The sequence below is a fragment of the Muscardinus avellanarius genome (genome assembly GCF_963383645.1).
Source record: "Muscardinus avellanarius genome assembly, chromosome: 2".
Taxonomy (NCBI): Eukaryota; Metazoa; Chordata; class Mammalia; order Rodentia; family Gliridae; genus Muscardinus; species Muscardinus avellanarius.
This window is the reverse complement of record NC_137787.1, coordinates 20,717,304-20,840,336: the sequence shown is the minus strand read 5'-3', so window position 1 is coordinate 20,840,336 and position 123,033 is coordinate 20,717,304. Positions and strand designations below refer to the sequence as shown.

Genomic DNA, 123,033 nt, shown 5'->3' with positions numbered 1-123,033 from the left:
GGGATTACTGGCATGTGGCATCTTGCCCTGCTCCTTCTCTTTTCTTTTCTTTTTTGTGGGTCTGAGGATAGAACCCAGAGGCATTCAACCTCTGAGCTACACCCCCTGCTCTATTTTTTTATTCTTTATTTTGAAACAGGGTCTCACTGAGTTGCAGAGGGCCTCACTAAGTAGCTGAGGCTGGCTGTGAACCGCGATCCTCTGGTCTCGGCTTCCCGAATGCTGGGATTACAAGCTTGTGTGCCACCGTGCCTGGCTTCTTTTCTTTTCTTTTCTTTTCTTTTCTTTTCTCTTTTCCTTCCTTCCTTCCTTCCTTCCTTCCTTCCTTCCTTCCTTCCTTTCTTTCTTTCTTCTTTCTTTCTTCCTTTTTTTTGTGGTACTAGGGTTCCTGGATGCCCTTCTACCTCCAGGCTATACTCCCAGACCTATTTTTTTTATTATTATTATTTTATTTGGAAACAGGGTCTCTTAAGCCAGCGCGGCTGACTTCGAACCTGCGCGAGCCTCCTGTCTCGGCCTCCCAAGCACAGGGATTACAAACGTGCGCCACCACGCCTGGCCTCTTTTTTTTTTTTGAGACAAGATTTTGCTAAGTTCTCTAGTAGCTGGGACTACAGGTATGTTCCACTGTACCTGGCTAAGCTTTTCTTCCTTTTCTTTCTTTTTTCCTTTCTTTCTACGTATGGTATTGGAGATCGAACCCAAGAGCATTCTACCTCTAAGCTACACCCCCAACCCTATTTTATTGCTTTTTTTTTTTTAAACAACAACAGGGTCTCACTAGGTTGCTGAGTGTCTCACTGCTTGCTGAGGCTGTTCTCAAACCTGTAATTCTACTGCCTCAGATCCAAGTACTAGTATTATAGGTGTGTTCCACCATGTCTGTCTACTTTCTTTTTTTAACCAAACATGGTATAGATTAAAAAAAATACAGCCAGACATGGTGGTTACACACTTGTAATCCCAGCATTTGGGAGGCTGAGACAGGACGATCGCGGTTAGTGGCCAGCCTCAGCTACTTAGGCCCTTTGCAACTCAGTGAGACCCTGCTTCAAAATAAAGAATAAAAAATAGGGTTGGGAGTGGAGCTCGGAGGTAGACTGCCCCTGGGTTCCATCCCCAGCACTGCAAAAACAAACAAACAACAACAAAAACACGGGTATGGTGTACACACTAGAATTTTAGTACTAGGGAGGCTGAGACAGGAGGATCACAGGTTCACATCCAGCCTCAGAAACTTAGTGAGGCCCTCTGCAACTTAATGAGATTGTGTTCCAAAATTAAAAATAATAAAATAGAGCCAAGAATGTATCTTGGAGGTAGAATGCCATGGGTTCAACCCTAGCACCAAAAATAAATAAATAAAATATATTGAATAAAATATAAGCCGAGCGTGGTGGCGCACGCCTGTAATCCCAGCACTTGGGAGGCTGAGACAGGAGGATCGCACAGGTTCAAAGCCAGCCTCAGCTACTGAGTGAGGCTCTCAGCAACTTAGTGAGACCCTGTTTCCAAATAAAATATAAAATAGGTCTGGGAGTATAGCCCGGAGGTAGAAAGCCCCTGGGTTCAACCCCAGTACCACCAAAAAAAAAATATATATATATATATATATAATATATAATTTATTATAATTATTATAATATGTAATAAATAATATATATATTTGAGAACAAGGGAAAATTATATATATACATATATATATATACACACACACACACACACACACATATATCCCAAAAGAGGGCCTTGGGGTGTAGCTTATTGGTGGAGGTCTTGCCTAGCATGTGTGAAACCCTGAGTTCAATCCCCAGCACTGCAAAAGACAAATAAAACCAAAAAAAGAAATAGTTTGGAGCTAGATAAAGAAGGACTTGAGTGCCAGGCTAAGGAGTGGGAGCTCTGGTCAACAGGTGCCGGGGAGTTGGGGAGTCGGGGGCCTGTGAGTCAACACCAGAGCTGCTGGGGCTGGAGCTGGGCCCATCAGGGGGCTGGAGGCTGGGTCATCAGGCCGAGTGGGGAAGGGCTCCCTTCCCTCCCGCAGGCCCCGTGAGTCCTCTGGGGCCCTGCTGGATGGGCGGCACCCGGAACCCGGGCACGCCCAGCTCCCACAGGCCTCTCCCCTAGGATTCTGCACCATGACCAAACTGAGCACCCAAGTCAAGGGCTCCCTCAACGTCACCACGCCGGGGGTGCAGATATGGAGGATCGAGGTGAGTCCTGCATGGGGATGCGGGGGCTGGAAGAGCAGGGATTGCCTTGCCACCTCCTCCTCCTCCTCCTCCTCCTCCTCCTCCTCCTCCTCCGGGCCACCCTCTCAGCCCAGGTCTCTCCTCAGGCCATGCAGATGGTGCCCGTGCCCTCCAGCAGCTTTGGGAGCTTCTTTGATGGTGACTGCTACGTGGTCCTAGCTGTGAGTGGGCTGGCGGGGAGGGGCTAAGGTCCAGGCCCGCTGTGTCAGGGAGGGAAGCCGGGCTGGGTAGGAAGGGCCAGGGCTTCATGCTGAGCGGGGGTCTCCAGGTGTGCCAGGCGAGGACTCTGCAGCTCCACAAGGTCAGAGATGCACCTAAGGGGTCCCGCAGCCTCTGTGGATTCAGCGTCTTGGAAGCCTTCTGAGCTGGCGCAGTGCTGCCCTTGCTGGAGTCCACATTTTCAACAGCCGCGGTCCCCTGCACATCGCCTTCTTGGTTTTCCCCACCCTCCAATCACCTGTACTAACTACTGAGGCAATTCTGTTTTTCTTGGTGTTGACTCAGTTTTCTTTTTCTTTTTCTTTTAATTACTAGGGATTGAACCCAGGCTCATTCCAGCTCCAAGCTACACCGCTAGCCACTTTTAAATTTTTATATATTTATTGATTTTGGTGGTACTGGGGGTGGAACCCAGGGGCGTTTCTACCTCTGGGCTATACTCCCAGACCTATTTTATACTTTATTTGGAAACAGGGTCTCACTAAGTTGCTGAGAGCCTCACTCAGTAGCTGAGGCTGGCTTCGAACCTGTGCCATCCTCCTGTTTCAGCCTCCCAAGCACGGGGATTACAAGCGTGCGCCACCACACCCGGCTTGCTCCCTGTACACTTTAAATTATATCTAGAGCCAGGTGTGTTGGCACACACTTGTAATCCCGTGCTTGGGAGGCGGAGACAGGAGGATCGCGCTGGTTCGGAGCCAGCCTTGCTGGCTTAAGAGACCCGGTTTCCAAATAAAAAAATATATATATAATAGGTCTGGGAGTGTAGCCTGAAGGTAGAAGAGCTTTCAGGAACCCCAGTACCACCAAAAAAAAAATAAATAAATAAATAAAAATAAAGAGAAGAAGAAGAAGAAGAAAGAAAGAAAGGAAGGAAGGAAGGAAGGAAGGCAGGCAGGAAGAAAGAAGCCCAGCTTGTTGGCGCACGCTTGTAATCCAGCATTTGGGAGGCTGAGACCAGAGGATTGAGCCTCAGCTACTTAGTGAGGCCCTTTGCAACTTAGTGAGACCCTGTTTCAAAATAAAGAATAAAAAACAGGGCAGAGGCCGGGCGTGGTGGCACACGCTTGTAATCCCCGCGCTTGGGAGGCGGAGACAGGAGGATCACGCAGGTTCGAAGCCAGCCGCGCGCGCTGGCTTGAGACCCTGTTTCCAAAAATGAAAATGTAAAAATAGGTCTGGGAGTGTAGCCCGGAGGTAGAAGGGCTTCCAGGAACCCCAGTACCACCAAAAAAAAAAAAAAAAAAAAAAAAAAAAAAAAAAAAAAACAGGGCAGAGGAGGTCAAATGCCTCTGGGTTCCATCTCCAGACCTCAAACAGAAAGAAAAAAGAAAGAAAGAAAGAAAGAAAGAAAGAAAGAAAGAAAGAAAGAAAGAGAAAGGAAGGGGGAAATAGGGCTGGGAGTGTGTAACTCAGAGATAGGATACCCCTGGGTTCAATCTCCTGTACCAAAAATACAAAATAAATAAATAAATAAAGTGCACAGGAGATGTACAGATGTACAGATGTTTGCATATAGGTTATATGCAAACACTGCCATTTCCTGCAAGGAGCTTGAGCAGCAGTCCTAGAGCTGAGGGACTCTTAAAATCCATTGCTTTGCCCACCTTATCGCCTCCAGGACCTCTGGTGCCCAGGCATGTGGCAGAGCACGCAGGGCGGGTGGGCTGAGGGCGCGCAGGGCCCTGGGCACACAGACACCCTGTCTCCCTAGATCCACAAGACAAGCAGCAGCCTGTCCTATGACATCCACTACTGGATCGGCCAGGACTCTTCCCAGGACGAGCAGGGGGCAGCCGCCATCTACACCACGCAGATGGATGACTTCCTGAAGGGCCGGGCCGTCCAGCACCGAGAAGTCCAGGGCAATGAGAGCGAGGCCTTCCGAGGCTACTTCAAGCAGGGCCTTGTGTAGGAGGGGAGCTGCCTGAGGGAGGATGGGTGGGGCTGGAGTGGGAGATGGGCCTGAGCTGAGGAGCCAGGGCCGGAGTGGAGGAGGGCTGGGAGGGAGCAGAGGGGGCTTGGCCGATTTCTCTTCACCACTCACTCTCACCCTGATTTCTGCTGCTGTCCTGTCCTCAGCCCAGTCCCTGACGGGTTGCCCCTAGAGCCTGTGCTGACTCCAGTGCTGTGGATTCTGTAAATCAATGCCTGAGCGTCCTGGAGAGCTGGTACCTACCCAAGGAGGTCCTCAGGGACTCAAGCCAAGCCCCTGGCCCCAGGCTGCTGGGCAGATGGCTGCTCCCTTTTTTGTGTATATGTGTGTGGTACAGGGATTGAGCCCAGGGCCATTCTACGTCTGAGCCCCAGCCCTAGTTTTTATTCTTTTATCTTTTTTATTACTTTTTTTTTTTAGTACTGAGGATAGAATCCAGGGGCATTCTACCTCCAAGCTACACCCCCAACCCTATTTTTTATTATTTTTTCTTGAAGTACTGGGAATAGAACACTGGTGCATTTTACCTCTGAGCTACACCCCTAGCCCTATTTGTGTGTGTGTGTGTGTGTGTGTGTGTGTGTGTGTGGTACTTCTACCTCAGGCTACACTCCCAGACCTATTTTACTTTTTTTTTTTTTTTTTTTGCGGGTCTGGGGATGGAACCCAAGGGCATTCAGCCTCCGAACTACACCCCCTGCCCTATTTTTTATTCTTTTTAATTTGAAACAGGGTCTTCTAAGTTGCAGAGGGCTTCACTAAGTAGCTGAGGCTGTCCGCAAACCGCGATCCTCTGGTCTTAGCCTCCCGAATGCTGGGATTACAAGTGTGCGCCACCACGCCCGGCTCTTATATTTTATTTGGAAACGGTCTCATGAAGTTGCCGAGAGCCTAAATTGCTGAGGCTAGCTTTGAACCCGTCTCAGCCTCCCAAGCGCTGGGATTATAAGCGTGCCCCATCACGCCCGGCTAGCTCTATTTTTAATTATTTATTTGGAAACAGGATCTCACTGCGTTGCAAAGGGCCTCACTAAGTATCTGAGACTGGCTACGAACCTGCGAGCTTCCTGTCTCAGCCTCCCAAGTACTGGGATTACAAGCGTGCACCATCATGCCCAGTGGTTCCCTCTTTTTGTGTGTGTGTGGTACTGGGGGTGGAACCCAGGGGCTTTTCTACCTCCAGGCTATACTCCCAGACCTATTTTTTATACTTTATTTGGAAACAGGGCCTCACAAAGTTGCTGAAAACCTCACTAAGTAGTAGTTGAGGCTGGCTTCGAACCTGTGTGATCCTCCTGTCTCAGCCTCCCATGCCCGGCTTGTTCCCTTTTTTCTAAGCAGGCCTTTCATACCAAAAGCCCAGGCTGAGGCCGGGCGTGGGGGCGCACGCTTGTAATCCCCGGGCTTGGGAGGCAGAGACAGGAGGATCGCGCAGGTTTGAAGCCAGCCACGTGCGCTGGCTTAGGAGACCCTGTTTCCAAATAAAAATGTAAAAAATAGGTCTGGGAGTGTAGCCCGGAGGTAGAAGGGCTTCCAGGAACCCCAGTACCACCAAAAAAAAAAAAAAAAAAAAAAAAAAAAAAAGCCCAGGCTGCTCACTTTTCTGAAAAAGTCTGCAGTTCTGACCGCTTGGCTTTCCCTATGGAAAAGCATGCTCCGGAGCTAGTTGCTGCTGACCTGCGGGACAGGCTGGGAGCTCTCCAGTTAGCCACGGTCCCCACCCCTCCCTTTATTCACTCTTTGCTCCCCACACCACAGCAGTACCCCACTTCTCTGGGCATTTGAATAGTGCCTCACCCTTCTTCCTCTCCAATCCACGGTCCTTGGGGCGGACCCTCCATTTACCATGACTCCGTCTTGCAGGCCCTTCTGCAGGTCAGAGGTGGTAGGGGTGCAGACATCAAGACCGTCACTGTCAGAGCCACGTGCAGAGGGTCACACTTGCAGGACCCTGACAGCAGGGGCTGCCTCCTTAGAATTCGCACCTGAATCATTCATTCACCTTACCTAGGCCTGGCCGGGCAGCCCAGGACCTGGGAGTGAGGGGCATGCACAGCCTTCCACTGCCATGGGTCAATTCTCCTCTCTCCTCAGGATCCGGAAAGGGGGCGTGGCTTCCGGCCTGAAGCATGTGGAGACCAACTCCTCCGATGTCAGGCGACTGCTGCACGTGAAGGGCAAGAGGAATGTGGTGGCCGGAGAGGTAGGCAGGTCTGCCCTGCACTGGCTGGGAAGAGCTACAGTAATGCCTAGGCTCCGAGCGGGTCTGAGCCTCCCCGTGGCTGCCTTAGGTGGAGATGTCCTGGAAGAGCTTCAACCGAGGGGATGTTTTCCTCCTGGACCTTGGCAGGCTTATCATCCAGTGGAACGGGCCGGAGAGTAACCGCATGGAAAGACTCAGGGTGAGCCCTCTGCCCGGCTGGCTCCCACAGACCCGGCACCGGCCCGGCCTGTGCTGGCTGTCGGGGCCTGGACGGTGTGCGGAGGTGGCCTGAGTCCCCACGTGCATGGGAGGGGCGTGGTAGAGCGGGTGTCTGTGCAGCTGTGGCTGTGGCGTGGCAGGCCTGTGCCAAGCCTTGGGGATCTGGGGGAATGGAGTGGTAGAGCGTCACCTTGGCCTGGCTGTCCAGTGGGGGAGTCAGATGGGAAGGGAATAACTGGAGAAGGGATCCCAGGAGGAATGTGGCCCTGGAGGTGCCAGGGGCATGGTGGGGATGAGGAGGAGGGCCTAGGGCAGGAAGGAGGTGGTTATGGGGTCCAGCAGTACTGCAGGAACTTGGAGAGCTAGGGCCGGTCTCACAGGCTGGCTATGTGGCCAGAAGGCCGGGGGCTTTCTGCTCAGTGCATTTGACCATTGAAGGTCACCTGGCTTTTTTTTTACTCTGTGTGTGTGTGTGTTGCTGGGATTTGAACCCAGAGGCCTTCTACCTCTGAGCTATACCCCCAGCCCTATTGTTCTTTCTTCCTCTCTTTCTTTCTTTCTTGCTTGCTTTCTTCTCTTTCTTCCTTTCTTCCTTTCTTCCTTCCTTCCTTCTCTTCTTTTCTTTTCTTTTCTTTCTTTCTGTGGTACTGGCGGTGGAACCCAGGGGCTTTCTACCTCTGGGATATACTCCCAGACCTATTTTATATTTTATTTGGAAACAGGGTCTCACTAAGTAGCTGAGGCTGGCTTCAAACCTGTGCGATTCTCCTGTCTCAGCCTCCCAAGCACTGGGATTACAAGCGTGTGCCACCATGCCCGGCTTTTATTCTTTATTTTAAAACAGGGTCTCACTGATTTGCAAAGGGCCTCACTAAGTAGCTGAGGCTGTCCATGAACCACAATCCTTGGATTTCAGCCTCCCAAATGCTGGGATTACAAGCATGCAAAACCATGCCCTACTCTTATTTTTAATTCTTTACTTTGAAACAGGGTCTCACTAAGTTGTGGAGGACCTCACTAAGTAGCTGAGGTCTTTGGCCTGTGATCTTCTGTCTCAGCCTCCCAGGTTACAAGTGTGGAGATGGAAAGGGAGGGGCCAAGGCCAGCAGGGAGCCCCCGCGGGCATCCAGGCCTGGCAGAGGCAGGTGGGATCAGGCTGGATGGGGGTGAAGGGAGACAGCAGTGACGCTGACTCAAAGCTGTGCTCAAGAGCTGTGGGCACAGGGACAGTCCCATTTCCTGAGATGGAGAAGATCTCAGGGGAGAAAGCAGGTCAGTTCTGGACATCTTGAAATGGGGCCGTCTTCTATGAAGCTGGATAAATAACATGCGAGCAGAGGACTGGGACGGAGGCCCAAGCATGGGCTTTGGCTACTTTGGTAGGCCCTGGGACTTGTCAGATGGCTGGGGAGCGAGTGTGGATAGAGAACCTTGAATTAAAAGAGGGTTAGCGAGCGGAGCGGGGCATGGTGGTGCACACTTGCAATCCCAGCATTTGGGAGGCTGAGACGGGAGGATCGCAGTTCATGAACAGCCTCAGCTATTTAGTGAGGCCCTTCATGACTTAGTGAGACCCTGTTTCAAAAACATAAAAAGACTTAAAAAAATAGGGTTGGGGGTATAGCTCAGCGGCAGAATGCCCCTGGGTTCTATCCTCAGTACCACACACACAAAAATAAAAAGAGGGTTAGGCAAAGTTGTGTGTGTGTTTGTGTGTGTGCACGCTCATATGAGAGGTTGTCCTTAGGGGCTGTTTGTTCGTGTTAGAATGTGGGAGGCTGAGTGTGTCCTGTGAACACGAGAGTGTGTTTTAAGGCCAGGAGACTGAGTACAGTACTATGATCTTCAGGGTTCAGGCCTTGTACAAAACTGAAGTAAAATCACAAATTTCAGTGAGACACCATGGCACACACCTCTAATCCCAGATACTCAGGAAGCTGAGGCAGGAGAATCGCAAGTTTGAGGCCAGTCTAGGCAACTTAGTGAGACTTTGATTCCAAATAAAAACTAAAAAGGGCTGGGGGTGTTGCTCAGCAGTAGAGCATCCCTGGGTTCAATCCACAGTACCATGAATGTGTGTAAGTGTGCCTATGTGCGCACACACACACACACACACACACACACACACACACACACAATTTTAGGCAAAATCAAAATAAAAGGCCCAGCAAGACCATCCCATCCATCCTGTAGCTGACAAAAAAAAAACAACACTGCATTCACCCTGCTTTTTACCTGAATTCCTTATGCATGCTCTAAAAGCCTGCTTCCCCCAAACCCTCTTAACCAGGTGTGGTAGGGCATGCCTGTAATCCCAGTACTTGGGAGGCTGAGACAGGAGGATTACAAAATCAAGGCCAGCATCTGCAAGTTAGCAAGGCCTTCAGCAACTTTGTGAGACCTTGTTGCAAACTAAAAAATAAAATAAGGATGGGGGTATAGCTTAAAGGTAGAAGACCCTTGGTGTTCAATTCCCAGTACCACAAAAAACCAGAAACAAAAGCCTGCCCCACCCACTGTGGATTCTGTGGGGTGGCCCGGGCTCTCCTGGAGGGTTTTGGGTGGCCGACAGTGCTGTGTCCCCTGCCAGCCTTCATGGGTCACCTGGACATTCCTGTAGGGTATGACCCTGGCCAAAGAGATCCGAGACCAGGAGCGGGGTGGGCGCACCTACGTGGGCGTGGTAGACGGGGAGAATGAGGCCGCCACCCCGCAGCTGAAGGAGGTGATGGAGCATGTGCTGGGACAGCGCAAGGAACTGAAGGCAGCTATTCCCGACACCGTAGTGGAGCCGGCACTCAAGGCCGCCCTCAAGCTGTACCAGTGAGCATCCGGTGGGGATCTTCCTGGGTGCTGGGCTCCCAGGGGGCAGGGTGCTCTGGCCGAGGGACTCGGCCTTCTCCATCTATGCCTTGCTTTGCCCGCAGTGTGTCTGACTCGGAGGGAAAACTGATCGTCAGGGAAGTGGCCACTCGGCCGCTCACACAGGACCTGCTCAGCCATGAGGTGAGGGCTGGGAACCCGTGCCTGTGTTACAGGAGGGCCTGCCCAGCCCCGTGAGGGCTCACCTGGCCTCCCCCATCTAGGACTGTTACATCCTGGACCAGGGCGGCCTCAAGATCTTTGTGTGGAAGGGGAAGAATGCCAACGCGGTGGAGAAGAAGGAAGCCATGAGCCAGGCCCTGGTAAGGAGAGGGTTTGGGGTGGAGGGCCAGCGAGGGGGGACAGACAGGGAGGGCAGTCAGTGGGCTCAGACCGGGTGGATTCTGGAAGGGCAGCGTGCCGGCAGCCTGACCCAGCGGTGGGAGCTGAGGAACCAGTCTGCGGTCATCTTGGGGATTCTCTGCACCCGGGAGGCAAGGGCTTCCCCTGGATAAGGGCTGTGGCCTCCCCTTGCTCCTGCTTGGTTTAGGGAAGAGAGGGGAAAATGGAGGCTGGTCTTCCTACAAAAGAGGGTTGAGTCAGTTTGGGTCAGAGCTAAGTCCGAGTCTGGGGTGATTTGGGGGGCTGGAGTCAGTAGCCCTAACTGGCTTGGGTCAATGTTGAATTGAGGGCGCGATCAGGTTTGTAGTAGGGGGTTGAGTATTGGGGTTTGAATCAAGGTGGAGTGAAGTGAGGTGTAAGATTTTAGCCTTGGGGTTGGGATCAGAGTTAAATTTGGGGTCAGTATCTGATTCAGGGCTAAACCAATATTATTTTCTTTTTTCTTTTGGTGTATGTGTGTGTGTGTGTGTGTGTGTGTGTGTGTGTGTGTGGCATTCTAATTCTGAGCCACACACCAACCCTATTTTATCTTTATAAGAAAACAGAGTTTTGCTGTTTTCTTATTACTTGCTGAGACTGTCCTCAAACCTGCGATCCTCCTGTTTTAGCCTCCCAAGTACTAGGGTTACAAGCATGTGCCGCCACACCCGGCTTCCAGTGGTAGATTTGAGGTGGTATCAAGTTTGACCTTGAAGTTGGGGTCAGGCTAGGGTTCAGCGCTGGGGTTGGGTTAGGTTCAGGTTTGGGACCCGCGGTAGGTTTGGGACTGGGTAGGGTCAGAGCCGGCTCTGGCTCACGCTGGGGTGGGGCTGGGGAGGCGTGGGGCTTCTAAGTGTTTCCTTCCCTCCCAGAACTTTATCAAAGCCAAGCAGTACCCCCAGAACACGCAGGTGGAGGTGCAGAATGACGGGGCAGAATCGGCAGTCTTCCAGCAGCTCTTCCAGAAGTGGACAGTGCCCAACCGGACCTCAGGCCTGGGCAAAACCCACACCGTGGGCTCTGTGGGTGAGTGCCGGGCTGGGGTGGCTTCCAGGATCCAGGAGTTGGGCCAGCTGGGCCTGCCTCCCACCCTCCTTCCTGATCTGACTCTTCCCTTGCAAATTTACCCTGGCTCTGAGCAATCCCAGGTGGGTGGGGTGCAGAGTTGTCACAAAGAAGGGTCTAAGATTAGCTGGGCATGGTTCCACACACTTGTAATACCAGCATTCTGGAGGCTAAGACAGGGGGATCACGGTTCAAGCTACTTTGCAACTCAGTGAGACCCTGTTTCCAAATAAAGAATAAAATATAAGACTGGGGGTGTTGCTTGGAGGAAGAATGCCCCTGGGTTCCATCCCCGGTACCTAAAAAAAAAAAAAAAAAAAGAGACTGATCTAAGATTGACCTGCCTTCCATTTGGAAAGGAGCCAGGCCTCCCTGGGAGCCAGATAGTATTCTTTGGTGCAAGCTCAGCTCTGACACTTGGGTGGGTGAAAGCCCCTAATGACCATGGCACTCCCTGGTGAGCTGGGGGATGAGGTCTGTGCTTGACCGCTGATGCTCCAGGGGGTCAGGAGGGAAAGATGGCCAAGCCAAAGCCTAGCTGTTGTACTTTCTTGCCCCTTGTGGCTTCCCCAGCAGGCCTTGACTAAGTGGTGTCTTAGGTGCAGGGAGATGTGATTCTGTATTGTAGCACTGCTATTCTCTCTGTGGGACCTTGGGTAAGGCAGGAATGTTTTTAAACTCAATGGGATAAGCCGGGCGTGGTGGTGTGTGCCTGTAATCTAAGTACTTGGGAGGCTAAGGCAGGAGAATCGCAGGTTTGAGGACAGCCTCAGCAAGTAGTGAGACTCTCGTCAACCTGGTGAGACCATTTCCAAATAAAAATAAAATAGTGGTGGGGTATAGCTCAGAGGTAGAATGTCCCCTGGGCTTAATCCCCAGTATCACAAGAAAAAAAAAAAAAAGGGGGGGGGACTAAGAATTGTAGCCAGCACTCGGGGACCTGGGGGAGCCGGGCGTCCTCAGCTGGTCAGAGTTGGTGTCGTGATCCCCCCACTGCAGCCAAGGTGGAGCAGGTGAAGTTCGATGTCGCGTCCATGTACGCGCAGCCTCAGATGGCTGCCCAGCAGAAGATGGTGGACGACGGGAGCGGGGAAGTGCAGGTGTGTGAGGGATGGAGGCTGTGCTGGGAGGCCGTGCTGCTGGGGGCCAGCCTGGAACTCACACTGGCCCGATGCTGACCCAGGTGTGGCGCATCGAGGACCTGGAGCCTGTGCCGGTGGACCCCAAGTGGCTAGGCCACTTCTTCGGAGGCGACTGCTACCTGCTGCTCTACACCTACCTCATCGGCGAGAAGCAGCACTACCTGCTGTACATCTGGCAGGTGAGATTCCTCCCCATCCCCGCTCCAGAGCACAGCCAGCCCCGCTCCCCTCCATCGCAGCCCTGCCGTCATCCCTGGGTTGAATACCCTCGGTGATGGGGAGCTCACCCCAAAAGGCGGCCCTTTCCCTCTTGAGGAGGCTTTGGCTGTGAGATCCCAGAGTGCCCCGTTCATTACCCTTTCCCTTTGGGCTCACTGACTCTCTTTCCAAATCCATCACCTTCTGAACCTTCCCTCCACCTGCTCTGCCTGGGGCTTCTGCGTCCAGGTGTGAGGGAGCAGGGAGATGCTTGGGGTTTGGGGTGAGTGGTGTGGTATTTCTGAGGAAGGAGCGGTGAGGAGGAGAGCAGGTTGGGGTGGGGTCGGGGCTGGGCCAGGACTAGGAAAGGATTAGGTTTGGGGCTGGGGTCAGAACTGAGGCTTGGGTTAGACTGGATTTTGTGTGCCCAGCTGGGGTTGCAGGGGGGGCAGTGGGTTGGGCCAGGTCAGAACTGGGCTGTGGCTGAGGCCAACTCATACCACCCCTTCTTTCCTGCTTGTCCCCAGGGCAGCCAGGCCAGCCAGGACGAAATCGCAGCCTCGGCCTATCAAGCTGTCATCCTGGACCAAAAGTACAATGACGAGCCCGTCCAGATCCGGGTCCCGATGGGCAAGGAACCTCCCCACCTCATGTCCATCTTCAAGGGACGCATGGTGGTCTACCAGGTGTGACTGCCAGTCAGAGGCGGGCGGGCACCCAGGAGATGGGGAAGGGCATGCAGGGTGGGTGTGGGGCTCAGGGTAAAGCCCACTCCCCATAGGAGAGGACCAGTCGAGGCTCCATCACCTGTATACAACTAGTAAAAGGAACAACCACTCGGTTACTTTAGAAATTAGGGTACTGAGGGCCGGACGTGGTGGTGCACACCTGTGATCCTAGTACTTAGGAGGCTGAGACAGGAGGATCACAGGTTTGAGGACAGCTTCAGCAACAAGTGAGACTCACAGCAATCTAGCAAGACCCTTTTTCAGAACAAAAATTAAATAAGGGTAGGGGGGTATAACTTTGGGGTAGAATGCACCTGGGTTCAATCCGTGGTACCACAGAAAGGAAGGAAGGAGCCGGGCGTGGTGGCGCACGCTTGTAATCCCAGGATTCGGGAGGCTGAGACTAGAGGATCGCAGTTCGCGGACAGCCTCAGCTACTTAGTGCGGCCCTCTGCAACTCAGTGAGACCCTGTCTCAAAATAAAGAATAAAAAATAGGGCAGGGGGTGTAGCTCGGAGGTCGAATGCCTCTGGGTTCCATCCCCGGACCCGCAAAAAAAAAAAAAAAAAAAAAAAAAAGAAGGAAGGGGTTAGAGAGAGTGAGCCGGCCCTCAAAGGCAGCCTTCTTCTTCTTTATCATGTGAGTCTTTCGAAGGCCCAATGAAAGCTGAGTTTTAGTCTACGAGCAGTGGGAAGCCAGGGTCAAAGTCATTTTTGGAAAGACCAGCCTGGTGACGGTGGATGATAAGAGCTGCTGGGGCGGCCAGACTCCTTTCTCCTTCTTTGGTTCCCTTTGTGCCCCTCCACTCGCCGAGTCACTCCTGCCTCCGGGACCTTCTCCCCACACCTGCAGGGAGGCACCTCCCGAGCTAACAACCAGGAGCCTGTGCCCTCCACGAGGCTGTTCCAGGTCCGGGGAACTAGCGCCAACAACACCAAGGCCTTTGAGGTCCCAGCCCGGGCCGCTTCCCTCAACTCCAACGACGTCTTCATCCTGAAGACCTCGTCCTGCTGCTACCTGTGGTATGGGAAGGTGTGTGCAGGCCCGGGAGGCTCCGGTCCCCCCGAGTGGGCCCTGGGCATCGCTCAGCTCCAGAGCTGGGGTCCCCAGATGCCTTGGTAGCCCAGTCTCCCTGCTCTCAGCTCTGTCTGCTTCCCTGGGATTCTCTCCACCCTGCTTCCCTGGGATTCTCTGACTCTGTGTTGGAACCGTCTTTTCTGTTCCCTTTGTCTCTGGTGCCCCATTGCCCCAGCGTTGGTCTCTGTTACTGCCTCTCCGTCTCTGTAGCGAGGACTTGCAGCCTGAGCGGTGTGCAGACTCCATCTCCTCTGCTATTCCTTGGGGTACCAAGGATGGAGAACGTCTTTCAGTGGCAATGGGCTGTGTGCACAGGGTTCTGATCCAGGATGGTCCTCTCAGAGCCTGGAGCTCTGGGCAGGGAATGCGGCAGAAGGCTTGGGGTGACACCAGAGATGGGCTCTGCCGTTATGGCTGATGCTTTCTCCTTTTCCCAGGGCTGTAGCGGGGACGAGCGAGAGATGGCCAAGATGGTTGCTGACACCATCTCTCGGACGGAGAAGCAAGTGGTGGTAGAAGGGCAGGAACCAGGCAACTTCTGGATGGCCCTGGGTGGGAAGGCTCCCTATGCCAACAGCAAGAGGTAACTGCCTGGTCCTCTGCCTCCCAGTCTCCACCTCCACACCCAGGGCCATGGATGGCCATGGACGAGTCCCGCCGCCCCATGGTTCTCCTGCCAATGCACCATCTCTCCATCCTGTAGACTGCAGGAGGAAAACCTGGTCATCAACGCCCGGCTCTTTGAATGCTCCAATAAGACCGGGCGCTTCCTGGCCACAGAGATCCCTGACTTTACTCAAGATGACTTGGAAGAGGATGATGTGTTCTTGCTGGATGTCTGGGACCAGGTAGGCGCAAGGGCTGGGGACCATCCTGTCCCCAGGGACAAGAAACCCCTGTGGCTTTAGGGCCAGGCGAGCATTGTTTTGGGGGCTCATGTTACTATTTCTCCTTGGGAATGTTATTATAAATGAACATCAGGAGCTGAAGAAGAGGGAGTGGAGGGATGTGCCCAGAGGGGCTGCGGGGCAGAGGAGCCTTCTGTCCCCAGGTCCTCTTTATTCCCTGGGGCCCTGGGGAGACTGGGCTCACACAACCACAGGGCAGCCGAGCGGTTGCGTCTGTCTAACCTCCTCACTTCCGGAATGCAAAACCCAGGTCGATGGGGCCCGCCCAGTGTCACTTAGCTGGGTAGTGGCAGGATCAGGGCTCTCCTGTGGGATGTCTGGGATGAGCCGTGGGCTGGGAGGACAGAGAGGACTGACTGAGCACGGGGACTCTTGTGCAGGTCTTCTTCTGGATAGGGAAACATGCCAACGAGGAGGAGAAGAAGGCGGCAGCCACCACTGCGCAGGAATACCTCAAGACTCACCCCAGCGGCCGAGACCTCGACACCCCCATCATTGTGGTGAAGCAGGGGCATGAGCCCCCCATCTTCACAGGCTGGTTTCTGGCCTGGGACCCCTTCAAGTGGAGTGTGAGTGGTCCAGCTCTCCCTGGTCCTCAAGCCCAGCATCCTTCTCTAGGTGGTTTCTTAGGGTACAACCCGAGGGAGGGCAGGCCCCCACAGGCCTCTGTTGCTTTGGGATATGTGTCCTCATTGTTTATAAGGGTCAGATGGGACTTAGAATAAAAAGTGAGGTTGAACCTGGACGCGGTGACACACACCTGTAATCCCAGCGACTTGTATGGCAGGAGGATCACAAATTCAAGGCCAGGCTGAGCAACCTAGCAGACCCTCTATCTGAAAATAAAAAATAAAATGAAGCTAGGCATGGTGGGACATGCCTGTAATCCTAGTACTTGGGAGGCTAACACAGCAGTATCACAGGCTTGAGGTTAGCCTCAGCAACTTAGCAAGACCCTCGGCAACTCACTGAGACTGTGTTTCAAAATAAAAAATAAAAAGGGTTGAAGGTGTAGCCCAGGTGCAGAATGCCCTTGAGTTTAATCCTTGGTACCAAAATTAAATAAAAAATAAATAAAAGGCTGAGAATATAGCTCAGTGGTAGAAGACCCATGGTTCAATCTCTAGTACCCTTCCACCCCTACATGATAATTATTTAAAACAAGGAGGAAGGCCTAGGCAGAGTGAGACTTGGCCTGTTGGCTCTGAGTGTGCTAAGCTGGCACAACAGATGAGTTGAGGGACATGGAACTTAATTTCCTCAAATCTGGGCTTTGTAGTTTTTTCCCTACTGGGGATTGAACCCTGGGGCATCCTACCTCCATGCCCTATTTTTTATTTTTTATTTTGAAACAAGGTCTCACAAAGTTGCTGAGAACCTCACTGAGTAGCTGAGGCTGGCTGCAAACCTGCAATTCCCATCTCAGCCTCCCAAGTATTGGGATTACAAGCCTGCGCCACCACACCCGGCGGCAAATGGCATCTTTTTAAAATGCTGTAGCTGATGAGCTATTTAAGTGTTGAGAATGAATTCAAACAAGGGCCAAGGTGGCAAAATCTTAATTCCAGACCCTCTCAGCGGTCCAGGCCAACAGCTCTGATTGTTCGTTCATTTGTTCATTCATTCATTCATTCATTCATTCATTCACTCTTTCACTCAGCAGGACATGAGGGAGCTCCTGATGTGCCACACCAAGTGCCAGGCTCTCAATCAATGGGGTGGCTCCCTGGGGAGCCATAGCCCCCCTCTCTGGGCAGGGCTGCCCCTCCAGTGCCCGGGACCCCTGAGCTCCCCAGAGCCCGTGCAGTGTGCAGGGTCCCTGTGCTGCCTGGGGCTGCGTGCATGGGCCCGTGTGTGGGTGGGGAGGGGATGTTTGCATGCCTCTCCATCCCACATCGGGCTGAGAGGGGACACATCTCACCTGTGTTCAGGGTCTCCTCCAGCCTCACGCTGAGCCTCCTCTTTCTCTTCTCTTCATCAGCCCCAGATTGGCCTTTCAACTCTCCTAAGAAAATGGCTTTTGTCTCTGCTACTGAGGTCTGGGTCTCACCTGTCGTTTACTTTGTATGCAGAATGTCAAATCCTATGAGGACCTGAAGGCGGAGCTGGGGAATTCTGGGGACTGGAGCCAGATTGCGGCTGTGAGTTTGGGGCAGGGTGGACGAGCCCCGAGTGGGACCCATGGGAACTGAGAACTTGCCAGAGGAGACTCTGATTCCTCTTCTTCCCTCCCACTTCTCATGGAGGTTCTTGCCGTTTAACTCTGCAATATCTAGAGGTTTCGTTTCTGTACTTCCCAGTGAAATGGTGTTGGTGTGTGTGTGTGTTTGTGTGTGTGTTTGTGTGTGTGTGTGTGTTATTGGGGATTGAACCCAGGGGCATTCTACCTGTGAGCTGCACCCCCAACTCTATTTTATTTTTATTTTGAAACAGGGTCTCATTAGGTTGATGAATCTCACTACTTGCTGAGGCTGTTCTTGAACCTGTGATCCTCCTGTCTCAGCTTCCCAAGTACTGGGATTACAAGCCTGTACCATTTCACCCAGCTCGTGTTTGATTTTTATTATGCACAGGAATGTGGGTGACGGGGGCAGCATATCCAAATGCAGACTTGAAGGTCTTGTTCTCAAATATTCTAACTCATAGACTGGGTCAGCACCCAGGAACTCGCATGTTTTAAGTAAAGGGTCCAGATAATTTGAGCCAATTAGCCCACAGACTGCACTTTGAAAACGAATGACATCTCTCCACACCATCATCCTTGGACCTTTTCTCTAGGCACAATAACTAAAGCGTCTTTGATCTTTCAATTAGTTAAGAGAAACATATTTAGCCTGCAGGCCTGGGATATGGAAATATGAAATCAAAGCCTTTCCTTTGAGAAGTTTACAGGCTCACAGGGGCAACGAGGCCGAGCTCACTCTGCATAAGTGCGTGAGAGCCCAACAGCAATTCCCAGGCATGCCAGGGCAATCCACAGACACGCGGGGCTCCTCTACCCACGAGTCGAGAGCCCCGTGGCACTCAGTACAACATTTTTGGTGGACTGGCAGTACAGAATGGATCAAAAGGTCAAAGCCAAGCAAATTTATGGATGGTAATCTCACAACAGACAAGAGGAGAGAGCCATAGGTGTCCAGGGTAGATCTCAAACTCTGGGGAAGCAGTCATTAAACAAAATAGTCATCTGTCGCCAGCTGACTGGGCCAGACACAGGACGCTAAGCTCTCAGCTCCTGGGTTCAGTCTGTATTGCATTCTTCTGAGCTGTGTGTGCGTGCATGGGTGCAAGTGTGTGGGCTATGGACGGCTTCAGTGTGGCTTCAACGTTGCTTTCAGGGAGGAAGGTGGCCTGGAGTGGCCACATACTCCAAAATAGCCAGCGCTGTCCTTCCCTTCCTAGGAGGTCACGAGCCCCAAACTGGATGTGTTCAGCGCCAACACCAGCTTCAGTTCTGGGCCGCTGCCCATCTTCCCCCTGGAGCAGCTGGTGAACAAGCCTGTGGAGGAGCTTCCCGAGGGCGTGGACCCCAGCAGGAAGGAGGTAAGGGGGGTCTCCAAGCAGCGCCCCGAAGATATGGCTCACTCATGTCAGGTGACCTAGTTGACCCCAGATGGTGCCCTCACAACATAATCCCTGTGGTGCTAGGGATGGAGCCCAGAGGCTCTCTCACATCAGACAAGTGCTCTGCCGGCGAGATATATGTCTCAGACTTATTTTTTTCTTCCTTTTTCCTTTTTTCTTTTCTTTTCCGGGTCTGGGGATGGAACCCAGGGGCATTCGACCTCCGAACTATATCCTCTTCCCTATTTTTATTCTGTATTTTGAAACCATGTCTCACTAAGTTGCAAAGGGCCTTACTCAGTACCTGAGGCTGTCCGCGAACCACGATCCTCCGGTCTCAGCCTCCTAAATGCTGGGATTACAAGTGTGTGCCACTATGCCAGCCAGCCCTTTTTCCTTTTTTTTTTTTTCTTTTTTTTTAACTGGGGATTGAACCCAGGGCATTCTACCTCTGAGTAGACCCCAGGCCTTTATAATTTTTTTTTTTTTTTTGTGTGTGTGTGTGTGTGATACTGGGGATTGAGCCAAGTTCTACCTCCGAACTACACCCCCCACCCTATCTTATTTTTGAAACAGGGTCCGGTTAGGTTGAGTCTCACTAGTTGCTGAGGCTGTCCTTGAACGGCCTTGCTGTGATCCTCTTGTCTCCGCCTCCCAAGTGCTCACTGGAATGACTAGTGTGCACCACCACACCTGGCCAGACTTTAGTCACTGCACTGTCACCATCATCCTAGGGACTGGCCCAGGAACACTCTACCTCTACGCTACACTCTAAGCACTGCTTGTATTTTGAAACTTAGTGAGGGTCTCACTAAGTTGCTAAGGGTCTTGCTAAGTTTCTGAGCCTCAAATTTGGGGTCCTCCTGTCTTAGCCTCCCGAGTACTGGGATTACAGTTTTGCTCCATCACATTTGGCTTATTTTTACTTTTGCAACGAGGTCTCACTAGGTGGATGAGTCTCACTACTTGCTGAGGCTGTCCTTAACCTGTGAAGAGGTAGGAGAGGTTTTCAGACCTCTCTGGCTGCTCCCAACTGAGGGGGTGAGCCAGTGACAAGAAGTGAGAGTGCTGGCCTGAGGAGTAAACCTCAGAAGGCGGATGTGGGCGCAGGTGAGCCTGGCAGTCAGCTGGCGGGCCCGCAGGGTTCAAGAGCAGGACCCGGGGAAAGATCCAAGTTCACTGGGCTGGGCGTTCCCGCTAACTAGCCTTGAGGGTCAGAGTCCAGCAGTCTTGACAGTGAGGAGCCAGGCTGGCTGGGCCCGAGAGGACATAGGGGCCACTTGCCGGGACCTGGGACGCGGCAGCATCCTGAGGAAGCCGGGGGAGCATGCTGCCAATAGATTTGGGTCCAACAGCTCTTCCCCACCCACTGGCGCCCAATTGGTTCATAGTTACTCTCTCTTCCAAAACAAGTGCTCCTTTGCCCTTCCTGGGCATTAGTCCCCCTGAGCTTGAAACCCTTCTACAGATGTTTACCAAGAAGCAGCTAGATGCAGGGCTCCCTAGGAGATAGTAAAATGCCCCACAGGGCAAACCCGCTTAGCAGAGGAGCCTAAGATGTAAAGGAAACCCACCGTGTTCATGCCTGCCCTGTCTGCCTCTCCTTGCCTGGGGGAGCAGAGAGGAAGGCTGAAAAATACTGTTTCTCGGCAACTTTAGCTTGAGCCCTTAACTGAGTGTGTCAGGAGGGGGAGTCAGTTGCTTTAAGCAACATCAAGATCGTTTAGCCAGCCATGGTGATGCACATCTGTGATCCCAGTACTTGGGAAGCTTACACATGACGATCTCAGGTTCGAGGCCAACTTCAGCAGTTTAGCAGGAACCTCAGCAACTTGGCGAGATTCTGTTTCAAAATAAAAAATTAGAGCCGGGTGTGGTGGCACAGGCTTGTAATCCTAGCATTTGGGAGGCTGAGACAGGAAGATCCGGGCTTGCGGACAGCCTCTGCTGTGTCCCAGGTCCTTTGCAACTCAGTAAGACCGTTTCAAAATAAGGAATAAAAAAACAGAGCTGGGGTGTAGCTCAGAATGCCCCTGGGTTCAATCCCCAGTGTTCTTCCCCCCTGCAAAATCATTTTACAGCTGGGAACAAAGGTCATGCTAGTCCATTTCCTGTCTTTATCTAAAGATACCCAAGGCCTAGATAGGCAGGGACTTCCGATCATAATTTCTAAGCTGGGTCAAAAAGTATAATTGGTTGGGCATGGTGGCGCATGCTTTTAATCCTAGTACTTGGATGGCTGAGACAGGAGGATCAGGGTTCATGGCCAGCCTCAGCTACTTAGTGAGGTCCTCTGCAAACTGAGTGAGATCCTGTTTTTTTAAAAATAAATAGAGCTGGGGGTGTAGCTTGGAGGTAGAATACCCCTGGGTTCAATCCATAGCAACACACACACACACACACACACACACACACACACACACACACAGAGAGTAAAATTGTGCTAGCTGATTTTCTGGATCGTTCATAGGAGAGAGGTGCTGCTACAAGTCTTTTATCCAAATATTTTGTTTTCTCTTCAAAATGGCTAGGCAAGCCAGGTGTGGTATATAACTAAAATTCTAGTACTAGAGAGGCTGAGACAGAAGGATTGCAGGTTTCAAGCCAGCCTCAGCAACTTAGCAAGGTAGTCAGCAATTTAGTGAGGCTCTGTTTCCAAATAAAAAATAAAATAGGGCTGGGATATAGTTTAGAGGTAGAATGCCCCTGGATTCAATCCTTAGCAACCCCCCCGCCCCCAACACACAAAGAAACTGCTAGACAAATTTGGCTTTGAACTTGTTCTTTGGCCTTGCCGGTTTCTTAGGATTCTCCTCCATCTCATTTCTAATCTTTGCAATTACCCTCCCACCATCTCTGAGCAGAACCTGCTTCAACAAAATAATCTGGCTGATGTATTTGCTGTGGAATATAAGACTGATGAGAGTCAGCAGGTTGCTGCTTACCCAGGAGTGACTCTGAAAGGCCAGGAGGGATGGTTATTTGAGAAGACACCTTCCAGGGGATGGAAGCACAGTGCACACGTGCAGGCTGAGGAGCAAAGCTGACCAGAGGCCAAGAGGTCCTCACGCCCGAAGCCCTCTGGGCAAAGGGGCGGTGCCATGGGCACGGACCGGGATCAGGCCACCTGGCCTCTCTTGAGCATTAGTTTCAGCACCTGAAAACAGGAACACAGTCATCTCACAGTATCTGGAGGGTGTGTGTCCAGGACTCCCTGGACACCAAAACCCAAGGATGCGCAAATCCTATATAAAATTCTATATATTTGCAGATGACTTATGCACATACTCCTGTATGCTCTAAATAACCTCTAGGTTACTTAAATGCCAAATACAATGCAAATGCTATGTAAATACTCGTCATACTGTATTGCTTAGGTGATAATGACACGTTCAGTACAGATACAAAAAAACTTTGTTTACGTACATGTGTGATTCCAAAGGATTAAACCCAGGGCCTTGCACATGCTAGGCAGGCAGTCTACCACTGAACTACATCCCCAATCTTTTTTACTGAGTTGCCCAGGTGGGTCTTGAACTTGAGATCCTCCCAGGTCAGGGTAGCTGGAGTTACAGGCGCATGCCACCATACCTCTCAACACGTTTTTTGGTTCCCCCTCAAATGTTTTCAACCTGTAGTTGGTTGAGCCCGTGGATGTAGAACCTACTGATACCAAGTGCTGAGTGTATTCAGATCTGTCTCTCGGGTCTCCAGCAGGATGTGTTAGATGGTTGCTCGCTCTGTCCACGAGGGTCAGAGCAGGCTCTATTTCCTTAAAATGAAAACTAGACCTGAGGTGTAGATCAGAGATAGAATGCCCCTTGGCTCAAACCCCAGTACCACAAATAAATGAATATCCTTTGCCATGTAGTATTAGTTCATCCTTATAAAATGGTCTTTAAGGAATTCCTCCTATTTTATAGAGGAAAACTAAGGCCTGGAAAAGGGCAGCAACTCCTTGCCTTCTTTTTTTTTTTTTGGCGGGTCTGGGGATGGAACCCAGAGGCATTTGACCTCCGAGCTACATCCCCTACCCTATTTTTTTTTATTATTTTGAAACAGGGTCTCACTAAGTTGCAGAGAGCCTAAGTAGCTGAGGCTGTCCGCGAACCGCGATCCTCCACCTCAGCCTCCTGAATGCTGGGATTACAAGCGTGCGCTACCACGTCCAGCCATTCATTCTTATTTAAAGACCAACGTGTATTTAACCTTGATAAAAAAGGAAGGTGCTCAATTTACTGTTACCATCTGTTCACGCTGTCAGTTCAGGGATCTTGTGAAACCCCATGATGCCACCCTCCTCCCCCATCCTGGTCTCCTGACCTCGCTGGCCCCGCTTTTCATTGGATTAGTTGCCACACCTGTGCGACTCACCTGAGCAAACTCTGGGGAAGAAGATGATCTTTGCCCTCTCCTCTCCTAGGAACACCTGTCCATTGAAGACTTCACTAAGGCCTTGGGGATGACTCCATCTGCCTTCTCTGCCCTGCCTCGATGGAAGCAACAAAACCTCAAGAAAGAGAAAGGACTGTTTTGAAAAACAAGAGTAGTTGCTGCAAAGCTGCGTGCCGCCCAGCTTGTGAGGTTTCATTGTTTTAGTTGGGTTCAGTCCTATGCTAAATGAGAACACTTCCATTTGAGCCTGTGAGCCGCAGCGTGGCAATACCACCTTTGTTTAATAACCTACCCATTTCTTCAGTAAGATGCCACCTTCCCGAGGCCTCGCCATCTGACGGTGGCTGGGCCGTTTCTATCCTGGGCTGCTGCATCACTTTCTCTTTGTGGCACTGAGGATTGAACCAAGGCATTCTACTTCTGAGCTATACCTCCCAGCCCTATTTTAATTTTTAAACAGGGTCTCACTAGATTGATCGAGTCTTCACTGCTCTGAGTCTCCTCCTGTCTCAGCCTCCTAAGTACTGGGATCACAAGGGTGCGCCACATCACTTCCAACCATTTTGTTCTAAAGCTTTCCCTCCACTGAGCAGCCAGACACTCGTGCACCAGACCCTGCTGAGGCACTGCCCGGGTGTCTCTCGGGGCTGACCCTTTGACTACAACAGGTGGGCTAAAGCTGCCTGCAGTTCTCACAGTAACACCTTCTATTTTCCTTGGCCTGACTCGGTGGTCTGCTTCTTTGGAGGAAGCTGAATGGCCTAGAATGCTCTCACTGTACCCAGTGAGAGCAGCTCATCCATTAGGTCCAGGCTTGAGGCCTGAAGCAAAGTACAAATGCAAACTGTACTGCCTCGCTCCCTGGTATTCCAGGGAGGCAAGGGAAAGGCTTAGCAAAGGCCAGTGCTAATTATACTGTTACCCAGAAGCCTCTGCAAAGCTTCATAGGCTCCTCAGCTGACAATGAGAGGAACTCGGTGGTACATGGCCACACATGGGCTTGCTGCATGTAGTCCAAGTCAGAAAGCCAATAGTAGGCAATTCCCACGACTTCAACCTGGTGTTAAAAGTACTTGCAAGAATGTGCCCTTTTTAGAAATAACAGTCAAACCAACAGAAGGTTAATAAAAGCTTTAATTTCACACACACAAAAAAACTCTATGTATAATTTAAAAAGGAAACAAAAACAAGGAAAAACCATAAAGGATACAGAGGAACAGTTCTGCTAAAACACAGATAAAGTGCCGCTCCATACAAAACATCAAGAATCAGAATCAAGTCACTCTGAACACAAAGAAGAAAACCCACTTCACAAATAATGTGGCCAAAGCTGCCAGCAAACCAGGGAGTGGCTCAGCTAGACACAGTGTAGGCACCTCACTTGCTTTCCTCTCCCTAAGTGGAAAGACTCACCATCACTAGGCCAGGGAAGGGAGTAGGGACCGCGTGCTCCAGGGAGGGAACCCAGGGGATGGGTGGCGCGCGCACGCGGTCTCCCTGTCTGCCCGTTTTATAAATGGAGCAGATCGGTTGACTGCTCCTTTATTCTGGCATTTGACCTGATGAAGCTGCATCCTGATCCAGACCCACGTCCATTCTCTTCTTAGGCCAACGGACACACCTATCCTTTGAACCTCCGTACCTTAAGTCCAGTGTCACTAAAATCAAATCTTGTTCCTGCCGGCACACTTTTAATTAAAACTTCAAAACCTCATACACATATGGAAAATAAACAATTTACCAATTGTGTGTAAATATAATACAACAAAAGAGACTGCCCAAAGTCTAGTGATCAAAGCATGCCACAAGGGAGTCAATGCCTGTGGTGAAACACAGCAAAATAACTGTCACGAACTCTCAAGGCCTAACAAACTAGTTTTCCAATAAAATATTTTTTTTCAGGTGTTGAGACATAGGGACAAAAATTAGAATTTTGAAGTAATGCATTAGAAAGATGTTTAGAGGGCAGGAATCTGTTGGTTTTTGTACGCACGTGTAAGAGCATCACTCAGTGTAAGATGAGAACAAAGGACATGCTTGTTTTATCAGTACACCTTTTGTATGACTTGCTGGTCTTTCTAAGAATCTCCCTATCTATACAAAAGATCCCATGTACTTGGATATTTAGCTGTCTCCCTGATTTAAAGCAAAAGTCCACTTCAGGGGGTCAGTTAAACCAATCAGGAAAAAAAAAAATAAACAAGCTGGGTAACTCAGAGCATCATGGCGGTCATTTCAGGGGACAGAGGATAACTTTCTATCTGATTCAATATACTGTTTTTCAGTAGATTATAAACGAGTTTGCAAATTACCTTTTTCTCCTTAATTTAGGTGTCTTCAAATGACTTACATATACAACTATATATGTAGTTGCATATACGTACAGTTACATAATAGTAACTGCAGCAGAAAAGAGTTAAGTTCACAGATTATTTTGTAGACATTTTTAAATCTTAACATTTCTAAGAGAATTTTACACTTGTTCAAGAAGGAAATAAACACATAGTTTACATCTGCAGGTGAAGCTAACCAACTGATCTGTAAATATCACTGCGTATTTCTTAAAATGTAAACACATTTACATTTGTTATATTTGCTACTGGGTTAAGTTAGGCCTAGAATTAACAGACCTCATCAAGTAAACAGCTTTTGAAATAAAAATATAAACAGAAGAGCAATTCATGGATATGCTGCTTATCCTGAGACAAAATTATGAGTTTGTCTATGCACATGTAAATATATACCTAACATAGCAAGAGTCTATCTTCTCATAGTCCCAAGTTATGGTCTTGGCTACTAAAAAGATGACCGCTTCTAACCATACACAATTTTCCAATTCTCCATATTATTTGGGGATAAAAACCAACAAGTTTGAATTTTAGCTTATTTTCCAATCCCAAAGGAATTTAACCAAAAGCAAAGATTGTGTTCAGAATTGCTATAGAATTTCAATTCAGTGTTATTTTGTGGTGCTGGGGACTGAAACCAAGGGCGTTCTATCTCTGAGAGACACCCCTACTTTACTTTAAAACAGGGTCTAAGTTGCTGAGGCTGGCTGCAAACCTGTGATCCTCCTGTCTCAGCCTTCCAAGTACTGGTATTACAGGTGTCACCACCACACCCAACTGTTATTTAGAGTGATGTTGCCATGTTTGGTATTTTCAACAGGAAGGTCACTTGCATATTGTGCAGACTGCCAGAAACTCTGTCTCTATTTAATTTGTTCCTTCCTGGCTCCAAACACTAACAGCCCCATCCCCTGACTTATCAGACGGTGCAAAAAATAATATATTATCTATTTATAATCTAAAAATATATACAGCCAGTTCAAAAAAACAGCTCCCATCAACACACTCTAGCTGAAGCCTCCATCTGTGGTCAAATGAGTGAGAGGAGTGGAGGCAGAAGCTGGAGGCTGACAAAGTCACAGCCATGAAGTGTTAGTAAAATCCAAGTCCTAAATTTCCAAGTATGAGCAGTGATATAACAATTCGTGCCCAAGACATGGAGATCAAACTAAATCAGGTTTCTGCACCGAGTGCATTTCTCACCATAAACATGCAAGCTTAGAAAACAGAGAAGCCGGGTATGGTTGCGCACGCTTATAATCCCAGCATTTGGGAGGCTGAGACTGGAGGATCACGGTTCGTGGACAGCCTCAGCTACTTAGTGAGGCCCTCTGCAACTCAGTGAAACCTGGTTTCAAAACAAAAATAAATAATATTGGAGGTCAAATGCCCCTGGGCTCTACCTCCAGACCTGAAAAAAAAAAAAAAAAAAAGAAAGAAAGAAAGAAAGAAAGGAACAGCCAGAGACTTTGTGGGAGGCAATCAAGGCTTCTGGCATTATTTCCATTTTTGTCTTTGTACTGCAGACCCCACTCCAAATCACTCTCAATTACTCTTAAGAGCTGAAGGCTCCCAAATACAGACAGAGAATAACTAGCTAAGAAATTTGCTCACCACTTCGCTCACTTATGAGAGAACCAGTCATTTTGAGGCAAAACAAAACAAGGCTTCTGATGGAAATGAAACAAAAGTTTAAAAGCTAGTTTTTAGAATTGATATTTTACCCCTGCATATTCTCCCTTGTATCACTTCAAAATATTCATTACAATATTGTGTGCTGGTAGATGGTGGGAGGCAAAGCACTCATCAGTAGTTAAGTCAAAGTGCTGAGGCTACTTACAACTTTTAGAATATGTGACTATGTCAGAACACTCCCAAGTTCCAGGAGTGGGCTGGAGTTCATCAAAGGCAATCTTCAGAAGAGACGTTGCACCTTCTATGATGGTGAGTTTTGACACATTTTCTGCCTCTGAGAACCTGATGTGGCTTTTGTCCCCATCTCAAAACAGAAGAATAATCCATTCATTTGCAATAAAAGCAAAAAAAAAAAAAAAAAAAAACCAGGAAAAGAAAATCATGTTTTTGTTTTGCTATACTTAACTCTATGGGATTGTAATGACACCTGGGCTCGCAGAAGTTTATCACTGGGCTCATTCATTCTCTGTGTGCTTCCATAAGCTGCTTAACCAAGCTGGTTATGTTGGCTGAGTGACTAATGCAGTGCTGACAATGCCTCGCCACTCAGCCTCAACTCAGAGCACCTAAAAAGTTAAGATACATTGTGCACCTGTTATTAGTTCTTGTGACTACCTAAATCAGTCATATTTGAGTTCTTCCTTTAAGGGCAAAGCTTTGCCCAACAACTCATGTACTTATTTCACACTTGTGTGGGGCAGAGCTTTTAGCTTAGGGTCCAGAGTCTCGGCTGTCACACACAGGACACCTCCTGACCTCTCTCTGCCTGGCAGGTGGAGATGCTAGTGTTTTGCCTCCTCCCTACTGGGGAGTCCTGGCTGGAGCAGTATTATCTTCCCACCTTCTAAAGTTCTGGTTACAACCTTTTAGGCTCATGTCTGCTCCATGGAAGAATGATATAGAAGAAAACAAAGCATTATATTTTTCACAATAATATAGATGAATATTATCAACAAATGGTGTGAAGGAATCTCTTTATAGGAAATGTGAAGTGTACAATGAACACCAAATGTGGGACCATAACACACTGCAAAGCACCAACAATCCATTTCATGAGAACTGCATGTAGAGACAAAAGATATGACAGATTCATGAAATAAAACAAAAAACCCCAAACCCAAAAAGCCCATCAGGTGACAGAAATGCCTCTTGTAAAGAGAACAAACTGTCATTAGCAAAACACGGAGAGCTGGCTTTCCAGTGAACTTTACTCACAGGAAACATACATGGAAGGTCAGACTCGAGTACAGCTACTCGAGGACATAAAGCCAAGAGCCAACTGCTAAGTGGATCTGCACACATTTCTCAGGTGGACTCTGACACTTTCATTTCTTCTCTAAACTGCTGTGCTATTAATTTTGAGCAGGAATATGCTGATGGTTCATCCTAACTCTTTAAGGCTCCATTCATTCCACATATATGTATAATATATACGTGTGTGTATGTACAGATATATTTACAACATATATTCTAAGACAAAAGGAAGTGCCACTCATGGAAGAGAAAAGGAGGATTATCAGCTACCGATGAGACCAATGTTTCTACAAACAGCACAGAGTGTTCACAAATAACTGCAGTTTCATCTTTTGATTTGGCCCTGAGCTGTTGCTCCCGAATCAAGTGGAATTCCAAAGTCTCAGGCAGAGGAGCGCTGAGATGGGTGGCTGTGAGAAAGCAAATGCAGTGCCCGCTGCCAACCCAAGAGTGTGCTTCTCATGAGGCCTGGCGGGTAGTCTTCCCCACTTCCGTGCTAGGTGCCTGGGAGTTCTTTTCTGTTTCTAGCAGCTCATCAAAGATCTCCCTTAAAATAAAACAAAATAAAACAGACAGTTCAGTGAGCACAGCCAAAGCATGCACAGGAGAAAAAGCAACAGGGAATGAACACTGATAAAGCCTACACAATCCCACCTCGTGCCTACATTTTATTAAAGCAGCAGCTCACTTGTTTGATCACTATCTTAGAATCCCTGGGTGTTCATTTTTGAGAACGGGGAGAACTGGCAACGGGTGGCTTTAATAAGCATGCTATTTAGTTCCATTCATATAAATCAGATTTTCTAGTTGATAAAACTAGAGGACCAAAAAGAGATTTATGATGGAATAGTTTCTATCAAAAATCATTGTCTTAAGTTTCATACCTAGATACTACTATGTAATGAGTAATACTGAGTTAAGAAAGAAAATACTCTGGACTTAAAAACTGTCAACCAAGCAAGTGATAGGAACATTTTATTCTCAAAGGAAGAAAAGTTTGGACCGTTTTTAGCACATTACTTCGGATCTGGCAATGTTTCTTACTTGTGCATATAAAAGAAGATGTAACCACTCCGATCCCGATCGCTTTGCACGGCAGCTTCTTGGATTTTAGATACCTCCAGGTCATTATAAGTAAACCACGTCTGCTTCTTAATGTCATACACATCACTAATATAATGACCTGAAACAAAGAAAGTTGAGGTTTTTCTCAGATACAAGAAGTTTGAGGAAGAACCACCTCATCTATCTTACCTTTTAACAATGTTTCTTTTTAAAACCCATTCAAGCTGGGCGAGGTAGCCCACTCTTGTAATCCCTGCACTTAGGAGGCCGAGGCAGGAGGATCGCACAAGTTCAAAGCCAGCCGCAGCAACTTAGTTAGGCTCTCAGCAATTGAAGTGAGACTCTGTTTCCAAATAAAATATAAGATAGGTCTGGGAGTATAGTCTGGAGATAGAAGGCCTCTGGGTTCCATCCCTAGTACCACCAAAACACACACACACCATTCAAAAAGCATGCATACAAGCAGGGCGTGGTGGCGCACGCTTGTAATCCCAGCATTTGGGAGGCTGAGACCGGAGGATTGTGGTTCGCGGACAGCCTCAGCTACTTAGTGAGGCTCTCTGCAACTTAGTGAGACCCTGTTTCAAAATAAAGAATAAAAAATAGGGCAGGGGGTGTGGCTCGGAAGTCAAATGACCCTGGGTTCCATCCCCAAACCTGCAAAAAAAAAAAAAAAAAAAAAAAAAAAGCATGCATAGAGAATTAAGAAACAACTTTTTCTTGGTGGTACTTGGAATAGAACCCTGAGGCATTCTACTTCTAAGCTACACCCCAGCCCTATTTTATTAATTAATTAATTAATTATTATTTTTGTGGGTCTGTTGCAGAGGGCCTAAGTAGCTGAGGGTGTCTGCAAACACCCTCCTGTCTCAGCCTCAAGTGTGTGCCACCATGCCTGGCTAAGAGACAACTCTTATTATTATTATTATTTTTTTGGTGATACTGGGGTTCCTGGAAGCCCTTCTACCTCCGGGCTACACTCCCAGACCTATATAATAATTTTTTATTTTTGGAAACAGGGACTCTTAAGCCAGCGGGGCTGGATTCGAACCAGCACGATCCTCCCATCTCCGCCTCCCAAGCAAGGGGATTACAAGTGTGTGCCAACACACCCGGCTGGACAACTCTTATTTTGCTCAGAGGCATTTAGGTCATTTTTTTCTTTCTTTCTTTTTTTTTTGGTGGTACTGGGGTTCCTGGAAGCCCTTCTACCTCCGGGCTACACTCCCAGACCTATTTTTACATTTTTATTTGGAAACAGGGTCTTCTAAACCAGCGTGCGCGGCTGGCTTCGAACCTGCGCGATCCTCCTGTCTCTGCCTACCAAGCGCAGGGATTACAAGCGTGTGCCACCACGACCGGCAATTTTGGTCATTTTTGAATAGGAAAGTCAAAGCAGCTATACCCATGAATATAATCCACATTGAGTATGATCAAAGATTTTAAAGTTTTTCTTGTTGGTGCTGGGGAGTGAACCCAGGGGCTTAGCTAACTATGAGCTATACCCCCAGTCCATTATATTTTTTGAAATAGGGTTGCATTAAATTGCTGAGGTTGGTCTCAAATCTATGATCCTCCTGTGTTGTCCTCCCAAGTACTGAGATTACAAAATGTAACTTGATGCCTTAGTTTATTTATTTATTTATTTTTTTATGTGGTACTAGGGATTGAACCTAGGGGCATTCTACCTGCGAGTTACACCCTCAGCCCTATTTTTTATTCTTTATTTTGAAACAGGGTCTCACTGAGTTGCAAAGGGCCTCACTAAGCAGCTGAGGCTGTCCACGAACTGTGATCCTCCTGTCTTAGCCTCCTGAATGCTGGGATTACAAGCGTGCGCCACCATGCCTGGATCTTACCTTTTTATTTTTTTTTTTTTGATGCATTCAACTTATACTCACAAAGCTAGGCAAAGAGCAACATAACAAGGGGAAAATGCTGAAATGATGGCCAGTTACCTGAAGAAGAGGTGCTACCAATGTGACTGACGACACTGATGAGCCGATAGGAGTGAGGGAGATTTCCTGTCTGAAAAAGAGAAGTGAGCATGACTCTTCATTTGAATAAAAGCAAAATACTGACTTTGAAAATTTTATTCCAGGCTGACACAGCTAAGAGTCAGTGGAGGTCAGACAAAACCCAGTGGTCATGCTATTCATGGCCTTTGGCCCAAGAATTCCACCCTTGGCTGGGCTTGGTCGCTCACACCTGTAATCCTTGTACTTGGGAGGCTGAGATAGGAGCATGTCAGGTTTGAAGGCAGTTTTAGCAAGTAGTGAGACTCTCATCAACTTAGTGAGACCCTGTTTCTAAATAAGAAATAAAATCAGGCTGGGGGTGGGGCTCAGAGGTAGAATGCCTCTGGGTTCAATCCTCAGTGTCTGTTGGACACACACACACACACACACACACACACACACACAAAATTCTACCTAAGATTTTATCCTAACAAAATTAAAAAGAACACACACACACACACACACACACACACACACACACACACCTCTATCCTCAACTAAGAATTTATCCTAACAAAATAAATTAAAAAAGTGTATCAAATATCTGTAAAAATAAAACATCAGACTAACAATATACCCAGTAACAGCTGACATCTGTATCTTGCATATCAATTTTATATAAATTATTCAATTATAAAAAAAGGTAGGTCAGCTGCTGGGTGTGGTGGTGCATGCTTGTAATCCCTGCGCTTGGGAGGCTGAGACAGGAGGATCGCACAGGTTCGAAGCCAGCCTCAGCTACTTAGTGAGGCTCTCAGCAACTTAGTGAGACCCTGTTTCCAAATAAAATAGAAAATATGTCTGAGAGTATAGTCAGGAGGTAGAAAGCCCCTGGGTTCCACCCCCAGTACCAAAAAAAAAAAAAAAAGTAGGTCAGCAACATGATATTTTTCAAACCCAAGTGAATACACCTAATAGATACAACCCCACAAAAAGTTATGTTAAAAGGTATTGGACAATAAAAATCAAGAAAAAGAGTTGCTGTCTTGCTGTAGGGATTATGAAGGAACTTACACGCCCAGCCAAATATATATTTTTTAAAGTTATTAAAGCCAGGCATGGTGGTGCACGCTAGTAATTCCAGTACCTGGGAGGCAGAGACAGGAGGATCACAGTTCGTGTACAGCCTCAGCTACTTAGTGAGGCCCTTTGCAACTAAGTGAGACCCTGTCTCAAAGTAAAGAATAAAAAATAAGGCAGGGGGTGTAGCCTGGAGGTCGAATGCCCCTGGGTTCCATCCCCACACCCACAAAACAAACAAACAAACAAACAAACAAACAACAGGGGGTTGGGAGGCTTGGTGTGGCATGAAGGTAAAATGCCCCTAGGTTTAATCTCCAGCATCATACACACATGTACACTTAAAAAAAGGAAAAATAATTACATATTGTTAGTAAAAAATAAAGAAAATAAAAGTGAGACATGATAGTCATGAACTGTAGGTACAACTATAGGGTAAAAATTAGGAAAGGAATCTAAATGTAAATTGAGAGCCAGGCGTGGTGGCGCATGCTTGTAATCCCAGCGCTTGGAAGGCGGAGACAGGCGCTCTAAACCAGCGCGAACCTGTGCGATCCTCCTGTCTCTGCCTTCCAAGTGTGGGGATTACAAGCCTGTAATCTGCGCCACCACGCCCCGGCCAGATGTACATAAACTTTGATGCAGTAATTTACATCTGGAAATTTAAAATAGCAAATCTAAAATACAGGAAACACTAACATCAAATATTTTTTGCACATATGTATTACAATGAAAAAAGTCAAAACAACTTAAATGTTCAAGGTTAAAAATACACTCTAGTCCATAAATAAGTTTAACAAGTAGAATGTATCTTTATACTATGACTTTCTTGGGTGGTGGTGGTGCTGGGGACTGAACTCAGGGGTGTTCTACCTCTGAGCTATACTTCCAGCTGTGTTTTATTTTTATTTGAAAACAGGGTCTTGTGAAATTGCTGAGAGCCTCACTTAAGTTGCTCAGGCTGGTCTCAAACCTGTGATCCTCCTATCTCAGTCTCCCAAGTACTGGAATTACAGGTATACACCACCCTGGCTATCGGATGACATTTTAAAGTATATGTAAACCGGGCATGGTGGCGCACGCTTGTAATCCCCGCGCTTGGGAGGCTGAGACAGGAGGATCACATAGGGTTGAAGCCAGCCTCAGCTACTTAGTGAGGCGCTCAGCAACTTAGTGAGACCCTGTTTCCAAATAAAATAGAAAATAGGTCTGGGAGTATAGCCTGGAGGTAGAAAGACTCTAGGTTCCACTCCCAGTATCACCCAAAAAACAAAACAAAACAAAACAAAAAACAAAAGTATATGCTGAGCCGGGAGTGTTGGTGCATGCTTGTAATACCAGTACTTAGAAGGGTGAGACAAGAGGACTGCAGATTCAAAGATAGCCTCAGCAAGTGGTGAGACCCTATTTCAAAATAAAATAAATTGGGATGGGGTATACCTTGTTGAACTAACAACACACACACACACACACACACACACACACACACACACACACACGTAGGAATGAGAAAAGAACATGTCAAAATGCTAATTGTAGTTGTGTTCAGATAGTGGTATCCTAAGTAAATTTTCAGGGAAAAAAATAGGGATAAGAAAAGAGACTGATGTCTCTAGCTGATATCAGAATTTGACATTTTCACCCTTTTTTTGGAACTGGAGATTGAATCCAGGAGCATTCTACCTCTGAGCTACATCTAGCCCTCACCTCCTGCCCCGTTAAAAAAAAAAATTTTTTTTTTTGGTTTGAAATAGGGTCTTATGAGGTTGCTGAGAATCTCGCTACTTGCTAAGGCTGTTCTCAAATCTGCGATCCTTCTATTTCGGCCTCCCAAGTGCTACTGGGATTATCCCAGCCCTGTTTTATGTTTTATTTTGAAAGAGGGTCTCATTAAGTTGCTGAGGCTGGCCTGAACTTGAGATCCTCCTGTCTCAGCCTCCGAAGTACTGGGAATACAGGAGTGTGCCACCATGCCTGGCGTGCTATTTAATTCTAAGGAAGCTATAGTTACTTGGTAGAACTAAGTGTAATTTAATAATGCCTTTTACTTAAATGCATGCTCCTGTCTAACATGCAGTAACACTGACACTCTGACCCAGCATACTCAGGGATAAACATTACCTCAGCATTTCTTTTTAGCTCCTCAGCTTCAGCTTCTGTGTACTCCATATCAAATATATCCTCATTTCCAGAATCCTCATCTGAGCCCAATGACTCCAGAAAAGAGTTGTTAAACTCTGAAGAACAGAAAGACATAATCTTTTCTTTTTTTTTGGTAGTACTGGGAATTGAACTTGGGGGCATTCTACCAGTGAGGGGCATTCCTGGCCTTTTTTACTTTTTATTTTGAGACAAGGTTTCAGTCCTGCCTCAGCATTCCATGGAGCTGGGATTGCAGGCATGGGTCAAATGCCCTTTCTTACCCAAAATGTCTGTGCATGGATACAGAGGACAATTAGCCAGGATTGCAGCAATGTGACATCACCGCCAACAAGGTACCATTTTTCTGACCTCAAGACAGAATGCCTGGGTGAGCCTAGCAGGGATCCTCATTTCTTTTTTTATACTACTGAGAATAGAACCCAGAGGCATTCTACCTCCAAGCTACATTCCCAGACCAATTTTATTTCTTATTTGGAAAGGGTCTAGGTTGATGAGAGTGTCTCTGTACTTGCTGAGGTTGTTCTTGAACCTGCGATCCTCCTGTCTCAGCCTCCCAAGTACTAGGTAGGATTACAAGTGTGTGGATTATACCATGTCTGGCTCAGGACCCTCATTTCTTAACTTTGCCTCAGCCAATGAAACTGTTACCCCCCACCCCATGCCCAGTCGACTCCATCAGCCAGGTGTGCTCTATACACAAAATGCTCAACACACCAAGTGTTCTATTTTTTCTGTTTTTGTGATACTGGGGATTGAACCTAGGTAGAGTCTATTTTATTTATTTTTGAAACATGGTCTCACTAAGTTGTGGAAGGCCTAGATAAGTTGCTAAGGCTGGCTGCAAACCTGTGATCCTCCTGTCTCAGCCTCTCAGGTATTGGGGATTACAAGCGTGCACTACCACACACAGAAAAATGTTCTACTTTGATCCATGTCCTCTGAGAGCTGAAGGAGAGATCACAGTGATTTTAGGAACAGAAAACAGAGCCCAGTCTCTGTGGACTCCCAGTACCTTGTCCACATATTAGTGCTGCTGAATGCCATGACTATGTGAACCTTATGTTATTGAATACTTGCTCATGACTTGGTCTGCTAACTTCTCCAGAGTGAGCTTGAAAATTTATGGAAAAACTCAAGCCACATTAAATTCTCCTAGGAGTCTTAGCAGTGGCAGTATTAGTCTTTCATTTAACAAACTATTCTTCCTGTTTGATTTTTCAAAATTAAAATGTGTATTAATTAGATATAAAAGCTAAAATCTTAAAAAAAGCAAGCTAAAGGTGAATACAAATGTTAAAATAGTGATTTCCTCTGAAAAGAAAAGGAGGAGATATGTAGGTAACTTCTAAGGTTCTACTACTGTACTTGGGAGGGGTTCAAATTAGTTATTATTATTTTTTGGGGGGTGGTACTGGGGTTCCTGGAAACCCTTCTACCCTCCGGGCTTCACTCCCAGACCTAATTTATATATTTATTTGGAAACAGGGTCTCTCAAGCCAGCGAGGCTGTTGTTATTGCTAAAAAACATATTTTATATGCCTTTCTATGTGTAATACATTTTAGCATTAAAAAATGCAATGAAAAAGATCTCCACACCTTGAAGACTTAACTCTGTAGCTCTTTTAAGGTCATCATCTTCTTTCTGCTCCCAAGCTTCCTAAAAGAACAAGAACAAAAACTAGTGAAAAGAGGTATTAAGACACATTTAATGAGGATAAAATAAGCATTTGCCAATAATGTTTTCAATAAACTTATGGATATCTGGAATGTGTCATGAGGGATGTAGAAAAGTTTTTTACTTTTTCCAACACTAGACTCTTAAAACACAACTTTGGGGTTAAAAGATTTAAATTGACTTCCTCTTGTTGGTGACATTTAACTTGCCAACAAAAAACTATTCAATGTGACATTGCGATGGACATTTCTTTTCTCCTCCCATCCTGCTCCAGCGGTGGGGATGAACTGAAGGAAGGACTGGGCACACTCGGCAAGTGCTCTACCACCGAGCCGCATCCCCAGCCCTTTCTTCTTGGTTTTTTTTTTTTGGGGGGTGGTGGTGGTGGTACTGGACATTGAACCCAGGGGCATTCTACTTCTAAGCTATACCCCCCAGCCCTTTTTATTGATTTTTTATTTTGAGGAGAGTCTTGCTAAGCTACCTAGGTTCACCTGAAACTTGCAATCCTCCTGCCTCAGCCTCCCAAGTATGAGATTACAGGCGGGAACCACCTTCCCTGGCTTTCTTACTGTATGTAGAAAATGACTAACGCACAGCAGACACTTGGCACATGCTGTTATTCCGCAGATGTAAAGCGTCTGCCAACATCATGGTATAAAATACTCCTACTATAGACAATTCTAAGCTACCCACATGACACTGAATGCAAGTTGGGAAGAAGAATGCATAACTGGTTCACATGAGCTGATCATGGGCCATCGCTACCATCACATCACTCACCTTGTCTGTGACAGCAAGGTGAGTAATATTTCCACAAGGTATTATGCACACATTTCTGTGTGCGCGCGTGTGTATGTGTATCACTAAGGATGAATGTAGGGGCATTCTACCTCGGAGCTACATCCCATCTTTATTTTATTTTGAAATAGGTCTAATTTGCTGAGGGTCTGAGGCCAGCTTCAGAAACTTAATAAGACCCTCAGCAAGACCAAGACTTACTTCAAATATCAATAAGACTTAGCAAGACCAATAAGACCTTACTTCAAAATAAAAAATAAGCCAGGTGTGGTGGAGCACGCTTGTAATCTCAGCATTTGGGAGGCTGAGACATGAGAATCCGGGTTTACAAACAGCCTCAGCTACTTAGCGAGGCCCTCTGCAACTCAGCGAGACTCTGTTTCAAAGTAAAGAATAAAAAATGGGGCTGGGGGGTGTAACTCCAAGGTAGAATGCCCCTGTGTTCCATCCCCAGTACCACTAAGTAAGTAAGTAAATAAATAAGGTTAGGGATGTACCTTGAAGGTGGAATGTCTCTGGATTCAATCCCCAGTACCAAAGCAAACAAACAAAACAAAAACCCTCCTCTCCTTCAGAAAAAAAAGATAATTCACAAATGATTAAAAAATATATAACTTTGAGCCGGGCGAGGTGGCGCATGCTTGTAATCCCAGTGCTTGGGAGGCTGAGACAGGAGGATCGCACGGGTTCGAAGCCAGCCTCAGCTACTTAGTGAGGCTCTCAGCAACTTAGTGAGACCCTGTTTCCAAATAAAATAGAAAAAAGGTCTGGGAGTATAGCCCAGAGGTAGAAAGCCCAAGTTCCATCCCCAGTACCACCAAAAACAAAACAAACAAAAAACAAACAAAAAAAGCATAACTTTGCCTGAATTATATTAGACTTTAAAATTATTTATTTTACATATTTTTCAGCACAAGTCTATTCTGTAACCAAAAGGTAAAATGACTCCCTTTCAGTTACTAAGCAAATGATGCTGATATACCAAACTAGACACTTATAACCCCTATCTTCTCATATCTGAGACAGGAAAAAGGATATATATATATCCCTTGTCCATGAAAACAGGAGAGAAGTTTCTCTTTTTTGATCCTTAAACTTTTGCAGCTGGGCATGGCGGCATGTGCTTGTAATCCAATTACTTTGGGAGGCTGAGACAGGAGGATCACAGGTTTGTAGCCAGCCTCAGCTACATAGTGAGGCCTTCCACAACCTAGTGAGACTAAGAATAAAAAAATAGGGCTGTTTCAAACTAAAAAATAAAAAATTAGGGCTGAGATGTGTGTAAATGCCCCGGGCTCAATACCCAGCACCACAAAAATAAAAAGATGAAAACAACAAAATGAAGTAAACAAAAATGAGTAAATTACTACATAAAGCAACGAACAGATTAGTGTTCTAGTACCAAAACCTGAAAATCAGATTTCAAATAGTATTTCTGAGAACTTTATTTTCAAATAATTTATAGAATTCTGGGTGTGGTAACACAGCCTTGTAACTGCAGCTAATTGGGAGGCTGAGGCAGGAGAACTGCAAGTTTGAAGGCCAGTCTGGGCACTAATAAGACACTGTCTCAAAATAAGATAAAAACAGCCGGGCGTGGTGGCGCATGCTTGTAATCCCAGTATTCAGGAGGCTGAGACCAGAGGAACGCGGTTTGTGGACAGCCTCCGCTACTTAGTGAGGCCCTCTGCAACTCAGTGAGACCTGGTTTCAAAATAAAGAATAAAAAACAGGGCAGGGGATGTAGCTCGGAGGTCAAATGCCCCTGGGTTCCACCCCCAGACCCTAAAAAAAAAAAAAAAAAAAAAAAGATAAAAATGGCTGGAGATGTAGCTCAGTGGTAGAGTGCATGCCTTGCTTGCACAAGGCCCGGGGTTCAATCTCTAGAACCACAAAGAAAAAAAAAAAAAGTAGGAAATAATATTCTAAATCAAAATGATCAGAATTTTATAATTCTGATAGGGTGGCTCATGCATGCCTGTAATCTCAGTACTTGGGAGGTTGAGACAGGAGGATCACAGGTCCAAGACCAGCTTTAGCAAGTTAGTGAGACTCTCAGCAATCTAGTGAGACTTTGTTTCAAAACAAAACAAAGCCAGGCGTGGTGGTGCATGCTTGGAATCCCAGTATTTGGGAGGCTGAGGAGGAGGCTCCAGGTTCCTGGACAGCCTCAGCTACTCAGTGAGTCCCTTTGCAACTCAGTGAGAACCTGTTTCAAAATAAAAAATAAAAAATCGGGTTGGGGGAAAGCAGGGCGTGGTAGCGCACACTTGTAATCCTCGCGCTTGGGAGGCTGAGACAGGAGAATCACACAGGTTTGAAGCCAGCCTCAGCTGGCTTAAGAGATCCTGTTTCCAAATAAAATATAAAATAGGTCTAGGAGTGTAGCCTGGAGGTAGAAGGCCCCTGGGCTCCACCCACAGTACCACCAAAAAAAAAAAAAAAAAAAGGCTGGGGTATAGCTCAGAGGCAGAATGCCTTTTGGTTCAATCCCTAGTACTCCCCTCACAAAAGCCGTAATATATTAAAGATAAAAATCATAGTATGTTGGCTTTTCCTACAGTTTACAAAATAAAGTGGGAATGGGAATAATCTCTAATATCATATTATCATATTTTGTTTTAGCATGCAATGAAATATACAGTATTGAATATAATAAAAAACAAACTTTTTTTTTTTTTCAGTATTGGGGATTGTACTCAGGGGGCATTCTACTTCCGAGCTCATCCCCAACCCTATTTTTTTTTCTCTTTATTTTGAAAGAGGGTCTAAGTTGAGGAGGGCCTAAGTAAAGTAGCTGAGGCTGGTCCTGAACCTGTGATCCTCCTGTCTTAGTCTCTCAAGTACTGAGATTACAAGCATGGGCCACCATGCCCAGCTGCAAGAATACATTTATTTTCCTCCCTCCCTCCCTCCCTCCCTCCCTCCCTCCCTCCCTCCCTCCCTCCCTCCTTCGCGGTACTGGGGGAACCCAGGGGGTGTTCTAACTCTGAGCAACACCTCCCAGTCCTATTTTTTATTCTTTATTTTGAAACAGGGTCTCACTGAGTTGCAAAGGGCCTCACTAAGTAGCTGAGGCTGTCCTCGAACCGATCCTCCTGTCTCAGCCTCCCAAATGCTGGGATTACAAGTGTGCGCCACCACTCCTAAGAATATATTTTCTTTCTTTTTTTTGCGGTACTGGGGATGGAACCAAGGGGCATTCTACTTCCAAGCTATATCCCCAGCCTTATTGTTCATTCTTTATTTTGAAACAGGGTCTCACTGAGTTGCAAAGAGCCTCACTAAGTAGCTGAGGCTTGCTGAGAACCACGATCCTCATGTTTCAGCCTCCTGAATGCTGGGATTACAAGCATGCGCCACTGCGCCCAGATAAGAATACATTTTCAAAATAGGAAATACTAATATTCAAACCTAACGGAAGTTCCAGTTTTTTTGTGTGTGTGTACCAATAACTTACTATATATAAATCATCTGGAACAATGCTGGACACATAGTAAGTATTCAGCACATGTTAGTGATTACTGTTTTATTGCTTGGGAAATACAGGCATGGAGAAAGCCGCACAGAACATCTCTTACTTGCTCTTGAAGGCTCTGGGCCAATGCTTGCTGAAGCTCTTGCTCTTCCCTTTCTCGTTCTAGATCATACTGCTGGAGCCAGTCAGCCTCTCCCTGAGAGCCTTCTGGAGTTTTGTTTTCTTTATTCTCATCACAGTCTTTCGTTATCTCAGTAAAAGTGGCAGGACCTATGGAAGCAGAACATAACATTATTTTGGAAAATTCTATCTAGTAAACGAAAATTTTTGAACTAGAGTGACATCTACTGTTCAAAAGTAATTTATCTTGGGCAGGCAGGGTGGCACGTTTGTAATTTCCGTGCTTGGGAGGTGGAGACAGGAGGATCATGTAGGTTCGAAGCCAGCCTTGCTGGATTAAGAGACCCTGCTTCCAAATAAAAAAATACAAAATAGGTCTGGGAGTGTAGCTCAGAGATAGAAGTTTCCAGGAACCCCAGTACAAAAAAAAAAAAAAAAAAAGGGTAATTTACCTTAACCTCATCTAAAACTTGACTGGACACTGGATTCCATTTTACTAAATTAACATCAGTCTCTCCTGTCTTCGCTCTCTCTGTCTCTCTCTCCCTTTCCCTCTGTGTGTGGTACTGGAGATTGAACTAAGGGGCGTTCTACCTTTGAACGATACCCAGCCCTTTTTATTTAGAAACAGGGTCTCACTGAGTTGAAGAGGGACTCACTAAGTTGCTGAGGCTGGCCTTGAACCTGCACTCCTCTCCAAGCCCCCAAGAACTGGGACTTCAGGCCTGTATCACCACACCTGGCTATTTCATTTTATTGTGGTACTGGAGATTGAAGCCACGGGCAATTCATTTTTTTAATAGGGTCTTGCTAAAGTGCTTAGGCTCCTCCTGTTTTAGCCTCCCAAGCCAGTATTTGGGATTACAGGTGCACCACTGCACCTGGTTACGTCAGGGCTTCTCAACCTCAGGACGATTAACAATTTGGGTGAGAGCAAGCTGTTTGGAGGGATAGTTTGGCTTATGTATTATAGAACTTTAGCAGCACCACTGGCCTCTACTTAACGTTAGATGTTCAGCAGTACTCCGCCTTTTCCAAATGTGACATCTAAAAATGACAAGCTCTGCCCAGTTGTCTCCCAAGGGGCAAAACTGCCCTTAGCAGAGAACCGTCTATAGCAATGGTTATGAAACTGATCACAAGAAGCACACAACAATTAAGGATACCGGAAAACAGATATCCATATCCATAGGTCTTAGTGTCACATGATCAAGAAGAAATAAAGTACTATTTAGAGTAAATGAAATGTAAACCACTGGGGTTCAATCCTCAGCACCAAAGAGGAGGGAAAAATACCAAACCACACTTAGATATATTTTAAGTCAAGAGTACCAAGTAGAAAATAACAAATGCAAACTGGGCATAGTGACACACATTTGTAATCCCAGTACTTGGGAGGCTGAAACTGGAGGATCACAGGTTCAAGGCCAGCTTCAGATGCTTTGTGAGGCCCCCTGCAACTCAGTGAGACCCTGTTTCAAAATAAAGAATAAAAAATAGGGCTAGGGGTGTAGTTTGGAGGTAGAATGCCCCTGGGTTCCATCCCCAGTACTGCAAAAAGAAAATAACAAATGCTACAGGGAGCTAAGAAAAAGCTGCACCCTGCATTTCTTTTTCCTGTTTGTTTCTTCTCAATCTTTAGACTATGGCTAGCTAGGATAAACAGAACAGTCATGGCACTGGTCTGGTTATTTGACTTATGTGAGCAATGACATTTCATTATAGTTTTTAAGATCACGAGAGTGGGAAAGAAGAGAATTCTTTTTGTGTGTGTGTGTGTGTGGTACTGGGGACTGAACTCAGGAGCATTTTACATCTGAGCTACACTCCCAGCCCTATTTATTTTAATTTTTATTTTGAAAAAGAGTTTCACTAGGTTAATGAGAGTCTGAATACTTGCTAAGGTTGTCCTCAAACCTGCCATCCTCCTGTCTCAGCCTCCCAAGAACACCACACCCAGCAAATAATTCTCAGCTTAAAATTTTTTTTTTTTTTTTTTTTGATGGTGCTAGGGACTGAACTCAGAGGGATTCTATCTCCAAGCTGTATACACTAGCCCTACTTTTTATTTTTTGAAGTTTAGAAAAAAACGTGCTGACGGTGGCTTTGAACCTGTGTCTTCCTGTATCAGCCTCTCAAGTATTAAGATTACAGGTATGCACCACCATGCCTGGATTAAAAGGCAATTCTTACAAAACGAATTAACTGGTCAATGAGAATTACTTTTACACATTCATATTATAAAACTATTTAAGTCTTTACCTGCCCTAATATTGCATTCTAGATAATTTTCAAATACAGTTAGCTCTGAAGCTTATAGCATTGGGTTTAAACTTGAAATAACAACTAGTTATTATATCAAAGTGCTAAGTATCTATCATTAAAATCAATGTTGAATATTCATTAGAAAGTAAAAGAATCTCAGAATGTACTATATTACCATAATATATTACACCATTATTATTTGTTATGGACTGGGATCGTAGGTGCGTACCACGTGCCCAGTGATGATTAAGTTTTTTTCAGCACTGGGTAGGGGTGTGCAGGGGCCGTCCATCACCGAACTGTGCCTCCAAGCCCTTCTTTTAAAATTTTGAAACAGGGCCTCACTGAGTTGCAATGGCTGGCCTTGAACTTGCAATCTTCCTGTCTCAGCCTCTCAAGTACTAGGGTTATAGGCATGTGACATCACATCTGGCTGATGATTAGGATTTCAAGTGGAAGAAAGAACTGGGGGCAGAGGCTGCTAATTTTGACGTATAAAAAGCATTACTTTTTTTGTGTGATCCTGGGGATTGAATCCAGGGCATTCTACCTCTGACCTATTACATCCAACCACTTTCCTTCTCTTGAAACAGGGTCTCACTAGGTTGCTGAAAGTTGTCACTACTTGCTGAGACTGTCCTCCAACCTGCGGTCCTGTCTCAGCCTCTCAAGGGCTGGGATTATAGGCATATGCCACCATACTCGGCTAGCAGCATTAATTTTATTATCCAAACATAATTTTTCAAAAACGTGATGATAATTTTTCTTAATCAATAATTTTCAGCAGCCAGTATATCAATTTGCCTCAGACAATCCTAAATTATGCTAGTAATTAATCCATGTGATAACAGATAAGATGAGACAATATATATATATATATATATATATATATATATATATCCACAAAACAAGATTATCAGACTGATACAGAAATGATTACAAAGACAAATATGGTCACATAGGAGTAATCCACTTTTAAGAAATGTAAACAAAAGGTCCTTTTTTTTTTTTCAGCACTGGGGATGGAACCCAGGGATATTCTACCTCCGAGCTACACCTTTAGCCCTATTTTTTATTCTTAATTTTGAAACAGGGCCTCACTGACTTGCAAAGGGCCTCACTAGGTAGCTGAGGCTGTCTGAGAACTGTGATCCTCCTGTCTCGGCCTCCCCAATGCTGGGATTACAAGCGTGTACCACCACGCCTGGCTCAGGATCCATGTGTTAAACTTAACAATCTTATACTGAATATATCACTTGCCTCTTTCCTATACTGACTGAAACCTGCTCCTTTTTTAAAAAACAGATACCTGAGGAATACTTTTTACTTCTCTTTTTCACTTACTCCTTACCTCAGATAAATTATTTCATAACTACGTCTAAATACATCCATTTTTATTTGCAGGCCAAAACCTTGGCTTAGGACACCATTAACTTTTTGTTTGGGCTTTCACATAACTTTCCCAATCAGTCTATTATGATTACTGTGCTTCTTCCTAACTTATGTTTGCTCAAAATGTCTAGTAACTTTCTAATGCTTTTGAATGAAAAGTCCAAGCTAGGCATGGTGGCACATGCCTATAATCTCAGTACTTGGGAGGCTGAGGCAGGATCACAGGTTCGTAGCCAGCCTCAGCTACTTAGTGAGACTCTGCTTCGAAATAAAGAATAAAACATGGTGGCGCACAGCACAGCTGGCTTAAGAGACCCGGTTTCCAAATTTTAAAAAAGTATAAAATAGGTCTGGGAGTGTAGCCTGGAGGTAGAAGGGCTTCCAGGAACCCCAGTACCACCCAAAAATAAATAAATAAATAAATAAATAAATAAATAAATAAATAAATAAATAAATAAATAAATTAGGGCTGGGGCTGTAGCTCGGAGGTGGAATGCCCCCGAGTCCCCTCCCTGTTATCTCCCTCTCCACAGAGTGGGAGAGAGCGGAGATCAGCCATAAGAAGCTTTTGATTTTTATATTAAGTGTACTAAGAAGTCACAATAAAATTTAAGTCTTATCATGACAAGGTCCTGGGTTCAATTCCTAGCACTTCAAGAAAGAAAGAAAAAAAGAAAAAGAAAAAGAAAAAACCCCCAAGCCGGGCGTGGTGGCGCACGCTTGTAATCCCGCGCTTGGGAGGCAGACAGGAGGATCGCGCAGGTTCGAAGCCAGCCGTGCGCGCTGGCTTAGGAGACCCTGTTTCCAAAATGAAAATGTAAAAATAGGTCTGGGAGTGTAGCCCCGAGGTAGAAGGGCTTCCAGGAACCCCAGTACCACCACCACCAAAAAAACAAAAAACAAAACAAAACAAACAAACAAAAAAACCCAAACACCTTACCTGTCTCTATGACTACTTTGGGCGTCTCCGTTTCCACAGTGCCTGGATTTTCAGGCATTTCTTGAAGATCATCTTCTGCAAATCCAGTGTCTGGGCTGCTGGCTGGCTTATCATCATCTTCATGACCGAGTGCTGGTGAAGCCTCTTGGTTGCTGATTTCCAACACAGCTGCTAGGAGCTCTTCTTCACTCATTCTGCCAGGCCCCGAATTTTCCACTTCGGACTTATCAGGTTCTACTCTGCATAACTGTGAATCCTGAAGAAGGTAGTTATTTTTGAGAGGATACCAGAATGTCTACAAATATAGTACTTTTTTGTTTTTGTGCGGTACTGGGGCATTCTACCTCTGAGCCACACCCCTACTTACACCTAGTTATTTTTGTGTGTGTGTGTGTGTGGTATTGGGATTGAAATTCAGGGGCATTCTAACTAACTCTGAGCTGCATTCCTAGCCCTATATTTTATAGAGGGTCTCACTAAGTTGCGGTGGGCTTCACTAAGTAGTTGAAGTTGGCCAAGAACCTGTGATTCCCAAATGCTCAGCCTCCCAAATGCTGGGATTACAAGCATGTGCCACCATAGCCAGCTATTTTATTTACTTTTGAAACAGGGTCTCGCTAGGTTAATGAGAGTATCACTACGTTCTAAAGCTGTCCTCCAACCTGGAATTCTCCTATCCCAGCCTCCCAAGTACTGGGATTACAAGTGTGTAACACCACGCCTGGATGGCTAAAGTGGGAACCTGATTTCTAAATATTTCTTTTCTTAGCCGGGCGTGGTGGCGCATGCTTGTAATCCTCGCGCTTGGGAGGCAGAGACAGGAGGATCGCGCAGGTTCGAAACCAGCCTCGCGCACTGGCTTAGGAGACCCTGTTTCCAAATAAAAAATGTAAAAATAGGTCTGGGAGTGTAGCCCGGAGGTAGAAGGGCTTCTAGGAACCCCAGTACCACCAAAAAATAAAATAAAATATTTCTTTTCTTTAATCCTTTTGTTTATTGTAAAATCAATAACTAGCCGGGTATGGTGGCGCATGCTTATAATCCCTGCGCTTGGGAGGCAGAGACAGGAGGATTGCGCAGGTTCAAAGCCAGCCATGCTGGCTTAAGAGACCCTGTTTCGAAATAAAAAATATAAAAACTAGGTCTGGTAGTGTAGCCTGGAAGTAGAAGGGCTTCCAGGAACCCCAGCACCACCGAAAAAATAAAAAATAAAAAAATCAGTAGCTATTTTGGGCATGGTGGTGCATGCTTGTAATCCCAGACTTTGGGAGGCAGAGATAGGAGGATCTGGGTTTGCAGCCAGTGAACTACTTAGTGAGGCCCTTTGCAAGTCAGTGAGATCCTGTTTCAACATAATAAGTAAAAAAATAAGAGATGGGGTGTAGCTCATAGGTAGAATGCCCCTGGGTTCCACCCCCAGTAACACACATGGGGGGAAAAAGATCAATAACTAGTATATAAATTCAGTGGCAAATCTAAGTTTTAAAAAAATAAATACAACTGGACGTGGTGGCACACGCTTGTAAATCCCAGCGTTTGGGAGGCTGAGACAGGAGGATATCACAGGTTCGAAACCAGCCTCAGCTATTTAGTGAGGCCCTCAGATACTCAGTGAGACCCTGTTTCCAAATAAAGTACAAAATAGGTCTGGGAGTATAGCCCAAAGGTAGAAAAGCCCCTGGGTTCTACCCCCAGTACCATAAAAAAACCCAAACAAACAACAAAACAACAACAAACAAAACAAAAACATAAGAACACAATAATTTTCTTGATTATGTTAAATGCTAAGCATGCACTTTATGAAAATTTAGAAAATACATAAAAATTGACAAAATAAAAATCACTCAAAATAAGTTACTCAAAGATAAGTTACTTTTGAAACTGGGCATGGTGGCACACACTTGTAATCCCAGCACTTGAGAGGCAGAGATAGGAGGATCGCAGGTTTGAGGCCAGCCTCAGGTATTTAGAGAGGTTCTTAGCAACTCAGCGATACCCTGTTTCAAAATAGAGAATAAAAAATAGGGCTGGGGAGGGGGGGCGTGGTATAGCTCAGAGGTAGAATGCCCCTAAGTTCAATCCTCAGTATTACACACACATACAAAAAAAGTATTTCTGGCCAGGCATGGTGGTGCACGCTTGTAATCCCCACGCTTGGGAGGTGGAGACAAGAGGATTGCACAGGTTTGAAGCCAGTCTCGCTGGCTTAAGAGACCGTTTCCAAATAAAAATATAAAAAATAGGTGTCTGGGAGTATAGCCCAGAGGTAGAAGGGTTTCCAGAAACCCCAGTACCACAAAAAAAAAAAAAAAAAAAAAAAAAAAAAAAAAAAAAAAAGAAAGAAAATAAAAAAAGCCAGGCGTGGTGGTGCATGCTTGTAATCCCTGCGCTTGGGAGGCTGAGACAGGCCGATTGCGCAGGTTCGAAGCCAGCCTCAGCTACTTAGTGAGGCTCTCAGAAACTTAGTGAGACCCTGTTTCCAAATAAAATATAAAATAGGTCTGATAGTATAGCCTGGAGATAGAAAGCCTCTGGGTTCCACCCCCAGTACCACCACCAAAAAAAAAAAAAAAAAAGACAAAAAGTATTTTTGGTGTTTTTTCCAAATATAAATGGATTATATTGTAAATATTCTTTTGTTCATTACATCTAACATTTTTTTAAATGTTGGCTGATCTTTAAAGAGAAAAATAAAAACTATACAAGATTATGTAAATATTAGGAAGTTTTTTTTTTTTTTTTTTTTTTTTTGCCGGTTTGGGGATGAAACCCAGAGGCACTCGACCTCCGAGCTACTGCCCAATTTTTTATTCTTTATTTTGAAACAGGGTCTCACTGAGTTGCGGAGGGCCTCACTTCATAGCTGAGGTTGTTCGCGAACCGCGATCCTCCGGTCTCAGCCTCCCAAATGGTGGGATTACAAGCGTGCACTACCACGTCCAGCAGAAAGTTATTTTCTGAATAACTTTTTCCATTTTTTTTTTTTTTTTTTGGTGGTACTGGGGTTCCTGGAAGCCCTTCTACCTCCGGACTACACTCCCAGACCTACTTTTTATGTTTTTATTTGGAAACAGGGTCTCATAAGCCAGCGCGGCTGGCTTCAAACCTGTGCGATCCTCCTGTCTCCACCTCCCAAGCGTGGGGATTACAAGCGTGTGCCACCACGCCCGCAACTTTTTCCATTTTTTGATTTTGACTTTTATTTCTTATTCAGGGTGAGCAACCCAAAGTTACCTCTAGCTTTAAATATGGGAAATAACTCAGGACACAAAATAACTACAATTCTCTTACCAAACAGGAAATTTAAAATAAAACACAGTAGCATGAGATAATGCAAATACCTAGATAAGTTTAAATCTAACACAAAGTATTAACTGTTAAGGTAGACAATGATGTAGCCACCTCTTCACATTCGTAATTTATTTTCATTTTTATTTTTGGTGGTACTGGGGACAGAACCCAGGGGCATTCTACATCTGCGCTATATCCCAATATCTATTTTATTCTCTTATTTGGAAACAGGGTCACATCTTGCAGAGGGCCTCACTAAGTAGCTCAGACTGGCCACAAACCTGTGATCCTCCTGTCTCAGCCTCCAAAGTACTAGGATTACAAGCGTGCACCACCACACTTGACTCGCTTTGTTGGCATGCTTACTATGGCTCCCCTTAACATTAACAACTACTATTAAAGTAATTATTACCATCATTATTATTTCTGTGTGTGGTACTGGAGTTTGAACCCAGGGGCATTCTACTGCAAAGCTCTACCTCCAGCCCTATTTATTACCTTGAAACAGGGCCTCACTTAGTTGCTGAGGCTGGCTTTGAATTTGTGACCTTCCTGTTTCAGTCTCCAAACTGGAATTATAATCATGTGGCACATGCCCAGATAAAGCAAGTAATTATTTGAGAACCAAAGTGTAAAAAAAAGCTTTGAAGGTTAATAGGCAAAAGTAATTTGTCTACAACAACTTTAATTTCTTAAAAATAGACTGGTTTTTAGTCAGGCATGGTGGCATAGGTCTGTAATTCCGGTACTTGGGAGGCTGAGACAGGAGAGTCGTGGGTTTGCAGCCAGCCTTAGCAACTTACAGAGGCCCTCTGCAACTTAGTGAGACCCTGTTTCAAAATAAAAAAAACAGGTCTGGGGTGTAGCTCAGAGATAGAATACCACTGTATTCAATCCCCGTGAAACACACACACGCATGCATGCACTGGTTTTTTTAGCCAGAGAATGTACACTTTTTTTTTTGGTGGTACTGGGGATGGAACCCAGGGACTTTTCTACCTCCGGGATATACTCCCAGACCTATTTTATACTTTTTATTTGGAAACTGGGTCTCACTAAGTTGCTGAGAGCCTCACTAAGTAGCTGAGGCTGGCTTTGAACTCGTATGATCCTCCTGTCTCAGCCTCTCGAGTACTGGGATCACAAGCATACACCACCATGCCTGGCTATCTTGTGTATTTCTTAAGCTCGCTGGTACTAGTTATCAAAGGCACTGGTTTGGGCAGTAAGAGCTACATAAATCTTTGTCAGATGTTCTGATGAACAAGTACTTACTTTCTCCAGGTCTTCCTGCTGCTGTTCACTGCCTGACACTTCACAAAGTCTCTGGCTGGGGGCCACAGAGCGTTTTATCTCATCTTCACTGTCTGAATCAAGGCACAAAGCCAAGGAGCCCTTGGATTTGAATGCATGCATCCTGTTAAAAGAAAAACAAACCTGGTCAAAATTTGCTTTGTTATTCTTTTGATGTATAAATATCAAAACAAAAAAGCTTTTCCATTATGGAAAAGTACTTAAAAAAAGATATGAAAAGATGTAAAAATTTAACCATTTACCTTTGACCTATTCTTAAAGAGCCATGCTTTAAAAACTGGATAACTTTTATGCTATATTATGTCATAAGTAAACCACTTTGTGCCTCTTTTAATGATCAACTCCAGAGAAGTTTGCTTGTCTTTTTAAAGAACTGAGTTCATGCAGGCATAGCAATGAATAAATGTTTTTGACAACAAAGTGCATGAGGACTAATTTGATCTTTTAAATTATGATCCATGCACTTTTACAGTAACATTCTACTTATCCAATTATCTATACATAAGACTTCTGGCAACCTCTATCTTCCAAAACACAGAGATTCCAAAGAAAAATATTTCAGAAGAAGGCAGTTCAAAGTCTGCACTTACAAAGACCTGTTCTTTCCCATAAAATGGTGTATAAAATAGAGCAACAAGTTCATCAAAGATCGAGAGCTAAGAAATGAGAGTGAATAACCGCAAAAAATGGCAAACAAAACCACCAACCAACCCTATATGGTCATAATGTAAACTTTCTTGTAATAATTAAGAACCTCTGAGGGCAGTATCATATTACAAAGAGTATAATAACTAATATTCACAATGTTGATTCTAAGTCATTAAGGTATATGAAAATTATCTTCAATATATTTTATTTGAGAACATAAGGAATTAATGTGGCTTGTAATCCCAGTGCTTGGGAGGCTGAGACAGGAGGATCGCACAGGTTCAAAGCCAGCCTCAGCTACTTAGTGAGGTTCTCAGCAACTTAGTGAGACCCTGTTTCCAAATAAAAATATAAATAGGTCTGGGAGAATAGCCCGAAGGTAGAAAGCTCCTGGGTTCCACCCCAGTACCATTAAAAAAAAAAAAAAAAAAAAAAAAAGAAAAAAGAACATAAGGAATAGTATAATATACCTTAGAAAAATTTTCATCCAAACTGACCAATAAATTTTAAAAGTAAACGTTTAATTTATTTGTATATCAAGTATCATTCTTTTATGATACCAGATAAGTAAGGTGTTACTGTGTTGTTATCTAGGTGAGCTGAAAATAAACCAAATGAAAAAGTGGTAAAGGTCAATGAGCAAGACTGGAAGTTAAAATAAATTCATAGGCTTCATTAAAAATATAAAATGGAAATCTGAAAATGCAATTAATCTAAACGTGAAGACTGTCAATATATAGAATGATAGCACCAAGAAATAAGAGGGCACAATGGAAATCAGGAGGACTGTATGGCAATGTAGATCAAAGAAAAGAGGCAAGTGGTCAGACCACATTTGGTCAGTGGCTGAGAGCAGCCAGGATATCGCTGCACTCCAGCGCGAACACTTTAACAGCACCGTCAAGTGTTCAAAAGGCGTTTAGTATGTTATAGAAATAGCCAATTGTCCATCTCAATTCCTCACTTCTGATTTCATGCTAAGCAAACCTGATCATATTGTTTTATCAAGGTAAAATACTTTGCTAACGGAGAGTGACACCTGGTTACTAACCAGGGTCACATGTAACAAAGGACATTATAAAAGAACCAACGGTATTCTGGTTCACAATCCGCCTCTTTTAAGTTTGATCGGCACAACAGGTCTTCTAGGGCCTAATCATCCTTTATTGGCAAATTCTCATACCAGTAGACCCTGGAGAACAAATGACCATGCCAAGGTACAATGATGCCCAAAGAAACCATCTGTTTCTTGAAACTACAGTGATCTGGTACACAGAGTGCATTCCGTTAATAATTACTATATTTAGAAGGCAGCTTGCCTGTAGCAATGAAAACTATTCATCCTGTAAACGCATCACTTGCTCACTTTCTAAGCAGCCAAGTGGTATTGCTCATGTGTCTCTTGAGTACGGGCAAGAGTATTCATATCGGTACCATTTCAGATTTCTAGGCATGTTAGTCATCTGGTTTTAATTGCACTGAAAAATAATTAACAGGAGGAAAAGAAAACAGCAGTTCCCAAATGTCATTTTATGGTTATATAACCCCCCAAAAGCCCTTAAACAATCAAAGTGTCTGTTTTCTAAAAGTACTTTGGGACATCAAATTTTTAGAAAAATGAACTTTAATGTCAAATGACAGCTAAATCAATTGAAACTGTCCAATTAGGAACTGTGCTTCTAGTAAAATCTTGGAGGAGCGATAAATAAAAAATTAAAAAAAGCATTTGATTCCCTCCTTGAAACAAACTCTTAGCCTTCAGCATTTGCGCAGCAGCTACATTCCAGTGCACGTCTGTCCTCAGGGCCTTTTAAGAATCCCTCCTCCTCAATGTCAGTGATAAGGACTCCCAGGCTGGTTAGCGAGGGACCTTGTGCCTATCTTTGTAAAGGGGTTTTAGCCCAATGAGGGTTATTTAAAGATCCCTTCAAACTTTAAAATCTTTTGTCAAAAATTTTTAGAATTTTAGGATGAAAATATTACATATTAACACATCATTTAAAAAAGTTAAAACATTGAGAAGATTAAATTTGTTTTACTGTTAAAAAACTTGTTACACTGTAGACTATATGCTAAACCAGATTTGGGAAAATTCTGAAGAATGGGGAATACAGAGCAACTATCATGCAAAAAGAGATACAATAAAGAAAAGAGGGAGGGGCAATCTTGGAGATTAGGATAAGAAAATTCCTTAAAATTACAAATTTTGGGTATACAAAAAATATAACTCACTTTGAAGGTGAAGGGCTGGTGATGCAGGAATTCACCATTTGAGAGGCTTTCAATGGTCTAGAACTATCAGAAAATTAAAAATATATAATATATACATTTGCATTATTAAAGGTATATATTTAACTTAAAATATTTTGTACTCCAATCTCTTACATATCCTTTTGAAAAGATAACAATTATAATACTTTTTAAATTACTAGCAATAGAGAACAAGAGAGAAAATGAAATAACATCTCTGGGCTTTCCCTAATCTAATAATCAAAATAAATAGCTTTGCAAATGAAGTCAAAGTGTAATACATATGAAAAAAGAACAACTTGGGTAAAATTACTTTGTTTCAGTTCTTTATTTTTAAGGAATAACATGATAGTTTTCATTTAATGATGACTTACTACATGTCAAGGACTGTACTAGGAACTCAACGTTTATTACCTCACTTAATGGTCACATCTACCCTATCACTGCTCCTTCAGACAAATGTGCCCGAGGTCTTAAAGCTATTACAATGTACAGTCAGACAGCCTGTTTTTAGGACTGTGATCATAAAGATCCTGTATCTGTGGTGTAATAATATCAGAGAAAAACAAAAAACAAACAACAACAACAACAACAACAACAACAACAAAAAACCAACAAAAAAACCAACACTCAAGCCAGGCGTGGTGGCACACGCTTGTAATCCAAGTATTTGGGAGGCTGAGACCGGAGTATCGCGGTTCGCGGACAGCCTCAGCTACTTAGTGAGGCCCTCTGCAATGCAGTGAGACCCGGTTTCAAAATAAAGAATAAAAAAAATAGGGCAGGGGGTGTGGCTCGGAGGTCAAAGCCCCTGCGTTCCAATCCCCAGACCCACAAAAAAACAAAAACAAAAACAAAACACCCAAAAACCCTAGTTCCACCAGCAGACGACATTTTACACCACAAATATAGCCACTCCAAGCCAGGGGTGGTGGCGCACACTTGTAATCTCAGCACTTGGGAGGCTGAGACAGGAAGATTGCAGTTTGCAGCCAGCCTCAGTTACTTAGTGAGATTTTTGCAGCTCAGTGAGACCCTGTTTAAAAATAAAGAGTAAGGCCAGGCATGATGGCGCATGCTTCTAATCCTAGCATTCGGGAGGCTGAGACAGGAGGATCAGGGTTCGCAGCTAGCCTTAGCTACTTAGTGAGACCCTGTTTCAAAATAAAGAACAAAATATAGAGCTATGGGTGTAGCTTGGAGGTAAAATGCCCCTGGATTCCATCCCCAGTACCCCCCCCCCACAAAAAAAAAAAAAAAAAAAAAAAGCAAACCTCTCTGGGCACATGCCTTTATTAGTAGACCCTTGATGACTTTAGTGTGTGTTAATGTTACTGAGGATGGAACTCAGGGGCCGTCTACCCCTGGCTATACTCCCAGACCTATTTCATATTTTATTTTGAAACAGGGTCTCACTAAGTTGCAGAGGGCCTAAGTAGCTGAGGCTGGCTACAAACTTACACGATCCTATTTCAGTCTCCCAAGTACTGGGATTACAAGTGTATGCCACCATGTCTGGCAGGGAAATACATTTTATAAAACTCTATCAATTTATACTGGCAAATATTCACTCACTTTCTAAAATGTCCACTATCCTATTTTAGCTAAGAAACCTGGCTTTCCTAGTTACTAACTGTATGACCCTAGAAAAGTCACTTAATCTCCTTTTTATGATTCTACCATACTAGAAAAGAACTACGGCACATGGCTCCCAAGTAACATAAGTATGCATAAAAGAGGAGAACATGCTTGATGTCCAATAGTTTTCCCAGAATACATGATACAACAATCTAAAAGTGGAGATTACTTCTTTTCTCTTTGTGACATCTAGTATGCTCCTTCTCAAATTTGCATGTCCCACAGAGCACACTGAGGTGTTTCTTAAAAACACTGATTTCCCAGACCTAGTCTATCTACGAAAACAGAACCTCCAGAGAAGACACATAGAAACCAGTATTTTTAGTGTCCAGACACTCTTATGACCACACAAGTTTGATTTATATTCTCAAAGGGTATCAAATGTTTTTCCAATCGTCTCAAAGAATAGGAGCACTCGCTTCAAAAGTACCTCATTACGAAAGGCAGCTAAGACTTTGAAGAATTTTAAGCATTTCTTCAATGACCTCAATAGGTTAGTGACTTAACACTAAAATTACAAAATAAAGCAAAAGCGAAATCTCCTTCTTGGTGTGATTTTACCAGGGAGGCATGTTATCTAGTTTAATCATTGTTTTGATTGGATACCAAAGCCCATTTCAAAAGGGAAAGTATAGACACTGTGTTTTAAAGACTTACGTTGCCATCTGTGCACTCCAACCAAGAGTAAAAGGCGGTTTGGTGTTTTCAGTGCAATGAGATGATAGGGTCAGGTATCTTGGAATGATGACTTGCTGCCCAATCTTGTTGTTAAGTGAAAGAGCCACATTGAAGCTATATCTTTTCAAATGAAGAATGAGAATCCTGAAAAAGAGGTGATAACTACTGATTGATACGTAAGACTAGCAGTACCCTCATTAATTAAAAAAAGAGATCACTCTATGTTAGACAAACTTTGATTTAAACAATATGTTTTTCCAAAGTAAAGATCTTCAAAAAACATCCACTGAATACCTGCCAGGTGCCAGGGACAAAGGTAAGTACAAATAAAAACAAAACTTGGACAATGGTAGATTAAAGAGTTTTGAATAAACTATAATGCTCCTAGAAAAAAAAATACCAATAAATAAAACACGAGACAAAAATACCAAAACTTTTGATGTTGTTACTGATATTAGGTTAAATCCTTAAATTATTTACTTCAGTGTTACAGGATTTAAAAGGAAATAGGTGTTCTTTACCACATAGTAAAATAATGTCTATTAAACTGAAATGTTACACAGCCCTATTTGTGTGTGTGTGTGTGTGTGTGTGTGTGTGTGTGTGTGTGTGTGTGTGTGTGGTACTGGGGATGGAACCCATGGGCATTCTACTTCTGAGCTAAACCCACAGCCCTATATTTTTTATTCTTTATTTTGAAACAAGGTCTCACTAAATTACAGAAAGCTCAGTCTCCCAAATGCTGGGATTACAAGTATGCCCCACCATGCTGGGCTACACAGCCCTATTTTTTTATGGTAAACATTAAATTATTATTTTTGTGTGGTACTGAGAATTGAACCCAGAGGCATTCTGCCTCGGAACTATACCCCCAGACCATCTATTTAATTATTTATTTTCTGAGGTACTGGGGACTGAATCCAACAGTATTCTATCTCCAATCTACATCCCTGGTCCTATTTATATTTTGTTCTGCAACAAGGTTTCACTAGGTTGCTGAGAGACTATTTATTTATTTTTAGTGGTACTGGGGTTCCTGGAAACCTTTCTACCTCTGGGCTATACCCCCAGACCTATTTTTATAGTTTTTTTTATTTGGAAACAGGGTCTCATAAGCCAGCAAGGCTGGCTTTGAGCCAGCGCGATCCTCCTATCTCCACTTCCCAAGTGTGGGGATTACAAGCGTGCACTACCACACCCAGCGAATCTATTTATTTTCTGAGGTACTGGGGATTGAATCCAGGGATATTCTACCTCTAATCTACATCCCTGGTCCTATTTTTATATTTTGTTTTGCAACAAGGTCTCACTAGATTGCTGAGAGTCTTATTACACTGCTGAGGCTACCTCTGAATCTACAATTCTCCTGTCTCAGCCTTCCAAGCCTCCCTTACCCAGTTTGAGATAATTTTCAGAAGCACTTTCTCTGGAGAAAGCTTTGTAAGAGAACCCCCCCCCCCATAAAATTGTCTCCACCTACAAAATGATTGTACAAAATATCTGCATTGACAAATCAAGGTCATGAGTCTGAAAAGGCTTTTAGCTATTTAGAAACACTTGATTCTTTCTAGTTACTATTGTAACCTTTTCTACTTTTTGTATAGAACATAATCCCTGCCTGATAGACTGTTTTAGAGCTCACAAAAACTTTAAAAATTGAATCTCAAAATCCTATGGGGAGCTGGGCTTGGTGGCGCACGCTTGTAATCCCCGCGCTTGGGAGGTGGAGACAGGAGGTTCGAAGTCAGCCTCACTGGTTTAAGAGACTCTGTTTCCAAATAAAAATATAAAAATAGGTCTGGAAGTGTAGCCTGGAGTAGAAGGGTTTCCAAGAACCCCAGTACCACAAAAAACAAAAAACAAAACACACACACACAAAATAACAACAACAACAAAACCCTATAAAATCCTATGGGGAAAAATTTCAGTTGTAGAAATAAAAAAGTCTGATGTATGGAGAACTTTGTCCTTTCTTCCTGCAATGTCTCCTTCACAGAAGCCATAAACTCCTAAGTTTGCTCACTGAAATTACTGATTTTACTTCTCTTTTAGAAAGCATGATGATCTTTAAATTCATAGGAGTTTTTTTTCTTTTTTTTTTTTTTTTGGTGGTACTGGGGTTCTTGGAAGCCCTTCTACCTCCGGGCTACACTCCCGGACCTATTTTTACATTTTTATTTGGAAACAGGTCTCCTAAGCCAGTGAGCGAGGCTGGCTTCGAACCTGCGCGATCCTCCTGTCTCTGCCTCCTAAGCGCGGGGATTACAAGCGTGCGCCACCACGCCCGGCTAAATTCATATGAGTTTTAAATTCACAATGTCAAGGAACATAAGGATTCAATCAATGTGGAAATACAAACTGATGTTAAAAACTTTAAAATTTCAGTAACTGGGTGTGGTGGAGCACATTTATAATCCTAGCATTCGGGAGGCTAAGACAGGAGGATCACAGTTCGCAGACAGCCTCAGCCACTTAGTGAGGACCTTTACAACTCAGTGAGACCCTGTTCCAAACAAACAAACAAACAAACAAAAAAGCTGGGGGTGTAGCTTGGAGGTATAATGCACCTGGGTTTCATTCTCAATACCACACACACCAAAAAAGTTTAAAATTTCAAATAATTTTAACCAAAATAAAGGGTGATATGAAACAGTAAGATGGAGGATGGTAATCCAAATCACTGATCTGTAATGGTGAGGAAGAATAAAAGTGAACAGATCTGACAAAGATATCTGGCCCTTCAAATAAAAGTAGAGTGGCTTTGAATATTGAAATAAAAATAGAACAAAACTGTTATGATTTAAGGTAGAGAGCCTTCTATTTCATGGAAATTTGGACTAAACTGACCTTTGATACAAGTGATCTACCAGAAAAAAAAAAAAAGAAAAAAAAGAAAAACAATGAGAATCTCAGTAAATCTTCACCATCTCAATTTGAAAGACCAAACAGCTTGAGAATGGGACAAGGAAGAGACATCTAGCCTGTAGCCTGTGGGGTCAAACAAGTCTTTTTAACTGTACACTTGTTTCTTTAGTCAGTGACTGCTGGTAACAACCAATTCCTTGCCTGAGGATTTCTTCTTCCTTCTCTCTTGCCTCAAAACATTCATAAATATATGAAAGAACAAAGTCTATGAAGTAAAAAATATAAACTATGGTCAATATAATACTATAATTTATTTTAGTGTGTGTGTGTGTGTGGTACTGGAGATTTAATTCAGGGACATTTTTCCTGAGCTACACATCCCAGCCTTATTTTATTTTTATTTTGAAACTGTCATGCTAGGTTGCTGAGAATCTTACTACTTGTTGAGGCTGACCTTTAATCTGTTATCCTCCTGTCTCAGACTCCCAAATACTCAAATTACAAGCATGTGCCACCACGCCCAGCTTACTGTTATGATTTATAAATAATTTCTTAAAAAAAACAAACATACTTTCTAGAAAGATTATGGAATATAAAAGACCTAGTCTAGGGGCTAGGTTCCAAAAATTCTACACTTATAGGAAATTGAAGCTAATAAAAGAAAGTATAGCACTCTGCGGTAAGTGCCACATAAATACTTTGTGTTAAACAATAATCTGTGTGTGCTTGAGATCTATACTTGAACTAAAAACTGTCTTATAACCACATAATTTCTTTAGCTTAATTTTATGTGCTAATACAATATGAATTAATCTCATTCCCATGTCAGAAAATTTGTATTATGATTAAAGGAAACTTACTAACTTATAAGATCCTATGAAAATAAGAAATGCATAAACCACACCAAGTTATATTTTCTATTGTTTTCTTTCTCTCTCTTTTTTTTTTTTTTTGGTGGTCCTGGGGATAAAACCCAGGGGCATTCTACCTCCGAGCATTCTACCTGCAGCCCTATTTTAATTCTTTATTTTGAAACAGGGTCTCGCTGAATTGCAAAGGACCTCACTAATCTGAGGCTGGCTGCGAATCCGGATCCTCCTGTCTCAGCCTCCCAAATGCTGAGATTACAAGTTTGTGCCACCTCGCCCGGCTCTATTTTATTTTCATATACTCATTTATTTATATGTCTGCAGGAGATTTTTACTGAGTATGGAATGAGAGGGAAGCTACAGTACAACACAGAACAACAAATTTCAGTTTAAACATTCCTAATCTGAAAATTCAAAACGCAAAATCCTCCAAAATCTGAAACTTTTAGAGCATCCACCTGATCCTCTACATTCTTCATACACCTGACCATATGTGATGAGAAGCAGTCAAAACTCAGGCCAATTGAAAAGATCCTACTAACATTCATACTGCCTTTAGGCTATGTGTATAAAGAAATGTCAATGAACTCTATGGTTAGACTATGGTCCCATCCCCAAGAATCTCATTATGCATACACAAATATTCCCAAATCTGAAACACTTCTGGTCCTAATAATTTTTGATAAGGGATCCTTCCTCAAGCTATATATCACCAGCAGCATTCTTTTCTTTCTTTCTTTCTTTTTTTTTTTTTTTGGGTGGTATTGGGGATGGAACTCAGAGGCCTTCTACCTCCTGGCTACACTCCCAGACCTATTTTATATTTTATTTAGAAACAAGGTCTAGCCGGGCGTGGTGGCGTACACTTGTAATCCCCGCGCTTGGGAGGCAGAGACAGGAGGATCACGCAGGTTCGAAGCCAGCCGTGCTGGCTTAGGAGACCCTGCTTCCAAATAAAAATGTAAAAAAATAGGTCTGGGAGTGTAGCTGGGAGGTAGAAGGGCTTCCAGGAACCCCAGTACCACCAAAAAAAAAAAAAAAAAAAAAAAAAAAAATAGCTGAGACTGGCTTGAGGATCACCAGCATGTGCCACCACACCTGACTAACTGCATTTTTTTTTTCTTTTTCTTTTTGTGGTACTGGGGGTGGAACCCAGTGGCTTTTCTACCTCTCAGCCATACTCCCAGACCTATTTTATATTTTATTTGGAAACAGGGTCTCACTAAGTTTGCTGAGAGCCTCACTAAAATCAAGTAGCTGAGGCTGGCTTTCAAACCTGTGTGATCCTCCTGTCTGCATCCCAAGCCCAGGGATTACAAGTGTATGCCACCACCACGCCCGGCTTCCACTCTTTTATTGTTATCTTCTTGGGACTCTCAAGACCCTTTTCAACAGTCCAAACCCATTTCCTTTCTTATGCAAATATATTTTAGTTCTCAATTCTCTATACTCTTCATATCTTAGCTCTGATCTCCTTAACCAATTTGTTCCAGTAAGCTTCATTTCTATTTTTATGTGCTTAAAAAAAAGTACACACTAGCAAATAAGGTGATCTGAGAGGGGTGGGAGGGGGGGGAAGAAGAAAATCCCCTAATGTACAAAATGTTCATTCACAAACATATCAAAGTCAGTCACTAAGCCAAACATGAGAAGGAAGGAGAGGTGAGGAAATAAGGTAGGAATTGGGGAAGGGCTAAATGAGTGACGTGTGCCTCTACCATCTTGTACCCAATTAAGATTTATGACTACAATGAACCAATAAAATAATAACAAACACTTAAAAATAAAAATAAAAGTGCACATAATTTAAAACGCAATTAAATTTACCTGGGAAGCCTGTTAAATTTGTGCCTGACAAGAGCACACTTCCCACCACACTTTTCACAAGAATATTCAAGTTCTTCTGCCTATAAAGATAAGAAGAAAAAATAAGAAGCAAAAAGTTGAATCAGTATTAACTCATTAAATACAAATAATCTTCTCTAGTGTTACTTATTCAGTGAAAAGACAATTTGAAACCAGCTTACATTTTTGTCTTAGCTGGGCATGGTGGCTCATGCTTATTGCACAGGTTCAAAGCCAGCCTTAGCTACTTAGTGAGGCTCTCAGCAACTTAGTGAGACCCTGTTTCCAAATAAAATTTTTAAATATGCTGGGAGTGGAGGCGCAAGCTTGTAATTTCTGTGCTTGGGAGGCTGAAACAGGAGGATTGCGCAGGTTTGAAGCAAGCCTAGCTGGCTTAAGAGACCCTGTTTCCAAATAAAATATAAAATAGGTCTGGGAGTGTAGCCCGGAAGGGTTCCATCCCCAGTACCACCACCACCAAAATATATATATATATATATATATAATAATAATAAATAAAATAAAATAAAATAAAATAAAATAGGTCTGGGAGTGTAGCCCGGAGGTAGAAAGTTTCTGAGTTCCATCTCAGTACCACAAAAGAAAACAAAGTCTTGAGCAACAAGAATCACCCAAATGAGATCTAATCTATAAAAGTTATGGTTTAATATCCTATTTCAGAATTCAGAATTTCTATTTTTTTTAACCAAGGACACATCTCAATTTATGATAGTAACTAGACTTATAAAATACCAGATTCTTGAAAGCCAGATGTAGTGGTGCATGCTTGTAATCCCAGTACCTGGGAGGCTGAGACCGGAGGATTGTGGGTTCACCAGTGTCAGCTACTTAGTGAGGCTCTTCACAACTTAGTGAGACCCTGTTTCAAAATAAAGAATAAAAAATAGGGCTGGAGGTGTAGCTCAGAGGTAAAATGCCCCTGGGTTCAAGCCTCAGTACTGTAAAAATAAATAAATAAATAAATAAATAAATAAATAAATAAAGAAAGAAAGAAAGAAAGAAAGAAAGAACGAACGAACCAGATTCTCAAACTTTACCCATGGACACACAGGAACCGCTGCCAGGAGTATACCCAGACTTTAGCATTTGGCTAGAGCAGAGATCGCCCTCAGGTTGGCAGAGTTCCTGGTCTGGAAGGTGTAATGCTACCCCTTCCTTTCCCATAATGGAGCTCAATTTTCTGGGGACAGCCCACTAAGAAAACTGCTCTAAAGGACCAAAGTTTGAATTGGATATTATTACCTAGAGAAAACTGAAACATAAAATCTTTAAAAAATGAGGATAAGGATACAAAGAAAAATCTTCAGTCTCCGATCATAACAGGAATAAGACAGAATGACTAAAACAAGACCTCCTCCCAAAGAGTATTTATCTTGGGTGGAGATTAATATTTATATTTAAAGAACAGGAACTTGTTAAACCTTAGGAAGTCAACCCAGGCAATTTGCTACAAAACAAGAACCATTATTAGTGGCGGGCATGGTGACACACGCTTGTAATTCCTGTGCTTGGGAGCAGAGATAGGTCTGGGAGTGTAGCCCAGAGGTAGAAAAACAAAATACAAAAAACAAGAACCATTATTATATAAAAGAGAAGGATACTAGGAAGTTTCCATTAGTTAAGGTCTACTAAACAGCAGATCTGATTAAATCCAAGGGCATTCTACCTCTGAGCTATAACCACAGTCCTGTTTTATTTCTTTTGAAGAGCCTAAGTTGCAGAGGTTGGCCTTGAACCTAGAGTCTTCCTGTCTCAGCTTCCTAAATACTGGGATTACAGACATGCGCCACTATGCCTGGAGCCCCACAAACTTTCTGAGTATCTGTGAAAGTACTTTATAGACACAAATATTTATCTAGAATTTTGTATAAACATAATTCTTTCTTTCTATTCATATCAGGATACATATAACCTAAGAAAATACTGAGTATTTTTGCATTCCTCAGCTTCTAATATACCAACTTATATAGTACCTCCAAATTTTATTCCTGTTATCAAATTCCAGCATTTCATGTCAAAATATCTGTCTACAAATAATGAACCACTTCTAAGGTTGTCTAGAATACTTCATTTATCAAGCTTTGCAAAATACATATTATTTATACTTTAAAATTTTTTTTCTAGCCAGGCGTGGTGGCGCAAACAGGAGGATCGCGCAGGTTCGTGGCCAGCCATGATGGTTTAAGAGACCCTGTTTCAAAAAATATAAAATAGGTCTGGGAGTGTGGCCCGGAGGTAGAAGGGCTTCCAGGAACCCCAGTAACACCAAAAAATAAAAATAAAAATAAACAAAAATAAATTTTTTTTCTGCAAACAATTTAGTTGAAACTCTGCCTTGAAGAAACCAACTTCAAACACAATTACCTAATTTTTTTTTTTTTTTTTTGCGGTACCAGGGATTGAACCCAATGGCATTCTATCTCCAAGCTACACCCTATTTTTGTTCTTTATTTTGAAACAGGGTCTCACTAAGTTGCTGAGAGTCTAAGTAGCTGAGGCTGGCTACAAACCCGGGATACTCTTGTCTCAGCCTCTCAAACACTGAGATTAAAAGCATGTGCCACTACGCCCGGCTGATTTATAAAATTTAGTTATGTGAAAATACCAAATATATTACTTACTCTAAAGAAAAGATCAAGAGAATCTTGAATTGAACGAGGAGGGAGTGGCTTTTTCTTACGAGGAAGGTCGATGGAGAGGTCATTAAACTGTTCTCTTTTGGGAATAGTCTCTCCACATCTGAAAAAAAAAGACAAATATAAATATATATAGCAATATAAAAATGCAAGTATACTTGAAACAAAAATATACTTCCAACATTGTTCCCTTAACAGAACTTATGGTGCTGATACACTATGAAAAGGTATAAGAGACAGACATTTAAGACTTTTTCATGCTTACTTTAACCCTTATTAAATACAGGTATCAATTGCAAGTATTTTAAGTACTTCCTTAAAATGCTAATTTTAAAGTTTTTATATTTTCAAAACCCTAAAACTAAAGTATAACATGTGCAGAAAAGCATACAGGTCACACTTGTACAGTTGGGTAAGTTATTAGAGTTAACGCACCTACAGTCACCACTCAGATCAACAAAGGGAACACTCTGAACACCCTATAAGTCTCCTCAAACACCCCTTCCCCAATCACTGCTGTTTCTTCCCACAAAAGGTAACTATTAACTGGGCACAGTGGTGCGTGCCTATAATTTCAGCACGTGGGAGGCCAAGACAGGAGGATTGTAGGTTCATGGCCAGCCTCAGCAATTTAGTGAGGTCCTCTGCAACTTAGTAAGACCCTGTTCAAAATATAAAATGAGCCTGGGGGTGTAGCTCAGAGGAAGACTGCTCCTGGGTTCAATCCCTAGTACCAGGTAGTAAGGAAAAAACAGATAACCATTCCTTTAAATTCCAACATTATGGTGTCTGTTTTTGAAATTTATATAATGGAATCATACACTACATCTTCTTATTACTGGTCTTTTTAACATGATTAAGATTCAACTCTGTTGTGCTTGACCACAGCACATTTTCATTGTTGTTTAGTATCGACCTGTATATTTCATAATTATCCATATAATTACAAATAGATATTTAAATTTTGGCTACATGAACAATACTGTTCTAAAAAATTCTATGTCTTCCCAGTGTACATATATAAGCACTTCTGCCAGGCAGTAGAATCATTTGAATATACTGAAAATATGTGTATAGATTTTATTTTTTTATTTTTTATTTTTTGTGATACTGGGGTTCCTGGAAACCCTTCTACCTCCAGGCTACACTCCCAGACCTATTTTTTTATTTTTTTGGAAACAGGGTCTCTTAAGCCAGCACGGCTGGCTTCGAACCTGCGTGATCCTCCTGTCTCCGCCTCCCAAGTGTGGGGATTACAAGCGTGCGTCACCATGCCCGGCCTATGTGTACAGAATTTTAAAAAATGGGCTCAAAGATCAACACACCTTATTTACCTGAAAGCAAATGTATTCTTTTTATAGTTTTAGTTGATGCTTTTTATTTGTCCTCTTTTCAGTGCTTTTAGTAATATTCGACTTTGAGCCCCAGTTCCTTACTGACACAGTTAAAGACTAGGGGTACAAGTATAAATTTCACTCAACAAATATTTGCTGAGGACCTGACAGGCAGAATTCTAAGGTAACCCTTGCCTTTTGTATAATTTCATATCCTTCGAATGTGAATAGAACCTGTGTTGATCAATGAGTGGTCACTCCTATGATAATGCCACTCTATCTTGTCTAAAGAAATTTTGCAGAGCAGATATAATTGAAGTTTTTGGGGAGGGTTCTAGAAATTGTACCCAGGGGTATTCTTCCTCTGAGCTACACCCCCAGCCCTATTTTTAATTCTTTATTTTGAAATAGGGTCTCACTAAGTTGCCGAGGGCCTCAGTAGCTGAGGACGCCTGTGAACCCATGAGTCTCCTATCTCAGCATCCCAAGTCCTGGGATTACCTGTGTGTGCCACCATGACTGGCTCCCCCAGCCTTATTCTATTTTCAAACAGGGTCTCACTAAGGTGTAAAGGGCTTAGTGAGGCTTGCCATGAACCTGCAATCTTTTCGTCTCAGCCTCCCAAAGGTTACTAATTTTAACTTTTAGTAATAAGATTATCTGCGTGGGTCTGATCAAACCAAAGAAGCCCTTTTAATCTGGTTCTAGAGGGCAAAAAAACCACAGGAAGCCTGGGAGAAAGGTGCTCCCGCTGGCTTAAAAAATAAAGCGGCATCGCGCGTTGCTTGCAGGGGAGGGCACATGACAAGGAACCGAAGCAGCTAGAAGGAGAGTAGCCCCAGCTAAGAGCTGGGAGCTTATTCATGCCACTCCCAACTAGGTGCCACACCACGTCCACTGCCCAGCCTGACTGCCTGGTGCAGCTGTACCTCATGACGCCAGCACTCACTGTGCTGGTGAACACACTTCAGCTGCACGTCCAACACTGGGTTGCTGTACAATTAGAGTGCCAGAGTACCCACTGGCACGGCGCAGCTGCTACTTCTATCAGTGTCTCCATGTGCTTGGGAGTGCACACCTATAATCCCAGTATTTGGGAGTCTGAGAAAGAAGGATCACAGGTTTGAGGACAACTTAGCAAGACTATCATCATCCTAGCAAGACCCTATTTCAAAACAAAACAAAACACAACAAAACTAGGGCTGGAGGTGTAGCTTGGAGGTAGAACACCTCTGGGTTAAATACCCTCTACCCCCTCCCTCAAAAAAAGAAATCGACAGATTTTCAGAAAGAAAAAGATTACCAGGAAGGTTTCCTATGAGTAGTCACAGGATATAGAGGGGCAGTATATATGATATGTTGAGGGGAAGACTATATGGTTCTATAATTCTATATTAAGCCATGTGTGAAAGCCACAAAAATAATTCTTACTTATATACAGGAGATCTGAAGAATTGTATTCTCTCTGAAAAGAGTTTTATTCAGAGATATCCTGAAGATAACTGGAAAACTAATCAAAATAAAATCTTTTGAAAAGAAATGTTATGTATTTGGGAGGCTGAAACAGGAACATCTTAGGTTTGTGGTCAGTCTTGCCTACTTAGTGAGGCACTCTGCAACTTTGCAACTTAGTGAGGCCCTGTTTCAAAATAAAGAATGAGAAATAGGGCTAAGGGTGTACCTTGATGATAGAATGCCCCAATGTTCAATACCCAGTACTGGGGGAAAAAAAAAAAGGAAAAGAAGTGTATGGTATAGATGTCCTAATGATGTGTAATGAAATTTTTTTCTATCTTTTCTTTTATTGGTGCATTATAATTATACATCATAGTGACATTCAAAATGTTATAAACATACATGGACATATAACTTGGAGCATTTCACCCTGCATCCCTAAATAAATGAATTCAAAGTAGAAAGTCAGTGTGAATAACTTTTGTAGTCATTATTGAAAAGAATTACAAAAGTTTAAAAACTAGCCATCAAGAATGAGGAGGATTAAGTTTTTGTCACCAGGTGTGGTGGTGCATGCTTGTAATCCCAGCATTCAGGAGGCTGAGGCCGGAGGATGGCAGTTCGTGGGCAGCCTCAGCTATGTAGAGAGGTAATCCGCAACTTAGTGAGACTCTGTTTCAAATAAAGAATAAAAAAACAGGGCAGGGCATGTGTAGCTTGGAGGTCGAATGGTCTCTGGGTTCCATCCCCAGACCCACACAGGAAAAAAAAAACAACAACTCAAATTAAAAAAAAAAATATGGCTGGGAGTGTAGCTCTAAATGCCTCTGGATTCAATCCTCAGTATAGTAAAAAAAAAAAAAAAAAAAAAAAAAAAAAAAAAAAAATTTTTTTTTCTTAGAATAAACTACTTACGCTTTACAAATGATGGAGTGTTGAACCTCAAACTCCAAATTAGTAATAACAGGGCAAGTGTATACTCTGGTAGCTGAAATATCTGGTGAATTTTCTTCTCCGGGAACAGGTTCAGTCTTCCAAGTTTTATTTAATTTTTCCATATCCTCTTTCAGCTGGTCTAAGCATTGACTTAAAAACTCATGAGCATCCTAGTAAGACAATAAAATCATCAGATCAAAATATTTATTTTACAAAAAAAGCTGGTTAACATTGTGATCTGTACAATTAATGGACTTAGAAGTCAACAAGGTCAAATATATGAACAAGGTTAAATTTGTTCTAATAAGGACTTAAGGATATATAGTTTGTGAGTAAAAACAAATGACAAGGTCTAGGAATATATGTAGCTCAGCAATAGAGCAGCTGCCTAGCATGCAAGAGACCTGGGTTCAATCCCCAGAACCACAAAAACACAAGTAACATTAGACAACTCTAAACAACAATAAAGACAGGTTTTATATTCTTAACTACTCAGTGGTGTTAGACTAACTGAGTCAATGATTTCACTTTGCTGAAAGAAAGCTATTTTTTCACTGACACACAACACCTATATATTAAAATATAAAATAAGCAGAAAATTCATACTAAAGCTTGACTATTTATAGTCAAAGTACAACTCCTCAGATTTTTCAATCCACTATGACCACACTACCCATCCCATTTAAAGATATAAATTATGTTATATACTAAATAATTTCAACTTCTCAAATCTCTAAAACATTTAAAATACTTAGCAGCTGGGCGTGGTGGTGCACACTTGTAATCCCAGTGCTTGGGAGGCTGAGACAGGAGGATCATGCAGGTTCAAAGACAGTCTCAGCTACTGAGTGAGGCTCTCAGCAACTTGATGAGGCCCCTGTTTCCAAATAAAATATAAAATAGGTCTGGGAGTATAGCCCAGCGCCCCCCCCCCCCCGCCCAAATACTTAGCACTTACGTTTTGCATATAACCAGAGAATCTCTCTGCTGTAGCTGAAATGGCATTTTTAACCTTCTTAAGTAAATCTTTTTTGGTCTCCGAATTACAGATATCTTTTTTAACAAGCAAGTGTGCAAAGCGTCTGGCAAAACAAAAAAGATAAGGTTAACATGTTTTACAAAACACTGATGGCATGATATTTTAAAAAACTAATTATTAACAATGGCACATAAAATTTTAATTGTCTGAAAGTCCATTATTCTATAATCAGTGAGGTAAGTGGTTACTTAGTAAGCATGTAACATTACCTGACAAGTGCATTGAGTGGAATTTTCTTCCAGGGGATACCTTGTTTAAGCAAGTCATTTGCAAATGATTGGAGTGAAAAAAGAGACTGTAGAATAGCATTCATATAGCATGTATTTCCTAAATTGGAGAATCTGAAAATAAAAGAAACAGTACTTGAGGTATGTTCAGAATCACAGTATAAAGAGATTCAACACTTTCACATGTATCTGAAAACCTAGAGGGCTTGCTTATTTTATTTGCAGTACTGGGGACGGAACCCAAGGGTTGAACCTGTACCCCTCGCCTTACTTGTTACTCTTTACTTTGAAGCAGGGTCTCACTCAGTTGTGGGGGCCACACTAAGTAGCTGAGGCTGGCCACAAACCTGTGATCCTCCTGTCTCAGCCTCCCAAGTACTGGGATTACAAATGTGTGCCACCATGCTTGGCTCTGGAGGGCGTACTAAACTACACATTATTAGACCCCAACCCCAGAGTTTCTGATTCAGGAAACTAGACAGAAAGGGGGGGGGAGAGCATTTCAATACATTATCAGATGAAGCACATAATGCTGATTTAGAACAACTTTGAGAACCATTGTTTTTATTATAATTGAGTTTCATCTAATGGAGAACTAGATACTTTCCAGTAGGCTTATTACCTTTCTTTCCCCTCAATTTATAACATTATTTGCAGACAAGAAACACCATCCCTTTATTTATAATATTTGTAGAAAAAATTTACTCCCAATTAATCATTTGCCTTTGTGCATATATTTGGCTATGAAAAATATTTTGTTGTGTGGTACTTTATGGAACTCAGTGGCACTCTACCTGAGTGATACTCTGTTTATTTTGGAATAAGATCTTGCTAAGTTTTCACGCACTGGCCTCAAACTGACGATCTTGTTTCAGTCTCCTAAGTACTGGGATTATAGGTGTATGCTAATAAGAGTAGCTGCAAAATCAAAATTTGTTTTTTTGTAGTGGGGATTGAATACAGGGGCATTTTACCTCTGATATATACTACCAGACCTATTTATTTTTTATTTTGAAAAAAGGTTTCACTAAGTTGCCAAGGTTGGTCTCAAATTTTCAATTGTCCTGTGTCAGCCTCTCAAGTACAGGGATTACAGGCATGTAGCATCATGCCCAACTAAAATCTAATTTTTGTACAGTCAAATTTACCAATATTTTAAGCTAGGGGTGGCCGTCCACACCTGTAATCCCAACACTTGGGAGGCTGAGACAGGAGGATTGGGTTTTGCAGACAGCCTCAGCTACTTAGTGAGGCCCTGTGCAAGTCAGTGAGACCCTGTTTCAAAATAAAGAATAAAAAATAGAAACAGGGGTGAAGTTCAGAGGTAGAATGCCGCTGGGTTCCACCCCCAGTACCACACACACAAAATTATTAATTAATTAGTAAGACCCTGTTTCAAAATAAAGAATAAAATTAGGGCTGGAGGCATAGCTCAGAGGTAGAATGTCTTTGAGTTCCATCTCCAGTGCTGCAATAAATAAATAAATAAATAAATATATTGCCAAATCAGGCCTCAAAGTTGTGATCTTCCTGACATAGCCTTAAGTACTGGGAACACAAACACAGGCCACTTAAATCACTTTTATCATTGATTTTCTAAAGTTTCCAGGTTTTTCATTTGCAACTAAGCTTCTATTTGTTTTTCCTCATATAGTTGCACTGATGAAGTAAAAATAATAGACATCCATGACTTGTTCCTGACTTAAGTAAAATGATGGTTTTAGGACTGAGGTATGTATTTATCAGGGTAAGAAAATATCCACCAATTAATTCTTATGTTCTGAAGTGATTTTTTTTGCGGTACTGCAGATGGAACCCATTCTACATCCAAGGTACGCCCCAGCCCTAATTTGAACTATTTTGAAACAGGGTCTCACTGAGTGGCAAAGGGCTTGCGTAGCTGAGGCTGCCGTGAACCGTGATCCTCCTGTCTCAGCCTCCCGAATGCTGGGATGACAAGTATGTGCCACCACACCTGGCTTGAAGTGATTTTTTTTTTTTTATCAGAAATGGGTGTTGATTTTATCAAAAGTTTTTTTCAGATCTATGAGTAGTAAAATACAAATTTTGTCCTTAAACCTATTAATTCAGCAAAATAGCTGGGTACAGTGGTACAGGCCTGTAATTCCAGTTCTTGGAGGCTGAGACAGGAGGATTACAGGAGGTTCATAGGTTTGAGACCAGCCTCAGCAACTTGCAATCCTGGCATTAACCTGTTTTGACAGTTTATTTTATTTTGAGAGAATTCTTATTTGCTTCTGTGGTACTGGGGGTGGAACACAGTGGCATTCTACCTTTAAGATACACCCCTAACCCTTTTTAGTTTTTGTTTTGAAACAGGGCCTTGGTAAGAGTTGCTGGAGTCTTGCTAAAGAGAATAACAAGTTTGAGGACAACCATAGCAAGGTATTATTGTTTCAAAATAAAAAATTAAAGCTGGCATAGTGGTGCACACCTGTAATCCCAGTACTTGGGAGGCTGAGAGAGAAGGACTGCAAATTTGAGGCCAGCCTCAACAATTCAGTGAGACCTTCAGTAACTTACCAAGACTTTGTTTCAGAATAAAAAAAAAAAGGACTGGAATTATAACTCAGAGGTAGAAAGCCCCTGGGTTCCACCTCATGATATATGTATATATATGAAATAAATAAAAATTTAAAATATATATTTACATATTAAACAAATATATATTTAAATATATTTAACAAATAATAAAAAAGAAAATAAAAAGGGCTGGGGTGGTGGCACAGCTCTGAGGTAGAATGCCCCTAGATTTCAACCTCCAGCCCGACCCACCCACTAAACCATCTTTTTGGCAAAGGAACTGAGGATTCTGCCTTTTCACAAAGTACACGTTCGGTCCTGAGAGGTGCATCCTTCCATTCCAACTTCTCAGGTACCCGGAGGGACCTTTTAATAGAGTCAAGGTTTCCGTTTCTGGGACGTTTTCTTGGGTTACAGTAGTCAATAATGGTTCTGTTTCAGACGAGATCGGGCATGTTCAGGGTGGTATGGCTACAGACAACGGTTCTATTTCAGTGTTTTGATTTTCTTCTTCAGGTCCTCTTAATTATATGTAATATGAAACCTTCTTTGCCCACTCTCCAGTTTAGCCACTTTCTCTAAGATCTTCTGTACTTCTCACTTTATCTCAGAGTTTTGTTTTCCTTCAAAACTAGGTACTAAGTTTTGACTTTAAATTTTTTTGGTGTGTGTGGGTCTGGGAATGGAACCCAGGGGCATTCAACCTCTGAGCTACACGCCCTGCCCTATTTTTTATTCTTTATTTTGAAACAGGTCTCACTGAGTTGCCAAGGGCATAAGTAACTGAGGTTGTCCACAAACCACAATCCTCCTGTCTCAGTGTCCCAAATGCTGGGCTAACAAGCGTGCGCCACCACGACCGGCTATTTTAAATTTTAAAATTATTTTAAATTTATAAATTGATGGGCTATTTATAAATTTTAAATTTATTTTTCCTTACACTTCATGTTTGATACGATATTGCTGTTGTCATTTTGTCTGAGTTAATGCAATTGTCATTTCATTTCTCCCTATTTGTCTGTTGTTGATACTATTTTGAATTCTTGATTCATGAATTTTTTTTCATACTTTCAAATACTTGTTTGAGAATATTTCATTCAAGTAAACTATCAGTTTAGTTCATGGTTGGTTTTTGGAGTACACATTTCACCAGCTAACATGTTTTGATTAGTGTTTTCTCTTTTCTTACAATTTTTTTTTTTTTTTTTGGCCCAGAAGTGGCTTTTTTTTTTATAATATATTCTTATTCAGTTTGTGGATACAATTTCTAATTGAAGCGTACCCTCTTCAGTTAGTCAAGTGCAGTTCTATTAATGGGTGATGGTGGTGTTAGTGGTGGTAAGAGAGGAGGATGAGGGCTGGCATGCCCTATTTCTCTTTCATTTTGATATAATCCTTAATCTTCTCTCATTTTCTTTTGCTTCTAAACCAAATCTCTAGATTTGGCTGATTCTCCCCTATAAATAATGGTGTGTGTGTGTGTGTGTGTGTGTGTGTGTGTGTGTGCACGCATGTTAATGGGTACTGAAGCTATACCCCCAGGCCTTCCTATGTTTTGTTTTAAAATATGGTCTCGCTGTGTGCAGTATGTAACTGAGGCTGTCTTCAAACCCTTGATCCTCCTGTCTCAACCTCCTAAGTACTGGGATTATAGGAGTGTGCCACCAAGCTTGGCGAAATAATGATTCCTTAGCCAGGCGTGGTTGTGCACTCTTGTAATCCCAGCATTTGGGAAGCTGAGACAGGAGGATGGTGGTTTGAAGCCAGCCTCAGCTTACTTAGTGAGGCCCTTTGCATCTCAGTGAGACCCTGTTTTAAAATAAAGAACAAAAAATAGGGGTGGGGGTGTAGTTCAGAGGTAGAATGACCCTGGGTTCAATCCCTAGTACTGAAAAAAAAAAAAAAAAAACCAAAAAAACAACCCCCCACACACAAACTTTAAGGCTGACACTTCTACTATTTACTTTCAAGCTCTTTCCCTACAACCAGTGCTATGAAGTAACAAGACCTAAACCTATACCCAGCATTCTGATACTTAGTATTTGATTTTATCTTTCTGGGAGTGATTTTTTTCATCTAAGTTTTCCTCTTCTATATATTCTTTTCATGCAATTTCTTAAACCTCCTAACCCTAACCCTTAGCATCTGCAAGCTTGGTATTCAGTGGGAAAAAGGAGCATTGCAGGGATTTGGTTTGCTTTTCTACTCGTTTTTTTTTTTTTTTTTTTTTTTTTTTTTTTTTTTTTGGTACCCGGAATGGAACCTAGGGCATTCTACCTTCGAGCGACACCTCCCGCCTTATTTTTTTATTCTTTCTATTTTGAGACAGGGACTCACACAGTTGGGAAGGGCCTCACTTAGTAGCTGAGGCTGTCCGTGAACCATGATCCTCCAGACTCAGCCTCCGGAATGCTGGGATTACAAGTGTGCGCCACCACACCTGGCTCGCTTTTCTATTTAGATGGTAGTTTGGAGGTGACAATATTGTCTTTCCTAATAATGGTGCAACATAAACTATGCATGTTTTTTTTCACACATGCCATTGATGTCTTTATTTTTATGGTGCTGGGGATGAAATCTAGGGCCTCATGTGTGCTAGGAATGCACTCCGTTGTTCTCTAGACAGTTTTCTACTTGGATTTTTTTTTAAAGAGCTCTTGTTCTTGAGAACATACACTACTTGAAACATTATTCCTGAAAGAGGTGTGAAAGAGTAAAGATGTATTTCTAGAGTATTACAGTATTACAGTATTTCTTTCAGAAATTTCTTTCATTTCTGAAAGAAATATTGATGGAGCCATAAGCACCAAGGGTAGGCAATTCATAAAGTTGTCAAAAGAGTCTGGAGGAAGTAAGTAATAAAACCAGATATAAACAACAGAATACACAAGAGGAGGCAATAGGAAAATAAGACACATGAGGGCAAAGTAGAGGCAAGACCTGAATAAGAATGGTCATAAAATGAGACCAATGTAAGAATAATGTCTGGTAAGGAGACAAAAAATATTAAAATGAGACAAAAGAAAATGAAGATCAAAGGAAACCAAGTATTGAATTAGAAGGCAAATATTAGAAGGCCAAGTATTGAATTGAAGACAGCAGAAAAGGCAAAAAAGAAACAAGTAAGGGCCGGGCGTGGTGGCGCACGCTTGTCATCCCCGCGCTTGGGAGGCGGAGACAAGAGGATCGCGCTGGTTCGAAGCCAGGCGTGCTGGCTTAAGAGATCCTGTTTCCAAACTAAAAAGTATAAAATAGGTCTGGGAGTGTAGCCCAGAGGCAGAAGGGCTTCCAGGAACCCCAGTACCACCAGAAAAAAGAAAGAAAGAAAGAAAGAAAGAAAGAAAGAAAGAAAGAAAGAAAGAAAGAAAGAAAGAAAGAAGTAAGCAAAGAGAAAAGTGAAACGTTTTCATTGCAAATTTTATGATGTTTTCTGCTAACATATTAAGCATAAGAACTACTGTGGATAAGTCAAATTGGCACACACCACTCAGTACAGTGGTGAGTTTAAACCTGGTATGAAAGCAATAATCTGAATGACATTAAAAACCAATAAACTGGTAGATTTGATAAGAGTAATCACAAATTCAAGAACTTATCCTATAGAAAAGCTTCAAACATTAGAAAATATACATATATGTGTATAAGAATATTTATTTTAGCCTGGATTAAGTAAAAAATTCAGAGAACACAGAAATGATATAGAAGAGTGCTTAAGAATTCAACTGAAGTCCAGTTGCCTGGATTTATCACTAAGGTCCTACCAACTGTATTATTTTGAGTAATTTAACTTCACTAACTCTTAGTTACTTTATCTATAAAAGAAGATTTTTAATATCTTACAAGCATATTACAAAAGTTTAAAGGAGACAATTTAAACACTTATCACAGTGTCTGACACATTATAAACATTTTAGGTATGGCAGCTATTATTACAGTTATTATATAATGATCTTATTTTGTGTTTAATAAAAATATAATCATAAAGGAAGTAGGATGAATATATTGAAAACTTAATGTTGAAAGTGCCTTACTAGTAGCATAAAGTGTATGGGTTTGAAGAACATAATTTTTTTCCTTTAAAACAAATATTACATATGTTTCAAAGTGCAAAATTTGTTTGGACACCCAATAATGGACATAGCATTATTTATGGATCTATTTTCTAAATGTTTTCTATTGATCTAATTTCTAAATACTTTAGAATTATAATTAATGTGGTTCCTACCAATTTAATAACAAAGCATAATTTAGTTGAATCTTTTTTGTGTGTGTGGTCCTGGGGATGGGACCCAAGGGCCTTTACCTCCTGGCTATACCCCCGACCTACTTTATATTTTATTTTGAAACAGGTCTCACTAAGTTGCTGAGAGCCTCATTAAATAGCTGAGGCTGGCTTCAAACCTGTGCGATCCTCCTGTCTCAGCCTCCCAAGTACTGGGATTACAGGTGTGTGCCACCATGCCCAGCTAGTTGAATCATTTTATAAAAAAGAAAGTAAAAGAATTTACCCACCCCTGCAGTGGTTGCTGTTGGTGAGAGGAAAGGGGTACTCTTGGTTTGTTCCAGCCAGTGTAATCCTGGTTACACCTCAGTTTTTTAACAGAAAGAGGAGCTGGCTGAGGAAGAAATCCCAAACTTCTTTTGGCAGAGGGAGTCTGGCTTGAAACATTAGTCCTATAAAGAAAAAGAATAGATAAGGAAGCAGCATAATAAAAATTTCCCCTAATAGATTCAGTTAATTTAGGAAGAAAAATCTTAAAATACAGGAAAATACTGGTAATAATCACTTGAGAAAAACTCACAAATGTAAATTAGGAAGTCTACAGAGAGAGAACAGAAGAGGTCTATAATAGTGTACATATTTAAGCCACAATCAAAGTAATTCAAGTTAATGGCTCAGACAAATTGTATAGTTGTACTTTTTTATTCACTTTGATCTACTTTATAAATATCACACATCACTTTACCTAGTCTTATTTTTTTGTGTGTGGTAATGGTGATGGAACCTAGGGGCATTCTACTTCGGAGCTACACCTATTTATTTATTTATTTATTTATTTATTTATTTATATTATTCAGCTCTATTTTATTCCTTTATTTTCAAACAGGGTCTCCCTAAATTACTGAGGCTGGCCGTGAACCTGAGATCAGCCTTCCAAGTACTGGAATTATGAGCATGTGCCACCAAACCTGGCCTTACCTAGTCTTGAACAGATTTACACAGTTCTTTCCACTATTATAAATAATAACATATTTTTTACCCATCTCCTTGAGAAGGTCCTCTAGTTCATGTTTAGAAGTAGAAATGTTGAAGGCATTTTTAATTTTCATTTAAAATTTTCCTAGAGCCTCACTAAGTAGCTGAGGCTGGCTTCTAACCTGTGCGATCCTCCTGTCTCAGCCTCCCAAGTGCTGGGATTACAAGTATGTGCCACCACGCCTGGCTTCTTATTTTCTATTTTGAGTTAGGTCCTTGTTAAGTTGCTGAGGCTGGCTTCAACCTCGAGAACCTCCTGGCTCATCCTCAGGAGTAGCTAGGATTATAGGTACATACTTGTCTGGCTCCATGATTTACTTTTCTATATGGAAAACCAATTGCCCCCAAATTACTTTTTTGTGTGGCTAAGCAATATATTAGTCAGTTTGTTTTTATACTTATAAAAACATTGTGAAATAGAACATTCATATGGAAAACATACATCAAAATCAAATGTAGAACTTAAAGATTTATAAATTATGGTACAATAACCATTAATTTCAAAACCAATCAAAACCTCATTCCTCTACCCTAAAAGCTGCCATTAGCTATTAATTCCACCCTTTACTATGAACCTTTAAACTATAATGTATGAAATTCCTGTTTCTATCCGGGTTCCCTTTTACATAGCATATAAATTTTTTCCTTATAATCAAGTATATATTTTTCTTTAATTGGAATGCTTAGTACATTTATATAAGTGGGTATATGTTATATTTACACGATAATATTACTGATTTGGATTTATAACTTAAATTCTACTATGTACTGCCTGTCTCACATCTTCTCTGTTCCCTCATCTCTCCTTTCTTACCTCCACAATGACTATTATTTCATTTTTTTCCCTCTGTTAAGTTTGGAAATAACATATTCTTTTAGAAAAATTTAAGTGGACATCCCTTAAAAGTTCATCTTAGCCAGAAGTGGAAGCAATCTTTAATTATTTGAGATTTCTACTTAAGTTAATTGAAGCCTCTTTTCTTTCTTTCTTTTTTTTTTTTTGGTGGTTGGTACTGGGGGTGGAAGCCAGGGGCTTTCTACCTCTGGGCTACACTCCCAGACCTATTTCATATTTTATTTGGAAACAGAGTCTCACTAAGTTGCTGAGAGCCTCACTAAGTAGCTGAGGCTGGCTTCGAACCTGTGCGATCCTCCTGTCTCAGCCTCCCAAGCGCTGGGATTACAAGCGTGCGCCACCACGCCTGGCGAAGCCTCTTTTCAAATAAGAAATTTATTTATGCCAGGTATGGTGGTGGTAATCCCACACTTGGGAGGCTGAGACAAAAGGATTGCAGGTTCGAGGGCAAGCTCAGCCACTTAGCAAGACCCAGTAGAGCTGGGCTTGGTGGGGCATGTTTGTAATCTCAGTACTTGGGAGGCTGAGAGGAGGAGCCTAGTTCATGGATAGTCTCAGCTACTTAGTGAAACTCTGTTTCAAAATAAAGAATAAAAAAATTGGCCTGGAAGCCAGTCATGGTGGTGCACTTGTAATCCCAGCATTTGGGAGGCGAGACAGGAGGATCGCACAGGTTCAAAGCCAGCCTCAGCTACTTAGTGAGGCTCTCAGCAACTTAGTGAGATCCTGTTTCTGAATAAAGTATAAAAAATAGGTCTGGGAGTATAGCCCTAAGGTAGAAAATCCCCTGGGTTCCACCCCCAGCACACACACACACACACACAAAAAAAAAAAAAACAAAAAAAACAACTAACAAATAGATAAATGGGTAAATGGGTTGAAGGTATAGCTTGGAGGTAGAATGTACTTGAGGTCAACCTCCAGTATGAAAAAGAAAAGAACTTAAAAATTTTAATTTCCAGCTGGACATGGTGGTGCATGCTTGTAATCCCTGCGCTTGAGAGGCTGAGACAGGAGGATCACACAGGTTCGAAGCCAGCCTCAGCTACTTAGTGAGGCTCTCAGCAACTTAGTGAGACTCTGTTTACAAATAAAGTGTAAAATAAGTCTGGGAGTAGAGCCCAGAGGTAGAAAGCCTCTGGGGTCCAGCCCCCCCAAGTAAGACAAAATAAAAAAATAAAAATAAATATTTTAATTTTCTTGTATGCTTCTCTACTATTGTTCTTCTTGTCTAATATTTCATTTCTTTGTTTTTAATCCTATTATAGCTCCCTTTTTTTAGGAAAAGCTATCAAAATGCATGTATATACATAAAATAAACCTGGATGGTGTTAATACAGTGGTTGCTTCTGCCATAGGAATTAGAAAAGTGTTTTTTAGCCAGGCACAGCACGGTATGCCTATAAACCCAGTATCTGGAGACTCAGACAGGAGGATCACAGGTTTGAGGACAACCTTAGGAACCGAGGAACACCTTTTTCAAGATTAAAAATAAAAAGGCTCAACAACTTAGTGAAGCCCTCTGCAACTTAGTGAGACCATTTTTCAAAATAAAAAAATAAAATAGGGCTAGAAGTATAGCTTACGTAGATAGAATGCCTCTGGGTTCAACCCTCTGTACAACTTGAATGAATAAACAGAAGAAATAAAAATAGCATTCTTTGTCTATATTCTTCAAATATAATTTAGATGATTACAGAATTTTTAGATGCTATTACTGTTAATATCTATTACTGTTGCTAATGTTAATCTGCTTATTTATTTATTTATCTTGCGGGTCTGGCGATGGAACCCAGGGGCATTCTACCTCTGAGCTACACCCTCTGCCCTATTTTTTTTTTATCCTTTATTTTGAAACCAGGTCTCACTGAGTTGCAGAGGGCCTCACTAAGTAGCTGAGGCTGTCCGCGAACTGCGATCCTCTGGTCACAGCCTCCCGAATGCTAGGATTACAAGCATGCACCACCACGCCTGGCCATTATTTATTTATTTATTTATTTATTTATTTATTTATTTATTTATTTATTTATTTTATTTTATTTTGGTGGTACTGGGGTTCCTGGAAACCCTTCTACCTCTGGGCTACATTCCCAGACCTATTTTTATATTTTTATTTGGAAACAGGGTCTCTTAAGCCAGCGAGACTGACTTTGAACCTGTGCGATTCTCCTGTCTCCACCTCCCAAGTGCGGGGATTACAAGCGTGCGCCACCATGCCTGGCATCTGCTTCATTTTTATAGAGGTCATTTTTTTTGTTCTTTCTGGAAGCTTTAAATTTTTCTTTATCCATCATATTATACAACATAAAATTTAAAAGTATTTTAATTTGGTATTTGTTGTGGCTTTTCATTATGAGGACTCTCATTATTTTTGTTTATTATCTCTCTAACAATTTCCTTGCCTTTATCATTTTCTTTCAAAATACTATTAAGACATGGAGGGTAGACCAAGAAGCCAACTTAAGTTTCTTGATTTCATTTACATTTATCATCTCCTCACTGTGCTGCATTCCGTCATCATACTTTCTTGTCAACTGCTCACAGTTCCCTCCTCTTAGCACAGGACTATATACTAGGAGTTCATTATTTCTTGCCCCTATATAGGTGACATTGAAGTAGATGCCAACTATTGAAAATCCCATTTTTGTTTCTTCACTCTCTACCTGAGGAACATCAGGCAGGCAGGACATTAACGGTCCAACCCCAGGTAGCCATTCAGAAATGTTTCAGTCTGGTTTACCAGCTCAGAGCTCTGTTTTAGATACTCAGCCCCATACAGATGTGTCTGTTCTGAGGGGGCTCAACTTAATTACTTATCTGATGCTGGTTTTAATTATCTTAGCTCTCCATACCTGACTCCTGCTATATGCCTCATGGCTTTAGCTTGGTCAATATTAGTTTTCTCATCAATTTGGAAATATTCGCATTATTGCTTAATATACAGATAAAAAAAATCCTTCCAAACATCCTATTTGGATTGAATATCCACATTCTATTATTTTAAGAAGTGTGAATTATGTTTGATAAATCATTTGCAAGCCAAATTTAGGTATTTTTTAAATGTGGGATTGAGATTCTTCTAATAAGCAAAAATATGTCATTTTTTCTTAAATTTTTCCCCACTGGGGATTGAACCCAGTGCCATTACACCTATAAACTACACTGCCAGTCCTATTTTATGTTATTATTTTGAACAAGGTCTTGCTAGGTTGCCAAGAGTCTCACTACATTGCTAAGGCTGTCTTTGAACCTGTAATTCTCCTGTATCAGAACTGGGATTAAAAACTTGAGCCACCATGCTTGGCAACTCTCTTAAATTTAAATTAAATTACTGTTGCCATCCAAAGTAACTGAAATATAAATATAAATATAAATATATATATATATAATCTCCAATTATACATATTCAATTATATATATATCCAATTGTTTACTTTGATTTGATAATGTTATATAAAAAACAAGATTTTTTTTTTTTTGGTGGTACTGGGGGTGGAAGCCAGGGGCTTTCTACCTCCACGTTATACTCCCAGACCTATTTTATACTTTATTTGGAAACAGGAACTCACTAAGTTGCTTAGAGCCTAAGTAGCTGAGGCTGGCCTTGAACCTGTGCAATCCTCCTGTCTCAGTCTTTCAAGGGTGGGGATTACAAGTGTGCGCCACCACGCCCGGCTTAAAAACAGGATGTTTTTACCATGCTGAATTAAACTCTAAATGAAGACAAAATATGATAGTGGGTCATTATAAAGCGAATTAAATAATGTACCACCATTATCTTCACTTTTACATAAACATCCTGTGTTACATTCCATGAACACATATTCTCAAGAAGTGCTTAGCAGCTATTTTATATATTTAAATCAAATAAGCCTAAAAATGGTTATATCTATAGAATCAGCAATTAAACTTATAATAACTTTTTCCAATAAGAGATACTAATCTGAAACCTTTTTTTTTGTGGCACTGAGAATGGAACCTAGGGGCATTCTACCTCTGAGCAACACCTCCAGCTCTATTTGGTACTAGGGGTGGAACCCAGAGGCTTTCTACCTCCAGGCTATACTCCCAGACCTATTTTATAATTTATTTTGAAACAGGGTCTCACTAAGTAGCCGAGGCTGGCTTCGAACCTGTGCGATCCTCCTGTCTCAGCCTCCCAAGCACAGGGATTACAAGCATGCACCACCATGCCCGGCTTTATCCTTTATTTTTTATTTATTTATTTATTTTTGGTTTTGTTTTTTGGGTGGTACTGGGGTTCCTGGAAGCCCTTCTACTTCCGGGCTACACTCCCAGACCTATTTTTTACATTTTTATTTGGAAACAGGGTCTTCTAAGCCAGCGCGCGCGGCTGGCTTCGAACCTGCGTGATCCTCCTGTCTCTGCCTCCCAAGCACGGAGATTACAAGCGTGCGCCACCACGCCCGGCTTTATCCTTTATTATTTTTTTATTTTTTATTTATTTTTTATTGGTGCATTGTAATCATATATCACATTGGAATACAAGACTTGAGAGGATATACAAGCACACATCAATTAGCCCTCATCTAGCCCCCATCCCATTCCCTCCCCCTCCCTCGATCCCATGCTTGTTTGGTGATTAACTTTGATACATTTGTTTATGTACCTCCTGCATTTTAAAGAGGCTCCATCCTCCCCTATTCCATGCCCTCTGATTGGTCACCTTAGTTGCTTGACTATAGGGCTCTTTCTATAGCTGGACCTCTTCCTGTTGCCCCTTTCCTCCTAGTTATTGCTGATTTTTAATAAGCATCTGATTTTTATTTTCTGCGATATTTCTCTGTGCATGTCGTGTTGCAAGTACCGATCCCACTCTTGACGGCCCCAGTAGTGGCCTGGCTACCCGGTGGACTGATCCAGACCTCGCTGGCTCAAGCAGTGGCCTTGCTTCATGGGAGGCCCCGATTCTGGTCTCACTGGCCCCGACACCGGCCTAACCCCTCAGCTGGCTCCGATCCTGGCCTCGCTGGCCCCAGCACCGGCCTAGCCTCAAGGCAGGCTCTGATACCAGCCTCGGAGGCCTCAGTAGCAGCCTTACCTCACGGAAGGCTCCGATGTTGGCCGCTGGCCCCGGCACTGGCCTAACCCCTCGGCAGGCTCCAATGTCGGCCTCGGAGTTCCCAGCACCAGCCTTGCCTCACGGCAGGCTCCGATGCCAGCCACTGGTCCAGGCATCAGCCTAACCCCTCGCGGCAGGCTCCGATCCCGGCCTCGGAGGCCCCGGCACCAGCCTTACCTCACAGCAGGCTCCAATCCCGGCCTCGGAGGCCCCAGCACCAGCCTAGCCTCACGGCAGGCTCCAATCCCGGCCCCGCTGGCCCCAGTACCGGCCTAACCCCTCAGCAGGCTCCGATCCCGGCCTCAGAGGCCCCAGTAGCAGTTTATCCTTTATTTTGAAAGAGTCTCATTAAGTTGCAAAGGGCCTCATTAAGTAGTTGAGGCTGGCTGGGAACCTGTGATACTCCTGTCTCAGCCTCCCAAGTACTGAGATTACAAGTGTGTGCTAACACTTTTTTATTTTTAAATATTTAATTTTTGGCAGGTGCCCTAATAAATACACAGTAAAGTAAGACAACATAAAAATGCTTTAGCCGGACGTGGTGACGCACACTTGTAATCCCCTTGCTTGGGAGGCTGAGACAGGAGGATCGCACAGGTTCGAAGCCAGCCTCAGCTGTTTAGTGAGGCTCTCAGTAATTTAGTGAGACGCTGTTTCCAAATAAAACATAAAAAATAGGTCTGAGAGTATAGCCCAGAGGTAGAAAGCCCCTGGGTTCCACCCCCTGTTCCACCAGAAAAAAAAAAAAGCTTCAGAGAAGGTTTATTTCTGTGGTGCAGGGGACTGAACCCTGAGGCATTCTACATCCAAGCTATACTCACAGCCCTGATTCTTTATTCTTTATTTTGAAAGTGGGTCTCACTGAAGTCGTGGGGGCCTTGTGATCCTCCTGTCTAAGCCTCCCAAGTACTGGACCTGTGCCACCACACCCAGCTCTCAGAGGAGATTTATGTATGTATTACTTGAAAAAATGGAAAATATAGTGCATAGAATCTAGTCGCAATGCCAATTACTACCTGTAGCCTCAGTACAGATATTCCAAAACCTCAGATTTTCATTTGTTGAAAAACCATAAATAAAAAATCAAACTAACTGGGTGTAGTGGCACAGACCTTCCAATCCCTGAGAGGGTAAGACAAGAGGATCATAGGTTTGAGGTAAGCCTTAGCAAATTATTGAGGACTTCAGCAACTTAGTGAGACCCTTTACAAAATAAAAAATAAAACAGGGTTGGGGATGTATCTTGGAGGTAGAAGTCCCCTGAATTTAGTCTCCAATACAAATAAAAAAGAGAGAGAGAAAGAAAAAGATAAAATTAAAACATTTCTATAGTATTTTCTAACTGAAATATAATGATTTTAGGATTCACATCAATTTTGATATTCTTAAATTAGGATATTCACTTACAGCAAAATGCATAGTCTTCCATCATTAAGTATCCTGAAAAAAAGAGAGTCAACTTTGTCACAAGGCGTGTATAATCAATGCACATACCTGTCTAGGTGAGTGCCACCAGAAGTGTAGTCCTTGGATCCTGTTCTGCTACCATAAAATGATGATGACTGCAAAGGGAAAAGCCCTATAAAACAATGAACAAAAGGAGAATTTAATAAACAAATCAACCATTCAAGTTTATTTAATAATAAAATTACATATTGGGCCTGTTTATATTTAATTCTATGTTTCCTTTCTTTGGTATTGGGGATGGAACTCAGGGGCATTTGACCTCTGAGCTACATCTTCTCTTTTTTTTATTTATAGAAAGAGCTACATCTTCTCTTCTTTCTTTCTTTCTTTCTTCCTATCTATCTATCTATCTATCTATCTATCTATCTATCTATCTATTTATTTGCAGTACTGGATATGGAACCCAGGGGCCTCTACCTATCTATCTATCTATCTATTTATTTATTTGCAGTACTGGATATGGAACCCAGGGGCCTCTACCTCTAAGCTAAACCCCCAGCCCGGGCTAACTCTGGGCTATACTCCCAGACCAATTTTATACTTTATTTGGAAACAGGGTCTAAGTTGCTAAGAACCTCACTAAGTGGCTGAGGCTGGCTTCGAACCTGTGCTATCCTCCTATCTCAGCCTCCCAAGCACTGGAATTATAAGTGTGCACCACCATGTCTAATTTACTTTTTATTTTGAAGCAGGGTCTCACTACTGTGCTGGGTACACCACTCCCCCAGCTTGTTTTTCCTTTTTTTTTTTTTTTTGGTGGTACTGGAGGTGGAACCCAGGGGCATTCTACCTCTAAGCTACACCCCCAACCCTATTTTTTATTCTTTATTTTGAAACAGGGTCTCACTGAGTTGCAAAGAGCCTCACTAAGTAGCTGAGGCCGGCAGCCAACCTGTGATCCTTCTGTCTAACCCTCTCAAATGCTGGGATTACAAGCGTGCGCCACCATGCCTGGCTCTGTGTTTTTCCCTTTTCTTTCCATAAAAAAAATACACACACACACACACACACACACACACACACACACACACACACACGTTCATGTTAAGAGATCAAATGCATGACAGGTGTGGTGGTGCATATTTGTAATCGGGAGGCTGAGACAGGAGGATCTCAGGTTTGCAGTCAGCCTCAGCAGTGTAGTGAAGTTCTCAACAACCTAGTGAAATCCTTTTCCAAATAAATTTTAAAAAACAGAACTGTGGGTATTTTTTAAGAAGGCCCCAAGGTTCCATCTCCCTAGTAACACACATACACACACACACACACACACACACACACACACACACACACACACACACACTCACACACACACACGTGCTGTGGAAAATAAACAGCAAAGCCAATATTCTCTTGCCCAAAAACTTTACACCATCCTTACTGAGGTCTAGAAAGATTTGTACTGAGTCTACCTATTCTTCTCCTTTTTCCAACCAATTTATTAGCTATGTTTCCTTAATTCTTTTACTGAGTAACTATGTGACTTTATTACATTTAAAATGTCTCCATTTTCTTCCATCAATCACAATTTTACCACTCACTTCTTTTCCTCTCCTTCTCTATTTCACATCAATGTTTAAGGATGTTCCTTAACTTCAACATTGCTAAGGCTTACTACATATTTTTCTGTTTTCTAAGTATTGGTTGATTATAAAAGCTGAATACCAACACATGGAACTTATATAAATATTAATATTTCAGAGGTAAGACTTATAGAGACACTTCTTTCTATTGGAGTCAATGTCACAATCCCAAACCATTAAAAGGATAATACTTGTTGAGGCCTGATCGAGTAAGTGGATTCTCTTTTAAAATACCAATTAATCAAAATCCTGACATATTTTAGCTTGCTTCAATTTAATTTTAAGTTGTTATAATAGTCAATTAAATATTAGATATCTGAGTCTTTAAGAATTCAGATGATCAGATAGATAGGTTAAATATGGACATCATTTGACAAAAATTCAATCTTTTTTACGTTTACAGGGTATTAGGCAAGCTTAAGCAAGTGATTTAGGCAATAATCTCAAGATCTTCTAAATAAAACTTTCTAAGAGGTAGCAACACTGCTTTTTTTTTTTTTTAGTTTGTGACAGGGTATTGCTATAGTTGCTGAGACTGACCTTAAACCTGCCTGCACCTGGCAACATTGACAGATTTTTATTTCAACCACTAACTCCTCTTTTTTTTGTGTTGTGTAGTACTGAAGATGGAACCCAGGGGCTTTCTATCTCTAGGCTCTACTTCCAGACCTATTTTTTTTAATGTATATTTTATTTGGAAACAAGAGTCTCACTAGGTTGCTGAGAACCTCACTAAATAGCTGAGGCTGGCCTCAAAACTGCACAATCCTCCTGTCTCAGCCTCCGAAGTCCTGGGATTACAAGCACGTGCCACCAGCCTGGCACTAACTCCTCTTATTCAGTCTATGGCCCAGGTACTTTGACAATGAAAACGCTTAATTCTAGACAGTGAAATAGAGGAAGAAATTAAAGTCTAGATTCTTCAAAAACAGAATACAAGTTTCCTTATATTTCTAACCCTATAAAAATACTTTTCCTGAATAGAGTTATATGTCCCAGTTTAGGTTTTTATTCCTAGCATCATACAGTATATCATGTAAATAAATGAGTGTCTTATATAACCTAAACTTACCTGACGTCCGATTTTCCTCTGCCTGTTTCAAACTCAACTGCTTCTCTCTGCTGCTGGTTAAATACTTCCTGGAGGGATCTGTCACAGCCTTGTTGTTCCTAGTAATAAATTTAAATCAATACAGTGTGCATATACAAAAATATTGCTCTTAATTTTAAATAGTTGTAACTAAACTTTAATTTCAAGTACCAAATTTATCTATATGTTTATAAGATAGGCAACAAGGTTGTTAAATCTTCAAGAGCTCAGTAAATTAAGAATTACAAAACTGGAAATGATGGTGCACGCTTGTAATCCCAGTATTTATGAGATTGGGAGATTACAGGTTCTTGGCCTAACTCAGCTACCTAAGTGAGGCCCTCTGCAACTTAGTGTGACCCCATTTCCAAATAAAAAATAAAATAGTGCTGGGGCAAAGCTCAGAGATAGGATGCCCTTGGGTCAATCTCCAGCACCAATCAATCAATCAAAATATTTTAAGTTCATAAATACAAAATTTAAGAAAGTTAAAATTTAAAATTTAAGATTTAAAATTTAAGAAAAATTTAAAATTTAAAATTTAAGAAAAATTTAAGAAAGTTAAAATTTAAGTTAAAATTTAAGAAAGTTAAAATTTAAGAAAGCCCCATCCCCTCCTCAATTATTCCCAAATATTTCAACTTATATATGCTTTGAGTAAAAGTGCTAACTTAGCTGGGTGGGGAGGTGCAAACCTGTAATACTTGTGTTGGAAGTCGGAGAGAGAATCTCAGGTTCAAGACCTGCAACTCAGTAAGTCTTTTTTTGCAGTAGTAGAGATTGAACCCAGGGGAATTCTGCCTTCAAGCTATAACTCTAGCCCTATTATTATTTTTTTAATTCTTTATTTTGAAACAGGGTCTCACTAAGCTTAGCGGAGGGCCTAAGTAGCTGAGGCAAGCCATGAACCTGCAATTCTCCTGTCTCAGACTCCCAAGTACCAGGATTACAAGCATGTGCCACCATATTCAGCGAGACCTTCTTTTAAAATTAAAAATTAAAATAGGACTGGGGGTGTAGCTCAGAGGTAGAATGCCTCTGGGTTCAATCCCCAGTACCATAAAAATAAACACAGAAATAAATAAAAGTACTAATTTAGGGGGGCTATCATAGATTAAGCTAGTAGCAGAAAGGTATGTGCTTCACCCAGATCCACTCGGACCCCATTTTGTTATCTCTCTTCCACACCCTCTACCACTTAAAATGTGTTTTTCTTAGCCAATACCAAGCCTAGAGCTTGTCTCAGAAACACAAGTAAGATCAGATACCACTGAGTAGAAGCTTGGTTCCCTTGGGTTGGATTAGAAGGGTTTTATGGTGGATCTACCTTATAGATTCCTTTAGGACCGGGATAAAACCTAACCTCTGTGGCTATGACTCGGATCTGAGACCAACCCATGCTTCATTTCCTGCCCTTTACTATCTCACTTTTCTGGCTCCCCTCCTCTTCTTCCCGAGGAGTATTTCCTAAATAATTCACGTGCACGGTAACCTCCATTTCAGAGTTTGCTTTTAGAAACTGCCTACAACAGTCATTACCAGACATGGGCCTAGAAGGCACACCCTGAGAATAGGATTCTGGAACCGAACAACTTACTTGGCAATGGCAACAGAAATTCCATTGCTGGCAGCAATATCTCGGTATCTATAATTTTATAATTATTAAAAATCTAATTTGAGGTCATTTGGGATGGGTCTCTCCCCCTCTCTCTCTGTTTGTGGCACTAAGGATTGAATCCAGAGACATTCTACCTGCAAGCTACATCTCCAGTACTATTTTCTTTTTCTTTTGAAATGGAGTCTTAATAGGTTGATGAAAGTCTCAGTTTGCTGAGGCTGTCCTCAAACCTGTGATCCTCCTGTCCCAGCCTCCTAAGTACTGGGATTACAAGTGTGTATCACCATGTCCAGCTGCAATAGCTTTTAAAAGTTTAGAGGTGCCGGGCATGGTGGCCCACACTTGTAATCCCCGTGCTTGGGAGGCAGAGACAGGAGGATCGCGCAGGTTCGAAGCCAGCCGCGCTGGCTTAGGAGACCCTGTTTCCAAAAATAAAATAGGTCTGGGAGTGTAGCCCGGAGACAGACGGGCTTCCAGGAACCTCAGTACCACCAAAAGAAAAAAAAAAACAAAAAAAACCCAAACAAACAAACAAACAAACAAAAAAAACCCAAAAACCAAAACAAACAAAAAAAAATTTAGAGGTGATCATATTAGGAATGAGATGCCTTTCAAGATATAATATATATAGATTGAATATCCCTTATCTAAAATGCTTGTGATCATCACAAGCATTTCAGATTTTAGAGTAATTGCATATACATAATGAGCATACCCTGGGGATGGAACCTAAATCTAACACACAGCCCGAAGGTAATATTTTATACAATATTTTTAGTACACTTGTGTTTGTTTTTTTTTTTTTTTTTTTTTTTGGTGGTACTGGGGATGGAACCCTTCTACCTCCAGGCTACACTCCCAGACCTGTTTTATATTTTATTTGGAAACAGGGTCTCTTAAGCCAGCAAGGCTGGCTTTGAACCTGCGTGATCCTCCTGTCTCCGCCTCCCAACCTTGGGGATTACAAGCGTGCGCCACCACGCCTGGTGCTATACTTGTGTTTTGACAATGACCTGTTAGAATGTCAGATGTGGATTTTTTCCATTTGTGTTGTTCTGTTAGGACTGCTTCCAATTTTTGGACTAAGAATGATCAAGTAGCACTTTAAATCAACAAACCATCGCATTTAGCTGGGTGTGGAGCTGCACGCTTGTAATCCCCGCACTTGGGAGGCAGAGACAGGAGGATCATGCAGGTTCGAAGCCAGCCTTGCTGGCTGAAGAGACCCTGTTTCCAAAAAAATAAAAAAATAGGTCTGGGAGTGTAACCCGGAGGTAGAAGGGTTTCCAGGAACCCTAGTACCACCAAAAAAAAAAAAAAAAAAAAAGAAAAAAAAGAAAAAAAAATCATGTTTTATAGAGAATACATGGGTTTGGAAACGGAGGGAAAATACTGGATTGATCCCACTAATTATTATTTTCAATAACTCACTTGAAGAATCTACATTCTCTATATCCCCAATTTAGATGCTGATGTGCTGGTTCCCAGATATGAAACATTTTCACCAGGAGGAATAATAAGAAAACAATTAGGCCTGAAGTTATAGCTGCTACTTAGTCATTTTGGGCTCCTCATGCTGGCAAATCAATGGGCAAAATAGGAGTTGCCATACTAGCAGGATAAATGACTATTACGAGGAGGAAGGGTTGCTATATAATACAGGCAGAGAGTAACATGTTTGGAATGAGGGAGATTCACTAGGATATCTCAGTGCTCACATGCTCAGTGGCAGCATGGTTCTCATGTAACAGAAGTAGGCAATTACAGCAACAATGGCCAGATAAAGATGTGGTGACCAGAGGCTCCAATCTCTAAGAGATAAAGACCTTATCAAGCTATCAAGCTAACTAAAGTGTCAGCAGAGGATGTAGGGAAGGCAGGTGGTATTAGAAGGGGATAACAATATCGTTATAACCTCCTGGCCATGTGAAGCAATGCAATGTAGCTCATCCCACTAAGTCTTCTTCGGTAAGATTCACCCTAGAAATTAGGAAGTGTAAGTGTAAAGAATCGATGACAAGATGAAATGAACTTAATAGGAGACTCAAATGGAACTAAATGGTCTAAGAAGGGGAAGGGGAGAGTGCAGTGTCAGCTCCTAGTCTGCACACAGGCTCTCTATTTCTCCTTTATAATGCTGGGGATTGAGCCCAGGTACACATGCTAGGCACACACTCTACTACTGAGCCACATCCCCAACCCAAAAGGGTTTCTTTAGTTGTAGTGGGGATCAAACCCAGAGACTTGCACTTGTTAAAGATATGATCCATAAGAGCTACATTCACTGTAGAGTCATCTCTTCTAAGGGAAAATACTGATGCTTTATCAGAGCCCTCAGATCCTTTTTTAACCTTTCCCACTGCCTGTCTGTTTTCAGGGTAAACAACTGCAGGTCTTCAGAGGCCTATATGTAAGGTACTTAATACATTTTGCCCACAAAGCCAAAAACCACAGGGCAGATGGTAACCAAGACTGTCTGGAATAGGAATATGAAAGCTTCAAGTGGGAAATCTCGAATCCCTGCAGGATTAAGAGGAAGTGTACTCTCTGTGGCACTTTTACCTCAGATGATCACACCCTTGTTGGCGTCCTCCCCTTCCATGCCTTCTAATGTTGACACCAGCTATATGACTCTAAAGATGACAGCTTTCATGACAGAAGAGATAGGAATATCTCTGGTGGCCTGATTAAGATCAAGTGTAACATCATTTGTGAAGACTTAGAGCCTATCTTTTCAGCTTTCCTAATGATTCTGTAAATCATGTAATATTCATTGTGTATAAACACTTATGCACTTAAACTAGCTAAAAGTAAATTTTGTTCCCTAAGCTGAACCCTGAGTACACAAATTTTGTTTTTAAAAGTGGGGCATTTTGCCTGGCGTGGTGGCGCACGCTTGTAATCCCTGTGCTTGGGAGGCAGAGACAGGGGGATCCCGCAGGTTCGAAGCCAGACACACTGGCTTAAGAGACACTGTGTTTCCAAATAAATAGAAAAATAGGTCTGGGAGTGTAGCCCAGAGGTAGAAGGGCTTCCAGGAACCCCAGTAACACACACACACACACACACACACACACACACACACACACACACACACAAAAGTGGGGCACTTTTTTTGGTGGCACTGGGGATTGAATCCTGGGTGCATCCTTAACCCCATTTTGTTTGTTTATGATACTGGGAATTGAACTCAGAGGCATTCTACCTCCAAACTACACCCCCAGACCAATTTTATTTCTTTTCTGGAAACAGGGTCTCACTAGGTTGCTGGGAGCCTCACTAAACTGCTGACTGTCCTAAAGCCTGAGATCCTCCTGTCTCAGCCCTTCAGGTACTAGGATTACAAGTGCGCATCAATAGCAATGGCCAAATTCCCTCTCACATTGAGTTTACAATCTGCTGTCGCCAAAGCACTTTCAATACTGGTCTTCTATCTTTGGAATTCCCACAAACTATATACTTTTCCAACCCTTCCTACTGATTATAAGAATAAGAAACACTAGTATCATAAAGTCTCTTAAAGCAACTTACGATGATGAATCATTTTCCTTAGGATAATCTTCATTCAGTTCTGAGCCAGATGATAGCATTCTTTTCCTCTTTTCAGTCCTATAGAGAACAGAGAAAAAAGTTATTTTGAAAATGTCATAATTCATACCATTAAAATATTATAAGCCTCTCTCACTCAGGAGATGGCCTATATTCTTGCTTGAATGTGTATTTCTTACCTTCCTAAATGAACCTCTATGTCCCAAAAATAAAACTATAAACCAACACACTCAAGTACAGAATATGTGACCACTCTTATCTAATGCTCTGTATCGTATTTAATATACTATATATCTGCATGTTCAATACATGTCACTGACATAAGCTACATAAGACATATAATTGTATCTATAAAAATATAGCCCATATTTCTCCCCACCCAATATCTAAAAAGCATATAAGACATTTATAAATAAGTACACTGAAAGACTAAGAAAAGCTTTTCCTACCGGTTTTCTAATAATCCGGATCTAAGAGGTGTTGATGTAGATGTCAATGAAGAAACTGTCCGGGTAACAGCTATTCCACTTCCTGCTACAGTCTTAATTGATCCTCTACCTGGAGTACCAAGAACTTTTCGAAACGGAACATCATCTTTAGTTTCCAAATTTCCTCTTTTTGAAGAGGGCTGTAAGAATAAAATTTGACAGTTATATCTTCAAATTAATTGCAATATTTTTAAGGTCAGTCATTTTAACACAGAGAGCTTTAAAAAACACTACTAGAGTCAGGCATGGTGACACATGCCTGTAATCCCAGAACTTGGGAGGCTAACACAGGAGAATCACAGGTTTGAGACAAACCTCAGCAATTTAATGAAGCCCTCAGTAACTCAGTGAAATCCTGTTTTAAAATAAAAGTCAGGATGGGGGTGTAGCTCAGAGGTAGAATGCCTCTGGGTTCAACCCCAATACCACAAATAACAACAACAACAAAAAAACTGTAGACTCATCTATAGAGATGCTAGTCTGAGTGGTTGGGGTGAAACTCTTAAGAAAATAAATATACATACTTATATATGCATATATATTTTTTTCTTAGTACTGGATACTAAATCTGAAGCCTTGTATAAGCTACACAACCATTCTACCACTGACAACCCCAGTCCCCCTGTATGTATGTATATAGTACACTTATGTATGCATATATTACACTTAATATATTACATATAAGTCTACAGATTTGCATATACATACACACAAACATACACACACACACACACACACACATATATGGACTAGGATTGTCCTTTATTATATGGGTGTGTATGTGTATATATTTTAGTACTGTGAATGGAACTCAGAGGCATTCTTCCTCTAAGCTACACCTCACGCCTTTTTGTTTTTATTTTAAAACAGGGTCTTACTAAACTGGTGAGGCTGTCTCTGAACCCAAGATTTTCCTATCTCAGTCTCCCAAGTACTGGGATTACTGGTATGCACCACCATGTCCAGCCAAATAGATATTTCAAAAAGCATTTCAGGTGATTCTATGGCATAGTTAACTATGAGAAATTGAACTTGATACTTACTTTCCTATAGCATTCTTTTGTTTTGTACTAGGGATTGAACCCAGGGGCATCCTACCTCTTTATTTATTTATTTTATTTTTTGCGGGTCTGGGGATGGAACCCAGGAGCATTTGACCTCTGAGCTACAGCTCCTGCCCTATTTTTTATTTTGAAATAGGGTCTCACTAAGTTGTGGAGGGCCTAACTAGCTGAGACTGTCCACGAACACGATCCTCCGGTCTCAGCCTCCTGAATGCTGAAATGATAAACGTGCGCCACCACGCCTGGCTTTTACCTCTTTATTTTGAAACAGAGTCATGCTAAACTGCTCAGGCTAGCCTCAAACTTGAAGTCCTCCTGTCTCAGCCTCCCAAGTATTGGGATTATATGCATGTGCTACCACACTCGTTTTTAGTATTCTTTTAAATTTAAAAACTTCATGAAGCTGGACGTAGTGATACAGTACAGTAATTCCAGTATTTGGGAGGCTGAGAGAAGAGGATCACAGGTTGGCACCCAGCCTCAGCAACACAAGGACTTCTGCAAGTTAGTGAGACCATATTTTAAAATAAACAATAAAACAGGACTGGGGGTGTAGCTAAGAAGTAGAATTTCCTTGGATTCAATCCCTAGTACTGCAAAAATTAATTAATTAATTAATTAATTAATTAGAAGGGCTAGGGGCAGCCGGGCGTGGTGGCGCATGCTTGTAATCCCCGCGCTTGGGAGGCAGAGACAGGAGGATCGCGCAGGTTCGAAGCCAGCCGCGCGCGCTGGCTTAGGAGACCCTGTTTCCAAATAAAAATGTAAAAATAGGTCTGGGAGTGTAGCCCAGAGGTAGAAGGGCTTCCAGGAACCCCAGTACCACCAAAAAAAAAAAAAAAAAAAAAAAAAAAAGAAGGGCTAGGGGCATAGATTGGAGGTAGAATACCTCTGGGTTTAATCCCTAGTATCACAACAAAACAAAATAAAACAAAAAACAAAGGGATAAACATGGGCCAAATGATAAACTTTAGCTATGTGGAAAATATTCTTGGCAGGCATGGTGTCACATGCCTATAATCCAAGTACTTGAGTCTAAGACAGAAGGATTGCAGGTCTGAGGACAGCCTCAGCAAGTAGGGAGATTCTCATCAATTTAGCAAGACCCTGTTTAAAAAAAAAAAAAGAAAGAAAAAGCCAAGCATGGTGGTGAATGCTTGTAATTACAGCATTGGGGTGGCTGAAACAGGAGGATTGTGGTTCGAAGACAACCACAGCTACTTAGGTGAGGCCCTTTACAACTCAATGAAACCCTGTTTAAAAAAATAAAGAAGCCAGGTGTGGTGGCACACGCTTGTAATCCCCGCGCTTGGGAGGCAGAGAAAGGAGGATCGTGCAGGTTCGAAGCCAGCCGTGCGCACTGGCTTAGGAGACCCTGTTTCCAAATAAAAATATAAAAATAGGTCTGGGAGTATAGCCCGGAGGTAGACGGGCTTCCAGGAACCCCAGTACCACCAAAAATAAATAAATAAATAAATAAATAAATAAATAAAAATTAGGGCTGGAAGTGTAGCTCAAAGGTAGAATGCCCCTGTTTTCCATCCCCAGTACCACAAAAGAATGAAAGAAAAAAGAAAAGAAAGAAAAGGCTGGGGGTGTAGCTCAGAAATAGAATGCCTCCAAGTTCAATCCTCAGTACCACCAAAAAAAAAAAAAAAAAAAAAAAAACTTGAGACAATGCCAACATTTTAGATGCTATGGTCTAAATTATACTTCCTCTGTCTATAATTAACTTTTCCAAAAAAGTTAGATACAAATGAACATACCTGATTGTCTGAATAAGAAAGCTGCCGATTGGTTTCCTTCTGTGAGGCCCTGCTGCTCAGAATGGCTCCGAAACTACCAGACCCTCGAGATGGTTTCACGGCTGGCAAACAGAATGAAGTAAAAGCACTTACTTTAACAAAAAAGGTTCATTGTTATTATATAATACTGAAGAAACAGGGAAAAGACAATGCTACCAATTCTTGCTAAAATAAAATACATCTGAAATATACAGTAATTAATTAAAAGTTCAATTAATATTATGAGTATGATGAAATAGAAAAACAGAAGATAATAGTTCTTGACATAGTCTAAGAATTTTTTTTTGCATTACTGATGGAAACCAGGGACATTCTACCTCTGAGCTCCACTCCCAGCCCTATTTTTTAGTCTTTATTTTGAAACAGGATCTCACTGAGTTGAAAAGGGCCTCACTAAGTAGCTGAGGCTGTCCGCCAACTGGGATCCTCCTGTCTCAGTCTCCCAAATGCTGGGATTACAAGCATGCACCACCATACCCAGCTATGGAACCCAGGGGCATTCGACCTCCAAGCTATACCCCCTGCCCTACTTTTTATTCTTATTTTATTGATTTTTTTATTTTTGTGGTACTGGGGCGGTAGAACCCAGGGGCTTTCTACCTCTGAGCTACACCCCGACCTATTTTATATTTTATTTGGAAACAGGGTCTTACTAAGAGGCTGAGCGCCTCATTAAGTAGCTGAGGCTGACTTTGAACCTGTGCGATCCTCCTGTCTCAGTCTCCAAAGCACTGGGATTACAAGCATGCACCACCCTGCCCGGCTTATTCTTTATTTTGAAACAGGGTCTCACTAAGTTGCCGAGGGCCTCACTAAGTAGCTGAGGCTGGCCGCAAACCGTGATCCTCTGGTCTCAGCCTCCCAAATGCTGGGATTACAAACTTGTGTGCCACCATGCCTGGCTTAAGAATTTTAAATAGTACTCAATCATTTGACTCTTCCTCCTTCTCTCCCTCTCTCTTTCTTCCCTCCCTCTCTTCCTTCCTTCCTTTCTTCTCTTCTTTGCATGGGAATTAAAATTCAAGGGGGTCTACAATGGAACTATTTCCCCAGTCCTTTTTCATTTTTTAAATTTTGAAACAAGGTCTCACTAAGTTGCTGAGGCTGACTTTAAGACTTTGTGATGCTCCAGTCTAAGTCCCCCAAACACTAGGATGACAGGCATGTACCACCACACTTGGTACAATTTGATTCTAAATTCAACTGTCTAGGGGTTGGGGATATAGCTAAGTGGCAGAGTGCTTGCCTAGCATGCACAAGGCTCTGGTTTCAATAAAATAAAATTAAGTTGTTTAGTAAACTCATGTAACTCAGATTTGATGGCATGAGCATATAATGAACAGATACTAAATGGCAAACCGCCACAAAAAGTTCTTTTCTGATTGCTTGCAAGTACTAGGAATTGACCCCAGGGACATTTTATCTCTGAGCTACATCCAGCCCTATTGTATGTTTTTATTTTTTTAATTTTAATTTTTTATTTTTTATTTTTTGGTGGTACTAGGGGTGGAACCCTTCTACCTCTGGGCTACACTCCCAGACCTATTTTATGTTTTATTTGGAAACAGGGTGTCAAGCCAGTGAGGCTGGCTTTGAACCTGTGCGATCCTGTCTCTGCCTCCCAAGCGCGGGGATTACAAGCGTGCGCCACCACGCCCGGCTGTATGTTTTTATTTTGAAACAGGGTCTCAGTAAGTTGCTGAGGTCCTTGTTAACTTGCTGAGGCTGTCCACAAACCATGATCCTCCTGTCTCAGCCTCCCCAATGCTGGGATTATAAGCGTTCACCACCACATCCAGCCCCAAGCCTAACATTTTTAATATATTATATTTAAACTGAAGAAAAAATTTGTCAAAAATAAAATATTACTATAGATAACAGAACCAGAGACTAACAACAATAATGGGATATTTGTTTTAAGCACAAAAATTACTCAACAAATGCCTGTAAATACCTTTAGAACCTGATTATATTGCGGGATTTTTCTACAGGACGTAGTTTTCACAGGAAGCATAAAACCTCAGGATTTTCATGATAGATAGGTAAGTACTTAAGATATGTGTAACAAGGTAAACAGATGTGGTGGCTCATGCCTGTAATCCCAGTGCCTGGAAGGCTGAAACAGAAGAATCACAGGTTCCAGGCCAGCACACAGTAACTTAGTGCGAGCCGATTTCAAAATAAAAAATAAATCTGGGCATGGTGGCACATGCTTGTTACCCTAGTACTTTGGGACTGAGACAGGAGGTTTTTATTCAGCCATGGCAACTTAGAAAGGACCTCTGCAACTTAGTGAGACCTTCTATTAAAAAAAAAAAAAATAGGGCTAGGAGGTGTAGCTCAGAGGCACAATACCCCTGCCCCACAATGCAACTAGGTAATTTTTCACAACTAAAATTTAAACCCTCCTCCCCTTCCTCCTTTCCTAGTTATAAATTTCTATAGACTCTTTAGGGCGTTCTATATAGAAGATCCACAGATAATATTTCCCTTCTATCCAATTTGGATTCCTTTTATTTCTTGTTATTGCATAAGTCCTCTGGCTAAGACCTCCAGTGCTACACTGAATAGAAGAGGGAAGAGCAAGCATCCTTAACTTGATACTACTGATCCTAAAGAGAAAGCTTCCAGGTTTTTACTGTGATTCTGATGTTAGCCATGGGCTTTTCACATATGGCTTTAATATGTTGAAATAGTTTCCTTCTATTCCTAGTCTGTTGAGTGGTTGTTACTAGAGATTGAATCCAATTCAGTTGTGTGTGTTTTGCTGGGGATTGAACCGAGAACATTCTACTTTTGAGTTACATCCACACATCCCCAGCTTTTATTTTTTGTTTTGAAGCAGGATCCCACTAAATTGCTAAGGCTGGCTTTGACCCTACAATCCTCCTGTCTCAGCCTCCCTAGAATTATAGATGTGTGCCAATACCTCCAAGCTACACACATCTCCATCACCAAGGACATGGTGGCATGCGCCACTGTACTCGGTTCCTAATTTTTTTTAAATATATTTTAAAAAGCAGGGCGTGGTGGCGCAAGCTTGTAATCCCCACGTCTTGGGAGGCTGAGATAGGAGGATCACACAGGTTTGAAGCCAGCCTCAGCAACTTAGTGAGACCCTGTTTCCAAATAAAATATAAAATAGGTCGGGTGTGTAGCCCAGAGGTAGAAAAGCCCCTAGATTCTATCCCTAGTACCACCACCACCAAAAGGAAAAAAAGAAAAAAAAAAGGAAAAAAGAAAAAAAAAGTCTAAGTTGTTGAGGCTAGCCTTGAACCTGGTATCCTCCTAAGCCTACCCAAGTGCTAGGATTACAGGTGTATGCCACCACACCTGGCTATATGGTGTGTTTTTAATCATGAAAGAGTAATTTTGCCAAATGAAGCTTGTGCATCAAATTGAGATGATCATGTGATTTTTGTCCCTTATTCTAATAATATGGCATATTCACAGGCTGAATTTCATATTTGAGCCATCTTTATATATAGTTCAGGAATAACTCCTTCTTGTTCATGGTGAAAAATTCTTTTTTTTTGCCCCAAAAGTCAAAGATATATTATTCATATGCTTCATATCAAGAGGTCAAAGGGTGAAAGTAAGGTAATCTCAGATTATGCAAATATCATTTGGCATTTGGGCATCTGTTTATAATTTTATAAATTAAATTGGCAAAGAAAAGAGAACTATAACATAATGTGACACTATCATACCCTAATGTCCAAAATCATGCACGAAGTACCCTCATTAATTTTTTTTTAAATTGGCAGTGATTTCTTGGATATGATTTCAAAGGCACAGGCAACAAAAGAATAAAAAAACTTACTTCCTAAAAAATAAAAAAATATTGTACATCCAAAGACAATGTAAACAGAGTTAAAAGTTGCTGATAGAATAAGATAAAATATTTTCAAATGCTTTATCTGAAGGTATACTAATATTCTAAATAGAAATCCTAAAAACTAGCAACAATAAAAGCAAACAATACAATTTAGAAATAGATAAAAGACTAAAATAAATAATGAATCTCCAAAGATTTTTATAGAACCAATAAACACATGAATATCACTCATCATTATCATAATATAATTAATCATTAAGGAAATACAAATAAAAACTATAGTGAAATAATATTTCACATTTATTAGGATGGCTGCTTAATGTGAATTACCTTGCTCCAGCCCTTTACCTTGAGTCTGTTACTCTCTTTACTTGTAAACTGTGCTTTTTGTAAGCAGCAGATGGATGGATTCTGGTTATTAATCCATTTTGCCACTTTATGTCTTTTTATTGGGGAATTGAGGCCATTTACATTCAGTGTGATTATGGGGAGATAACTTTTAATTCCTAAGAAGTTAAGAATTTATTTCTGTTTTGAAATACTGTGTATTCTTCTTTGCTTAGTTGTCTGCTGGATGGAAAATTTTGTTTCTCTGGTTCTGGTGTGTGTTACCTATTTCTTCTTTGTAGTTAATCTCTTTGAGTATTTTCTCTAGTGCTGGTTTTGAAGACATAAATTCCTTCAGTTTCTGTTTGTCATGGAAGCTTCTTATTTCCCCATCTAATCTGATAGATAGTTTTGCTGGGTAGAAAATTTTTGGCTGGAAGTTGTTTGATTCTTTCAGAGTTTGGAATATGTTACTCCAAGCCCTTCTGGCTTTCATGACTTGGTTTGGGAAGTCTGGAGTGATTCTAATTGGTTTGCCTCTGAATGTCACTTGGCCTTTTGTTTTTGTTGCCTTTAAGATTCTCTGCTTGGCTTCTACATTGGTCATTTTGACAGTTATGTGGCGTGGGAAACCTTTTCTCTGATCCTGTCTAAAGGGAGTTCTATAAGTTTCCTGGACCTGGGTATCAACCTCTTGCTCTATGTTTGGAAAATTTTCTGCTATTATTTCTTTGAAGAGATTATTGATCCCTTTGGTTTCACCTTCTTTTCCCTCCTCTATTCTGATTATTCTTAGGTTAGCTCTCTTAAAATGGGCTCATATTTCTTCAATGTCAGATTCCTGCTGTCTGATTTTTTCCCTAAGTTATAAATTATGCATTCGTTTTTGGAGTGATCATTTTCTAGGAGCGAGATTCCATTCTCCATGTGGTCTAATCGATTGCTTATACTTTGAATTGAGGCCTTTACCTCAATGATTGCATCCTTTATTTCATTTAGACTCTCTCTAAATTCTTTTCGAAGGTCTTGTATTATTTCTACAGTTGTATTCCTGATTTGATCTTCTGGAGATCTCTGATTTCCTGTGTTATCAGGTTCTGATAATATGGGGTTGTGGGCATTCATTGTTCTATTGTTGTTCCTCTTTCCCATGATTTCAGAATTTTGTGCCTAGTTAAGTGTCACTACGACTTCACTTAGGGTGCTCTGTATCCCGAGTCTGTGGTAATCTCAGCCGCCACTACTCCTTTACTGGGTTGTATTGCAAAGTCTCAGACACAGGAAGTTAACTGAGGCTGCTCGAGACCGTGGGGATGCTGGGCTGGGTGTTTTCCTGGGCTGGGCGTTTACCCATGGGGAGTTGCGTCTAGGATGTGGTATCTCTGCCACCACTACTCCTTCACTGGGTTGGACTGAAAATCTCAGACCCAAGGAGATTATCAAAGCTTCGTAAGTCCCTGGGAGCGCAGTACAGGGATTTCTCCTTTAGGGGCTGCAATTTCACTCACGATTATTGTGCGCGCTGATCAGGAACTGTCACAGGGCACGGTGAACTTGCCATTGCTGCTGGCAATATGGCGCTACTGCCATGCCCTCAGCCGTGAGGCTGGCGTATTTCTTTTCTGGTTTTGAGCTCTGTTCTGAGTCCCTGGAAGGTGTGATGAGCTTGCTGCACTGCGGGCTTGATTTCTTTTCTGGTCTCTGGTTGTTTTTCTAGTCTTTTTTTTTTTCTCTGTCCCTTGTGTTTACATTTTTTACTTCTCTGCTGATAGTGTTTTCTGGCTATGAAGAGCGCTGATTTTGTGGCAACAGAGATCGAGTTTTAGCAGGATTCGTAAACGCTGCTTTTCTCGGTCGTCATCTTCCCAGAAGTCCCATGGTGAACAATTCTTTTAATGTGCTACTGAATACAATTCACTAATATTTTGTTGAGTACTTCTGCATCAATATTCATCAAGAATACTGGTCTTTAGTTTAGTCATACTCTTTTAAAAATTTTTTTAGTCATACTCTTTTAAAACTGCTAATTTTAACTGGGATAATCAGTACTCACCTGTATGAAGTCTGTTTTGATGGACTGCATCTAGAAATAATCTCATTTCCTCTGCATCCTTACTTGGTACTTTGTCAATGGACAAAAAACTATTATCTTGTAGGGTTAACATTAGGCGGCTTTGTTTTGCTCCACTCGGTCGAAGCACCACGTTTTTAATGTTATGACTCAGCTGATGAAAATCAAGAAAAACATTTTCATAAAAAATACACAATTATTTTTTTCCATTGTTTTTTTTACTGGCACACTATAGTCTCACATCATGTGTATCATGTTGACAATGGCATACACTGAACAGTCTTGGTGCCCTTCTCCCCCCTTCCCCTTTCCCATCCCTCCCAATACTGAGTGCTCATGTTAATATGTTAACTATGTTATAGTCACATGAAAAAGAAAATAAAAGAGCCAAGGGAGCAGAAACATGGCAGACTCAATGTTTCCTGATTGCTAAAATAAAATTAGGAAAATGTTTCTAGAGAGATAATAGAGTCAATAAATAAAGAGATAAAAAATAAAAAGCATAATAAATGTAGCAAATACATAATTAAGTTGTATAATGAATACTAAATTATATTTTTCAAGTTCTATTTCATTCTTCCCCAAGAATTCCCCTCTTTTGATGTCTAAAGATTTTTTTTGGGGCGGTACTGGAGATGGAACCCAGGGGCACTGTACCTCTGAGTTACACCCCAGCTCTATTTTTTTGTCTTTTTTTTATTTTGAAACAGGGTCTCACTGAGTTGTTTAGGGCCTCACTAAGTAGCTGAGGCTGGCCGACAACTGCAATCCTCTGGTCTCAGCCTCCTGAATGCTGGGATTACAAGCATGTGCCACCACACCCAGCTATGCCTACAGATTTAATGTTTAGAAAATAAAAAGCCATGCTTTTAAAATCCATTTACAGAGCAATCCTAGCTCCCTTGATCTTATATGAGAGAATTCCATATTTTCAGATATATTCTAAAGCCCCTTAAAGGATAAAAACTAGTGAGTTAATTTTCACAGCCTGGACAGTTATCACCAGCATAGAAAACCACATTGGAGTCTTTTATTCTTCTTGAATAAAAGCTTGTATTTGGCAAATAGTTTAAGTAGCTGCAATGTAAAAGGATATATAACATTAAGTTACAATTCTAAAAAGAACTCCAAACTCTCAAAAACACATAAAAAATAAATGTTTACCAATATTAAGAATACATCTTGCCAGGCATGGTGGCGTAAGCTTGTAATCCCTGCGCTTGGGAGGCGGAGACATGAGGATTGTGAAGGTTTGAAGCCAGCTGTGCTGGCTTAAGAAACCCTGTTTCCAGATAAAAAATATAAAATAGGTAGCCTAGAGGTAGAAGGGTTCCATCCCCAGCACCACCAAAAGAAAAAAAAGAATACATCTTTCAGTCAGGCATGGTAGTACATGCCTATAATCCCAGTACTTGGAAGGCTGAGACAGGACAATCATAGAAAGATCATAGCTTCAGCAACTTAGCAAGACACTCAGCAGCCTAGCAAGTCCCTGTTTCAAAACAAAATATAGAGCCGGGCGTGGTGGCGCACGCTTGTCATCCCCGCGCTTGGGAGGCGGAGACAGGAGGATCGCGCAGGTTCGGAGCCAGCCGCGCTGGCGTAAGAGACCCTGTTTCAAAAATATAAAATAGGTCTGGGAGTGTAGCCCGGAGGAAGAAGGGCTTCCAGGAACCCCAGTACCACCAAAAAAAAAAAAAAAAAAAATATATATATATATATATATAGAATGGCCTTGAGTAGTTGAAGAAAGAATGCCTCTGGGTTCAATCCTCAGTACCACATACACACAAAACAAAACAAAAAAACTTTTTAAAGAATTGTCTTATTCAACTGAAGATGAGCACCCTACAACTCTCTTTAGTTTGCTGATATCACTCTTGAGAAGTGAACGGCTTCAGCAATAATTCATCTTGGACTCAGTCTTCAGAAATGTGCTATGAAGAAATACTGGTGGCACACGCATGTAATCCTAGTACTTGGAAGGCTGAGACAGGAGGATTGCAAAGTTCAAAGCCAGCCCCAGCTATTTAGTAAAGATCTCAACAACTTAGTGAGACCCTGTTTCCAAATAAAATATGAAATAGGTCTAGAAGTATAGCCCAGAGGTAGAAAGCCCTTAGGTTCCATCACCAGTAGCAGTACACACCTCTCCCTCCCTCCCTCCTTCCCACGCTCGCTCGCTCGCGCGCGCGCTCTCTCTCTCTCTTTCTCCCTCCCCCCCCTCTCACACACACACACACACACACACACACACACACACAGTTTCTTTATTACCTATCTCCCGCCTGGAGATGAGCAGACAAAAAAAGCTTTCTTTTTTGTGTGATGCTGAGGATTCAACACAGAAGCATTCTACTCCCAAGCTGTACCCCCAGGCCTACTTTATTTTTTATTTAGAAAAAGCCTCACTAAGTCGCTGAGGCTGGCTTCAAACCTGCAATCCTCTTGTCTCAGACTCCAGCATGTGCCACCATGCCTGGCCAATTTACATTTTTTTAAAATAAAGTAGCCCAGCATGGTTCTGCACACCTATAATCCAGTATCTGGGAGGCTGAGATAGGAGGATCTCAGGTTCCTGGCCATCCTCAGCAACTTAAGAGAAATCCTGTTTCAAAAAATTTAAAAGCCAGGTGTGGTGGCGCACTCTTGTAATCCCAGCATTCAGGAGCTTGAGACTGGAGAATCAGAGTTCGTTGACAGCCTCAGCTATTTAGTGAGGCCTTCTGAATCTTAGTGAGACCCTGTTTCAAAATAAACATATAAGCCGAGCGTGGTGGTGCATGCTTGTAATCTCGCTCTTGGGAGGCGGAGACAGGAGGATCGCGCTGGTTCGGAGCCAGCCGCGCTGGCTTAAGAGACCCTGTTTCCACATAAAAAAGTTAAAAAATAGGTCTGGGAGTGTAGCCCATGGGAGTGTATCCCAGAGGTAGAAGGGCTTCCAGGAACCCCAGTACCACCAAAAAACAAACAACATATAAAATAGGGCAGGGGGTGTAGCACAGAGGTCAAATGCTCCCAGGTCTATCCCCAGACCCCCCCACACAAACATAAACAAAATAGAGCTGGGGGTATAGCTCAGAGGTAGAAAGCACCTGGGTTCGTTCAATCTCTAGTAACACACATACACATACACATACACACACACACACACACACACACACGCGCGCGCGCGTGCGCACATACACACACAGTGACATATAAGTAGGAAACTTTGTTCATTGACAAGTAAGACAAGAAAAATACTGAACTTGGTCATTCAACAATTAAAGATCTTATCTAGCCCCACCTATATAATAAGGACTCCCTAAGTCTCTCTTTAAAGTCCAGGCCTAAGCCGGGCATGCTTGTACATGTTTGTAATCCCATTACTTAGGAGGCAGACACAGGAGGATCACAGGTTCGTGGCTGGCTTCCGCAACTTAGTGAGATCCTCTTTCAAAATAAAAGAGTAAAATCGGTCTGGGGATATAGCTCAGAGATAGAATGCCTGAGTTCCATCCATAGAACAAAAATAAAACAGACCTCTAAGAGCTCCAGGCCTGTTTACCTTCTGAATGCGACAACACTACTAATTCCTCTCCCTCACTCCTCACACCTCACTTGTTCCCCCTACCCCCTATCACAGAAGGCATGAAAAGGATCATCATGCTCTCAGAAATGGGACTCTCTCCAAACTTGACTCCCAAATCTGAGTTAAGTCTTTCTTACTACCCTTATCTTCTGTTACTTCTTCCACTATTTTTTCCTTTGTTCAGGACGTCATCCGTTATCTAACTTCCATAATAACCTCCTTCTTGTCTTCTAATACTCTGTTATTATCTTGCCTACCTCCCAAACGATATAAAATTTGGCTCCGTAGAACTTGAGCTCCCCTTATGAAAAACAAGAAGCATCAGAATGTGGTTCATATCTAGCTCTTCAACCTCTACTTCTGCCACTCACTCCCAATGCCCATTTACTTTCAAACAGCTTCTAGTTCCCTGAGTGTTGATTCACACTTGTGTGTGTCTGTTCATGTATAAATATTACTTCTACCTTCCCGCCACTATGTTTGGCAAACTTGCACTTAACACACAATCTACAACTATAACCTGTCGGTGGTTAATGAATGCTGAATGTGAACTGTTCCACAATGGAGATGAGGATGAAACTGCAATTATAATCACCACCCTCCTAATGATTTATGTTTGATTAAATATTTGAATATTTATGCCAAACCTGGGCTGAGGGCTGAAAAGAATGAGTACTTGAAAAACAAAAACAAAACCCAAAAAACCCAACCTTTCTTTTGTTGAGATGAATCATTAGCAGACGTGTGACAAACTACCACTGTTTCTATTACCAGTCACCACCTCCAATTTAAGAATATCTTTAATATACAAAATTATAAGCAATTTGCCTTCACAATCCAAAAGTAGGAACAAATGAAAGTTTTATTTCATCAGGTTGTTAAGTATAAAGTTATATCCTATTATTCAATAAAATATTTTACTTTAGAAGTGCACTAATATTCTAATCCTAATTAAGCTAAAGTAGGATTTTCTTTGTGTGTGGTACTAGGAATTGAACCCAGGGGTCTTCTACCTCTGAGCTACACACCCAGCCCTATTTTACTTTTTAGTTTGAAACAGGGTCTAAGTTGCAGAAGGCCTCACAAAGTTTCTGAGTCTGGCCTTGAACCTGTATTCCTCCTGTCTCAGCCTCCCAAGTACTGAGATTACAGGTATGTGCCACTGCACACAGCTCAATGTAAGATTTTTAAGTACAGAAAAACATGAGACATGGGGATTGTTTTGCAGTCAGTACTGAAATGAACCCAGGTGTGCTCTACCATTGATGTACATCCCAAGGCTTCTTTATTTCTTGTTTTGAGACTAGCTGGTGCTAAATAGCCCAGGTGACCATGAACTTGCAATCCTTCTACCTCAGCCTCCCAGTAGCTGGCATTACAGGAGCACACCACCATGCCTGGCAGACATTACGCTCTTACAGTCAACTCTATCAAGATGAATAAATCTCAGCTACATAAAAAAATGAATTGAAAACAAAATTAACCCTTTATTATGTTACTGGGGATCAAACCAAGGGGCATTCTACCTCCGAGCTATACCCCCAGCCCTATTTTTTATTCTTTATTTAGAAACAGGGTCTTTCGCCGGGCATGGTGGCACACGCTTGTAATCCCTGTGCTTGGGAGGCAGAGACAGGAGGATCGCGCTGGTTCAAAGCCAGCTGAGCTGGCTTAAGAGACCCTGTTTCAAAAATATAAAATAAATAGGTCTGGGAGTGTAGCCTGGAGGTAGAAGGGCTTCTAGGAACCCCTGTACCACCAAAAAAAAAAAAAAAAAAGAAAGAAAGAAAGAAAGAAAGAAAGAAAGAAAGAAAGAAAGAAACAGGGTCTCACAGCCAGGCGTGGTGGTGCACGCTTGTAATCCCCGCGCTTGGGAGGCAGAGACAGGAGGATCGCACAGGTTCGAAGTCAGCCTCAGCTACTTAGTGAGGCTCTCAGCAACTTAGTGAGATTGTTTCCAAATAAAATAGAAAATAGGTCTGGGAATATAGCCCAGAGGTAGAAAGCCTCTGGGTTCCACCCCCAGTACCACCAAAAAAAAAAAGAGAAAGAAACAGGGTCTCACTAAATTGCAGAGGGCCTCACTAAGTAGCTGAGGCTGGCTACAAACCCAAGATCTTCCTGTCTCAGCCTCCCAAGTACTGGGATTACAAGCGTGGGCCACCACACCTAACTAGCCTTTTTAATTTTTGTAGTAATAAAGTAATGAGAGCTGAGTGTGGGGGTGCCTGCCTGGAATCCTGGTATTTGGAAGGCTGGAACAGAAGAATCACAGGTTGGAAGACAGCCTCATCAACTTAGTGAGAACCTATTTCAAAATAAAAAGAGCTGGGGGTGTAGCTTGGACATAGAATGCCCCTAGTACAAAAACAATAAAATATACATACTAAACAGGATTGTTCAAAATCTTTCAGTTAAAAGAAAATAGCTGCCAGGCATGGTGGTGCACGCTTGTAATCCCAGCATTCCGGAGGCTGAGACCTGAGGATCGCGGTTCACAACCAGCTTCAGCTACTTATTGAGGCCTTCTGCAACTCAGTGAAACCTGGTTTCAAAATAAAGAATAAAAAATAGAGCAGGGGGTGTAGCTCTGAGGTCAAATCCCCCTGGGTTCCACCCCCAGACCCAAAAAAAAAAAAAAAAAAAACTGAGTGTGCTGGCACAAAATTGCAATCCCAGTACTTGGGAAGCTGAGACAGGAAAATTGTAAGTTCATAGCCAGCCTCAGTTACTTAGTGAGGCACTCTCCAACTTAGCAAGGCCCTATTTCAAAATAAAGAATAAAAAACAGAATTAAAAAAAGGGCTGGGAGGAGAGGTAGCTCAGAGGTAGGATGTCCCTGTGTTTAATTCCCAGTACTGGAAAGAAAGAAAGAAAGAAAGAAAGAAAGAAAGAAAGAAAGAAAGAAAGAAAGAAAGAAAGAGAGAGAGAGAGAGAGAGAGGGAGAGACAGACAGACAGACAGACAGACAGGAGAAAATAGCTGGGCATGGTGGCACATGCCTGTAATCCCAATAATTAGGAGGTTAAGACAGGTGGATCACAGAATTAAGGCTGACCTCAGCAACTTAGGAAGGCCCTCAGCAATTTTGACCCTGTTTTAAATAAAAAATTAAATAGGCCTGGGGGTAAAGCTCAGAAATAGAATGCCCTAGGTTCAATTCCCAGTAACATACACATACACAAAAAGAAAATAGTTATACCATGACTTTTAGCAAGATTTCTTAAGTAGACATTGATTTTTAGAAGACACTAATACTCTTCTAAGCTAATTCTAAACAGTGATGAATTAATCATCTATGTAAAGGAAGAAAAGGAGTAACTGAGGTCATCCTACTGTGGTTTTTTAAATAGCTTAGATATGGTGGCCAGCCTTGGTTACTCAGTGAGGCCCTTTGCAACTTAGTGACAGCCTGTTTCAAAATAAAGAATAAATAGCCCAGAGGTAGAAGGGCTTCCAGGAATCCCAGCACCACCACCACCACCACCACCACCAACAACAACAACAAAAAAAACCCCACAAAATAAAGAATAAAAAAATAGGGCTGGGGTGTAACTTGGAGGTAGAATGACCCTGGGCTCAATTCCCAGTACTGGAAAAAAAATTTAAAAATAAAAAATAAAATAGGGCTGGGGGTATAGTTTGGAGGTCGCATGCCCCTGGGTTCAATATCCAGTACCTAAATGAATAAATAACTTAGATACCATGTCCAAATTCTTCTAAGTTCCTTCTATTTTCTTTTCAACAACAGTGACTACTTCCTACTCTTTATTATACACTACCAACATTAGTATACACTATTCAACAGCTATTGAATTTATAAAACGCAGACAAAAGTAATGGTGTCCTGAAAATAAGAAGTTAGAAGAGGTACTGTGATGTGTACTATGGCTCAGAACAGCAATTTACTAAAAAATCTGATTCAAGAACCGTTCCAAATCAAAATCTAGTTAATACCTGAAATATCCTTGGAGTTCCTCCAGTATTATAGTGAACTACTAGATTAACTTTATTCTCTTTTTCAACAATTTCAAAGGATCCTTCTTTCCACTTTGTAATCCCAGTCTGCATACTTCGAATTCTGATAGGACCATGTATCTTCAGAGGAGACATATTTTCTTTAAAAATAAATTGCTTCTAGCCAAATTACAAAAAAAAATACACCTTCATCTGGCAGGATCTAAGGAAGAAAAAAATAAGTTACAAGTTACTAATGATTAAAATAAGAATTTAAAAGAGAATGCTTAATGAACCATCTTACTTCCTTTTCTCCACTTCAACAGACCACTTTTATAAAGCAACTTCAAATACCTCGACCAGTGGTGGAGGACAGGTAAAAAAAAAAAAAAGACAACGAAAGCAGGCACTGATATTTAACGAATGCATCTAACCATCTTTAAGTTCTTTTCTACATATTCCCTTCTTTGCCATGTGTCCAATACCTGTCTCTATTATTCCCTATATTCTACATGTTACATAATTAAAAAAATAGACTGACAATGGGAAGGAGAGTTGGGGAGGGAATGGGGTGGGGATTGGGTGGGGGTTGACTGGCGATGTGTGCATGTATGTCTACAAAAGTTTTCTTTGTATCCCACTATGATGTATGAATAAAGTGTACCAATAAAAAATAAAAAAAAAATAGACTGACAAGACAAGTCAATGACAAGACTCCACTTTCAATGTGATTGCTTTCACCATTAAAGTGCTGATCCTTTTCTTCCTTTATGAATGTTAATAGGTCTTAAGTTTCAAATATAAGTAAAAAGAAAATATTTTTGGTCAAATGATTCCATTTCTTTCTTTATTTTGTGTGCTACTGAGGATGTAACCCAGGTGCATTCTGACTCTGAGCTACACCCAAACCCTAATTTTTATTCTTTATTTTGAAAAAGGGTCTCATCGAGTTGCAAAGGGCCTCACTAAATAGCTGAGGCTGTCCGTAAACCGCGATCCTCCTGTCTTAGTCTCCCGAATACTGGGATTACAAGCAATTCCTGGGATTACAAGCGGGTGCCACCACACCCAGCTAAATGCTCAATTTCTTAGAATGGAGTTTCTTTCAAAACATCAAAGTATTCAGTAAGACCCTGTTTCAAAAGAAAAAAAATAAAAAGGGCTGGAAGTATAGCTTGGAGTAGAATATCCCTGGCTTCCATCCCTAGTGCCACAAAAAGACCTATTTAGAATTCTTGTTTATAATTTAATAAGCTAAAAATCATTAAACATTACCTCTGCCTCTAGCTCAACTAGAAAATCTAGAATAGGTAGTATACAAAGGAAAAGGATAGTAGGTCTACAAATTAGAAGCCAGCTCTGTCACTTACCTTCTCCACCTACAAAAAAAATAGAGCAAATGCTGTAATGTTTCAGAATTAAGTAACATATATTAAATACTTCCTGACAAGCCAGGCGTGGTGGTGCACGCTTGTAATCCCCGCGCTTGGGAGGCTGAGACAGGAGGATCGCACGGGTTCGAAGCCAGCCTCAGCTACTTAGTGAGGCTCTCAGCAACTTAGTGAGACCCTGTTTCCAAATAAAATAGAAAATAGGTCTGGGAGTATAGCCCGGAGGTAGAAAGCCTCTGGGTTCTACTCACAGTACCACTAAAAAACAAAAACAAAAATAAATAACTTCCTGACAGTGCTAGATTTATGGAATTAGTGTCCATTTTCTGAATTTATCCCTCATATATATTTCTCCAAAGACCTCAATACATAAGATGTTAATAAAAATCACCAATTCAGCTGTCTATAGGGGCTAGCCAAATAATAGCACTGAATTAGGCAGGTAAAATATAAACTGCTATTTAATCCAGCCAATTTTACCATGTGGAAATAGGGAAATTAGCATTACTCTTTTTCAAGAAAATGAAGACACTCAAATTTCATTAAAAAACCACCCATTTCAAATTGTCAGTAATGAATTAAAAAAAATTTTTTTTAAAGGCTCCATATCAAACAAAACCCACCTGCAGACAGGATATAGCCTGGGATCCCTACTTCAAGGCCTGTAGTTGCTGTATGGGAAGTCACTGCAGATCAAATGAGATGTGAAAACACTAGGAAGAGTTAAGAGGTACTATGCACTGTAAGTTCTCTATTATTATTCACTCATCAAAGTTTTCTGAGTGCCCATTGTGGCCAGATTTCAACATTAATATAACTGCCTAGACATATGAATTCATCAAAGTAATACAGTCCATTACCATACATAGACCTGCCTATTAATATGGTATTTGGCTCAAACTAGTAACTCTACAGATAATTTGTGTGTATGTGTGTGGTACTGAGGATGGAACCCAGGGGCTTTCTACCTCTAAGCTACACTCCCAGACCTATTTTATATTTTATTTGGAAACAGGGTCTCGCTAAGTTGCTGAGAGCCTCACTAAGTAACCGAGGCTGGCTTTGAACCTGCAGGATCCTGTCTCAGCCTCACAAGTACTGGGATTACAAGTATGCACCCCCATCCCGGCTCTACAGATGATTTGAATAAGCAATGTGTATTTGTAATACTTTTTTCCAATTATGTCACTTCACTGTTTATGTCCTTGAGATGTTTTCCACTCTGCCTCAGCACTGCAAAGAAATATGGTTATTTCCTCTCCTTCCTCAGTTTCCCATGACAGAAATGTGAGAATTCTTTGACCTCTTTTTTAATGATTATATTGGTATTGAACTGAAGATAGGTCAGATGAGAGTTCTGTCAATTCTGCTTCTAAACACCTTGGAGACAGCTTGCTAATGAACTGCAGATCAAATCATATCACTCTCCTGCATAATATTAAATTGTGTTCCTCTGTCTCACAGTAAAATCCAAGTGCATTAACATGACCTAAAGGTCTGTTGATACAGGCCTTTTGTTCTCTATTCCCAGTACTGACATACTGAAAAGTACTCTCCCATCCAGCCAACTGAGCTCAGCTGAACTACTGATCATGTTCCTTAAAGGCCACATATTCTTATTCCACTATACCTCTGCACACACTGGTGACGTCTGGAGGATTTTTATGTGCTTTCACCTTCCCCAGCCCCTTCCATTTCTTTTCCTGGCTTTAAAAATCAAGGCTCGGGGCCGGGATGTACCTCAGTGCCAAAGCACCTGCTTTACAGCTCTGGGTTTGATCCCCGGTTAAAAAAAAACAAAAAACCCTCCCCCCAAAAAATCAAGGCTCACTTAGATGTTACCCTCTTTCATAACTCCTTTCACTTGTTCTCTCCCCCATATCCACACTGAAACTGTTTAAATCTTTCTGTCTTCCTGTTGTACTCTGCGCTTGCTTACCCTCAGCAGAGTATTTAACACATTGTATTATAAACTGTTTATCTCTATCCAGACTTTGCACTCTGAAGACAAAGAATATGTTCTTTAATCTCTCCATTCTCACTAAAATGATGTCTGACACAGAGCCAAAAGAAACTAGTTGTTCAAGAATAATGAACAAATTAACATCAATTTTATTCAAGGCTGCTGTTAAAATACATAACAAGATACTGGAATCATAAATGTCTTCTATATGGTCTATGTAGGATTATGTTTATTAAGGTATTAAAAATAACTGCTGCCGGGCATGGTGGCGCACGCTTGTAATCCCCACGCTTGGGAGATGGAGACAGGACAGGAAGATCATGCAGGTTCAAAGCCAGCCATGCTGGCTTAAGACCCTGTTTCCAAATAAAAACTATAAAATAGGTCTGGGAGTGTAACCGGTGGTAGAAGGGTTTCCAGGAACCCCAGTATCACAAAAAAAAAAAAAAAAAAAATCAATGGGAGAAGCCTGACATGGTGGTGCATGCTTGTAATCCCAGCATTTGGGAGGCTGAGACAGGAGGATTGTGGTTCGCAGACAGCCTCAGCTACTTAGTGAGGCTCTGTTTACAAATAAAGAATTAAAAAAAAAAAAGAATAGGGCAGGGGGTGTAGTTTGGAGGTGTAATGCCTCTGAGTTCCATCCCCAGACTTGGAAAAAAAAAGAAAAGAATTCAATGGGAGACAAAAAATAATATGCAGTTACTGAATACCTTTTTTGGTAGTAATAATGGATGGAACCTAGGGGCACTCCACCCCAGAGTTGTATCCCCAGTCCTTTTTATTTTTACTTTATTTTTTGGGGGGTATTGGGGATGGAACTCAGGGGCACTGTACCTCTGAGTTACACTCCCAACTCTATTTTTTAGTATTTTTAGTTTTGAAACAGGGTCTCACTGAATTGCAAAGGGCCTGGCTAAGTAGCTGAGGCTGTCCACGAACTGCTATCCTCCAGTCTCTGCCTCCCAAATGCTGGGATTACAAGTGTGCGCCACCACGCCCAGCCAGTCCTTTTTATTTTGAGACAGGGTATACTAAGTTGCTAAGGCTGACCTCAAACTTGTGATTCTCCTGACACAACCTCCCAAATCTCTAGGGTTACAGGTATGTGCCACAGTGCCTGGGTCCCAGAATACATCATTTAAAAAACTTGTAAACTTAAACTGGGCATGGTGGTACACTCTTGTAATCCCAGCGCTTGGGAGGCTGGAACAGGAGGATCACACAGGTTCAAAGCCAGCCTCAGCTACTTAGGCTCTCAGCAATTTCGTGAGATCCTGTTTCCAAATAAATTATAAAAAAATAAGGCTTGGAGTGTAGCCTGGAGGTAGAAAGCCCCTGGGTTCCACCCCCCAGTACCACAAAAAAAAAAACTTGTAAACTTGACCAAAGTGGGATTCATGTTATTGACTGCTTAATAAAGGAACACCATACTAAGAGTCTTATCTCTCATGGGATGCCTTCAGCTTTCCTTATATATCTCACTGTTGGTCAGAGTACCAAAATAAAAGAAGACAAAACCCCATTACCTTAATGTCTGCCTTATTAAAATGACATTATTTAAGATGGGCTTGCTGGCACACACCCATATTCTTAGTACCTTGGGAGGTGGAGACAGGAAGACTGCAGGTTCATGGACAGCCTAAGCAAGTAGTGAGACTCTCATAGACCTAGTGAGACCCTGTTTCTTAAAAATAAAAAAGGGCTGGAGGTATAGCTTTGAGGTAGAATGCCTCTGGGTTCAATCCCCAGAAACCAAAAAAAAAAAAAAAAAAAAAAAAGACATTACTTAATTAAATTTAGACAAGAAATTTTCAAAGTTCATTAAACTATCTGAAAAATAAAAAACATTATTGGTTACTTCTGTTTCTAGCTAATTATGTTTCTTAAGCGTTTTAATGCAGAGTTTTAGTCATAAAATTTTATTTTAAAACTGGGTGTGATGGCGCATGCTTGTAATACCAGTACTTGGAAAGCTGAGATAGGAGGATCTGTGATCCTTAGTAAGGCCCTCTGCAACTTCGAGAGACCCTGTTTCAAAATAAGAATTAAGCAAAAACAGGGCTGGGGGTGTAGCTTGGAGGTAGACTGTCCCTGGGTTTAATCCCGTACTGGAAAAATAAATAAATAAATAAATATTTTATTTTAGATGCTGAACTTTTTTTTTTTTTTGGTGGTACTGGGGTTCCTGGAAGCCCTTCTACCTCCGGGCTACACTCCCAGACCTATTTTATATTTTTATTTGGAAACAGGGTCTCTTAAGCCAGCGCGGCTGGCTTCGAACCTGTGCGATCCTCCTGTCTCTGCCTCCCAAGCGCGGGGAGTACAAGCATATGCCACCATGCCCGGCTGCTGAACATTTTCTTAACCATTTATGTTAGCAACCTTTCCTTTTTCTAAGGAAAAAAAAAAAAGCAGAATATAAAATGAGAACCAATACAACTTTTCCTGAATGCCTCAATTTAGTCCATACCTGCTTTTCCACTAAATGAATTAACAATAACTACTTTTGTACGTCCATCACATTATCAAGCTTGCCCTACTTGGTCAAGAGAAAAAAACTAAGTGTCTTTTTCAGTATGAATCGTGATCTAGTAACAGTTAAACTTTCTCTAAACTTAAAAAAAACAAGGTTTCCTTGAACTCTGTAAATGCTATTTCTCTTATCAAAGCAGTATTAGGAAGACAAAGGATAAGTAAAATAAATTATTCTCTAAGTATGTTCACAGAGATTCCCCAATTTCAATTACTGCCTAAGTTTGAGCATTCCATGAAAGCTCAATCAATAATACTGCAAATATGTTTCTGTACTTTGGTCATTTATTTAAATGCTCACATGCTACAATATAAAACTATTACTAAAAAATAAACACAAGAAACCACTGATTCCTGCTAATTTGCAACTCTTGGAAACATATATCCCAAACAAAAACCTAATTTACTTTTCAGTGACTTTTACTGGGAAACGCTATGCAATAACAATTCACCTTTATTCTGATCCTTGTGCCAAAGGCAATGCACTCTTCTTTGGAAACTACTCATATTCTGCAGCTATGTCAGTTCTCCAGGAACCATCAACTCAGCTAAAGAAAATATAAGTGTGCCTTTTTAAAATAATTCAATATACAAAATTAAATCTTGCAAAAGAGAAAATTGATCATTTATACAACAAAGATTAACCCTCAATTATTTAAAAACCACAAATCACTTACTAAAAATATTAAAATGATGTGCAGCATACACATAAGGATCAACAGAATGTTAGGAATGTATCTGCAGTGGAAAATGGGGTCTACAGGAACCCACACATTAACTTGTGTCCTGATTTATTACGCCTGTTACTGTGTGTGTGTGTGTGTGTGTGTGTGTGTGTGTGTGTGTGTGTGTTTTACTGGGAACTGAACTCAGGGGCATTCTACCTCAGAGCTACATCCCAGCCCTATTTTATTTTTATCTTTGAAACAATTTTGCTAGGTTGTAGGTTCAGAGACTCAGCAGTCTCTGAAGCTGTCCTTGAACCTGCAGTTCTCCAGTCTCAGCCTCCCAAGGCTTCACCACCACACCCAGGTTCTTGTTGCATTTTTAAACTAAGAAGACAGTGGAAAAGTGTATCTTTGGTTAACTTTATAACCACTGCTGCATAATGACATTTTATATTTTAGAACACCATTTCCACAATGTGTCGACATAAATTTCCAATGGTGGATAAGCTTAATGCTTCTCTCTCTCTGACACACACACACACACACACACACACACACACACACACACACCTGTTTTGCAATTTTAGGTCTTCCTAAACCTGAACTTTCCCTGAGATTTTACCCAAACACCTGTCTAATTGAATTCTACAACATCAACTTTTTGTGTGGGGAGGTGAGTGGTATTGGGAATGGAACCAAGGAGCATTCTACCTGAGTTACATACAACATCACCTTTAAACTCATGTGCCCATTTAGTAAAAAATCATCTACTGAGTTACTCCAGTTGGAAGGCATTGTGGTAGGGATATAAATGTGAAGACGTAAGGTTTCCCTACTTTTGTCCTTCCACCATCACTGAGGCAAGAAATCTTAGCAACCACTTTAATCTCATTTTCATCTATTCAAAATACAATCTTGCTGGGCTGCTGGGCATGGTGGTGCACGCTTGTAATCCCTGGGCTTTGGAGGCTGAGACAGGAGGATCAGGTTTGAAGCCAGCCTCAGCTACTCAGTGAGGCTCTCAGCAACTTAGTGAGACCGTTTCCAAACAAGAAATATAAAATAGGAGTATAACCCGGAGATAGAAAGCCTCTGGGTTCCACCCCCAGTACCACACACACACACAAAAAAAAACCCTCAATCTTTTTTTTTTTTTTTGGTGGTAACTGGGGTTTCTGAAAGCCCTTCTACCTCCGGGCTATACTCCCAGACCTATTTTTTATATTTTTTTATTTGGAAACAGTGTCTCTTAAGCCAGCGCGGCTGGCTTCAAACCTGCGTGATCCAAGTGCGGGGATTACAAGCGTGTGCCACCACTCCCGGCACACCTCAATCTTTTACCCTAATCCAGGAATTTATCACTTTGCCATCACTCTACCCAGTATGTGTTATACAACATTAACTAGGCAGGGCACTACCTACCATATATCCATTATTTAATTTAACTGTCAGAATTAACTCTAAAGGATGGTAATTTTTACTGTATCTACTTTAGAGATGAGAAAACTAGTTCAGAGAGAGATTATGTAATTTATGCATACAGAATCAGTAAGAGACAAAGCCATGCCTTGGGCCAGAATCCCTATTTTTAATCACTAACAGTTTATCCTCACTAATAAATTTATCACTTCCCAGCCCTGTTCTCTCAGGATTTTTCCACCAATGAATTCTTTACATTATTGTATGCTTTTTGAAGAACTATTTATTTATTTACTGTTGTTGAGGACTGAATCCTGGGGCATTTTACCTCTGACCTACATCCCCAGCCCTTTTTATTTTGAAACAGTCTTGTTAGTTATTGCACACTGATCTTGAACCTGTGACACTCCTGTCTCAGCCTCCCAAGACTGGGATTACAGGTGTGTACCACCACACCCAGATACTTGTTATTATTTAAAAACTTAGGTATGGCAGGCATGGTGGCGCATGCTTGTAATCCCCTTGCTTGGGAGGCTGAGACAGGAGGATCGCGCAGGTTCGAAGCCAGCCTCAGCTACTTAGTGAGGCTCTCAGAACATAGTGAGACCCTGTTTCCAAATAAGTCTAAAAAATAGGTCTGGGAGTATAGCCTGAAGGTAGAAAGCCCCCTGGGTTTCACCCCCAGTACTGAAAAAAAAAAAAAAAAAGCCAAAAAACTTAGGTATGTACTAGTTCATTCATCAACTTTCTCCAGAGGGGAAGGGAGGGAGGATGAGAGGACACAGAACTTGTGTACCCTTCTTGTATACTCCAACAAAACAGCAAACATTTAGCAAATGCTATTTCTTTTTTTTTTTTTTTGCGGTACTAGTGATAGAACCTAGGGACATTCTACCTCTGAGCTACACCCTCAGCCCTATTTTTTATTCTTTAGTTTAAAACAGGGTCTCATGCCGGGTGTGGTGGTGCACATTTGTAATCCCCGTGCTTTGGAAGCCGGAGACAGGAGGATCACACAGGTTCGAAGCCAGCCTTGCTGGTTTAAGAGACCCTGTTTCCAAATAACAAAATAAATAAATAAATAAATAAATAAATAAATAAATCAGGGTTTTAGCTGAGGCTATCCTCAAACCTGGATCTTCCAGTCAGCCTCCCAAATGCTGGGATTACAAACTGCCGCCACGCCCAGCAAATGCTAATTAATTTCTGCAACTGATATTACTAATTTCATCCTAAACATTTTTACTACTTTGCCACTCCCTAGAAAATAAATCCAACTGCCAGTATTTGGCAGACATATATATATATATATATATATATATATATATATATATATATATATATATATATATATATATATACACTTTTTTTTTGCGGGTCTGAAGATGGAACCCAGGGGCATTCTACCTCCGAGCTACACCCCCTGTCCTATTTTTTATTCATTATTTTGAAACCGGGTCTCACTGAGTTGCAGAGGACCTCACTAAGTAGCTGAGGCTGTCCGCAAACCGTGATCCTCCAGGTCTCAGCCTCCGGAATGCTGGGATTACAAGTGTGCGCCACCACGCCCAGTCATATACTTTATTTTAATCCCTACTTTTCAACATAAGCACTATACACAAAAATTATTAAATTTTAATATTTTCTTCCTCATTTACCAGGAACTGCTTAAGTATGGACTTTGTTTATAGAAACCACATGTTCATTGGTCTCATAGTTTAACCTGTTGTTAAAATATATAAACCATTGCTCTGATTTTTTCTTTTTGGTGGTAGTGGGGGTGGAACCCAGAGGCTTTCTACCTCCAGGCTATACTCCCAGACCTATTTTATTTGGAAACAGGGTCTCATTAAGTTGCTGAGAGCCTCACTAAGTAGCTGAGGCTGGCTTCAAACCTGTGCAATTCTCCTGTCTCATCCTCCTAAGCGTGGGGATTTACAAGCGTGCTCCACCACGCCCGGCCACTGCTCTGATTTTTCAAGGGCTTTTTTCCTATTAAAACCCTATAAAATACATGTACAAAGGTGATAAAATTAGTACTATAGTTAAAAAGAAGGTTAATCTAAGCAAAGCTTATCTCCAAGTCAGAGTATAAAAATGAAATGATTTTGTGAAACAGGAATAAGTAAACAAAGTTGAAAAACTTTCTTTGATGTGTCCTTGAATTTGCAGAGTGAATAGTATTTGTTAGGAGATGACAAGAACATCAGTTTAAGAGGATGCTTCCAAAAGATATGATGGTTCTTCTTTCTTTCTTTTTCTCTTTCTTTCTTTCTTTTTTTGCAGGTCTGGAACCAAAGGGCATTTGAACTCTGAGCTACACCCCCTGCACCCTTTTTTATTCTTTATTTTGAAACATGGTCTCACTATGTTGCAGAGGGCCTCACTAAGTGGCTGAGGCTATCCTTGAACCATGACCCTCAGGTCTTAGCCTCCCAGAAGTTGGCATTACAAGCATGTGCGCCACCACACCCGGCTTGATGGTTCTTTTAACTTTCTGCTTTTTATTAAATACTTTTGATAAATTGCTCAATTCCAAACAAACAGAGCTGGGCGTGGTGGTGCACACTTGTAATCCTAGCACTTGGGAGTCTGAGACCAGAGGATTGCACAGGTTAGAAGCCAGACTCAGCTACTTAGTGAGGCTCTCAGCAACTTAGGGAGACCTTGTTTCCAAATAAAGTATAAAAAATTAGGTTGGAGAGGTAGAAAAGCCCATGGGTTCCACCCCAGTCAGTACTACAAAGAGAGAGAGAGAGAGAGAGAGAGAGAGAGAGAGAGAGAGAAAAGAAACGAAATAGTCATAACATATATTTGAGTGCAAGACACCTGTGCTGAGCACACAAGTACATCAGATCTCTTAGAGCCTACCAAAAAGTAGATATGATACCTCTTACAGCAAGTTCCAGTTTACTAACTTATTTAGCAAATTCTTGAGAAATAAACAATAAACAATAAAAAATCATTATATCCTAGTAGGAAAGAGATTACACATAATCATACAAGTTAATTATAATTACAAGTTCTGGAAGGATATAAAGTAAAATACAAGGCATGATGAGACACACGATTTAAGACCTGAGAGTTGAAAATAGAGGCAATCATGAGAAGGTTTCTCTAAGAAAGTACTAGTTAAGCTGAAAATTGAAGAAATGAGTTGACTGGAAGATGGTGGTGCTGGAACAATCCAGATAAACAGAATAGCATATGCAAAGGCCCTAAACTGGAAAATTATTTGGTGTGACTAAGAAAATTAAAATAGTGTGGCTGGAGGTTATTGAAAGAAAGGATGGTGCAAGATAAAGATAATGAAACAGGTGAACCAGATTATAGCTGGAGGTACATGGCTGTAATTCCGGTAGGAGTAGAAGCTGAGAGAGAAGCATCTCAGGTTCAAGGTTAGCCTCTGCAACCTAGCCAGACCCATTTCAAAAATAAAAAATAAGCTGGGACTGGTGGTGCATGCTTGTAATCCCCGTTCGTGGGAGGGGAGACAGGAGGGAGGATCTTGCAGGTTCGAAGCCAGCCTCACTGGCTTAAGAGACCCTGTTTCCAAATAAAAATATAAAAAATAGGTGTCTGGGAATGTAGCTCAGAGGTAGAAGGGTTTCCAGGAACCCCAGTATCACCAAAAATAAAAATAAAAAATAAAAATGAGTGGGGTATAACTCAGAGGTAGAATGCACCTGGGTTCAATCCCTAGTAATATATATACACATAGAGAGATATTAAAAAAAAAAAAAACAGGTTGTGTTGGGCGTAGTGGCTCACACTTGTAATTCCCATGCTTGGGAGGCGGAGACAGGAGGATCGCACAGGTTCGAAGCCAACCACACTGGCTTAAGAGACCCTGTTTCCAAAAGATAAAAAAAAGTATAAAATAGGTCCAGTAGTGTAGCCAGGAGGTAGAAGGGCTTCCAGAAACCCCAGTACCACCAAAAAAATAAAATAAAATAAAAATAAAAAAGGTTGTACAGTTTTGTGGATCATACTAATGATTTTAAATTTGATCATAAATGTAATAAGCACTTAGCAACAAGAAATACACTGGAGAGTTTTAAGCAAAGAAATATTATTATTGAATAAAGAAGTGACACAGTTTGCTTGGATTTGGAAAAAAGTGAAAAGTAAAAAGAATGAAAAGTTGGACAATTGGATAAAAAATACTTAAGTTTTTCAGCTTATGACAACTACAATAATAATTCTTACTCAACAATTTATGTGCATCATGTACTCACTAATCATGGTCATTTCAGTTAATCCTCATAACAACCAAATTCGGTGAGAACTCTTATTATTCCCATGTTACATATCAGAATGCTTGGAGCCAGAGAGATCAAGTCCTGGTGAGAAAGACTTGTGACTTGAGCTAGGAAAATAATGAAGGTAGCCGGGCATGGTGGCGCACGCTTGTAATCCCAGCATTCGGGAGGCTGAGACAGGAGGATCAGGGTTCGTGGACAGCCTCAGCTACTTAGTGAGGCCCTGTGCAACTCAGTGAGACCCCGTTTCAAAATAAAGAATAAAAAAAATAGGGCAGGGGGTGTGGCTTGTGGCTTGGAGGTCGAATGCTCCTGGGTTCCATTCCTAGACCCGCAAAAAAAAAAAAAAAAAAAATGAAGGTGTGCAGAAATAGATTCAAGACATATATTGGATATAGGATAGACAAAATTTGAAGAAGTTATGAATACATACATGGGGGGGGCGTGTCTTTCCACCGGGCGGTGGCGCACGCTTATAATCCCCGCACTTGGGAGGCGGAGACAGGAGGATCACGCAGGTTTCAAGCCAGCCGCACTGGCTTAAGAGACCCTGTTTCCAAATAAAAATATAAAAATAGGTCTGGGAGTATAGCCCGGAGGTAGAAGGGCTTCCAGGAACCCCAGTACCACCAAAAAAAAAAAAAAAAAAAGTGTCTTTCCTATTTCTAGACTGTAACTAGAAAGCTGGATATGCAACTTAATCAAATGGGACGCTGAAGAGAGAACGAGGGTATGAAAAGAATGATCAAGACTTTGATTTAGACAATACATCATTTGAATTTCTAAGAAAATATTAAGATGTCAGGTACAGTTATTTGAATATAGAGCTTAAAACAGAGAATAGGCAGGAAATCAAAATTCTTAAGCAACCAATATACAGGTGGAATTTAAAATTAGGGGAAGAATGAAAGAGGTTAAAAAAAAAAAACCAAGGCTGAACCCAAAAATTCACTTTGCGTTACCGGACATCTCTAAGACAATGCAACACTATGCCTTCTTTCATTTTTTGAAAGACTCATCACCTCTATCCAGTTATTAAATATCAAGAATCTCAAAATTCTCCATCCTAGGCCTTCTTTTCTAGCACTGTATTCTCATTAGGCAGTCATCCAGGTTAATGGCTCCGATTAGCATCAACATGGCAAATCAAACACACATACACACGTGGAGAAAAATGTACATATACATGTACACACAGTTTACCTGTATACACAGCCCAGACTCTCCTCTGATCTCTAGCCCAGAATACAACTACCTACTTGACATTTTCTCTTAGGTATCTCTTATAGTTAGTCTTGTCACGCACTGCCACCCCCCCCAAAAGACACAGAAATAAAAGTTTGGATATAGCACAAAACCACTCTAGGACAACTCTCCAAAACACAAGAACTTTGACATCAATTATCATTTCCTTTCATCCTGATGTGATAACGAGGGAGGCAAACCAAATGCAGACAAAAATACATGTCATATTTATTAACGAGAGATGGTTAGGAAGATGAAGAATGGTCAAGCGAGGGTTTGGGTATCGGGTCCAGGGCCTGAGATGTACGGCAACGCAAGTCACCTGAACAGATACCAGGCCTTAGGGGACAAGTGGCAGACAACAGTCCCCGAGAAAAGGGGCCGGGTTCAGGTTGCGGAAGGAGTAAGTGACAGTGCAGGCCAGGTCAAAGGAGAAAGTCTAGGGGGAACACCCAAGTTAAGTGCCCGCGAGGCCCGCGCCGCGTCGAGGGGTGGGGGCGGGCTGAGCAGCAACCGGGAGAACTCAAACAGCGTGAACGCTGAGTGGGCGGACCGCACGGGGTGGGGGGGTAGGGAAAACGGCTCAATTGAGAAGCTACCCGGGCTCTCCTTACCTGTGACTGAGGGTCCGGCGCCGCGGGACAGGCCCGACCGAAGCCCAGAGTTCGGCGTGGACCGGGTGAAGCCCGGGGTAAAGAAGGAAGGGGGACGCAGGACCCCCAAAAGCCAGGCTGCTCGCTCCCCCTGGGTAGGGAGAGCGACTGATGGCGGGAACTGTGACCACACGCAAACACGCACGCAAGCACGCACACTCGACGCGACCGAACGAGGCGCGTGCGCGCACGCCTGTAAGCCCCGCCCCTCACGTCCTGGCCCCGCCCCGGCACCCGGCGACGCGGAGCCCAGACGGCCCCGCCCCTGCCGTGGCCGTGGTACGCAGGCGCACTTTC

At 42.1% G+C, this 123,033-nt stretch overlaps 2 protein-coding genes across 3 annotated transcripts; one reads left to right on the top strand and one right to left on the bottom strand.

Annotated features, from left to right (window-relative positions):
* Nucleotides 1-2,138: 2,138 nt before the first annotated feature.
* Nucleotides 2,139-23,291, top strand: VIL1 (villin 1; the record flags this gene model as incomplete). Its single annotated transcript, XM_080689276.1, has 19 exons — nucleotides 2,139-2,213; nucleotides 2,339-2,413; nucleotides 4,186-4,382; nucleotides 6,502-6,610; nucleotides 6,699-6,809; nucleotides 9,450-9,652; nucleotides 9,757-9,835; nucleotides 9,916-10,014; nucleotides 10,945-11,098; nucleotides 12,137-12,237; nucleotides 12,321-12,458; nucleotides 13,005-13,163; nucleotides 14,058-14,237; nucleotides 14,720-14,865; nucleotides 14,986-15,130; nucleotides 15,571-15,759; nucleotides 17,263-17,331; nucleotides 18,593-18,733; nucleotides 23,178-23,291. 19 exons carry the CDS (start codon nucleotides 2,139-2,141, stop codon nucleotides 23,289-23,291), a joined length of 2,484 nt encoding a protein of 827 aa, XP_080545402.1.
* Nucleotides 23,292-28,905: 5,614 nt separating this feature from the next.
* Nucleotides 28,906-108,985, bottom strand: USP37 (ubiquitin specific peptidase 37; the record flags this gene model as incomplete). 2 transcript variants are annotated; one of them, XM_080689273.1, is made up of 23 exons in its annotated part: nucleotides 108,601-108,985; nucleotides 101,052-101,223; nucleotides 94,795-94,895; nucleotides 91,926-92,104; nucleotides 91,459-91,536; nucleotides 86,292-86,389; nucleotides 83,664-83,748; nucleotides 75,486-75,647; nucleotides 68,412-68,543; nucleotides 68,122-68,245; nucleotides 67,143-67,333; nucleotides 63,424-63,541; nucleotides 60,764-60,843; nucleotides 55,182-55,346; nucleotides 52,869-52,931; nucleotides 49,950-50,091; nucleotides 45,384-45,639; nucleotides 40,770-40,936; nucleotides 36,309-36,369; nucleotides 34,671-34,786; nucleotides 31,470-31,539; nucleotides 29,491-29,629; nucleotides 28,906-28,993 (listed from the first exon to the last, which is right to left on the bottom strand). In XM_080689273.1, exons 1-23 carry the CDS (start codon nucleotides 108,754-108,756, stop codon nucleotides 28,906-28,908), a joined length of 2,943 nt encoding a protein of 980 aa, XP_080545399.1. In that variant the 5' UTR covers nucleotides 108,757-108,985. The 2 variants fall into 2 exon arrangements, with proteins under 2 accessions (XP_080545399.1, XP_080545400.1); XM_080689274.1 differs by lacking the exon at nucleotides 52,869-52,931.
* Between the last annotated feature and the right edge of the window lie 14,048 nt (nucleotides 108,986-123,033).